At 48.0% G+C, this 120,191-nt stretch overlaps 3 protein-coding genes across 3 annotated transcripts; 2 read left to right on the plus strand and 1 right to left on the minus strand.

Annotated features, from left to right (window-relative positions):
- Positions 1 to 52,669: 52,669 nt before the first annotated feature.
- POGLUT1 (protein O-glucosyltransferase 1) lies at positions 52,670 to 68,519 on the plus strand. Its single transcript, XM_050915111.1, has 11 exons — positions 52,670 to 52,754; positions 53,304 to 53,394; positions 56,213 to 56,356; positions 56,798 to 56,933; positions 59,486 to 59,607; positions 61,165 to 61,224; positions 62,242 to 62,341; positions 63,126 to 63,184; positions 65,100 to 65,267; positions 65,815 to 65,871; positions 66,501 to 68,519. The coding sequence occupies exons 1-11, from the start codon at positions 52,670 to 52,672 to the stop codon at positions 66,655 to 66,657; spliced, it is 1,179 nt and encodes a 392-aa protein (XP_050771068.1). The 3' UTR covers positions 66,658 to 68,519.
- A 420-nt stretch (positions 68,520 to 68,939) lies between these two features.
- Positions 68,940 to 77,135, plus strand: TIMMDC1 (translocase of inner mitochondrial membrane domain containing 1). Its single transcript, XM_050914670.1, has 7 exons — positions 68,940 to 69,034; positions 69,191 to 69,356; positions 70,880 to 70,968; positions 72,843 to 72,910; positions 73,805 to 73,883; positions 75,303 to 75,413; positions 75,984 to 77,135. The coding sequence occupies exons 1-7, from the start codon at positions 68,940 to 68,942 to the stop codon at positions 76,081 to 76,083; spliced, it is 708 nt and encodes a 235-aa protein (XP_050770627.1). The 3' UTR covers positions 76,084 to 77,135.
- Positions 77,136 to 78,531: 1,396 nt separating this feature from the next.
- CD80 (CD80 molecule) lies at positions 78,532 to 105,058 on the minus strand. The gene is made up of 7 exons (XM_050915171.1): positions 104,906 to 105,058; positions 104,646 to 104,740; positions 91,498 to 91,836; positions 88,556 to 88,837; positions 86,398 to 86,523; positions 83,318 to 83,441; positions 78,532 to 81,381 (listed from the first exon to the last, which is right to left on the minus strand). The coding sequence occupies exons 2-6, from the start codon at positions 104,725 to 104,727 to the stop codon at positions 83,335 to 83,337; spliced, it is 936 nt and encodes a 311-aa protein (XP_050771128.1). The 5' UTR covers positions 104,728 to 104,740; positions 104,906 to 105,058; the 3' UTR covers positions 78,532 to 81,381; positions 83,318 to 83,334.
- Between the last annotated feature and the right edge of the window lie 15,133 nt (positions 105,059 to 120,191).

The raw sequence follows: 120,191 nt of genomic DNA on the forward strand, positions 1-120,191 counted from the left end.
CACAGAGCTCTCTGACCCACCAGCAGAACATGGATCCCAGGGCCTCATCCTGAGGCAGAGCGACGGCTGGTGGACCTCAGCCTGCTCTTCACAGGCACTTCCCCTTGAAAGGACAGCGCTGCCCTGCTCCTCTAGGCTCTGTGCTGCGTCGGCACTCCCAGCCTCCCTGCTGAGTCCTCTGCCCTCTCCAAAAAGAAACCCCGCACCCCACTCTAATGGCCACAAGGATGAGTTTGAGCAATAAAATGCTGACACCAAAACCAAATGACCTTACAATTTCATCTGCTTACCACTCCAGTTTCTTCACTTCCCCGTCATACAGCTTGTTTTCCCTTTATATGTAAAACATCCAAACAAACACTACTCACTCCAAACAAGGGATAGCTTGAGGCTGTTGCCAGACTAGGTTTGGGATCCACTGGCACATGCTGAAAGCAGACTCACAGCTCAGTTAGATGACAGCGTACATCCTGGAGTAAGAAGGATGTAATGCTGGATAGTTGCTCAGGACTGAGTGAACACAGAAAATGAATGGTCTTTCCAGCTTCAAAAGTGGTCCCTGAAGGCCTGCAGTAAGGGACTTTGGCTTGATAATATAGTCTGGGGAACATACTGCACACAGATCCAGTGAGTAATGTTGAAAATCCATAGGCAAAGGAAATGTTTTAAAACAGAGGAGGAAAATCTACTTGAAATCAATACTGTGAAGGTCTCTAAAAGGAAACACTCTGCAAAAAAGGACACATTTGCAACATATAAATCTTTAATGATATCTTGTAGTTCTAACAAAGCCTTTTTCAAAAAAAAAAAAACAGATACTGTAATACACCTGATAGAGCGATCATCCTCACATGGCAAAATATGATTTTCACACCTGGTAAATGAAATGACTCTGCTGCATCCCGAGGACAGGGTTAGGGGCTAAGGTAAGCTGTTAATGGAAGGTTAGAGACCACATAACGGCTCTTCAGGGAGTACCTTTCAGATGCTCTTTTCATGTACAGTAGCGCACAGTGATCAGAAGGCACTGGCAGCACATACTAAAGTCACTGTCACTGACAGTGGCTCTAACTGTGCAGTTGCCAGTCAATAGCTTGGGTTAAGACAGCGAGCTTGCATGCCAGCGCTCCTCAGTCTCAGGATAGGGCTCGTTCTCTTGTAAGAGCAGTCCCGTGTTCTTTCATCTCCCTCCTGGCATGCCTTCTGCAGCACACCAGGGTTAACCACTCACTCTCTCCTCACAGACGAAGAGGGAAGCTATAGAGCCGAGACAACAAACTTTTTGACCGCATACAGCTAGAGCCTCTGAGCCATTAAAAGAAAAGCACACAGTGAAAATCCAAGGAAAATATCGATCACAGGCCATGCTGGTAGGAACCCGATGGCATTCAGAATCTGCCCTGTGTCAGCACGTGAAATTGCTAGATCCAGGCAGGACGGCTACGCAATTTGCCAGTCACTCGGGAACAAGAGAGAAGTGAGACCTGCGGGGAGCCAGCAGGCCCTGGAGGTACGGATATTTACAACAAAAAATCTGAGTGGAATCAGCAAGAGGAAGACACGCGGAGAAATACACTACATGCTCTAGCACCAAACAAGACACGTGGCTTAACAAGACACTTTAGAATATCTAGCTCCATAAATTAGACTGTGATTCCCAGTTCTTTAGCTCCGAGCTCCTGCTGATTTCTGTGGATAAAGGGGATGTTTGTCACTCCCAAGATCAGACGCCAGATCGAATGCTTTTCAAGAAGTACATAGATGAGTATGTTCCTACGGAAGAATGAGCTAGAGCTAAGCCTTCAAACGAGCACAAGGAGAACCTCCTGCCCACAGACAGGAAAGTGGTAACCTCCTTCACTTCCTTTGTGGCTTTAACCTAAACCACAACTCCTCCCTTTGGGTTAGGAGTCTCTTCCACTCATTCAGATGTTTGTCAGCTTGTCTCTCTAATACCCAGCATCCATCGCTGCCACATAGGAAAAAAAAGCTCTCTTCTTTTTTCCTCTCTCCCACACCCCTTTTGCAGTTTCTTTCCTAAACAAGAATGGCTTCAATGCATGGCAAAGCAAGTCTAAACTACAGCTCTTCAGGCAGAGGCGCAGAAATTAGCAATTGCAACATGAGGGAGCAGGAAGAAAGGAGACATTGGCATACGGGCTACACCAACATTTGGGAACGCTGGCAGTGAGGAAACGTTGCTGCCAGCAGGCAGAGTGACGCCAAACCAACTCACAGGGCTTTTCCATGAGTGCAAGCACTCCTTCCCAGCCCTGGGCACATAATCCCTCCTCCTCCCCCAAGAGCTTCAGAGCATGGACGAGGTGCTGAAAGCAGGGGGCAGAGCAGGGTGAGTGCAGGGAAGAGCTGTGCTGCCACATAGGAGGCCGTTTGCCCATGCATAGGGAGGTGAGAAGGACGGGTCCCATCCTCCCTAGTGTGGGGCGTCAATTATGGAGAGGCAGTGGCTCCCCCCTCACTGAGATCCCATCATCTGCTGAAGGGAGGTTTAACAACATGAGAGACAGTGGCTCCCACCCAAAACCCTCCTGGTCCAAAGGCTTAACCTTATGATACTCAGGTGGTATTGGGGGGTTTTAGAGAGAGTTGGGCCTTGTGAAAGATTTGAGCAGTACTGCACAGGCATTTTTTTCTACCTTACAACTGCCTATACCAGGTAGGCAGAAAGGTACTCGGGGGGTAACCTCTTCCACTGCTCCCACTGCAACGCACCGGGCAGCCACACACGGTGCCGAGTGATGCAGTCACTCCCTTGTCCCCCCCCACTCCCAGGACAGTTCAGGACTATGTAGGGTGAAAGGGAATGCTTTTTATTCCTTCAAGATTTTCAGAGACTTCAAATCATTGTTCTATATCTGATCAGGGAAAAAAAATAGTTTTCAAAACTTATACCTAGAAACTATGACCAAATGAATTAAACGCAAGATTTCATTTTATCTTCTTGAAGCACTTCATTTTAACAGCTTCAAAACTTTTACCCATTTTTTTTCAAGATGGGACACGAAACTGGAATCAACTTTTCCCAAAAATAGTAACAGGTTTGGCAAATCAGCAATTTTCTAAGAAAAATGTATCACTGGAGAAAAATCCTAACAAAACCTAGTTCTATTATTTCCTCCCAGCACCGCACAAGAATATGCCTCCGTGGTGTAATTCAGCCTTAAGTTTCATAGCAACTCTGATTCAGACATATTGCACACACAGATATTAGAATATGCCTTTGACATCATGAGAGCAATGCAAAATAGTGTATATACAATATGGCCAAGCAACGCTGCTATGGAAACCCTTGCTTTGAATTCCCATATATGGGGTGTTTAAATTCTTATCCCTAATATTGCTTTAACAGAATTTTGTGTATTTTATTTCCTTGCTCAAGTCATCTCCCTCCTTCTGGACTCTCCCCCTTGAAAAAGAAAGATGTTTTTGTGGCTGAAGCAGAAGGTGATGAGATCTGCATACATTCCTGGTGCTGCCATACACACCAGCTCCATGAGCTACAGCAAGGGAAGTAACTAATTTGTGCCTCAGTTTCTGCAGCTGTAAAATGGAAATAAGCTGACGTTTTACTTCGGATATGACTCGAATGTGCTTTGAAATCCTTTGTGACAGCCAGAAGATACACGCATCCTTATTCCTATTTGTTACTTTCCGTAGGCGAGGAGTTACTGTCCTCTACAGACCTATGCTGATGATCTCTCTATATTGAAGAACCAAATCAGGAAGTACAGTCGCCCACTCATGTAGCGAACAGATAAGTAATAAAGCAGTGCACTTGCCAACTCCTAAGGAGGTGGTTTCTTAAAAAGACATAGGAAGCTTTCATGTTTTGAAGCTGACTAATTTCAGAAAGTTCCCGTTTCACTCTCTTTTTCTTAAACTTCTTCAAAAAACATCTGTTTACTTGCTCTTCTGAAGTGTCTTCTGCTAGGGAGGGTCAGACCAGCTAGATTAAAGGTAACAATGCTGGAAGAAAAGAGGACACTTTATCTGTCCATCTCCTCCATTTGCAAGGTGCTCCCGGTGACCCTAGCAGTACCCAAAAAGTACCTGGGTCTCACCCCGAGAAGGAGAGGACGCTGCAGCCAGCAGCGGCCATCTGAAACTCTGCTGACTGCTTCGGGGTGCAGCACATCCCGGGACACAGGGCACCACCTCCTGCAAAATTTGAGCAGAATGTGCAATCTAATAACGATCACCCAGCAGCCAAACAAACTCACCCGTGCAATCCAGTGATCGCAAATGCAGATTAAGTTACTTGCATTTGTCTGATGGTGTAATTGCCAGACTGCACATTCAAATGAGTATTTGTTTAACTGTGTGATATACAGATAGAGCTTATGCACTTGAGGCCAAATTCACCCCTGTTGTAATTTCCCTAAATCCAGTAGCAATTACTCAAAGGATTAATTTGGCCCACAGTGTTTCCTAGTACATGTGATTCATCATTTCTTTCCTATAACAAAGAATAATACACTGTTTCAATCAGTGGTGATGTCCTGGCCTCCTTGAGGCTGCCGGACTCCCTGTTTAATCAGACATAAAACAAATCACTTGCAGAGGCAGAGGCGTATAAGCATGCTTTAATTACAATATTGTAACACCAATTAGAGATCTATCTAATCGAGGACTCAGTACTTCCTACTCGGGTATTACTCCCATGTTGGGATAATTACTGCTAATTAAGCTTGGAACTAATTAGGCCAAATGATCTCATTTATACCAACATAGATGACTTCTAGGAGTTCACACACACAAAAAAAATCCAAGGGTGATTTTATCATTCCTGGACTCATCAGCACTTTGCTTTTGAAATGGACTGTCCCTCCCCAATGGGTAAGCCCTGTTAAAACTCAAGTCTCAGATCTCAGATGATCTCAGATTCTCCCAAGGCAGAGAAACGCTCTCTGAAGGCATTTCAGTTGGTTGGCCCAAGTCACCTTCTGGTCTAACAGACACAGTGGATTAACAGAGCTGTGTCCCATCACTGCCTGGTTCATCCAAAACCTACAGGGCACTCTCACACAGCTATGGTTACAACTTCTCAGTGCACTTAGCACTACCTATACCGCCACAATTGCTGCACAGAATAAGGAGGTTTGCTGTAGGGTGCTGTGCAGTGTTAAGACTTACAATAACTTAAAAAAAAAATAATTCTTAAACACACTGATAGCCGTATTTACTTGTTGCATGATTTGCATCAATGCTGCGTATAATCAGAAAGTGCATCCCAACACTGTTTAGTAATGGTGGCTCAGCTGCGCTGTATGCGATGGCTGAGGGAAGAGGCTGGCTCTAGCTAATGGAGCTCCTTGCAAAGCCTGTCTGTGCTACAACACTCCCCATGTTCGCAGTCTGACTGTATCTAACAAAGTTGGCTTTACACTGCAGTCAGAAAAATAAAGGACAGTCCATGAGGCTGTTTATGTTGCAGCTTCTCCTTCTCCCCTCCAACCCCAAAAATTTCTGCACCAGCTCAGCACTGAGATTCTCAGGTACAAGAGACACCAAGACAAGTACCATTTAGACCTGCCCTTGGCTTATGGAAACAGTCGCAGGCAGTAGGTAGGGTGCTCCCCACCTAACGTTGACAAGGCTGAACTGCTGGGTAAAACAAAGCTTAAAAACAAAACCTTTGAGCACTGCATTTTTGTCTGGGTATTTTGGGGACTATGAGTTGGCCAGTATTTCAACAGTTGCTTCTCACCCAAAGATGGTTTGCACCAGTAGCGAGATTTCCTCCTGCAGTATTTGCTGATTTCAGTTTCATGGCTGAGTGAAAGAATGCCACCTACCAAAATACCAGTCCCACCTCTCAAAGTGACTGGACATCTTTCAAATGCAAGGAAGGACTAGTATCCAAGAACTGGCTGGGAGCACCCATCCTGGCACCCATCCATCTGTGCCACAAACTTCACAAACCTACGTGGCCTCCTGTCCCTGGGTAGTCAGAGTACCTCAACAACTCTGCTTAGCCTGTCACGTCTGCCGAGGCTGCAAACTGGCAGGTCTGTGCTATCGGACAGTACAGGTAAGTCAAGAATGGTTCAGTCACGTTCACTGCACAGGCCATCTCTTTCTGTACATCCCTTCTTCCAACTCCTGCCTCAAATTCAAGCCTTCCAGTATGCGCTTCAAGGTGCAGCATGTAGTAAAACCTGCTTTCTCTTTACTTTCGGCTTTCCCTCACCAGTTGCCTTTATTAGTCCTAAAGCTTCCTCCTAAACACTTAATTTTCTCACGCTTTCTCATACTTCAGGCTGGAATCCTGAAGCCACTGAACCCAGGAATTCACCATTGTCTCCAGGTCTTCTTCCAGCCTGCCCCTTTATCCTCACAGCGATCATTGTTCCCTGGTGAGTCACAGACACCCCCCCTTCTCCCCTCCAAATGCCTCCTGAACAATCTTCTCTTTTCCAAAGCCTGTCAAAACTGAGCCCAGCAGGATTCCCTACACCAACCTGACCTGGTTACAATACCTCCTGGAACTGATCCTCCAGCTGTCTGTGAAATTTCTGTAGAAGTGCCACTTCTTTATGCAGTACCATTAGCAGAAGATTAATAAATAATGCACAGGAATAACACAATCCTCAATAAACAATGTACTACTACTCCTATTTTCTTAAGTGAGCAACATGGATCCTAAATCTGATCTCCCCCTCCAGTTGTTACCCAATCCTCATCTCAGCTACCAAACTCTCTCCTCCCTCCCCTGGCAAGCCTGTCATTCCTTTCTTCCCAGCTGCCAAGGCGTTCGCTGCTACCTCCTCCAGCCCAAATACACTCGCAGACACGAATGCAAGCATCCATACACATATCAGGTTGCATGTTGAAAATGCACATGCTTCCATATGGTGCAATACAGTAGCCCACAGCCCACTGAATCATATTTATCTGGGTATCTGCTGGAACCCCTGCAGGAAGAGGTGAGTTGGAGGAGATCTTCTAATGGAAACAAAATCACTGAACCCAAAGTCTGAGCAAGACAGTGGTAGATACACGATCAGGGCAGTGTTCAGCAGAAGCACACACTGGGCCCAGGGGGCCTCTCTGAATGGCATCTTTAGCGTTAAAAGGGAGGAATTCAGGAGCTTTAGATCAGAAGTGCATCCCAAACGGGCATTAGACTCTAATAAATAAGATGCTTTACACTGACAGAGTGCCAGAAACCTCCTAACATCCTCCCCAAGCTCTACATACAGGCGTCTCTTCAGTTGCCGGTGGTTTGGATGGCAGAAACCAAGCAAACAAGTTCCCTACGTAACAGAGGAGGGAAGGGAAGCAACATCCTGGTGGAGGAACATCAAGTCACAACCACTACAGAAAGCACCATGAATGCTCTAACTTGGGACAACAATAAGTCCTTCAGGACAGGGACTGCCTCTTTCCGATGTCTGGACAGCACACTGGACAACGGGACCCCAGTCCCATATCAGCACTTTGTATGCAGTGTACAAATATTTACTGTCACCAGAGGCCTGCAAAGAGAGCCATCTCAGATGGACCTCCCCAAGGGCATCTGCAGGGAATGATGGAGGTTTGAGTCAGTGACCTAAGACCCAGACCTGGGGAACTCGCTGTGAGTCACAGTTCAGTGTGTCCTCCTTCCAGACAGGTTCCCTCAGTTATTTTCAAACACTCACTGACTTGAGGGTTTTAACACTTTTTTTTCAGAGCAAATCCCATACTCTCATCCAGGGTCTGCCTACATGCAGAGGTCCAGTTGGTGGTCACCCCTGTATGGCCCTATATGGTCAACGCTATATGTGAAAAGAAGAGGCAGAAAGTGCAAGGAAAGAGAGACGGGCCAGAAATAATCAAACTCTCATTCTCCCAGCGCGCTAGCCACGGGAAAACATCCAGGGTCCCAGCAGCAAGATGGCAGGAGAGTGGGGACACTGGCCCTGTCCCCTCCCATCCTGAATACCTGGGTTGGTACCAGCTGCATTTCCAAAAGGAAAGCAAAGGGGCTGCTGCTTACTGCAGGCAACTGCCAGGTTCGAATCCTCAACCCTCCCAAGAGCCCTGGCTCACGCTCTTGTTGCGTAAGGCCGGGACACATCCCTAAGTCTGAGGTTTAGAAACAAGATGTATTTATTTGTTATTATTTTCAGTTATCTGAGTGCGGTAAAGGTCAGAACACTTATCTTCTGGGGTTGGTTCCTGCTCCCACTCATGTGATTCAAAACCAATTGAATGATTTTTTCCGTACTTCTCACACAGAAAAAATCCAGTGGGAATGAAACCTGATACAGGGCATTTTCTAAAGAGGATCTGTGGGAAATGAGGATCCACCGCAATGGGAGGAAGGGGAGGCTTGTGGGCATTCCTGGGTACCTCCTCCCCAGTCCCCATCAGACACAATGAAACATGAATAAAGATGAGTGAGGAGGCCACAGCTTTTTACCTAAGTTTTAACATAAGCTGATCTCAAGGACTGGAGTGGACAGTATCACCTACATGATACTCCCAGAGCTGCATTTTGGGTGACAAGACTCAAGGACATAGCTGCATGTCCTGTGCCCTGTACACGGGCTGCTCCATAATCTCCAACATTAATTTATGCAAAACAAGGGAAGACATGCGTTCTCCTTTTGCAGTGAATGACTTCATTAACCTTTCAGGAGCTTGCCAATAGTGAAGTAGAAGCAATGGGAAAATCACTCTTCTGGGGGAAGGGGACTTCTCCTGTCTTGCTAACAGCACATACCTAGGAGAGGCCAAAGACACCAGCAAACGATGGACCCTGATCTAGTAATACTCTGCCTTCCCCCTCTGCTCTCCCAGACACCCTCCGGTCTCTGCCCTGCTCTTGCAATGGTCCTTCTTCCCTAGCTGCTGACAGCTCACAGCATGACCAGAGAGACAAGGAAGCCAGATGGGAAGGCAAACGAGGCAGAGGAACACGATTTTGGAAAGAGTCTGGAGAGAGACCTAGCCCAGAGGCAGAGCGGGAGGGAAAGAGCAGGTAAAACAGGTGAAGCAGGTATGGAGAGGGAGAAAAACAGCTGTGGGAAAAATGGGAAAAGGTGTATGGCACCTTGCATGGAGCGTGAGGGATACCATCTCAGCATGCTAAGGAAGGGTCAGTCTGTTGCAGAGGCAGAAGGGAGAAATCAGGAACTGTCTGGTTAGGAGAGCTGAGGCTCGTGACTTTTATGAGCCTGGGACTGAGTCATGCCTGGCAGGGACAAATGTGGTGCTACCCAGAAACAGAGCTAAACTCCACTGGAGGCCAGAAAGTCACCATACCCTGTCCTGTAGGACACTGGATGAACTTCAACGCACGGCCATCTGTGTGACCTCTTTGTGCCTTGCTGCCAGGAACACCTGATGAGCCCTGATTTGGCCGTTTCTCCCATCAGTCTAGCTGCAGCCACCTCTCCCTGCCCTGGGGAAAGGACTTCTCCACGCCCCATGTCCCCGTTGTGGGAGGCAAAACGGAGTCCATGAAGGGTTATCCAGAAAACCACCACCTTTCAACTGTTGCTGCTGGCCAGGATCCTTGCAGCCAAAATCCTGTCCCTGCAGGGAGGTGGTTAAATAGGCAGCATCCACTCTGGCTGACTTGGAGGAAACTCTATCCCATATCAGATAGTGGGATGACCTCTGCATGGGATCAGGTGGCTTTCTCGGGCAGATGGGAGAGGGGTTCTCCCTAACGCAGTGACCCTGCTGTTCCTGTCCTGTCAAAAGAGCAACTCTCTTCCCCTGCTAAGCACAGGTCTCCCAGGAACAGAGCACACCAGTCCTGACCTGCTGGGCGCTGGCTTGCGGGTACAACGCAACTCTCCAAGAAGATGCAGGGGCCTCCCCAGACCTTTGGTGCTAGTCCTCTCCTTCTTCCATCACGGCTTTCCCTGGCAGAGCATAGGACCCTGAACTCAGCTGGGCGTGACGCAGTGGGACAGTCACCCTCCTCTTGGCAACCACAGATATCTCCAAGCAGCCAGGCAGAACACAATCCACGTTTTCAGGGCAGAGTGTCTAGAGCCAGGGGGAAGTTGGGGGACAGCGGGCCAGGACCAGAACAAGTCGCGAGGCCGTGTCCAAGGAGGTAAGGTGACGTCAGGAGACAAAATTTGAGACTTACAGACTTCATCAGGCTCCCAGGCAGAAATAAAGCACTCGGACATTGAAGTGACAACCGTGCTGCAGCTCAGAACAAGACCCGAGGCAGCCCCATCCAAAGCCGGCGGCACACGAGCAGGGGGAGTCTCACCTTGCCCCGTCAGAGGGCAAGCTCCACCCCGCCTGGCCGGCAGCCGGGCCATGGCCGCAGCGGGGGGCTGTCCGGCCGATCCCACGCCCTGTCCTTCTCGCTCGGGCCCTGGCCAGCCAGCCCCGCCGGCAGCTCCCATGCGGCCGGGCTGCAGGGACACGCAGCTGGGGACAACAAAAAGGAGTCCAGGGTGGAGAGACATGTAAGGGAGGAATTTGGGGGATAAACTAGAGAGAGGCGATAGGAAGAGTGTGCGGCGCATGAATAGTGGGGGAGGGTAGAAGATACAGGGTGAGAGAAGAAAATGACATGAACAGAAGGAAGGGAGCTGCAAATAGAAGGGGATGTGGAAACAGCAGAGAGAGACAGATTGCAAGAGCGGTGGAAGTAGAGGAGACCTAGAGGGACAGAATATAATAAGAACTCTTAAAATGAGAGGAGAGGAGAGGAGAGGAGAGGAGAGGAGAGGAGAGGAGAGGAGAGGAGAGGAGAGGAGAGGAGAGGAGAGGAGAGGAGAGGAGAGGAGAGGAGAGGAGAGGAGAGGAGAGGAGAGGAGAGGAGAGGAGAGGAGAGGAGGAGGGATTTATGGTCTCTCAGAGAAGGAAGACAAAAGCCCTGCATGTTTTTCTCCTTAGCTTTCAAAGGTTTTGTGGAAGCAGAGTGAAGAGTTGTCATCCTCATTTTAAGAAGCGAGGAACTAAGGTGCAGAGACTGAGAGAGGCAGTGAATGAGTGAGATGGTAGAAAGGAGCTTAGCTCAGCTCCCTACTTAAGAGTCTTCCGTCAAAAATACAGGTGAACAACAGTCTTGACTTTCGTCTCATGAGCACACCAGAGAGAGCCCACTACCCAAAGATGGTAGCCAGAGGGCCTGCTAGAAGCACAAGAGATAACGCAAAGTAACATAGGAAAAAGAGTGGCACCTGCTCTTTTTCACTAACACCAAAGTCTCTGGAGATCTGGATTTAGACGTATTCAAAGCAAATTAACCTAGAACGCACCAAAACAAGCACTGTCTGAGTGCTTACATGGAGAATTACCCGCGGGGAGAAGGTGCTGCAGTGTGGGTTCAGGTACTTGCCAACCCTACCAGCTTACAGCTAGCTGCAAGGAAAACAGAGAAGAGGGGCGTGCAGGAGGCTGCGCGACACTAACATCTTTCATTTGCAGCTTTTTTTTTAGGTGTCTAATATTTATCCAGTTTAATTTGTACCACCTTTATGTTTTAACTGCCACTATGGAAAACAGGCTTTTTGTGCGTACAAACACCAAGCCCCCAACGCCACGTATGCCCGAGCCAAATATAGTTTGTAAGAGCCCTGAATAAATGAAATACCTGGTGCCTGCTTGCACTCCTGTATACACATGGGCAAACAGAGCTTCCCAGTTACTCAGTGCACACAGGAACCCAAAGGATCCGGTATTTTCCTAACCTCAGACAACACTACTTTATGGCTTGCTAGCGCAGGAATTGTCTAGGATCCCCTCCTCAATGAGTGACGAAGGTCTCTCTGCTATAAACTGATGTTAATGGCAGGTTGTGTACCTTGTTTGTTTACTGCCGAGGAGGAATGTTTGTCATGGCTGTCAAGTTTATAAAAATATTTCCATGACTTCAGACAGCTTGGCATTTTTACATGCAGCTGAGAGAGTGGGTGAATGTACAGATGAAAAATTGAAGAAACATTATTAAGAGAGGAAAGAGAATATCTCCTAAGCACCACCAAGATGGCTTAGAAAGGCCAGGGAGGTCAGAGACATTTCTGAATAAAATGCATTTTTTTTCCCCTGGGGGTTTCTGAAGAGCTGGCAATAATTAAGCATTACAACACCTTTCTGGAGTAGATAAGTCAGCTGAGGCCATCTGAGGTTAAAGGACTAGCCCATGATCACACACAGCAAATCAGTGGCAGAGACGAGAATTAAACCCAACAGGCTTAGCTTCCATTACCCAAGTCCTACACACCTGGCTGACGTTCAGATCAAAGGACGGGAGCTGTGCCGACTGTGGACCTGACTGTCAAGCACAGGTCCTCCGAGACAGTATAGCAATCAGGCGAAAAGCTGAGCGGCAGGCATCCACCCTAACTTAAAGATGGTAATTGTGAAAACAAGTGACAGAAGGCTGGGAAGCAGTGCCTAGTTACGAACCGTGGTGCCAAGTGGATTAAATATACATCGATAGATTCAATTACAAAGAGCAGCATGCAAAATGGAAGTGACTGCAGTCAAGGACCCAGGATGGCAAGAAATAACCCCAAAATATAATCACGGTTTTCAGCAGGAAGAAATCCGTGCTTTCAGACCTCGTGGAGAAGGTGCAGCCTTCAGTCTCCAGGGCGACTGTCCCAGGCCACCCCAGGCAGTGAGCGGACAGTGACACCCAAGCCCCAAGGGCTAGTGAGAAGCCTGCAGGACTCAGGTTTAGTGGGCTGAGAGAGATCCGTATCACCTAATGCCGAGCAGCCTTTTGTTACCGCTGTCACCAGAGAAGCCGGAGAGCGAAGTGGTGGAGAAAGTGAGCTACTCCCCCGTCCCCCCCAGCCGCCGCCACCTTGCCATGGCAGGGCTGAGACGCACCTCCTGAGTGAAGAGGAGGAAACCTGTTCCACACTTCAGGGTTCCGCACTGCCCTGGGCTGGAATATCGAAAGACACCCTCACCGGTGTCGATATTCAGCCCTGCATCCACCTGTGCCCAAATGCACGTTCTGTTTTGGAGGGCCCTGAAAGTACCGGATTTGGCAGAAGGCGAGGTCAGATCCTGACACCACTGACCACCAACTCAATGGTTCAATACTACTCGTCTGTAGAGGGAACAGAAGCTCACCTCTTCGCTCTCCTTCCTCGCCCATGCATGTCCCCAGGCTTTCAGAGTTGTGAAATTATCATTGCAACCCCCAGCCCAACCTCATCCTGCACTTACCACGACACATGTACTACCCCGATCACTAGTAATGATTTAATTTCCTCCTCCTTCTTGGAGCAAAAATAGCAAGGATAATCATTCAGCACTCCATACACACAGCTGCCACCTGAAAAATGCAGGTGAATGCAGTTAAATGGAAAGGCAAGTACAATCTCAGACCATTTTTTGTACCTGGAGAACTAGACCAGCAGTATTTTGCATGCAAGATTACAGGTCTGTGTGTAGTTGCATTTTCACATTCCATTACTGCAATTGCACACGGCCAGTTACGTGCCTTAGCAGCAGCTTACAAAAGCAACTGCTGCTAAACATACAAAATGCAGCCCCCAGATGCACACACGCAAGACTGGAAAACTGGTCCTTATTTTTCTGCTACAGAAAAAACATGTATTTGCTAGCTGCCTGCCCCCTGCGCAAACACCTCACCAGCATATTTCCTTGCACTTATATTTGTATGTTGATCCACATATTCATTCGAGCCTTGCAATAACCTAAAATGTATATAGCATTTTGCAATTAGAAGCATCCCAAAAATGCAAAAAAGGCCCCAGTTTTTGCATAAAAAATTCTTCTCCCTGCAAGGAACTGTAACCACCTCTCCAGCTAGAATGTACTGTCTGTTTAAGGCTCCAGAGAAACACAGCACTAACCCTTTAAGACAGTAAGGGATGAATACTTTTTTTCATTTAAACTATAGGGGAGTTTTACCTAGATAGACTGCAATTTCCTGAGCTCGAGTCTGGCAAAGTGCCCAGGGCTAAGACCACCCCCCCTTCTTTCGGCAAAAATTACCATGGCGTCTTTAATAGTCAGAAGTAGTTTTTAGGGTTTTGTTTTTACAAAAGATGCCGAGACAAAACTCAGTTGTAAGCAAGCCCGGGTACTGCAGAATTTCTTCCAATAACCAAACTGATGCGCGACGTCCTAAGCGTACTATCCCCAAATACCCTACCGAGGGATGGTTGAGTACTGAGTCAGAGGGAAGTGGACTGAATCACAAATAGCCATTCCTGCAAATTGCTCTCCCCCACACCCCGTTTACAATCCGAGCAGTGACCAGGTTGTGGTTAGCTTGGGAAAGCTGATGAGATCACAGTCTGGGGAGATACAGCCTCAGACAGCCTCAAGTTTTTGTTAATCGGCTCCTTGTTTTGCGTGGAGACACAGACAGCAGTTGTTATACCAGGTTTACCATATGTTTATAATATTGTTGTTATGGGAATACATGTACAGTCCGTGTCACTGGCAAGTTGCGCTGTTTTCTGCTGGAAGGACAAAATAGAATTCACTGTCCAACAGAGCGCCGAGTGTGCACATACTTCTAGCAAAATTTATCGTAGCATGAGTCACGCTCAGTGCAAAACCGCACGCTTTGTTCATGTGATGGTGTGCATGCCTGCTGTAGTGCCTGCACAGGAGCACGTGGCACTTGACAACCGTATGCAAGCAATTCGGTGTGCTGCTCCTTCCCTGGGAGGTGGGCAAGCATTACCCCCATTTTACAGATCTTAGCAGGAAGATCCATCTGAGCTTTAAAGCAATTTGCCTAAGGCTGCCCATCAAATCAGTGTCAGGATCTCAAGTTCTGCAAGATCTCCATGTCTGAGACCGTGTTTCTCAAATGGGACAAGTGAAAGATAAAGCAGGGATGACGTTAACTCAGTTACATACATAAGTCCGCATCACATGGCAGAAATATTTGCTTCCCCGTGTGTCCCAAAATGGTGTTTAGGGCAACAAGTTTGCTTACAGGACACAGGAGTAACATGTTTGTGTGTGCGAGACTGTTACCAAAACCACGATGCCCAAGATGCCTGCACCCTTAGGTGTAGGGCAGGGAGCATCGGTGGTGCTCGCATCTCCAGTGGGCAGGAGCAATGTCGGTGGCTCGAGCAGCTCTGCCACGCAGGAGCAGCACCAAATAACTTGCTGAGGAGAAATCCTCTTGTCTGACAACCCCCAACACCACAAAATCCAGGCTGAAGGGGTGAAATACGTTTTGTTTACTGCCAGCCCCACCAACTCCTGAGCCACCACTGAAGATCTCGGAGGCGAGAGCAGCTGACTGGAGCAACACACAACCAGTTCAAAGGAAAACCAATTTACCCATTTAGTCTCCTTCTAGACATCAGCAAACAGCGTAAGAAATGGCCAACTCCTCTCCCCACCTCCCCCCCGCCCCAGCCCTGACATGTTGCCATTTTCTGTCCCCGTCTCCATGCAGCTAGTCACATCCCATGCCGTAGTTGAGGAGCAGCGTGCAGGGTTTAATTGTGCCCGCGCTCTCCGGGGAAGGGCGGCATGGGATGCAACCGACTGTCCACAAAGGAGCAGAGGCAGGAGGCCAAGGCTGGTTATTGGCCTTGAGTCATACTTGCTGATTGGCACGTCGAGGATTTTAAAGCGCATAGCTGATCAGATCAGCAGCTTGTCCTAGAAGGAGAAAAGTGACATAAAATATGCACAAGCCTTCCTTCTGTCCTGACAGCAGGTTGAGTTTTCAGATGATGTGGAAACAGCAGCCTGCTCTCCTCCCCCCAACATGGTCTCCTCTCGCGCCTTTGCTGCAGCGCTGCCGTCTTGTTCCTGACTCCGGAGACTCCGCTCCCTCCCCAGCCTTCATGCGGAGGCTCAGGCTCTGGCCAGGGGGCTCCACGCCACTGTTTTTACGCCCGCTCAGCCCTTGGCCTTTCTTCTCAGCATGCCAAGCGGGGGCTCATTAGTGTTCCCTGTTGTTAAGCTTTTGTGGCTCAAGCCCTTCCAGCGCCAAGCTGGAACAGAAAGGGCATCAAATCCCCATCCAGGGGGGTGCAAAACTTCCCCGCAGTGCCAGCCCAGCTGGAATTCAAACAAGTGATCTCGGAGAGGAAAGGTGGAGCATGCACGCGTGTGATCTGCGTGTGTGGGAGCAGCGTGCAAGCTCTGTCTGCAACAAGCAGGCGCTGCTTCAGCTTCTTCCCAAAGAGAGCAACTTCGAGTATGTTTGACCCGAGATCAGTCCTCTGCATGTGTATGTGCATAACATTTTTATAGCGTCGCTTCTGCGTGCGATGTCTGTGCTATGTGCTGCTTTGTCACAGGAACACTGCCGTGAACAGAAAAGCTAAAACATGGCACATACTGGTTTTAAGTCTTAGCCACCTCACATCATAATTTGTGCAATTGCAAAGTTGGCTGTCAAATACTACCGCTACCAGGCTGATAGAATAAGCTATTATGTAAACTGAGGAAAACACAAGAATTGGGCCATGTCTGCGCAGGAACCACGCTTACAACATGTGCACGTTGCCCCTCAGGAGGAAGAATGTGCTACACAAGCAGCTGTGTTTGCACGAACTTGCTGTTTCCGTGCACATAGAGTGGCTGGGTGCACAGGAGCATCATGATAAAGCTTTATTTCATCTCCACACATATTTTCACAAGGGACAGATATTTTGTCCTTGCTATTGCCAGATTCCAACATAACTAACAGAAATTTACAAAGACATTTTAACAGAAGGCCTCCCTACCACCTATGATGAGAAACCACCTATGGAAAAGGCAAGCCACATGCTTTCTCCCCATCCCCACAGCTGCAATCCTTGCTCTAGTCACTATCACCCCTTGAGCTGGCTACAAAGATCTTGTCCCCCTACTAACTGCCCCAAACTCCACCAATTCAGAAAACTCAACCTCCGTTTTCTTCCATGCCGAAAAGTCCTGCTACATCACATTCAGCTTAGCTATGCTCCATCCTTGCTTGTGTCCTGATTCAGTTCAAAATTCGCCCTCTTTTTAAAGCTCTCCAAGGAGACGGTCCAAGGTCTTCCTTGGACATCCTTCCTCCCTGCTCCCCCATCTGTCTACATCCTCTCTCCGCAGGTTTTCCACCCAGCATCAGAACCATAGGTGCCGGAGCCGCCTCCTCCTTCTCCTCCTCAGGTCCAGCTGCCTGGAACAGGCATTTTTTCTCCCTACCTCACTGCCTGACAAGTCTCCTTTCAAACATGATCTGATACTTCTCCCCCTCCTGTGACGAAAAACCTCAGAGTCTTTCTCCCTGCTTCTCACATACCTCCATCACTGGACTCTCTGACTGTAAAGCATGTGGGATAAAGGCATCATGGAAAACGTTACAGCAAATCATGGGGTTTTGCTTTGATTCTTTTTCTGCTTATTTATTTATTTTTTGAAGGAAGGTAACAAGTCAGAGAGAAGCTGGCTGAGATTTCTGCCGTACATTTTTTTTGCAGCAGCAAGATCCTCCATCTTCCTTGCTGGATTGAATAGGGTCTCAGGACAATTTAGACTCCCTCCCCCATCTCCCATTCCTGCTCATATTCTTCAACACATGATGCTCTCCTCCCAGCCTTGACTGGGAAAGCACATATCCTCACTCTCTCCCCCTCTTTCGGCTCCTGCCTCGCATAGGTTGTGTCAGGACATTAGGATGACGAACATTTGTGCAGCTCAGATTCTTGTAGGTTATTTTTTAACAAAACAACTAGAATCAATGAAACCTGAATGATGGCAGATGACAAACTTAAAAGACCTCGCGAGGATGCACCTAGGGTACTGGGAGGCTTTCTGCGTCTCACGCCAGAAGGAAAAAATAACCGTCCGAATTTTAACCAAACCCAGCACCGATGCTGTAATGAGGCCAGGCGTGAGGATCAGGGCTTCTCTCCCCTCTGCCTTTTTTTTTTTTTTTTGCTCTTGCACATTATCACCTCACCAACAGTAGGTTAACAGCCACAAAACCTCCAGCAAGCAAGCAAGCAAGCAGGCTTCACATGGCTGCTCTCACGCCGAGCGAGATATTTACTTGCTGATAAACGGCAATTGTAAATACAGCTCATTTAATCTCCCAACATCCAGGAGGGAAAAAACATCTCCCATCCCCGCGGCAGACTTTCCGGGTCTGCCCGGCTCCGGAGGCAGAGGGATGGAGGAGTGACAAAAGACCCCGGCTTTCCACCCTCCCCCGGGCCGCCCGCCGCTCCCGCGGGGCTTCACCCCGGCGCAGGGCAGCGGGGAGGGCGGCCGCCCCCGGCTCTCCCCTCCCGCCCCATCCTCGGCCCGCCACCCCCCCCCCCCCCCCCCCCCCCCCAAAAAGCCGCCGGGACAGAAGCCAACAGGTGGAAGGCGCTTTTTGTCCCTTCCGCGCTCGGTCCCGGTCCCTCCCCCGGCGCTGGCCGCGGGAACCCCCCGGCCACCCCCCCGGTCCATCCCTGCGCGCCGCCGCTGACGGGGGGGGGAAACTGAGGCACGGCGCCGCGGGGACGGCCGCCGACCGACCGCTGCAAAACTTTCCGCTCCCCCGCGGGGCCGAGCCGGGCCAGGCAGGGCCGGGGGAGCCGGGCAGCGTGCCGGGGCTGACTGCGGCACACGCAGCCGCCTGCCCGCACGCACACATGCCGGCGCGCACACGCCGCCCCTCGCTGCTGGCAGCCGGGCCGCGCCGCGCCGCGCCGAGGCGAGCCCAGCCGGGGGAGCCGGCGGCGGGGAGGCGGCCCCGGGGGCGGCGGCGCCAGCCATCGGCCCCCCGCCGGCAGCGCGGCGCGGAGGCTGCCCGGGGGCGGCGGGGCCGAGCCGAGCCGGGGCGGGCGGCGGGGCCGGCGCTTACCTGCCTCAGGCGGCGAAGGCGCGGAGCGGCATGTCGGGGGGCGGCGGCGGGGAGCGGGACCCTGCCGGCGGCGCGGCCTGCGCTCGCCGGGCGCTAGGGCAGCATCAAGGCAACTTAGGGGGAACCCTTGCGGGGCCTATTGTCTGCGCGGGGCGGCGGGGCGGCGGGGCGGCCTCCCCCCGCGGGCGCCGCGGCGCTTGGTACGGCCCAGGCATTCATGCCAAGCGGCTTTCACACATGGAGGCTTGTCTCCAGCGGCTGCTGACAAGCCACAAACAAGACGTCCCCCTCCCTCCGCCTCCTCCTCCTGCCTCCTCCCTCCTCCTCCTCCTCCTCCTCCTCCGGCCTCCTCCATGCGAACTCCAACTCCGGTGACAGGCGGGCGGGCCGGGCCTCGCCGCCGCCTCTCCTCACGCCCGCACCCGCGCTCGCCGGGGCGCGGGGGCAGGGAGAAGGCCGCCCGCCGCCTCCCCGCGAAAATGGCAGGCGCCGGCCCCGCTTTCCCCCCGCCGAGCCGGCCCCGGGCCTCGCCGGGAGGGTGGGGGGTTTCCAGCCTCCCTCAGCCGGCATGCCGGGGCGCCAGCAGAAAAGCGAGCGGTCAACCTGCGAAGCAAATACTAGAGGTCCACTGCATCCCGCCCTCGCAAGCGCCGCCGCTAGCTATGCCTCCCAGCGCTCCGGCTCCTCGAGGGTCGTTACCAACAAGAGGAGCCGGCGGAGAATTTCCCCGGTTCCCCCAAGGTTGCACAAATAACCGCGCACACCGAATGGCGGAGACCCAGCCCCGGCGGCCTCGGGGTCAGCTTCGTCCTGCAGCCGCGAGCCCGCTTCACGGCAACACGGTGGCAGGAGGCAGGGGAGAAGGGTGAGGAGAGGAATCACGAAAAACAAGCCCTTGTGGGCTCCCGAAAATTTTGGCAGCCCCCGGCACTGTAAACGGCAGGCGCAAGGGAGCCTAGTTCTCCAGTGGGAGAGTCGGGGTGTCTCCAGACATGGCCGGCTCTGACAACCCGAGACACCCAAAAAGGGTTTCACCCAACAGCACAGCCATGTTGGGTCTGAGCTCCCAGAGATTTGGACAAAGTTTTTTCGGTGACTTCAGCTGAGAGGGTTCCCTCGACATTCGGGTTTGTACACCCTCCATCCAGCAAAAGCTAAACCAAAACATAGCCGGCATGAATCATTAAACTCTGTGCTGCCTTATGTATGGGTTCAGCAGGGTTCAGTCGTCCCAGAATGCAAACCACATGACCGACTGTCACACGTTTCGTAACGAAACCACAAAACTCAATCTCAAAAAACACATCCCTGTCCAGGGACAACAAAAGTTTTTTTCTGTGAGTCTCAGCGGAAAAGGTCTGCAGAGCCCAGAAGAGTGTTGCGCAAGCATCAGCTGGTTTAATTTAATAAAAATAATTACAATAATCATAATAATCACCACTTGGATAGCTTTTTTTGTCCAATGATCTCAAAGACATTTTACTAACCCAAGCAAGTATTTTTATCTAAATTTAACAAGTGGTAAAACAGAGTCAGGCAGATGAAGTGACCTACCCAAGGTCATCTTCTGAACCTGTAGCAGAAGGGAGAATGTACATTTTTGAACTCAAGTGCTCAATAGAAAAGCCACTTCCCAAAAATAGAGCTCCTACAATCCCCCCGAAACTCAAAAGTTTTATACGACTCAGGGTTTCACTGTGAGAAATTTTAACCAGGTCTAATTTGTAGCTTGGATACTAGGACAGATGCAAATGAGGTGCTTCCCAGGAAAGAGAAATAGAGGTCAAGCGGGGAAGGAAGACTGCAACCAAGAATGACTGGGGAGAAAGGAGAAGGGGAAGAGCAAAGCCAGGAGAGAAGGCTGGAAAATCGGAGACACTCTTATAAATTTCCCAGCTGGAAGAGCAGGGTAGTGCCAAGAGATCTGGGTGAAAGGACTGAAGGCGACATGGAGAATATAAAAAGGTGGAAGAATGTACAGTCTAGAATTTGACAGGCAGGAAAACCAAACCAAACCATTTGCGGTCAGGCACTTGGGAGTTGGTAGAGCGTGCTCTCACCAAAGCCTTGGGCAAAGGTGTCAGTCAACCGCCCTGGGCAGGCTGCCCAAGCGCTCTCCTCAGCAGGACTCTCACCTTGGCGAGTGCTGGGAGCTGGCACTGCAGGTCCTCAGAAGAGGATGACTGCCACACTCAGCCTGTTGAGAGCAAAGCCAGGTTATACGCAGAGTGGTCATCACGTCCAGCTTCATCTTCCGCAGTCTCCGCAACGGGATGTAGGGCAGCAGCCGTGCCTACCGGTGCACAGGGTCTGCAGCAAGGCTCTGATGCATCTCCTGAGCCTAACATCCAGCTCAAGATTTCTGAGTCTTTTAAGGGAGAACAAAAGCCTCTCTGTATTGTCACGGGTTGAAGCCTGATCATTTCAAGTACCCACATTCTGCTAATGGAGAAAAACAACCCCGGGCTAAACTTACCTTCTCTGGGAACAGCTGTGCCCAATAGATAGCCTTTCTCCACTGCTCCAAGTCTCGCTCTTTCAGGTCATTTTTGAACCTTGATGAAGACGACTTGGTCGTCTTTTCCAGTCCCTGGACTTCCTAATGCCTAATCAGCTCTGGGTGAGGCCATATGTTCTTGCAACTGATGAGAGCTGCTGCTCTTGGCAGGGTGGGTTTTCCCTCTTCCTTCATTTCCATAACGTTTCTCTTCTGTTTACTTTCCCATTGCTCTCCTCATGGCCCCAATTCAGGACAGCATGTAAGCACATGTTTAATCTCATTGATCTCATGGCACTCCATGTACGAAGGAAAACATGGGTCCCTTTGCCCAGCGCCTGTTTATGAATTTTATGTTAAAGAGACATGAGGTAAAAGTCAGAAGTGGTCGCTCCAGAGTGGACTGGAGCGTGAGCTTCCCCCTCCTCTCCGCCGAAACCCCAAGCAGCCAGGCTGGCGATTCCTGCAGATGCGTCCTCTCCGGTCTGTGTGTATGCCCAGGGAAGCCACAACTCTTTTAAGAAAATCGAAACGCCTTTGGCAGAAGAGGTGAGCATGCCCTCTCTGTCTGAGACAGCTGACAGCTCTGGAGCTGGAGCACATCCATGGGAGATGCAGACAGGAAAGCCCTGGGGCAGAGGAGGCAGCGCAGGCTGGGTCTTCCATATCCTCCATGGGTGCTTTAACCCCTGTGGACACTGCACCTTAAAAAGAAGTGTCATCCTCTCTGGGGACTTGCACAGAGCCCATCCTGGAGGTATGGTCCTTTAGGCAAAGAGGCGTTTCGTGTCCAGCTCCTCCTGCTGCTGCTGCTGTTGTGCTTAGCCTTGTCAAGCGGGAGGCTTTCCCAGATAGGTGCAGAGCAGAGCTGCTGAAGCCGTGGGGCCTCACTGTCAAATCTGGTGGGTCTGAGGGGTCTGGGCATCCCCAGCACCAGGCATGAGCTGAACAAGGGTTTGCAGGATCATAATTTGCACTCAGATGTCTAAAATTCACCTGTGTCCTGCTTTAGGAGACTAAGAGCTTCCTTTTATTTGACTCATCGTTTGTCAAGTAGGAATTACAATGCCCCTTTCTTGGACTTCTATTAATTTAGATTATATGGTGGGGGATTTTGGGGGGGAGCGGGGAAATAACACCTTTTCACTAAGTGCATGTGCAATGTCTTGTATCATAGGACCCTGACCCCAGTTATATTGTTTAGGTGGCTGCTGTAAAACAAGTAGCATGTCATAGGACAGTCTAGCCTCCATACATATGAATATACCTAAGTTTCCTTGTCTACTGCACTGAAGCATTCAGCTGTTCCCTCCTCTACAAATACATCAATAATGTGTAAAAAAACCCCTATGTTTGTCCTGTTTCCCAAGCAGGAATACTTACACCTGTACCATATAGATGTTCTGCACATGCAGGGTAGACCAGACACCTTTAGAGCATGCTGGGCATACTGTACATACGCAGATCATCTGCGCAGCATATGCACAGCAGGTCTGACAATTTTTGGACTCATTAGACATAGTGCATGCATGCTATACAGTTCACCTCCCCAGTGTGCAGTCGACCTATCCTGAATTTCTGGATGTTCAGCAGCCTGGCTATCTGAAAGGCCTGATGGGCATGTGGAAATTCTGGATAAATGTATACAGTATTGAGATTTCATCCCAACAAAATTCCCAGGTGGAGAAAGATGAGATGTCCAGGAAAATACGCACATGTGGAAGCTCACGATGCTGAAAAAGAAGGGGTGGTTCATCTGTACCTGCGCAGCAACCATCCATATCTCTTCTGATCTATGCTGCTCTGCCTTGCCTAGTACTTAATCTTAGTCGAGTGCCCAGGCTGTTCTGAAAGCTGGGAGTTTTGTGTCTACTCTGCTACTGTGAACTTGTGTGGCTCTCTGTGGTTGCCCATACACACGCATCCCGTCTCATAATGTGTAGGCTGGTTGTGATTGCTGCCTGTCCGTCTGTCCCTTGGAGTAGATGTTCCGAAATTCTGTGCTTGGTCACGTTTTGCATCACTTTGGAGAGTCTTGCTCAGCCCCATTAGTTTTTCCCATTGTCAGTACACCCCATCTAATTCCATTGTTGCAGATGCTTAATTCCCGGTCAGACCTCAGACAAAATATTCTTAAGAAAATCTTGGGAATCCCATTATTGCCAATTTTCAAGCCATCTGTTACTTTTCTTGAAGTTCCTGATCTTGGATTCATGGGCTTAGGCAAGAATCTCAGCCTTCACTAAAAAAGGAAAAGTAACTTTTCTAGCTCATGAAAGGCTCCGACACTAGAGTAGCAGAAAAGGACCCTGAAGTGATTGTGCATGTTATTTTCAAGCCAGATTTCTGAGCTCATGCCCTGATTTACAGGTCCTGCCTCTCCGTGTTGCTTTCTGGGGGTGACAGTGCGCTGTTCGGCTGGTTTTAGACCTTTCTGTTGGAGGCAGAGGATGCACCGTGGAGTGTGGTGAGAGGAGGAGAAGGACGGCCCTGGAGTGGTGCACTGGAGAGGTATCCTGAAGTCTTCTCAGCCGGAGGGGGGACTGTTCCTCTTGCAGTTGCATTGTTTCATGGTGGTGTCATGCAATGTGATGGTGCCGGTTGTGGTTGTAACCAGCAGGCGGAGCTGAGCTGAATAAACAAGAGCGAGCTATTCATAGACATGAAGAGGGCAGAGCACTCCTCTCCTAGCAACACAACCAGAAGAAGAGCCGAAGAGCTCTGCCCAACCGGTGAAGAAATGTGTGCGCAAATTGTTGATGTTCCTCCCTTCCCGAGCGGTTCCCGCTCTGTCGCTGTGCGATGCCTGGACACCTCTCGCCTGCCCCGCTCCCTCACTCCAAAACCTCTCTTTGACCTCAGCGATGCGCTCGTGCAGGTGGTGGCAAGGTCTGTTTTCTGGGGTTTGATCTGTGAAGACGTCCTTTTCTGGTTGAAAAAGACAAACAGATGAGAGGTGAAAGGCGGGGTGCAAACCTGCGCCGGGGGCTGCGGCAGCCGGGAGCTCCTCACAAGGCTAGGAGGAGCAGGGACGCACGCTGCCCTGCTGCCTGTCGCAGGGTGGGTGCTGGACCATCCTTGGTCCAGAGTACCCACAACCAGCTGGAGGGCTGCTGCGTCATGTCATTTCTCTGCTCACTGCTCCTTATCGGAAGGCCAGTTACATCAACACCTGCACCTAGGGCCTGATTTTTTTTTTGGAGGGGGAGGAGGAAATCCTGGGGCATAGCTCTGGAAGCTTTGGGTGCAGGTATGTGATAAAGCCCACGGCAGGGGAATAATACCAGGTAAATGTGCAGGGACGTTTTGCAAAGGAAGCTAGCACACCCAGCCATTTGAAAAATTAGGCATGTAGTAGCAAGGTACTGACAAGTGTTCCACACACCTGTAACACCGCCAGTAAATCAAGCGAAAGCATTTGTCAGCTCATCATTAGGAGAGTAATGAGGTAAGTACAACAGAATTTAGGGCAAGCAAAGAGGCCAGCATCCATCTGCAGGAGATACTGCCAGAGACAAAGAAGAGTCAAAGTTTAAAAGAAAACGTGTAGACTCCAAGCAGAGGGAACCCAGTCCCTAATGAAGAGCGTCCCTTGCTTTGACCTCTGCATGGTGCAGACATACAGTCGTACCTCTGGGAAGGACCAAGTCTGCCTTCATCCTGCTGCTGCCACGTAACAATAGACACAGACTCCTCAGCCCTCAGGACCACACGCTTCTGATTTCACCAGTCCATACGCATAAAAAATGCCCCTAAATCAGCATACAGGTATTGTGATTTCTGGCACACCACGATGAGCAGATTGTTGACAGACATCGCAGTTTTCCAGCAAGTTTTCAATGTGCAAATTTAATAAACCGTTGGGAACAAAAAAGGAGAGGGGGTAATCATAGGCACAATTACAACGTCTATCTGAAAGCTGCATACTAGGCTTCCAGATCTCTCGCAAAACATGCCACCACTTGAACTCCAGGAGTAATTATCTTTTATGGAGTTTGGCGAGGAGAGAGGGCCTCGACTCATAGTTTGCCATTTGGTTGCAAACTATTTGCTAAATAGCAGGAGAATGATCAAACCCAGGAATCCTAGGTTCTGCTCCTAGCTATAGGACCTAGAAGTTAAAACAGCAGAGGGGCCAACCGAGTCAATAGATTTAGCCCATTCCAATGAGAGGCAGAGTAGCTGAAGGAGTAAGAGAACTGTATTCTAGTCTGAATGAATGCCATTCTGTGCAGCTTTTTTCTTTATTTTTGCATTGTGGGAGGTTTAGGTGTGCAAGGGCTCACAGACCGAAGTCTTGGCCAGCAAATAAGGTTAGGAAGTGCCCTGAAATGTAAGTCAAATAGCAGTAGGGGAAAGCCAGCAATGTAAGGTGTGCTTCCTCAGTGCAGCCTCCCTGAGTCTGCAGGAAATTCAGCCTGGAACTCTCACTTAGTGTACCTGCTTCAGCTGAAAAAGCAAAAGCCCAGTGCAGCTAAGAGTACGTGATAGAAACAATGATAAGACAAGAGAGAGCAAAGAAAAAGGAACGATTTATTTAATACCTTGTTCATTTGTATTTAAATAAATAAAGATGCCAATAGAAGGCTCTAGGCACCTTACCACACAATTAACACAACCAAAGAGAAACCAAACTACGCACCACTCCCAAGCAGCATGAAATGATTATCCAGAATGTGCTCTGCCACCTCCCGGAGGAAAAAAAAGAGTCACTCCAGCCCTCCCAGCCTCTCTCCAAACGGTGCCATTTGCAGCGTGCTTGCCCTGCGGACTTCTGCTGGGAAAGAGGGACAGCACGCCTCTGAGAGCCGCTGCTGCCCTGCCAGAGACCCCCCTGCACCCTCTGCCTGCCCACAGATCGAGGAGACAGGCGATTCTCCTACTGGCTAGCACATGGGAAGGGGATACGACATGCTGTTCTTCTTTCTCTAGTAGTGCTTAGCAGGAAAAATGTTGGCTCGCCCAAGACCCTGTTGACACTGAAGAATATTGTTGGCCCCAGTATAACAAGCTGGAAAACTTCTGTGTCCTAATGAAAAAAAGAAAAGGAAAAAAAAAGTGATTTCACCAGCAGTTATTTCACTGGCAGGACTGTTACAAGCTCCAAGCTCATAATGTCGTTAGTGTTTCCCTCACCACCATGCAGTTTGAATTGTTTCTGTTTTCCATTAGCATCTCTTGCCCAACACTGCAGCTGCACACACGCCCCTCTCCCCGCCGGTGGGGCCGGGGCTGGAGCTGACAGTCCTCCCGCTCCCGGCCCTCAGCTCAGCGGGGACAGCCGGCAGCCTTCCCCCTGCCTGCACCCAGCGCTTGCAGCAGGCAACCAGCACTGACACCGCTGCCCGCGCTGGGCTCCGCAAGGCAGGGGCGCACTGGGGGTTCGGGCAGGGCTGTGCACATTTCAGGTGTGGTGCCCGGGTGCTTGCAGCGTGCCGGCCGCTGGTCCTGCACAGCAGCAGTTACGTGATGGGCAGAGGTCCGTGCTTGGGCTCAGGTGGGTGAACCCAGATTACAGCTGGTAACCAGAGACCGGTTTTCCAGCAATCGTGCTCAAGTGCTAAGGCAATTGCTCTCAGAGCTGGGGCAGAGTGCTCCAAAGTCACCTGCGAGTGAACGGTTTGTGCTATAGGAGGGTCCCTCGTGTCCCCTCTCGCCAGCCCCAGTGATCCCCAGCCCAGTCTTTAACCCAGTGTGCTGGTTTTGGCTGGGATGATAGAATTAATTTTCTTCATAGTAGCTAGAATGGAGCTATGTTTTGGATTTGTGCTGGAAACAGTGTTGATAATATAGGGACGTTTTTGTTATTGCTGAGCAGTGCTTGCACAGAGTCAAGGCCTTTTCTGCTTCTCACCCCACCCCACCAGCGAGGAGGCTGGGGGTGCACAAGGAGCTGGGAGGGGACACAGCCAGGACAGCTGACCCCAACTGACCAAAGCGATATTCCATACCATATGATGTCATGCTCAGCATATAAAGCTGGGGGAAGAAGAAGGAAGGGGGGGGACGTTCGGAGTGATGGCATTTGTCTTCCCAAGTAACTGTTACGTGTGATGGAGCCCTGCCTTCCTGGAGATGGCTGAACACCTGCCTGCCGATGGGCAGTGGTGAATTAATTCCTTGTTTTGCTTTGCTTGCATGCACTGCTTCTGCTTTACTTATTGAACTGTCTTTATCTCAACCCATGAGTTTTCTCACTTTTAGCCTTCTGATTCTCTCCCCCATCCCACTGGGGCAAGTGAATGAGCGGCTGTGTGGTGCTTAGTTGCCAGCTGGGGTTAAACCAGGACACCCAGGAGCCCCTGAGATGGTACAGTGCTGCAGGGCGAGCTCAGGGGCACACACCAGGCCAGGACAACAGACCAGGGACTGGGATGAGGCAGAGGAATGGCAGGTACCTGTGTGTGTGATGGTCCAAAGAAACCTAGCAAAGCTGGGGCATACAGCTAGGATCCAGAGTAAGAGGGCACAGAGGCTGGGTGCCATGACTGGGGACAGTGAGGGAATTAAAACTTCAAACTGCTAACTGGTGTTTTATTGCTGATTTTTTCCTGCCCAGATATCTGTTGCTATTATCAGGCAAATTAACAACCACAGTTGCTGGAAAAAAACCTCTGCTGCAGTAATGGCTCTCTGCTGTCGTTAGCCTGAGCTACCTGCTCCAGATTTGGCATGAGCTGGTATCTAGACCATCTAGGTGACTGCAGAGGTGCTGGAGGGCAAGCCCAGACTGGCATAATGCACAGTGCTGAGTAAGGACCAGCACAGTAGCTGGTTCTCCAGACCTCTGGCAGATCTGGTGTGAGAAGGAGCACAGCCTTTAAGTCATGTGTGAGCCGGGTACAGGAGACTGACATCACCTGCAGCCTTGGTAGCCTGGCAGAACTTGAAAGCACAAGTGGTCTTGAACCACAGATAGTGGTTTTGCTAGGTTAATCCTTACATCTCCTCAGCTCTGGCTCTGCCCTCGTAGTTGACCTCCGACCATCTGCTCTGACAAACACGTAAAGTCCTGCAGGATGAAATTACAAAGAGGAGGCTTTCAACACTCCAGTTACTTCCATTTGTCTTTGGGTTCTCTACAGGTTCACAGTCACCAACCATAGCAATAACCAGAGTGTCCTTATGAAGCAAGGCAGAGTTGCCAAACCAGGGGCAGTTCCGAAGGCACTTGGGAATCACAGATGGATACATTTCTACGGTGATGGGGATGACACCTGGTGTCAAGGCAATCCTTATGAAAGCTACACCTCACGCATCTGGCAGGTCAGCCAATGCCGTGAAGAGCCAATCTGCATGGTCCTGCAGCGTTTGCCACCTTGGTGACACTGACACCTATGCAGGACAGAGAGCTCTGCTGCTGCTAACTCTGTACCAGAGCATACAGGCATAACAGAGCTGGTGGGACATGAGTCGGCTTGGGTCCAGTACTAGTCCTGCTTCCTCAGTTCAGCAGTGTGCCTTCTGTAACAAGCCTTACCCTCATTACTTTGTGCACAGCTTCAAAAAGGTACCATGGGTCCATGGGATCAATGAGCTTTGAAGTGTACAGGGCTTTGTGGTGCTGCATGGGCATAGTGACTTGGGTCTTCACTGGCACAGACATCCTTGCACTACCTTTTGTGTCACGGTGTCAAGATGTTTGCAATATCCAGGGGGAGCAAAAGGAGAAATGAGTGACATCAGGAGATTTGTTTCTGATGGGGGAATCCAGAGGGCTCATCCCAAAGTGATCTCAGGTAGATTTTGTCACCTGCCCCAGCGCGAGGTATGCCTCAGCACGCACACTCACATACTCCCAGCCTGGCGGTCATCGTCATGTGTCCCCTCAGTGAGCACTGCCCGGCTCTGAGCCTTCTCCTCCAGTTTCCGTCAACTGCCAGAAAAGCTCCCGCTCTGTTGTCCCTGGTGGCCAGAGCTCCCATTCGGCAAGCACAGCCCAGCAATCCTGCGGGAAGGCACACTTAAGTCGAGGAGCTGAATATATCTCCTCCCTCATCCAGCAATTATTTTGCTTCCTCTCCTCATTCTAGGTCCCCAGCCTGAGTGCCTCTGCCTCCTCGCATGCTGAATGCGGTCCCAGCAGTGCTCAGCCCTGCGTGTCGGCTGGGAGCGCACGCAGCCGCAACATCAGGCATGATCCCTGATCCCAAACAGCACCAGCTGTCACCACCTCAACCCGCTGGGACTCGGTGGAATGGGGTTTTTCTAGTTCGCACGTTCTGGCCACCCCGAGCCTCAGAAACCCATCTGAGCTGTGCATTACTCAGCAAGCCCCAGTCCTAACCACCATCCCAGCAAGGAAAAGCCGCAGTTACTGTGGTGCCTGCTCGGGGGCAGGCAGCAGGCAGAAGGAGGGAGTGACCCTCCCGTGGGTCAGGGAAGCTCCTGGCAGTCTCTCAGCAAGCCCCTGGGCAGTGGGCTCGCCCACTCCACATGCTGCTGGCGATCGCCGCACAGGTGCCCAGCGGAGCTCCCCGGGGAGCTCCAGTGGCATGCGTGGAGGGGAGAGTGAGGCAGGGCAGGTAGCATGCACGTACCAAACCTCCGTGGGAGGGTGCATGGAGGGAAATCTCTCCTATCAAACATCTAGCCTTGAAATAGTATGGGTGACCTCGTCTGGCTCCCAGTGTACTCTAAACACTGGCGGGTTGATGTCAAAACTATGCTGCTTAGGGCGGAAGAGCCTGGTCCACTTCCAATGTATTTCCGCAGGAATCTCTTCACTGGCTCCAGGGAGGACTGGGTTTGGGTCTGAGGGAAGGAGAAGAGATGGGATGCGGTGCCACCGTGGAGCAATCAACCTGCCCTTGTCAAAGCCGTGCGGCTATTCTCCTGGAGGCAGAGATAGCAAAGGGAGAAAATCCAGAAAGGGACAAACTGACATCTGGAGCTATCTGGCTCCATAATTCTTTGTCTCTCCAGTATTTATTGTTTGTATAACAGCAGCGATTAGTGCCCCTGCCAATGTCAAGGCCTCCCTGTACAAGGCACTGAGTAGGCATAATGAGAAACAGCTCCTGCCCTGAGCAGCTCGACTGAAGAAGAGAGCAAGGGCATGGGGAAGGGGGACAGGGATGGGAAACGACTTGCTTATGGTGGCAGGGGCCGGGGGAAGAGCTGGGATCACAGACACAGGTCTCTCCGCCTCCCTTTTCTCCCCCAGCCCAGCACCCTCGGCAATGAAACCACACTGACACTCCTCCACAGCTCCACGTGGCTGCAGAGTTAATTAGTTAGGTCTGTGAATTAGTTAATTTCCAGGAGCGGTTCTTTCATTACAAACACCACACAGCAGGCATTTTACATCTACAGCTACAAGAGCAGCCTCTAAGCCCACAACCCTTTGTCAAGAGTAAAAATAGAAAACAGTCACAGTAGATGGGAAGAGAGTCAGGAATAAGGCGAGGGCAGGGAAAAATGGAAGCACTACAAGTTCTGCAGAAGAATGGAGGCTTCGAAAATATCCAATTATCTCCAGAGCCTGAGTGTGCTGCACACTTGTTTCGGCACAGCAAGATGGTTAAGAGGGTGGCTCAGGGCTACACGAAGCCATCTCTAACAGTTATTTGCATTCAAGCACCTTAGACTCACTACTAAATAATTAGGGAGCCCATCCTTGCCCAGAAGTCACATCTTTCCACGTTGACTTAAGCTGAACAAGACCCTTGCATTTCCATCCCACCGGAGTCCAGAGGACCAGCAGCGTGGGGGCTCTAGCAGGGCTTGGGGCCCCAGAAGCGAGGAGCAGGCAAGGCAGAGGAAGGCAGCTGCGGGTAGGGGCAGTGGAGAGGGGCAACAACTGCAGCCCCCAAAAGCCCCTGTGGCGGAGCGATGGGGAATACCGGGGCAAAAACATCCTTGGAGAAGGACTCCTCCGGGGGATGAGAGGCTGCAGGAGGGACACTCAGAGAAGAGGGCAGCTCCACCCATAAGCACAGCTGTGCTGGGCCAGGTCAGAGCTCAGGGCAGCCCAGTAGCCTGCCTCCGACTGCTGTGAGCCAGAGATCCTGGAGGACAAGCAAGTACAGGGTTGGGCGAGCAGCCTTCCCGCTGCCCGTCCTCCCAGCCTGAGCCATGGCTGCTTGCCTGCAACAGGGATGGCAGTGGGTGCACGCAGCCTGTTCACGCAGGGCACCGAGTGAACACGAGCGAGGCTGAAGTGCTGCGAAAGGGAGTGTTGCTGCGCAGTCATGGCGTACAACAGGCATGGAGCGAGTGCGAGTTCGGTGGGGGGGTGTTTCCATGGCGGGGGCCTGGGGAGGGATGGCTAAGGCACAGGCAAGTGTTGGGCAGTGGGAAGGAGGGAGACAGAGAAGATATTTTAGAAAATAATGGAAGGGGGAGATTAGGAATGGAGAAAAAGGAGATCGATAGGTCTCTAGAAGATAATGCAGTAGGGAAGGAAGAGGCTTTGGTGACAGGTGGTGGTGGAAGAACAAAGCAGAATAAAAGAGAGGCAGTGTGAGAAAGAGAGCATGAATGGAGTCGGGCTGAAATGAGAGACTGAAATAATGGCAGGGAGAGCACCCCTCAGACATCCTTCAGAAAGGAAGTGACAAAGAGAAAAAAAGGAAAAAAAAAACATAAAATGCAAGGGAAAGAAGTGGATATCGTTTTATCATCGAGTGTAAGGTGACGCTCGTGTGCAGGAACCCAGTGAGTGAAAACCACAGGCAGAATGGCGAAATTCCCCAACACGTGCTTGCACACCACAGACACAAATAACCAGGGGATGCAAGGACTGCGTGTTAAATTGGGGTGATCCCCAGAAGAATGGCCCATCAGCTTTTCTACTGTGTTTTCGTGCTGGGCCTGGAGCTCAGGCACCGATCCACCCCAGGCAAGAAACCCTGTGTCGGTGCCCCCCTGGCTCTGCAGCCTGCTGGGAGGGATGCTGCTGCCCTGTGTCTGAGGATGCCAGCCTCAGAAGCACAGGTATCCTGCCTGCAGGGAGCCAGGGCACTGAAAACATCAGACTGCTTTGAACAGCAAGGAGCTTCATCTCCTCACCTTGGGTGCTCTGCCTTTCGCCTATGCTGAAGGCTCAAAACAGGCGCAGGGAGATGACGTGAACACCACTCAGGGTCTGCCTGGGCTCCCCAGGATAAGCGCGAGGCTGGCCTCAACACATAGAGGAATCCAAACACCACATGTCTATGGTCCCTGCTCCAATGCTCCTGAGAGGGTACTAAAATCAATTTCCCCCTATAACTTCCTTTTTAATATTGCTAGCTGTTTGGGCTGGAAAATGTGACTCAGGAAGAGTCTGTAGACATCTCGCTGAGCAGAGAGAAAAGCAACGAACATCAGAGAACAGAAATCACATCCCTTGTCATACAGACACCACCCAGGAAGACTAGCCTGCTGCTGCTCTGGAGGAGGGCTTGGGCAGAGGAGGGTTTGTATGCTCTGCCACATGCAGTGGGTTTCTTCACTGAGAGGATCAAACGCATCATTTACAGCTGTGATTATCAAAGCCAATCTTTTGGTTCCATTGGTCAAACTGAGGAAATCTCCCAAGTGCTTGTACTGCTAAAATAAGATCTTGTTCACTGGAGATTATGCAGAGCCATCTCTTTCCAGGCATATTTTGTTAGCAAGGGATTAACTAGGAATGTTGACATTTAAGTTGTTGTCACTGCGTATTTGAGGCTGAGTGTACATTAATTACAGGGCAGTACGACTCCCAGTCTCAAAGCTCCTTTTTACCAGGAGGAGGGACACTGGGCTGTGCATCCCCTGTGTTTGAGAGGGGTTGGACCTACAGGGCGCTCCAGCAGGGATTTCTAAGGGGGCAGATCAGGGGACAACAGGAGGGAGTCTTGTGTTAGAGAGGCAGCCTCAGTTAACACCATATTAAGGTGAATGGGGCAGTGTACACTACAGATCACAGCTACTGTCATTTCAAGCACCCTGCAGACATAAGCAGGCATCATCTTTTCATATTTAAGGAATTGGCCAATTACTAGAGGTTCTTTGATTGCAGAACCGTATCTATCTCCAAAAGAAAAGGAAAAAAAAAAAAAGGATGATGCCACTTCAGTGACTTGGTATGTCCTCTTGGTGCTCGGATGGCAGGTAACATTCAGGGGGGTGCTCTCCTTTCCTCCTGAAAGGTCCTCCCGTCAGTATCTGGCCTGGGCATCTCAGATGACTCTGAACTAAACCAGCTCAAAATATCAGTACAACCATCCATCAAATCTCATTCACACTGGATTTCAAATCTCATTAAGATCCAAAAAGGCACAGGCAGCGATTCACAGTTTTGTTATTGTCCTAGTATTTCCAGCACGAATGCATTCAAAATACCGCAAGAGAAATGGTGCCTCGGCACACGGACATATGGCAGTAACAGAAAAAGCTGCTCCGGTACAATTGTTCAGCTCCATTTCATGGAGAGAGCTGCACAGAGGGAGGGCTGCGTGGCGGGGAGAGAAACAGAGAAACACGCCAGGCTACACAGAGCTGACAGAGGGAGCGGGAGGAAATGGAGAGGCAGGCGGAGAGGACAGCGAGAGACGAATGCAACTCAAGGGGAGAGGCAGCAACACCGACATCCCCTCCCCAAAGGAAAGAAAAAAAAGAAAAAGGGGGAAAATTGGAAGGGCAAAAAAAAGGAAAAAGGGGGGGAAAGGCAGGAAAAAAGGGGGGGAAAGGCAGGAAAAAAGGGAGGGGGAGGGGGGAAGCCAGGTGCGCGCATTCAGCTTTTGAGGGCTGCCTGCGGGCGGCACAAGCCCCGGGTTAGGACGGCCGCCCCGTCCCCCGCCGCGGCGCCGGAGGCGGGACCGCGCCTGCCCCCTGCCGGCCCCGGCGCGGCGGGACAGGGCGCCCCCTGCAGGCCTGCGGGGCGCGGCCAGGCGGCACCGCCGAGCACCCCCACCCGTCCCGGGGAGCCCCTCCGGGCCGGCACCCACCGACCCTGGCCGAGCCCCGCCGTCTCCCCGCCAGCGGGAGGGCCGTGGTGAGGGGCCCCGCTGCTTTCTGCCTCCTCGCCCCGTGGCTTGTCCTGGTGATCTGCCTCACCTGCATCTTCTGACTCCTCCAGGCCAAGGGCTGGCATCTCTTCTCCTGCAGCACCTGCCACAGGAGGACCTCCCGCTGCTTCTTCGGAACACGGTAGCTGCAAACTGGTGCCCAAGGCTGGGAAGGAGCCCTGGTTACCCAATAAGGGGGACTGGATGGAGACAGGAGCCCTGGTTACTCAATAAGGGGAACTTTTTGGATAGGTAAGACCCTCCTCAAGGGCAGTGAAATGGAAAAACAGCTTTTCTGGGGAGACTCGGAGAGAGCTAACGTATCCCTTTCACTATGCAGGCAATGTAGCACCACCACCAGAGAGTGAGGAAGGGGTTGCCTGAGGAAGATGGACACAAGCTTGCAGCCCACGTCAGTGGCAGACCTCAGCCTGCCCTGTACCTTTGCTCTCAGCACGTGTAACACAAGGACGATCCATGGGATCATCCCGTGGGATAAGGGCTGTGAAGGCCCGGCAAGGGACTTGGACACTGTGATGAGAAAGGCCACCAGAACTCAACAGGTCTTACTCCTACCACGGTGGAGAGGGGCATCTTCACTCACAGGGATAACAAGAGGTGGCCAAGGTGTCTTGAATCATTAACCAAGCAGTACAAGCTTTGTGCATTTTTTTTTTTTTTTTTTCCTCCCTGTGTAAGGGACTCTCTCACTCCTCCTCCTCCACAATCGCCCTCGGCCAGGTGCTGGGAGCCCTTGTGCTGAGCGCCGGGCACAGCAGCAGCAGCAGCAGCAGCGTGGTTAACTGCCCCCCGAGGCCCTCCCGCCTGGGTGCAAAGTGAAGAAGGCAACTGCCTGTTTACAGTGGGAGGGTGCAAATTAGCCTTCCGGGAGAGCCACACCGCTAATTTCCCTGCAGCTCAGGGTTGGGCAGGGGGGAGACCTCCAGCTGAGGAAAACAACCAGGAAGGCGAGTATCTGCTGTTTCCTCGGGGGAAAGGATTCAGAGGAGAACTGTCTGAGTCTATTAACTGGTGCTGGTTCCTGTGGAGAGATGGTGGCACACTGGTTTACTTCAAATAGTCTGTTTCCATCTCTAATACCATCTTGAAGCATTCAAACCCAGCCACATAAAACTCCCTTCCTGCTACCTTCTACAGCGTGTCTCTCACCAACGATTTTATTTTCATAACGGGAGACCCGAAGCGGGGTTTGCAGTAAATGAAAAGAACCGTGTCCATTTGCATGGTTGCATAATCACGTTATACAGGGATCTTTCAGACGCTGGAGAGCAGAGCGAGAGAGAAAAGTGGGACGTCACGAGCGGGAGCTAAAAGCCAGATCTCTCGATGAGATCAAGGAATAGATGTGAAGTCAGTCAGATGGAGAAATGTCTGGATAGCTCTTCCGAACAGCGAGAGTCGCAGGCTTAGCTCGGAACATAAACAAAGCAAGATGTTTCTGGGGGTTGGGCTAGGTTTTGTATAAACTCTGTTTCCTCTTCCATCATTGAAACCGGATGAGAAGAACAGCCTGTAGCAAGGATCCTTTGCCTCTCTGCTGAGGGCTTCCACAGGGCTCAATACCCAGGGTGGTCAGGCCAGGACCTTTCACCAACATCATGTTCACTGCAGAGTGAAAGAAAAATCACTCACATCCATGCTGCTGAATGAGAAGCTGAAGCCGAGCATCGCTGAGGAGCAGTATTATGTATTCCAGAGTACATGTTTTCCTCTTACTAAATGGTAATTTAGCAGCACTGGCAATTTGCCCTTTCGGATTCCTCGGTGACTGTCGGTTAGCCCAAGCCTCAGCCTGGGGTCACCAGAACCGCAGCCCTCTGAGACGGAAAGCATCACTCAAAACATAAACGCTATTAAACTGAAATGGCAAATTTTCACAGAAATGAAATATTCTCTGAAACTAGGGAAACCAAAACCAGGCAAGTGTAGCATGTCCTTTCTAAGGATGAGAAACTCATTTTGAAACCTAGCATTACCCATTTACTTTCCTGTTGCCCTAAAATTCTCTCCTCCCCTCCCTTACCCCGTTATTTGTTCTGATGTCAGTAGCAGGAGGGTAAGAACATCTCCACAAACATTTCATGGTCCACTTTGTAACTCAAGTACTTCTGCAAAATTTTTAAAAATCTAGGACACTTAGCCATCCAAACTGTTTGAAATGTTTAACCATCTGAAGGATTTCTCAGCTGCTTCCTCGAGTGTGAAGTCAAACATCGCCTATCCTGCGGAAAAGGGAGAGTGGGAGGACATGTTTTTTACATGTTGTACCTCCTCGCCTCCTTTGCACAGTCTGATTTCTTGCTCACGGAGCAGGTAAAGAATACAGTATTTAAAGGAGATCTATCCTCAGCCAGAGAGGACAAGGGAGCCGCAGGTGCCCAATCTAAATTAAATGCCTTACCCCTAGGTGCAAAGCTGTCATCACCAGCCTCGAACCTGTTACACGGAATAAAAGGCTAACGTGAGAGGCACAAGAGAGCTTTCCCTCCCCAAGCAACCTGCAGCATATGGCAGCGGGAGCCTGCAGGATTTCCAGTGGCACAAAGCACGACTGCCAGGGGCTGCCTTCCCTTTGACGCTTGGGCCTTTTTGCAGCATTCGGGAAGTGTGAAGAGGCAACAGGCGAAATGCAAACCTGGCCCGCTGTGCTCACATTAAATTCCTTGACATGTGGTGTTTCATGCGAGTGGGATAGCTGTCAGACGTTGCCTCTTGAGGACACGTTCCTCAGTGGGCTCGGGCTGCTCAGAAGATCCGGGATTCCTCCCCCAAGCCAGGCAGCTCCCAGTCACCCATCTCTGCACTGTTGTGCCAGGTTCTGCCTGCTGCAACTGCACCATAAAAATTGGGGCATTTATCTGTACCTCTGTGTTCAACATAGACACACCTTAGCTAAGTGTATCCCCTTTCACATCCTCACCACAGCTGCGAACTCCCAAGAGAAGGACCTAAACCTCCCAGGGACCGTGAACAGCCCCAAGAGGGGGACTGAAAAGTAAGCTGAGAGGGGTAAGTCCACAGTGCACACTGCCATAGAGGGAAGGGATACCTCAGTTACCTGCAAATGAACTTGTTCAGGCTCTGGAAGAAGACTAGGAGCTCTGGAAGCAGCCTAGGAGGTACATAGAGATGCTGCTTGCAGCTGCAAGCCACCTGACATAAAACATGATGTATTTGGCACTAAAAAGGGTGGGTAACTGTCTTTTACAGATTTTGCAGGAAGTAATGTATTGCAAACCCATTGCTTGAGATGTGAGGGGCCAAGTTATCTGTAACACAAAGATGAACAGGACCTGTGCATCAAATTTCCTACTAGTTTTCTGGCTGGGATGTCAAGAGGAGGAACGAGACAGTATTTTTTCGTTATGAGAATGTTCCTTTTTGGCCTGGACTGTGCCACGTACACCTTATACACTGAAACAGGGATCAGGTACTAAGTAGGGGAAAGCTCCAAGTGGGACTCAGTGAGAGACCTTTTGAAGCTGCTCTAAAGAGCTGACATCCCAGCAAGCTCATATCACACCCCAGGCAAAGGGGTTAGCCTGAAGTTGCGAAGGGGCAGAAGTGGGGAGGGAAGGTGACTTACTTTGCCTCTGCATTGCTCAGAGGCTTCTGCTCTGCTTTTGGCTGAGCACGTCTTCTGGATGGCACCCATGAAATCGGTACAGAAGAGCACAAGGAACAGGCTCACTCCAATCAAAGCATGATCCACGTGGAGAGCAGCTTTTGCTGCAGCCGCAGTCTGAGCAGGAGAGCTTCAGTAGCAGCGGGACACCCTAGAAGTGCTGAGCTGTTAGGAATTGCTGATGGCGAAGGCTGACATTAGGAGAGCACGTACCAAGGAGCTCACCAAGCCACACAGCCATAGAAATCCTTCCTGCTGCAAACTAGCCGTGCTGTTCATGATACACAAGTAGTGTAAACACCAGCAGACAGCTACAAAATGGTCATAAGCCATGACAGCCAGCAGGACAGACTCCATGCCAGGATAAGTCACAGTGAATCAGAGCTGCATAATGCAGCCAGCATAGGAAATGGTTTTCCTGTTTCGAAAACGTTCACCAGTGTAGCTGGAACAGAGGTAGGCAAATAGCAAATGTCTATGAGACAAACTGCCAAGGGAATAACACTTGGGTGTACTGGATCAGCTCTAAAATTGAGCACTTTCCTCATCAGTGTCACTGCAAAGATGACCCAAACCACCAGGAAGAGTAACACCTGAAGGGACAGGTGGTGTGGAAAGCCTAGGAAAACGAATACCATTGTCAAGGTTTGATTTCCCATTTATTGCAAAGATTTTTTTTTAGTCTACTGGCAAAAAGGATGCAAAAAAATAATCAGTGTGTAGACAGTGGGAGTATCCTGTGGGAAAAAACTTAGCTTTTCTAAAGAAGTTTCCAAACAGTGGGCCAGATCTCCTTCAAAGCGACATTTAATCAGAAGAAAGAAATGGAGCTACTCATATTTAGTAAGGAAGTGATCCTATTGTTCTAATGTTATTTTGTTTTACTGATGTTATGTGAAATTGGCTCCCTCTGGTTTGGATTTTTCCAGACTGGCACAGGACAGATACAACAAATGAAGAACGCCAGTAGAACTATAAATGGAATAGAACTGTAGTTTCTACACTTAGTTATGCCTGTATCACACATACCAGAACAACAGAAAAAGGCAAGGAGGGGAGCTATGTTGACATGGAGTTAGGGCTGAGAGTATATGTTAGTAAATTTAGGATAAGATACATCCCAGAGCACTGTAAACCCTCAGAGCTTAGTATTAACTTGAAAAAAAAATTAAATACCACAGCTCTGGAAACACAGAGCTAAGGGCACCCAAAAGAATGTGATTTTGTTGTACAGTGCGACTGTTGACCAAGAGCATGATTATAGTTACGTCATTTTGACGTTTGAAAGCAAGGACCCTACCTTCTCCTGCCAGCCACCGTGGTAATTCCGCATGGCAGTGGTAATCCATCTCTGCATTTTCAGATACGTCCATCTTTGGTTTAACCATGAGCCCGAATTGCAAAATTTCTATTCGTAGCACATCAAATAGTTACTTCCATCCACCCACAACAGTTTTCTATGAAGTTTACATTTCCATCTCCATCAATATATTTTCCAAATTTCTTCCATAATTTAAACGTTTGAATATTCCCAAAGATGTGCGTTTCATACAAGATGAGTTCTGCCACGTCAAAGATCTCACGCTCACTGATTCCAAGCTGTCTCAATAAATACTCACATGGGTATTTATTTTACTTAACCTTAAAGCAAAGCAGCTCAGCTTTGTTGTGTAGACGATCCTTATATTTTCTTGTTTTTGTGAATTTGTATACAGATAAACAACATTCAGGATCTGACATTTCACTTTGATTGCAAGTTGCTGTAATTAAGAACCAAAGCTTTATGAATTTTAATCATCAGCTGTAAGTGGTACATTATCTCTAGTTCACAATGAAAGCAATCAAGTGGACAAGATATTTTTAGAGACATTACTGTGGTAATATTACATTAAGTAGTGGTTAGTACACTATTTTCACACCCAGTGATTTCACACATTAATGCGGCTATAGATCAGCGCTAATGACAAGAGAAAGTTATTTTTCAAGTAGTATGAGAAGGGTGGTTAAAAGAGCTACTGGGGATTTACACTTCAGCAGCAGGAGGGGCACCTCAGCGGGGCTGCAGCTGAAGACGCTCCAGCAGCAGGGGCTGCTTCCACTTCTCCTGGAGACTGAGGCAGAAGCCCCCATTGTCCCGAATGGATATGGGTTAACAACAGGGGCAGCATTTTCTCCCTGCTTCTTGGGAGGGAAAGAAGGACAGGAGGGGAGAGCAAGGCAAAGAACCCCGATGCTGGCACTTAACCCCAGAGCTGGTGAGAGAAATCACATACCACATCTAGCCCAAGGCTGCCACTTCAGCAGCACAACACTCCCTGCTTTCAAGGAGGGCACAGTAAAGAACAAATTAGAAGCACCCTACGGCTTAGAGGGAAAAAAGGCAGGGAGTCTGGCACATTTTAAAGTTTCAGTGTATGCTACTCCATGTGGATATGACAACACTGTCTAGATAAACCTGTAAATACAGACATCTCTTCTTTCAAGGCAGGAGGGACTAATGCACAAAGCACACGGCCCCAAAAGGAGTGCATTTAAGGTACTATTGTCCTGCTGAAGGATACCAGTTCATCCAAAAATTGTTTGCCTGAAACTAGGGCTAATGAGAAACACTGTTCTGGGAAGGAGAAATTCTTCCTTCTTCCTGGAGTCTCAGATCTGGCGTAATAGGAGAAGCTCTAGCAGCCTCACCCCAGACCTGCAGACCATTTTGTTTTACTGCAGAGGTCCTACGAGGATGGCAGGGCCAGGATTCAGAGAGCTCAGCAGCTAGTTGTACCAGAGAGAGAGTATGCTACATTGTCTGGGTGTCACAGTGGCAGACAGCTGTTGTCACAGCATCTTGGATTCTGTTGGAAAAGCCCTCACAGAAAGCCAGTTCAGCTCCACAGAAGGTGGCACTCAGAGGCTGATGCCTCTGCAGCCAGAACTTGCTGATACCAGCATCATGGCAGCACTTTGCAATTCCAGTTCAAACCACCTGGTTACGCAGGCCAGCTGTTGACAACAGGTCACTGAGAAAATTTATATGGCATCCAGATGCAGTGATATAACGGCCTCTTTTGCTACTCTCCCTCACAGAGCACCAGTTACTTCCCAGTAACAGGCCAGCCCTCAAATTCGGTCCAGAATTATTGGATGTTAGTATAGAAAGATTGGACCACTACAGCTCTATGATATAGAGAAGCAGTATGGAAATACTGATCTGACTTTACGTACATGTTAAAATGTCCCTTACAATGTTTGCCTTCTTAATTTTGTTATAGGGTAACCCGAGCAGCTCTGTCACAGAACAACCTGAAGTCGGAGCACAAGCAAAGCTCCAGGTTCTGCACCCCAAAGTAAGAGAGGAATCCTACATTTGAGCAACAGGTAATGCTCTCTGACCTACTCGTAAACTAAAGAATTATTTCTTTCTCAGGATCCTATAGATGCCTTCAGAAAGCAGCATTTAACTACATATAGGGGGCCTATTGGACAGACTGTATTCACAGAAGCGTCTGCAGTGCACACAAAAACTGTACAACTTGGAAAAAAAGGATGTTGAAATAAGAAATAGACAGAACAGGAAAAGGTCTACCTGAGAAGCTGAGAAAAATACATGCTGTCAATATACCTTACAGAAAAATCCAATATGCTGTTTGCTCATTGCCTAGCTTTTGAGGCTCCGCTGGGTTGTTTCTATGTGGAGAAGAAATCAGTTGCATCAGCAAAGCGTTTCTTGATACGCAGCCTCTGTCTTTCGTTCCAGTCCCGTTTCCCTACGCACTGTGGAAATGCACAAAGACAGGCGGTTTCCCTGTACAGAAATTGGAGTCTGCCTTTGGAGCAAGCGCTGTTTCTTGTCCCTCGCCAGGCCATGCTCTCAGCTATTCCCATGGACCTTCCTGGCAGCAGCTCCACAGCTCCTCGTCCCCTGTTTTTCAAACAGGTCGTTTGAAACTAATGGTACCTTGTGCACAGAGCTGTGGCTTCGGGCACTGGCTTCATCTGTGTCCTCTCCCACTACGGGAAAGAAAATGCAATTGCATCGTCATTAGGTCAGACTGGGGATGATTTACATATCCATCTATGCCTGTAATTAAAAACATAATGATAGGAAAACATTAACTGTAATAATAAAGGATAAAGTGTATAAAGGAGTGAGAGCATTCTTAATTATTTATCCAGACCTGTATGTATAGAAAGGTCTGCACTTACATCACACAGGTCTTTCTTCACTGCCTCCTTTTGCCTTTCCAGAGTTAGTTATGTGTAAAATGCTAATTTGGCATCAGTTGGCACACGTAGAGGTGTCTCTGCTAAGTCTGAGAGACACAGGGAACAGACACCTTTCATTCCCTTACATCAAAATGCAAATTCCTCCTTTGGACTTCTTTGCAAACTGGGACTCAAGTCAGTGCCCTGTTTCTGATGCGTGTCAGTGCCACACATAGATGCTTTGGAGGAACATGTAACCGTGTCCCCAAGAATCACAAAATCATTGAGGTGGGAAGGGACCTCTGAAAATTGCTTAGTCCAACCCTGGTCAAAGCAGCATCAACTAGAGCAGGTTGCTTAGGGCTGTATCCAATCAGATTTTTTAATATCTTCACAGACAGAGACTCTGCAACCTCTCTGGACAACCTGTTCCAGTGTTCAACCCCTCATCACAGTAAAAAAAGAAAAAAAAGGTCTGCTTATGTTCAGACAGAACTTCTTGTGTTTCAACTTGTGCCTGTTGCCTCTTGTCCTTTCACTATATACCATGGAGAAGAGTCTGGCTCTGTCTTCTTTACTGCCCCCCCATCAGGCATTTATACACATTGATAAGATCCCCCTGAGCCTTCCCTTCTCCAGGATGGACAGTCCCAGCCCTCTCATCCTTTCCCCATATAAGAAATGCTCCAAGTCCTTAATCATTTTTCTGGCCCTTTGCTGGACTTGTTCCAGTAGCCCATGTCTGTCTTGTACTGGGGAGCCCAGGACTGGACACCACTCCAGATCTGCCTCACCAGTGCTGAGCAGAGGGGAAGGATCACCCCCCTTGACCTGCTGGTGATGCTCTTCCTAATGCAGTCCAGGAGCTGTTGGCCTTCTTTGCCACAAGGGCACATTGCTGGCTCATGTTCAACTTGGTGTCCACCAGGACCCACAGGTCCTTCTCTGCAGAGCTGCTTTCCAGCCTCTCAGCCCCTGGCCTGTACTGGTGGCATGGGGTTATTCCTGCCCAGGGACAGAGCTTGGCATTTCCCTTTGTTGAACTTCATTGAGACTCCTGTTGGCCCATTTCTCTAGCCTGTTGAGGTCCCTTTGAATGGCAGCACAACCACTTGGAATAATCTGCCTTCTGCAGAGCGCTCTTCTTGGTACCAAAAAGTTAGAGGTTGGCTTAAATCTTGAAGGTACAAGGCATCATTACCTTGAAAAATTCAAGCACTCCTCTTGGTCATTTGAATGTCTAAGCACCCTTAGAACTATGTCTGAGAACTACTTTTAGCTACATGCAGATCAATGTACCATCAGTATGAGATCACTGGTTGACTCAAGAGTCAAAAGTAGCAAATCATGAGAGCTTTTTCAAAAAAATAAAACCTTTAAGGAATTGCCAAGCTTTCTATAGAGGTCATACCTGTTCCAAAAGACTTAAATCTACAGGGTTTTTTTCGACAATCGGCTGACACTGTTTCTGTAACACTCCAGCTTTAAGGCCAGGAGGTGTCTTGGCCTGATAGCTGTCTAGCAGGGTGCCATAAATACTTAAAGAATTTCCTTGAGCAGATCATCTCCCTTTAAATGTTTATGGATTTTACAGCTAGAGCATGGATCTTCTACAATCTATGAGTAAATTCTGCTGTTAGGTGTATTCTATGCTTCCCCAGCCTTTGGAGACTTTTCTTCGTAACAGATTTTAAACTTGGAACATTTCACAGTCTATGAAAGCAAATTGTTCTTGATTGTCAGTTGGGGGAGGGGGAAATTTCATACCCAATGAAGTTACTTCTCCATCAAACTGGAGAGATGCATCAAGCTATATTTTTTTAGAGAACTCTCCCAGAACTTGTATTATTCAATATTTTCATTAATGACAAGAATGAAGGAACAGAGGCTGAGCTTATTAAACTTTCAGATGGCACCTTGCTGGGAGGGGCTGCAAATATGCTGGAAAACAGACTTAGTATTCAAAACAGCTTTGATTGTCTGAGAAAGTCTGGGAAAAAAAGATGTTATTCAAAAAAGACATGCAAAATTCTACAGTTACTTAGGAAAAATCATCTATTCAAATGTAGTAGACAGGAGAAAGACTAGCTACATGGGAGCTACAATGTCAACATAGGAAGAAAGGATTTGGACTTACCATGGAAGCAAGCCCAAAATGAGCCAAAAATTCCTACTAGTCTGAGCGGGCTCCGTCACTGCATGTCTTTAAGAAGAGGGCAAATGTTGGTCAAGACTGACAGATACAGCTAGCCATGCTATCGGACAGAGGGATGGACTAGAAGGCATCCCAATGCATCCTTCAGTCCTATTTTCTGAGTTTTCAGTGATACTGTAGTTGACAAGAAGAAAAGTTTCACTGCTTGTTTGAGACCGGTGGGCGTCTCTGAGTCATGCCCTATCATCACTGACAGACCGTCTCAGTATCTCTTTTAAGATAGATCTAGCCCTCTGACGATAGGAGGTAACAAGAAAACCAACAACTACTGCTTTTGGAAGTCTCTTCCACAAGCTCTCCTCTCTGATCAGTAAAAGCCTTTCTCAAATTTTCTACCTAAATAGAGTCAAAATCAGTCTCTACCTTTTCTCTTTTATGCCCCTTACTTTAATTAGCACTTTCCTCAACGCTCCCTACTTCTCTTCTAGTCTTCTCAATATACTTCAGTAACCAACAATGCTATCAGGACAGGATTTATCTTGCTTTGAGGACTGAATAAGCCAAGTGCTTTTAGCCTTGTGGGTACTCTACACAACACAGCTGCTTGCAGCACATGGTCCAAGGGCCTGGATTCCTAGCCCAAGGATATTCTTTCCAGTCCTGTTACAAGAAGATGTCCCAGGTTGCTGTAGAGGAGTACAAGCCATCTGTTGAACTCTGTGCCAACTGTTTCAAATCTCTTCTGGATGCATGCACCTCTTGCTCCTCAGATCTTCAATAGCTGGTAATTATTCACCCTTTATCAACTGTAGGGTTTACCTGACAAGTAAAGTACAACTATTATTTTTGTAGCACAGGCAGTGCAGGGAGTACTCTGAGGTCATGTGTTCGAGTTCCTAGCTTAGTGCCCGCTACAGATTGGAGATTCGTCTACAGCAAAGCAAAGACAATAAAGAATGCACCTTATGGTCTGCAATGGCCTTGAAAGCTTTTGAAATCTCTGGTGTCTCTGATGACCCTTCTATAATTTCCTTATCCTTTCCCAATCTCCTTCCATGTGTCTCACCTTTTATTTTTCCAAATGCAGATAGAGACTGATCAACTTTTTCTACAACCATCCCCTTTCCTGTTGGTGATAGCTCATTCAAGGTGGCCAAGTCCCTGAACTGCTCTCTAATCATCTGCTGTATAAGAACATCAGAGTAGGCTGTGATGCTCTGACGTTACAGCCAATGTGCTAGTCATTTAAATAGCGTAGTGTGATGCAAAGTTGCAGTGGAAGAGTCAATCTCTAAAAGAGAAGTTCAGCTCTGATAACTGTTCAAGTCACTGGAACTGTAATAGGGATTAAATTAGCCCAAAGACTTTCCTCATGGCAAATTGTTCTCAGAAAGCAGGTTGCTCTCTCCCCTCAACTCACATAGACATGAGTACTGAAGAATCCAGCTGGTTCATAGACCAAAAGGTGTGCCAGACCTGAAAGAAGCCTACTACAAGCAAGAGGCTTAGTGAGAGAAAGGGTTTTTTAAACCCCAGAGAAGTTCTGATTTGAATTTGCTTCTCCCTGATTTTAATACAAGCTTTAGCTGAACCAGAAAGAACATTCTAGATGTCCAGCTAAGAGGGGTATCACCGTGAAGGGAAGATCCTAATCCTGGGAAGACATGAACTAGTAATGCTTTGGAGACCTTCCTACCCTATTAAATATGGAACAAGAAGTTGTCCATCTTACTGCCACTTGAGACCCAGCTCTTGCAAAGTTTGAGGAAACCAAACTAATCACCATTAGCAAACAAGGGTCAGTAAGTGATAATTAAGTAGCTTGGGGATCTATTAAAAAAACTTTAGAAATCAATGTTTACACTATGTAGTTACAAATTAGCTGCAATGGGCATTGTTAAGAAACCATTTTTATAAGACAAACACTGAATGTGTGCACATTAGAAGAGTTCTCCCACAATTAGAAATCACAGCACAACTCATTTTATCCCGTCCCTAAATTAGAAACTTAATGCCTCCGTTTATTAGAGAAGGAAATTCTATTACATTCAAGCAACGTTAAGATACAGAAAAGCACAATTTTTGTGCAGCTCTGCAAAAAAGTAGTTGGAAAAAAGCTGCTCACAATTACAGTTCAATGCTTCAATGATTTAACAACTTGAATGAAGTAACGTCTATGGAGTCACAAACATCTAGGAGTTCTCCAGCGATGATGGTCTTCAGGAAACAAATGACAATGACACTGGTAGTGAGAAGTGCTGGGACTTCAGGAGGAACTACAGCCCTCTCAACACTCAGCACTTTGTACATTAACACGCCATTTGTTGCCAGTTGAATTAGCGCGTAAGAGCTCCCGTATTCCATGTTGTTCAGGAATTACTCCTAACCAGGAACCCCAAAGAGCTTTGCATTAATCACTGTCTGAGCTCTAGCTGATCGGTGCTGTTCAGCGTGAGCCTCTGCACAATGGCACCTCCTCTGAGAGCTTCTGAAAGGTACAGGTCCCCAAAGCTTCCCTGGGGAGCCAAGTTCAACTACACCCAACTAATGGACAATGGCAAGTACATACAAGCTGTCTGCTCTCCCTAATAAATGTCCTGTTGTCCCAGATGTCCCGTGTTGTCACCTGTGTCCTCTGGAAAACCCGTACCATGGTTAGTCAGCAAAAAGCCCACTACTTCTAGCTGCTTGCCTTTCTGGACTGCAGCCACTCTAACCTGACACCACCACCGTGAAAGGCAGCAATTTACACTCTCCCACTGTCCTCTGGAATTTGGGAAACATGAATCTATTTCTCCACAGCACGCACTGCCTACAACAATCACTTCACATGATCATGAAGTCTCCGCAGAGCACACCCCATCTGTAATTGTTGTTTCTTGCTGTTACTATGCATCTATATCACTTGTGAAATACTGCCAATCCCAGACTACAAAATGACACCACGTTTTTGTTCCACTTTTTCTGTTTACTTATCTCAACCAACCCACCCCTACTACGATAGCAGTTTCTGCTAGCACAGATGTGACAATCCACTGCAACTGACTAGTGCCAGAAGTGCAACAGATTGACACTGCCCCCTTTCTGGCAGTATTTCGACATCGCTTTCCACCGGTGTGGTAGGTTTAGGCACTGGGGATTAGCTGCGATACATGTAAGCTTGTACTGAACTGTAGCCCATTGACAGACATTATTGTTATGTATATGAAATCCACTGTTGGCAAATACAAGCGACCTGCTCCCTTATAATGCTGTAGTGCGTTCCAGGAAAGACTACCCAGTGATATGAAAATGGCTGCTCAGGACTCCCACATCAAGCTGATGCAAGCCTTCTTCGTTAACTTCCTTCTAGAGGGTGAGTGCTTTCCACCAGCACACGCTCCTCCATTTAACATCACTTGTATTTCTGACTATTGAGGGAGGCAGAGATGTCTCGCACTGCCTTCAGGCTCTAAATGGCTTTCTGTATCTTTATTTTCCTGCAACACTTCAAGGATCAGTTTTCTTCATGCCTCAGAGAAGTGGTATCTAAATCGTTTTAAACTGAAACAGGGACAGAATAAGCTGTGCAAATCATTTTCTAGTAGAACCTTAATTACATCCTGCAGTGTCTCGTCCTCAGCAAACCACTAGCAATAAAATTCTGCATTTCATTTGAGAACCGACAGGGCTGGGTTTTTCTGTTTTGTTTTCCCCAATTGACATATACATAATCTAGCCTGGGACTTTGTTCCACAGCATTTTTGTCAAAGGCTCCAGAGAGTATGCCTGCAACTACTAAATCTTTCTCAGGTTCGCATTCAATTTGCAAGTTATACAACTGTAGCTAAAGAAAGAGACGTTCTATTTGCAGGAAGGTGTTTGCCAGATCCCCACTGGCAATGGCAAAAAGTGATTTATGATCAGTTTTAGTTAACATGGCCTCTCAAACAGATTTTAAAAAGTCTTTACAGCCATGGCCTAATGCCAAGGCCTTTTCTATAGGAATATACTCAATTTTAGCTTGTGTTGGTGCCCTGAGACTCAAGTGCAAAGGCAAATGGGTGCAAATATTGAATACATCCTCTTGATGAGACAAAGGGCTGCCGAATCTACCAGATCTCCCCATGCTCCACCATTACAAATCTGTGCCTTTTCCAGTTTGTTGTTTGTGCAGGGATGTTGATGACTTTCAATCCCTCAGTTCATCCTTCTGTGCAAGAGTCCTACATTTTCTTAACTCCTCCAAGAAAGGTGAATTTGCCTGTTCCCTTTTTTAGGGGTACAAATAAAAAGGCTTAAATATATTCCTGGCCCCATATTTATATGTGCACTTACACATACAGTTCACACTAAACAGGTGTCCTTCTTCCCTTTTGGGGCTGCTACACTCTGTTGCCCTTATGAAAAATTCTTTATAATACTGTCATCACTGTCATGAGCACAGGCATCCCCTGGCACATGCAAATTCCTCAAGGGATGAAACCACCGCAGTTCTTGCATCTCCTCTCAAGCACCAGATGTAGTTGGTTTGTGTTGCTCCCACAGCATGCACAAGTACTCAAACTTTGACCTCGGGCTTGAGCTACAGACGCCTTGCGCAGTTTTTCTTGGATCCTCCTTTGTTTCCATTGCCTTCACAAACCCTCGGGCTGGGCTGAGGGCTGGGTTGCTGACTTCCTTCACTGGCAGACTCAGATGGGGTTTCATCAAGACCAAACTCTGGGATCTCCTGCACTTGTTTTGCCCAGTCAAACTCAGCAGTTCTGCAGGCCCTGCAGAGTCTTAGTCTAAGACTTAGTTCATGACCCCAGCCCTTACTGGGTGTCATATTCTGATACTATACTTCTCATGCAGTGCTCCAGTTGCTGTAAGTTTCATAATTAGCCTCCTTTGCATAAAATAATTGAATATTCAATACCAAACATCCCCAAGCCACATACTGCAGATGTGGCCAGCTTTCCTGAATCCTGACAGCCACAGCCCAACACCTCCACAGGGCTGCATGTTACAGGACACAGCTCAGAGCCAAAGGGAAAAGAAGCTCCATGAGGAGCTCACCAACAGGAAACAATCTTGACTCTCTAGAAGCTGTGTGGCTTCTTATGGGAAAGACTGGGCTCAGCCCCAGAAGCCCTGGTAATGTCAATCACAGGTTTTGAACCTCAGCAGTCTGTACAGCTTCCTTCCTCCCTCCGCTGAGCTTTGAGACTACCTAAGCCTTTTGCAGCAGCCTAGCCCCACTGACGATCAAGCATGAAAGCTGTGAGAAGAGCCACACGTCAGCTACCTCTCAACTATTGGAAGTTTCATTTATAATGTCTGGGTATTTCCCCTTTTACTAGCACCACCTTTTCCAGCTGCACATAAACCTTCTCTAGCTGTCCATGCTTCTGGAGAACTTCAGAGCAGGTAGGACGGCCACTCTTCATATGAAAAATTCACCATTATTTGAGGAGTTCAGAAAACCTGGGACTTCCATTTAGCACAAAAGGATGAATTAAAGGAGAAAAGCCCCCACTGGCACCCCTGCACAAGCAGATAGTAGCAATTAGAAAAGCCAGACCACAGCTCTGAGAGAAACTCAGGATGTAGGAAGCACATTTTCTTTAGCTCAGTCTTATAACCAGCTTAGAGAACCAAACTCTTTCCCAAGCACCCTTCTTCTAACCTATGTTGAATATGTAAAGCAAGTACACCAGACTTACAGCCAAGTGATTTTCCACTCCAGGCACATGGAACATGATGAAAGTAAATTTGTGGGTGTTTGTGCTTGATTTGGCAGAGAAAAAAAATGAGGGAGGGACTGTGTTTGAGGGAGGGTATCAAAGATCAGAGCCAGATGCTCCTGCACAGAGCTCTGGATTTGCAGGAAATTAAGAAGGTAGAGAAGGTGAGGCAAAGGCTGTGTTTGAAGTGAGAGTCAAGGGGTTCTGAAGCTTACAACCATCCAAGGTGCCTGGGGGGAACTACAGCACATGCCAAAACCACACCACAGTGGCCTGGGGTGCTTTCATTATACAAAGCCTGGGAGAGCAGAGGCTGTAAATGTAGCTTCAAAAGGAGCTTCATCTTAAAGTCTTAGCTCTCAGGGCCTATTAAACATTTATGCTGACTACCACTCCTACTCTTTGCTTCAGAGAAAGCACCCGAAATAACCTTTGCTACAGAGTGAACTACTACCGCTCTACCGGCTGTGTAGGAGACTAGCGGGGAGCTGTGAGAAACAACCAGAAATGGTGTTGGAACAGCATGCTGATGTCTCTATTCAGTCAGCCCAGAAAGAAGCAGGAAAATCAGGTCTGGAACCTGAGAGGGAAGACAGAAAACTGTGCTAGAAATAATGGGTGAATTAGCCATGTAGAGATGGCTAAGACTGAGTGAGGCCAGTGGAGGCAAATATAGATATATAGGAGTATCGGCAATTTTTGCTTTTACCTTACTTAAGGTTCACACTTTTGGGGGATTCTTCAGACCAGCCTCCAGTTTTGGATCTATGACTATTGCAGCTGTGAGAGAGACTGTAGAGGAAAAGGAAGAAAGCAGACCCTATGCAGAAATCAAAAGGAAGACAGAGGGTCTCTAGGAGAAGATGGAAAGAAGGGATTAATTCCCCTGATTTGCTTAAAAATTCTTTGGCTGTGCAACAGGAATTTAGGATGAGACAGCCAGAAGTACTCCAGATTTTCACTCTAGGAAGCTGTTACTACTAATAGCAGATAATACACACAACATTCACTTATTTCCTCATAGTTCACTCATACAATCACTCGGTTACCCAGTTGGAGCAACAGTTGGAGGACAACCCCCGCTGCATACTCAGTAGAGGGTTGTGCTGACACACTAGCAGCTTCCAAGCTAGTGCCTCAGAGAGGCTGCTGAGAAAGTCCCTCAAAGTCATTTATTTCAACTGATGCACACATAATCCTGCAGTCTTTGTCTGCATGTAGGAGCCCGTGCCCCCCAGTCATACAACCTACAGTTGATACCAGCATTCACTTGTGGCCGTGCACAGATTGAGCAGACACTTGGTGCCTGGAGTTTATCAGCTCTTGCAGATTCAGCAGGACTACCAGTCTCCAGAATTTACCAGCCTTTGGGAAACCTTCACGCTCCTTCTCAGCACATGCTTTTCCTCTTTGGTCTGTTTTCTGGTAATTATTTCTCCACCCAAACCTGCAGATACCTACAGGACCAATTCAGTTTCACACAAAAGAGGCCTTTATGACAAGTTGAGTTGGTGGCTTGTGCGGCTAATCACTCGGTGTTCGCTCTATAGGTAGAAACTTCACGTAAATGTGGCTCCTTCCTATTAACAAGCATCCATAGCACCTCCTCCTGGAATCCAAAACCACCAAGCTGGATCCGGGCTGGGAAAGATGAAGGTTTAGTGTTGACATTTAAATACACAGACCCCACGAAGAGGGTACAGGCCTTCCCACAGTCAACCTAGGGAAGAAACATCGACCGACTGGTCTGGATTCATGTTAGGATAGTGTCTGCTTAGCCCCAGCCTCCCTGACCTACATTAATCTGGCTGCTTATCAGTGTGGTTATTACATCCAGCGCTGGGTTAATGAGCCTGTCTCCTGAAGGCTGGCCAAATATGACTGAGCTGACCCAAACACTAAGTGGAGGGTAGTTTTGAAGACTGTATTCTTAGAAACCATTTTGCAAAGAGAAGGTCCTACACACCACGTTGATGGCACTCAACCACCAGTTCTCGGTCCTGCTGTTTCTCTTCTTTCTTGCAGTCCACGTCCCTGAAGCTGCAGAGAAGTTCATACAAATCAATCTAAACCTTTATACCGTAACGATGAGATTCATGACTTAATCCTAAATGATCAAATTGAATCAGGCCTTGGCAACAGCAAGAGGTCGGGCCGGCAGAAGGAGCCTCTTACAGGTTGGACAAACTGCTTGATGAATTCAGGTGGCCAGGGAAGTTCCCCCCGCCAAAAACCCCAAAGGGAGCGAGGGCCACCAAGGTACACAAGATCTGCGTACGGCTCCTGAGGCGCACAGGAGCGGAGCCTGGAGGTTATCTGGAGGGACTGTCACAGATGCACACTCAGGCCTTCTCTGGGCCGTGGATATTTTTGCGGCACAGTCCCCATCTACTGTAGGGGCCCGCCCACGCCAGCGCCTTTATTTCCGTAAGTTACAAAAGCCGCCTGCGGTCACGACGTGGCCGCCGCGGGGGTCTCCCCACACACAGCCCTTGAGCGGGAAAGGACAGCGCCGCCATCGAGCCGCCGCGGGAACTACAGCTCCCATCAAACGCCGCGGCACAACGCCCGCTGCTAGCGCCGCCATCTTTGTGCGGGGCTGGCGGCGGCGGCCGCCATCTTTGTTCGGGGCGTTCACCACCCACCCACCCACTCTCGCCCGCCGGCAGCGGGTCGCGCATGCGCAGGTCGGTGCTGGCGGCGGCGGCGGCGGCATGGGGCGGGAGGCGCTGGCCCTGTGGGCGCTGGCGGCGGCCGCCGTGTGGCGGCTGGAGCCCGCCGCGGCGGGCGGTCCGGCAGGTGAGCGGCGCTCGGAGCTCTTCGCGTCGCCTCGGGCGTGAGGGTGTTTGCGGGGGATGGGGGAACGGGACGCGGCTTCGCGGGCGGCGGGGAGGGTTGGTGGCCCGGACGGGAGCCCGCGCGTCCTGTGAGGGCGCCGAGGGAATCTCGCCGCCGCCGCCGCCTCCTCTCTTCTCCGCCCGGCCGGGCAGCTCCCCCGGCACCCCGTGACGGCCCCCGGGCTGAAAGGGAAGCCGGGAGGAGCCTGACAGGCTCCTCCCGGCTTCCCTTTCAGCCCGGGGGCCGTCACGGGGTGCCCGCCTCACTGCCCCTTCCCCGGCTCCCCTCAGCTGGGTGGCCCCTCTCCTTGCCCGTGGCGGCTGCTGCTTTCCCGCTTGCTTTAGGCTCGCTCTCGTTGAGCTGCGTGGACTGGAGCAGTACTGGAGTGTGTTGTGGGACCCTGGTGCATTGCTATTGCCAGCTGGACCAGGAATGCCGTTCGGCTCCTGCTAGTTGTCCTGGGAGTTTAATGGATTAATTCCTTTGACTTTTCGTTCCTGTGTGTTTTAGATGCCCAATGGAAAACCATAACTGACCAAATTAAGAAAGCTGTGGAAGTCTATAAGCCATGCGTAAAGGAGAATTGCAGCTGCCACCAAAGGTGAGAAACTGGTTTCCTTTTGACTGCACAGGCCTCTGGCCATGAGAGGGAATACTTTTGCCAGCACTGATGGTTGGGAATTAGCTAGAGAATATTTGGACTCTAAGGTATCACATCTTCAGCCATCATAGGTCACAGTGCTTGCAAGGAGGAGGTTATTAATGGTGGTGTATGAAACAGGTTGACCTCCATAGTACCAGTAGAAGGTGTGTCCACCTGCAAGCTGATCACACTCCTTGTTGTCCTCTGCAATTGAACATACACTATGTCCGCATTTCATATATCATCACGCAATAAGCCATACACGTAGCTGGTGCCATTTCTGTTTTAACAATCCATTTCTGCCTTCTCTCTCAGTACAATGTTGCTAACAAGTCTTTCTCACGGACTTTTAAAAGTGGAAGAAATCAAGTATGTGCAAAATATTCTAAATAGCTAGATTAAGAAATATTGTTACAGAACACAGATTCATTTGGTGTGATAGTGTGCTGTACTTTTTAGCACTCTTTCTAGGGTGTTTAGTTCACTGCTTCTGAGAATTGGAGTGATGGTGGATATTTAACTACCTGACTTTTCACATGACCAAAGCACAATCCAAGAGGCGCTCATTCAGGAAGACACAAGTCCTGTTTATTTTTGTTGTTTAATAACTATGGAGCATTATGCATAATGCCAGCACTCTGACTTGAAGTGCTGGCCTAATCTTCCTACAGTGAATTTAATGCAGAGAGCTAGAGGCTTATATGTGATGCAAGACCACTGTAGGCAGTACAAGTGGAGGCTGATCTGTCTTGTACACATAGCCAAACCAAACTTCCTTTCTGTTCGCACTGATAGAGCACGGCTGCAGCGTGGCGAACGTTACAGGTGCGTAGGTCATCATTGCCATATGGGCAGGGATTGTAGGACTGGGTTTTGTGATGCCTTTAAGCAGCATTTTTATTTAAAGGAGAAGAGGGAATTCAGGGAAGAGTCAACATATTCTTCTGCCTTTAGGATTAGGATTCCCAATGCAGAAACACGGATGCCCAACTTTAAGCCTCCTATTTAAAAGTACCAGGTGTGCACATTCATTTTGGGGGTGAGATTGAGTGCTATATTGGCTTTTAATATCAGATGAGTCTTATTGGGCAACTACTTGTACACTCCGTTTGGAGTTCTTGATCTTCATTGCTCTTGAAATATTGATGAGGAAAAGTCTCTTTCTAATTTAGCCTTCCAGTCTTTTTCCTAAGTTCCAATTCGGATACAGCCTAAGAACATCTCCTAATCTTTAAACATACACGCCACCATCTCCTGCCCACCTTTAGGTAGAACACCTTCCCAAGTGGTTACAACCTCCAAATCTGCTTCAGAACATGATAGTTGATAGTAACGTGAAGTTACGGTTGCTGTGGGTCTTAAAACCTAGTTTTCACTAAAGCAGTAGTTCATTTAAGGGTTGTTAAGGAGCGCTGCTATCGTGACAGGCATTACAAAAGAATCCAGGAAGATAATACAGCACGTACGCTGTGTGACACTTAAGAAACTCAGTTAATTTTCATAGCTGATTTGGAGGTATGTGAATATGCAGCAGAACGCTGAAAGCCAGTACTTTTCCCCATGTAACAGATTCTACTTAAGTCTAGTCTTCTGTGACTCAGTGGCCAAGGACTGAAGGTCCTAACTTGTTTGTTGCTACCTTTCAGTTGTCGCTTAGGTTGCAATGACATGGATGAGCCATAAACCTGCAACTTTCTTCCTGTTCTCAAGCTCATTACATTTGCATCCCTGCCAGACTGCTTATCCTGTGGTCAGCCCATCTGCACCATGGCAATTCTTTATGTAATTTTACTGTTTTCTGCGTGATTATGAAATAGCAGAATCCTGGAGGTTGGAGAGGACCTCTTGAGATCATCAAGTCCAACCCCTCTGCTCAAGCAGGGTTGCCAGGACTGTGTCCAGTCAGATTTTAAATGTCTCAAAGAATAGAAACTCCACAGCCTCTCTGGGCAACCTGTACCAGTGTCTGACCACGCTCACAGTGGGGTGGTCAGTTTGATCACCCCGACAGTGTTGTATTAAACTAAGGCATTGACGCAGTGTCTACCAAAAAGTGGGGAGAGAGTCTCCATGGCTGTTAAAATCTGACAGTGTTCATTAAATGCTCCAAGCAGTTAGATCTGAGGACCTTTAGACTAAATTTATATAAACTGCATCCTCCTTCTGTATTTTCTTATGTTCATTAGGTTTATGTTTTCATACTGCATTCCTGGAGCTCACTGGTGATGTGCAGATGTCACAGAACACGTGCTACGTAGGCCTGTCCTCCTGGGCTGGCTTTCTCTGCACCCCGCATTATTGGGTGATGCTGTTCTTTGCGACTAGACTCTTACCTTCTTTTTTTAATGTCTAAGTAGCATGACATTGTGTGAGGAATTTGGTCTTGGTGTGGCCCATCATTCACGGAAGGCCAGAGCACAAGCTTCACAACTCAAAGGTTAAGTGAGCTGAAGGTTTTTACCTGTAACCTGCCAGGGTATGTGAGGTCCTTTCTGGGAGAGTAACTAGAGTTGTCCATGTTGATTTAGCCTCTGAGTCCTGTGGTGGGCTTTCTGTTAGGGCAAACAGTACATAGATAGAGTGAAGCTTGGACCTTTGAGTCTCTGAGTAACAGCTCTTCTAAGTGACTTAAATTCTCCATTATGCCACATGTAGCAGAGCTCCTGGAAGCTATGTGGAGCTTGTTTTAGCTAGAAGTCTGTTCTGTATACTGCAGTAATTTAATGCACAGTATCTTCCCTATTGTACATAATAATGGCTGATTGTTTTGTTTCAGTGTCTGGAAGCAGGACCTGGCTCCTTTTCGAGGTGGCATTTCCAAGGAGATAATATCAGATGTGGTGAGCCGGAAGCTTGGGACACACTACCAAATCATTAAGAACAAATTGTACCGTGAGCAGGACTGCTTGTTCCCTGCAAGGTAAGAGCTGTGCAGAAGATCTCATCTCCCTAGCTGGGACACAGGAGTACTTCCAAGTCTGCCAAGTTGAAAGTCATTGAGCACAATGGTATTTCAGAGGTCTGAATTCCTTATCAGGGCAGGAGCCTAGGAAATTATGTATGAAGCTTAAATGTAGCAAGAGGTAAGCGTCATTGTTGCACTTCACTCTACAAAGGGTTGATTGGTTGTGGGATCCCAGAGAAAGCTGCAGATCAGGCCAGATTTAACAGGATGGGTTGCTTCATTGGTGTCTGTACTGCGTTGGGGCTTAGAGGCTGCTATAGGCGGTTCCCAGCCTGCATCATGGTATGGCTCAGGCTCACCTTCTCTTCTGCTCCCGCACAGAGAGAAGGGCCTGCAAGAGACTATAGGATTCTGCCTTCTCCTTGTAGCTCTTTGCCATATGTCGTTTCTCCACAGATGCAGTGGAGTTGAGCACTTCCTTCTGGGGATCATCAACCGCCTCCCTGACATGGAAATGGTGATCAATGTGCGAGACTACCCCCAGGTCCCCAAGTGGATGAAACCTGTTATCCCAGTCTTCTCCTTCAGTAAGGTGTGCACACCTGTAAAAGCTGAGCATTTCCGAGACATGCATGTCCTCCTTTCTCTTGGGAACGTATTTTTGACCATGGTTCCCCACAGATTTTCTGTGTGTCAAAATTGCTTGCTCTTTTTTGCTCTTTATGTTTCCTTTCACTTCCAGTTTTCTGGCAGACAGGCTTGCAGATTTATTCAATAGAACAGTTTTTCCCCTCATTAGCTCCTCTTCCAGGTCAAAAAATGTACCTCTGCCACAGTGGAATGATGCACAGCTGGATGGGATATGTGCCAGCATTGCTGTCATTTGCTACAATGCCTCTGTTAAAATTGTAGCCATAGTTTATCAACATTGTTAAGGATTTTTGATCATCAGTCAGCTGTCATACAGTTAATCTCATTTAATGTGAATATTTTAGTCCTCTTTTTGGTACCACAGATAAGTGTTTCTTATTTTCTTTTCCATAATATTGCTATGTCCTGTGAACCTTTTCCCCTGCATTCCCTTTTCCATCTGCAAACATGCACACACAGGCAGGGGTGCGCACACGCAGAGAGGCATTTGCCCTCTGCTTCTCTGTTCCCAGACTTGAGAGCCCTCCCATATGTTTTCCTACCTCTCGCGTTGTTAAACCTCACTGTAGCATAGTGTCTCATCCTTTCCAACAAAATATCATTACACCTCAAACTTCAGCTAATCTTGCTTTGCCTTAGTGTATGTCCAATGTGCCCAAATCCTGCACCCTTCCTACCTAACCCTGATCATGTTCCTGTCCTTGGCTGAAGCCCAGCAGACAGTAAGATGCAAAAAGAAGCAATAAACCATTTGCTGTTGCTAGTTCAGGCCCTATTCTGTTTCTGCTAACTTATAGTATCTTACTCTGAACCCAGGGTCTACAGCTCATGCAGTCGGAACCATAATATGATCCATAACTATTGCCTAGTCCCCAGCCATCCTAAAACTCTCTCTAGAATTTCAGTACAGCATTGTAAGCACTCTCATTCAATAACCGTGTTCGCTGCCAGAGGTAGTAGTAAAGCTAGCTGTCGTGCCCCTTGACCATTGCACAGACTTAACTCTAGCCAGCAGAACCCAAATTGGTGCAGAGCAGGTTGCAGGACTTTAATCTTTGCAGTCGTATTCATCATCCTGCCCTTGGGTGCCTTGCAGGACCCCGCAAGAAACCGAGTTCTCTGGTGACCGTTGTCCAGTATCTGAACTGTAACCTCAGCCCTATCCTTAACTGAAAGCCAGTGACCCAGGCACAGCTCACATTTAATCAGCCAGTGTTAGGAAGGGTCCAGGATGCTGATCCAGGGTGCTTTCTAAGGCTGAAAGCATAGGGGTTGAAGGATCATCCTATTCTGCTTCTCAGAAGGCCGACCCTGGGGTGGTGGTGGAGCTGTCATGGTTTGTTATCAATGCCTGCTTATAGCAAGACTGAGAAGGAGCAGATCATAGAAGCACACGCTCGTTTAAGTTGGAAGGGACCTCAGGAGGTCACCCAGTCCAGCACCTCACTCAGAGGAGGACCAACTAGATCAGGGTGCTCTGGGCTGTGTCCTGCCCAGATATGAGCATCCCCAAGGACAGGGTGTCCACAGACAGTGTTTGACCTCTGTCGGAATGAAAACATGTTTCCCAATATCTAATTGGAATTTCACTTCTTATAATCAAAGCCTGTTGCCTCTCATTCTGTCTCTGCACTTCTGAAGAGTCTGCCTCCATCTTCTCTGAACTCTCCCATTACATAGTAGGAGACAGCATTTAGGTTCCCCTAAGCCTCCTCTGCCTGTGCATGAACAAACCCATTCCTCAGCCCCTGTTTATATGTCATGTGCACCAACCTCCTAACTACCTTGGTGGCCTTGGACGCTCTCCAGTATCTCCAGGTGACAGATAGATGGATAATTGTATAGGAAGTTTATTACTAGTGCAAGGAAGTAGCCTATAGTCTGGTTTCATGAAAGGGTTTAGTCTTACTTAAGTGCTGGTCTTCTCTCTGATTGTATGGGAATTTAAGCATCCAAATAGGAGTGAGGAACTGAAATTCTTACATGACCTGGGTATTTGTTACAGTGAATCGTTAAGTGATCTCTAAGAAGGCTGAAATGAACTGAAGTGTTGGAAACCTAAATGTGAAAGTGTCTATAAGTGTCTCTGTCTCTGAAGAGATAATAATGCCTTTTAACTTATCATCAGTAGAAAACATTTGTAGCTACACATAGGCACAAGTCTTTAGAAAGGTGAGTGGAGCTCAGGTCTTCCGCTGTTTACTAATCGGCTATATCATGGACCTTGTTTGTTATTTTCTAACACGAAAGCCCCATGTTGTCATGCAGCAAGACAGAGCCTTTTTAAAATCATTGAAACGTTTCAATATTGAGTTGTCTTCGTATGAACCCCAGCAACACCGTGGTGACCGCAAAGCTCTCGTGGCTGCTTATGGAACAGTAACGGAGAAAGCTGACAGAATTCCCAGAAGGGACGTTCACTACTGGTGGGCTCGGTCAGTAAACTGAAGTAAATATTACTCTTATTCTTACATAACTCTCCTTTTTCTTAAGACATCTGAATACAATGATATCATGTATCCTGCCTGGACATTTTGGGAAGGAGGACCAGCTGTTTGGCCAATTTACCCAACAGGTTTAGGACGCTGGGACCTCATGAGAGAGGACCTCAGAAGGTACGTTTTGGAAATGGTTATGTGAAGGGGGAGGTTTAATGGAAGACAAACTCACAGTAAAAGCCATCTAGCACTGGGCAGCATTGGGCCAACATTGAAGTCTAAGACCATAGGTCTGATGGCCTGTGATCTGTCTTGCTGCCTCTCATTAACTACATACAGCCTAACTGCTGTATAAGAATTCTCCATGGAAACCTTGGATGATGTAACTAGAAGTTATAATTAGCTTCTCTGTTTCCAACACTTTAGTAAGGAATGCAGAGGACAATGTAGACACATTCTTCATGCTGTCAGGGCCAGATTACTATCATTTTCGGTGGGATAGGGTTTGTCAATAAAGTAGCAGTTATCTTTTGCCTGCAGAAATCTCCCCTGACACATGGAAATATTTTCCTTTGTTTCCAACTACTTCTCTCGGAGCTGTGGTTTTTTCACTGCAGGGATGATCCAGGATGTTTGTATAAGCTTCTGGAAGGGTAAAGGAAAGCCTTCTTTAGATCTGCTTTTACTTGAGTATTATTGTGCAATAGAGAAACCTGGAATCGTTCCCAAGAATCAAGAGTCATTACTGGGCTGAGAGTAAGACAGAAGAGGTTTCTGACTGGGAGTCTTTCTTTTGGCAAGCTCTTTGACTATTAGCAGAATAAGGGGCTGTTTCCTATGGAGAGTGACAAACAAAGTGTGCAACAGTGAGTGAACATAGAAACATAACAAGAAGAAACACCTTGATGTCAATCACTTGACATCAGAATGCAAGGTTGAATGTTTCCCTCTTCAAAATCTGAAGATCTATGGGACTAATCATAGGTGAAGCCTGACGTGATATAATATAATGAAGGTCCGAAGCATTTACTTATCCTTGCTTTCTCAGTGAACCCCACTTGTGTCACTGGGTTCTAAGCAGATGCAAAGCTTGACCTGCGCCAGTCAGTTTGGGGATCAGGACCTACATGTCAAGCCAGGTGCAACAGACAAGTACAACAAAAAGTTCCCCAGAGGGAGGCAGGTGACTGCACTGACAGAATTAAAATATGGGAACAGCTATTTTGAAGGACTTGCTTAGATTTAAAATGCAAGTATTTTGGGAAAACAATGAACCCCTGTGTTTTAAATGCAAAACACTAGGCAGGTTTTTTGTTTTTTGTTTGTTTGGGTTTTTTTAATGGGAAATGACAGTGGTTAGAAGTTCTCTAGTCATTTTGCACTATCCATATTCAGTGAAGTACAGAAAAATAAAGCAACAATACAAAAAGCAGATTCAAATTTTAGGTAAATTTTAATACCCTTAAAGGTTTGGTGAGGGGGTTGTGTGTAATTCTTTGTTTTGACTGAAAGGTATTCTGAAAAGTAGCCGATACCATGTTGCCTTAAACACGATATTCGCAGGAAAACCTGTTTCGTTGGACCTGGCTGAGAGTTTTTTCTGCTATAATGAAGAAAGTGATTTCCATCAAAAATGAAGACTAATAAAAAGAGATCATGCTGTGAAAACTGATGAGAGTGCTGTTTCATGGTTGTATTAAATCATTTATTGCCATGTATAAACAATATTTTCAGATCTGCAGAAAAATGGCCATGGATGAAAAAAATCTCTAAAGGATATTTCCGAGGATCCAGGTGAGCATATTTTCCTGTAACAGGAGATCCTACCAGCATATGCTGTGACAGCTGTCTGTATGCAGAAATTTCTGTATCTCCAAGTGTAACCCAGAAGGTATTTTTTTAAAAGTAAGGAAAGCGAGACATTTTGTACAGCAGCATTTCACCATTAGTGATTCTCCCTAAGAGTTGCTATTTGCAACTAGTTTATTAGAGTAAGTCTAATATCAGAAACAGAAGTTGTGATGGATTTGCTACGTTATTTCTTAATGAGTAAAACTGTCACACTAGGAACCAGCTTGTTTTGTTCTGTGAAGGGAACTGCAGGTCCATGATACAAATTTAAAGATTTGGTATTGATGTGCATGCTTCTTGCCAATATGAATACTTTATTCGCTATGCAAGTGCTCGACACTGAATCAAAAGTATCCTTGCTTTAAGTTACCTGAGTGGTGGTGGATAAGCGAGTAGATTATTTTTGCCCTCTGTCCAGTGCCAGCTTGAAAACAATGTTAAACCCAATGCTTTGTTCCCCCCCCATCCCCAGTAGGGAAGGATTTGATATCTTGCTAGGTAGGCCCGGGAGATGATGAGGAGTGAGTCTCAGGAATGTCATAGCCTTGTTTATCAGTAGTGTTTTAAATTAGTGTCAGAGGGATCAGTGCTGAAGATGCTTGGCACCTCTTAGCGCTCTCTGACTTAGAAGGGAGTTAAAGTACTTGGCACCCATCAGGATAAAGCCTGAAGGAAACAACATCTCTGCTGATTTGTCCTGGGAATTGCTTGAATAATACTATTAAATATTTAGTAAGTCAAATAAAGAAACATGGCCTCAGATCATTTTGGTACATATAACTCATTCTCATCGGCTAATAAACCCTTGGACAGAAATACACTGTATGGTAGGTGCTTAGTAATGTTTTTGGGGCACACAGGGAGGTCAGCCTCATAAAGAGGCAGGGTCTTGAGTCCTGTAGTTTGTTAGCTGTGTTGGGTCATGTGGATTGGCAATCACTGATAGCATTTCTTTTGCAGAACGAGCCCTGAGAGAGATCCCCTCATTCTGCTGTCCCGAGAAAACCCAGAACTTGTTGATGCTGAGTACACTAAAAACCAGGCTTGGAAATCTGAAAAGGTGTGTGGGTGTTGTCTGTCTCCTGAGTGTGAAGGCCAGAAAGGGTAGCATTGCAAGATGGCTTTGATGGTTGAGAAGCATGTTGTTGGAGAGTTGTGGGGGATCCTCTAGAGTGGGGGAGGCTCGTAGTTGCCTTGATGGCTGCACCTCTCTGACGGATGAAAGGAAGGAGTCTCTAGAGCCTGGCAGGCCAAACATTTTTCTTCCATCTGCACTTTTTGTTCAAGGAAACCAGCACACATAAGAAAATGAATCTGCCAATCCCCTTCTCTTCCATTACAACAAAATTAGCCAACTCTTCCCCTTCTAGCCCTGAGCTGCCTGCCTTGTCAGCCTTTTTAATGCTTTTCCTGTCATCTCCATTTCTTGGTCTTGTTGTTGGTAACTTTCTGATAACTGTTGCTGATAACATTTTAGTTCCATACTTAGTCTACAGTCCAGCTCTCTCCAGACAGTCTTGGCTAATCTGGTTACGCTTGGCTTCACATAGTCCATTGTCCCAAGCTGTTTTCCGCTCTGTAGCTGCCAACTAAACGTTATCATTTAATGTGTTTGTGCTGGCATTTGCTTACAGGCGGTGTGTAATTTACTGAACTTTTTTTCTTGTTTGAAGGGCTGGGAATTCTTCATAATACTTCTAAAAGCCCACCGGAGAAGGTTTTGTCAGAAGTGGGAATGGAGAGTTTTGAGACTTCAGCTTTGTTTCTAACTGAGAAGGAAAACAAACATGAAATCACCATATAAAGCTCACTGATTTTTTTTTTTTAATTCTCTTTATTTTAAGGACACCTTAGGGAAGCCTCCTGCAAAGGAAATTCCACTGGTTGATCACTGCAAATACAAGTAAGAGTTTTGATTAGTAAAGCTGTTCAAGGGCTGTGGGTTATTTCTTTCTGTGCATGGTGTAAGGTCTCATTTTATTTTAAGGTCTAATTCCAGCAACTAGCTCCATGCAGATAAGAAAGCTTGTGAACAGATGTAAGGCAGTTGAAAATTTGGGAGCTTAGCATGGCCTCTTTCAGTGTCAGCTTTCCCCTGTCAGGTCAGGAGAAATAAAGTGCCATGTCTTTATATGCATTCTGGGGCAAGTGTTGCCACTGGATGTATATAGTAAAAGAGAGAACCTGAAATATGATTGAGCAGACACAGTATTGATTCATACTTTGTATGTTGTTTGGGAGAATGTGGTTTTGATTTACAAAGGTTTTTGTTTTTTAACTACTTTAGGGAGGGGTCTTTAGTGTAATATTCTTGTGGGTTTCTGTGTAAAAATATAAACTCTTAGTGTATATGCACTTGTATGTCTGATGTTTTGCTTTTTCTTTTGCTTTAAAATTACCTAGTTACGATTCTGCCAGCTAGAATTTGGTGATATAAGAACTCAGTCATTTGGCTGGATCCGTGTTTTTGTGCAAATGTGATTGACTTGTCTCATTTTATATTTCACTAGACTGTTGCCCAGATTTCTCCCTTCTGTTACACATAGACTTCCCAACTCTGATGCCTCCTAAGCCCCTCGTACAGTATAGGCTGAGACATTCTCACACACTTTTGTCATAGCCCAGGGTCTGGTAGGGTCAACATGAACTTCTCGCTGCTTCCTTCAGTGTAGGTGCTATAGCAGGCTGTCTGAGAGCAGCGCTCGGTGACTTGGCTGAGGTCACGGATGGTGGGAGCTGTGTCTGGAATTGGACAGAGGCATTTCCATGCTTCCAGACCACTGTTCTTGTTACATCTCTACGTGTATTTGTTGAGTTCTTAATACAACAAGCTCCTCGTCCCTGCCTTGAGCTCCTAGGTAATACAAAGAATGCAAAACAGTTTCAGATTTACTCCTTGTCACTTACTGCTGAACTAAGTTTAGCTGTAATTCCCATCTCACCCAAAATAGCTTCATTAAAGGAAGAACTCCCTTCCCCAGCCCAAAATGTTTGACTTCAAAGATGAGTTGTATGTACTGAGGGGTTTCACCCACAGGAAAAACAGCTTTCCATATAATTGGAGAAATGTGGGTTTAAAAAAGAAAGCAAGTAAGCAAACAAACATCCCTCTGAGATACAGTTTGCTAAGAGAAATCCGCCCCCAGTCAAGCCCACTTTGCTAACTTGGCAGAAAATACTGAAAACAAAACTGTGGATTCTTTGTTATCTGCAAAGTCCATCTGTTGTGTGCTAGCCTATTTAACCTCTTAGGCTTGCATTCCCAAGTTAATATGAAACAATTAGATTCAGATTAAAGCAGGATCCCAGAGGGGAAAAAAAAAAAAAAAAACCAACTGAGATAGATGTGGCAAAGCAGAACAATGAACAGAAAAGCTCACTGCAAGACAAGAGAGAATTGGGAAAAAACTCCTCGTGGTAACAGAGTCTCTGAAGTGTAGAGTCACAGGATCAGCATCCATGTTGTGACCTTCCATGCCTTGTTGGCAGTTGTCTGTGAGGCCTCCTTTGGTTTGTCGTAGGCAGGTGTCTTTATCAGAGGTAAAGCCTCATGCCTTGATTTTTCTCCCTCAGTTTTGACAGACAGCAGAAACTCACCTAGCACGTCGTTAACTTCAGCTCACCTTTCCTGTGAGGAGCTTCAAGTAAATGTCTTCCCTTTGTTTTAGTGACCGGTGCGTAGCTCAGTGTGAGGGAGATGCCCCAAGCTGCTACCGGTGAGGGAAGGTTGACTCTTACTCAGAGGCCAGTTTCTTCGTGCATTTCCTCACAAAATGCCAAGTGTAATCAGATCCCTCTCTTTGCTTATCCTTTTAAAGGTATCTGTTTAATTTCCGGGGAGTGGCTGCCAGTTTCCGGTTGAAACACCTTTTCTTATGTGGTTCACTCGTCTTTCATGTTGGAGAAGAGTGGCTGGAGTTCTTCTATCCTCAGCTGAAGCCTTGGGTCCACTACATCCCAGTCCGATCAGACCTCTCCAATGTCAGGTGTGAGACCCCAAGTGTGCTCAGGGGACCATTGCATGCCACGGGAAAACACTGCTGTGTTTGGCAAGGCGGTTTGATTTGAATTACACTAAGAAGTGCCTCCGCTCCTAGGCATCAGACAAAGGCTCTTGGAGGTCATGTTCTTTTCTCTTTATTACTGCTCCCAAAGAATCCTTTGCTCCTATTACTTAGAGAGTACAGTTTCACTGGAGTACAGTTTCACTGGCATATGTGGGTCTATTGCCCTCACTGAAATCAGCAGGCACTAGGCACTTGAATTTGCAAGTGGGCCCTGCAGCACAGATAAGGGGGAAGAGGAACTTATCACTGGGCCAAAGATGTGTTAGCTCCCAGATTTCAGCATGCTGTCCAGAACTGATATGGAACAAATGAGAAGGGCACGTTTCTTCTCTGCTCTGAAATGAGGAGCACCAGTCCCTCGCTCAGTTGTAGATCCTTAATCTCATCTTCTGCAATAGTTTAGCTAAGGGACAGTGTTCCCCATTGAGCTAGTTGTTTCATAGCATCTTTTTGGTCTTCATTTTAGGGAGCTGTTGCAGTTTGTAAAGGAAAATGATGCCATAGCACAAGAAATTTCAGAGAGGTAAGTTGTGTGTCCTTTCTGGCTATCAGGCAGTCGTCTTCCAAAGTATTTTCTTATGCAGCTTTTGAAGGGGTTACCTATCAAAGACAACCTACTATTAATAGGGTGCAGTATAACTGATCTTCTGCAATAACAGCAGGAGGGTTGGAGAACTTGTAACAAGCAGGGGGAACAAAGAACAAGATTATATGCTTAGGTCTTTGGTTCAGATGTGACCCATGTCAGGAACCCCACTGAAAGCTGTCAGAAGTTGGGAGCTTTCATCTCAGTACGAGGTGAGTTGACCCCTGGGAACTGTGTCTGCGTTGTAAGCATTATGTATCCAGGCTGGCAGCGACTGGCTTCTGAAGCAGCATGCATCAGCGCTGCTCAGGCTGAATCTGATATGTGAAATCTGATATTTATTATCCCAGATAACAAATACCATCTTGAGGATAACAAAAGCACTGCAACTGTCAGAGCTGTGAGCGTGAATGAAAATTGTGAAATTAAAAGAGACGGTACAGAGCGGTGCATGTTGTTTCTCATTTGAAACACAGAAGAGTGAAAGTTGATATACATATAAAACAAAACCAAAGACTCTTGTAGGAACCGGAGGTTGGTTCTGACTGTGCCTTGTGTGTCTCTAGGGGACGCCAATTCATCACCGAGCACTTGCAGATGGAGGATGTCTCTTGCTACTGGGAGCATCTGCTGTCTGAGTATTCCCAAGCCCTGACTTACAAAGTGAAAAGGAGGAAGAGCTACAGTGAGATCACTTCTGAATGGCTGAAAACGGAACTGTAGAGACTTCTCTGTTTTTCTCTTCAGCTCAAACTGATCTCTGTGAAAATCTGAAGATCAGTGTATCTTCTTTCTTGTTCTCTCAGACTTCTTATCCTTTACGCTAGAACTACAGAGAACAGCAATAGGCTGACTTTGAAATCGCTCCTGTACAGTGGGACCCGGTTATACTGTCACCATAAGAATGCTAAGTAGAATGTTGGATTATGGCTATTTAATGGGGTGGTTGTGGTCATGCCTGGAAGAGGGTTGTTAGCATTTGGGACTTAGTTACTACCTGTCTCAGAATGATCCTAAATCCCGTTCAGTCAATGACAAGCCTTTCTGTTAATTTTACTGGACTTTTTACCAAGTCCTCTGTACTCGTGGGCAAGGTACACAGATTGTCAGCTACACTCAGCTGGGAGACACATGCCCCTTTTTTTGGCAGATGGTCAGCGTTTTCTCACCTGTGTGATAGCACGTGGGATATTGGGTGTTCTCTGACAGAAGCAGGTACTGGGATTTGGGGTAACCTTTTTAGATAGCTTAGAGCTTATGTTTATGTCGGGTTTTAGAGGCTGATGGTAAGGCTTTGATGTGCCAGTGAAAGGGCAGATGATCCTTGCACAGTTAAACTACCTACCTCATAGGGGAGCGGCTGGTGACGATGGTGTTGCCACGGTGCTAAGCCTGAGTAGCAGACAGTCAAGCAGTTGGCAACTGAGATAAAGACGGCTCATCCTCTGGCAGATGAGCTGGGTGCCTGCACAGCCACGCAGAACTGAGCCCCTGTTAAACTCTCACCGGTCGGCTGGCCAGACATCCTTAAGAACCCAGAGAAAGTATACGCAGAGATCGAGTCAGCTTTTCTTTTTTCCAGATGTTCACAGATTCTCTGCTCTGATCCCCTTCTGTAATCTTTCTAGGGTGGTTTTCTGTTTGTTTGTTGGTTTGGTTTTTGTTTTTTTTTTTTTTTGAGGCTGGTAACACCTCTGCTCACTTCTGTATTTGCTTTTCTTTCCCACTGCTGTTACACTCCTTTTCTCGTCTGTTTCAGTCTGGCTGAGGGAATGTCTTCAGCCACCCAGTGGCAGCTAGTCCTCACATTACTCGTTTTGAGTTCGGTCACAGGTTGCTTGCGCTCACTGCATTTATGCCCACTACAGGCTGCTCAGCCCAGAGGGAGCGCAATTTCTGAAATGCTCTGTGGCCCCTGAGCTGAGAGGCCTGGTAGGAAGCAGCACCTTCTCTGGCATCCAGACAGGCGCTCAGAAGAGCGTGGGCAGCAGCACGGGGTCCCAGGAGGGCCGCTGCCTCCCAGGTGAGCACCCTTGATGGTAAAGCGGCCTCACGGCTTAGGAAGCAGCACATCAATGGAAGAGAACGATAGCAACAGCTCATGGTCTCCTCTGCAGTCGGTTTGGATCAGAGAAGAAGAAAACACTACAAGGAACAATAACGCTAAGTGCACCTACACGCGTACGCACTCACACGGGGGCCTTGCAGCACTGCCAAGCCCTGGTGCAGGGACATAACTGCCAGACCTATTCGTCAAGTGCTGGTTGCTGGAGCAGCGTGCCGGTTACGTGACCGGTGCCTGGGTTATCCCAGCCTGCAAAGGAAACAAATCAGGGTATTAAAATAGCCTGGTTTCCGAGGAAAAGAACTGTGCAAGAGCGGAAGGGGTTTTCTGGGTTTGTATTTTTAGTCAATGGAGAGACAGCACTCTGAGAAACTGAAACAGCTATGTATAATATTTTTAAACTGTTTTTAATGAAGTGCTTTTGGAATAAAACAAAAAAAAATGAAGTGTTGTTGGATGCATCATTGTTTCATCAGAACTGTAATAAAAGACCTGGATCACCCCCAGCTGTTTTGCCAAAGATGCGTGTCTTTCTGTTTTTTCTCTGTCACAGTAATATTTAGGGTGTCTCTACTTCCAGTCTCAGGTGGCCGTGGCTGGAAACTTCCCCTGGTCAGTCGCCTGCGTGAGCTGGGGCCTTTTCTGTCCGATTCATTTTTTTTTTCCGGCGTTGCTGAACCAGCCCTGACCCGTTCCTCTTAGTACAGACGAACAAGACCCTCGCCTCTCCTGCGGGGAAGCCGGGCACCACCACCGGACCCCCCCCCCCGCCCCCCCTACCGCCGCAGGCGCTCTCAGAGGGGCGGCCCGGCCCGGTCCCGCCGCGCCGTGCCGTGCGCCGTGCCGTGCGTACCGTGCCCCGCCGGGAGGCAGGGGGCGCTGCCGCGCCCGCCCAGCGCCGCCGCCACTGCCACTGCCGCCGCCGCCGCCGGGGAGGGCCATGGCGGAGGGGGTCGGCGCTCAGCCGCAGTTCGGCCGCCCCGCGCCGCCGCCGCAGACGGGCTGGGAGCGGCTCAGGGAGCTCTGGCGGCGCGAGTGAGGGCCGGGCCGGGGCGGGCGGGCGGTGAGGCGCTGCGGGCGCTGAGCCGTTGCGGGCGGCCGGGGGCGCTGGGCCCGGCGCTGCCCGCGGGCCCCCCGTGCCTTCCCCCGCCCGAGCCCAGAGCCCAGCCCTGCCCTTCCCTTCCCTTGCAGCGAGCGGCAGCGGTACCCGGAGGAAACGGTGAACATCGTCAAGTCGGCCTTCACCGGGGGAGTCATCGGCTGGGTGTACGGCGGGCTGCCGGCCTTCTACCACGCCCGGAAGGCCTTCATCGAGAGGAGCCACGGCGAGCTCTTCCAGAACCGCGCCGACGCGGTGGTACGAGCCCCACGGCCCTGCACGGGCCCGGCCGAGCCCACCCGCGAAGCCGGGAGACCCGCTGGGGGGGGGGCGGGGGAGGTTACACGGGGGGAGCGGCCGGGGTTCCCGTGGGGGGAGCGCTGGGCATCGCCCGCCGCTCCAGGGACCGAGGCGTCCCCGGGCCTCCCGGGGAGGCCTCCCCGAAGCCTCCGCAGGCAGGCGGGGCGAGGTATCTCCTAAAGGCTCCGGCTGCGGAAGAAGGGGCCGTTGGAGCCTGCGGTTTGTGGTGGCACAGGAGTCCGTGGGAGACCGAATGGCCGTGTTCTGGCAAGATGCGTGACACGCCGCTCGGAGCGTGTGCCTGGTTTTGATACTGCTTGTGGCAAAAATACCAGGGTGTTTGCTGTAAGTGTGTGAATACGTACAGTCTGCCTAATCACCTGTGGTGTAAGCTGGCTGTTCCGTGTTACCCACATTCTGCCCGGTTAACTTAAAAGAAATTGTCCTTAGTTATAGAAAAAGTTGATAACAACGTTTACCATTCTGTTACATGGCTAATTAAGCAATATGTCTTGAAAAGTCTTTTGGCTTTTAAATTTGAGTGTGTTGGCGAGAGACTTCACTCTGTTGTGTCAAAGTGGAGTTGTCATCTTACTAACGTGAGTTATTTTAAGACCATTTAAAATTCTTTTAGCTTATCACTACACCTCACAACATTGTGACATTTTATAGATGTATTTGAACTTTTAGGGGTTTCTTCTTCAATTAAAATGTTGGTTAGCTGGCTTATTAGGAAAAAAAAAACCCACCTTTAAAAATCTGCCTAATTTTACATCACTCACTATTTAGATTTGGCCCAACGTAGCTGTCTGCAAAGTGTCGGTGCCTGGCTTCACACTGTCCTTCTGCTGACTTTCTTGCGTATCTGCACCCAGGCTAAGCACTTACACCGCAGGCACTGGAAGAGAGAATTGATTTTCTTCCGTGGTATTAACTGGAATATTTTTAATTTTTATGAAGCTTCTGTTTATCACATCTTTTCAAAAAGCGCTTATTGCCAAACTTTTAAGTGCCAGTGCTAAACTGCAGAGCTTGATGGTCTCTTCACATTTAAAGTAGGTGGTTACTATTTACTTGTTATGGTTATTGTTTATTAATGCTTATTATTTATTAATACTCATAAACTTGTAATAATTGAGAACTAGTTTCTAGTTCGTCCTCCCTTTCTTCTCTGCTACTCTTCCGTACTGTCCTCAGAAAGCTCTCCCTGTCCCCCCAGATGTGTTTCAGCACTGGGATTAGAAAGACCAGTTGACGTTACAAACTGGAATTAATTCTTGGTTTTCCTGTTGGTGGCCGGGGTAAACGTGAGCAGCTTTTCCTCTGAAGATGGCCGACTTGATCCCTAAGGGTCAGGGTATCGTTCCCAAGTGACGTGAGTCCCACGACCCGTCGCCAATACCCTGGATTGCAGCGGGCTGGTGGTGCTGGCGCGGGGGAGCAGGGCTGTGATCTGTAACCTGTCTCCTCTCTCCCCCTAGCAATCTGCGCATCAGGCTGGTCTCAGGAGTTTCATCCGCTACGGCTGGCGCTGGAGCTGGAGAGTAGCCGCTTTTGTGACGATATTCAAGTAAGTGTTTCCCTGATGGTAGTGGCAGAAGAGCTGGCTTATGCTTAAGCACTAGCGGCAAGGAGCCCTTCGTGCCGGCAGTGCTCGCAGCTCCTCGAGAGGCTGCTGGTGGCTGATTGAGGCTCAAAGTGTTCTGTTAACAGTGAGTCAGATTGATAAGGCATGAACATGAAGAGGATTTAACCTTTTATAATTATCCCAGAATTCAAATCTTCTAATGAACCAACACAAAAACTAAAAGTGGAGAAGCCTGGTTCCTTACATCTAATCCATGCTGTTATGGACTTGAATACTGTTCTTCCCTGTACTTGATGGCTTCTTTCTGCTTTTGCTTCATCTCTTTTTTTGTGTTTTTCTCTGGGAGAGTGTTACAGTGTGTTGGCTGTTTCTGGAAGAGCTTTCTATCCCACGCTAATTTTTCTCCTTTTTGTTATGTCTCGCTCCTAGTTTGTATACACTAGCATTACTCACAATTCTTTGTTCTTGTCCTCAAATGCTTGCAGATGATCGTCTTGTTATTAAGCAGTCGCTGAACATCAGACCTACCAGTTGTGTGTACCTCTTTAGGCCTTCAAATTTTTCCTACACACACAGCCAACACAGAGATAGTGTTCTGCTTCCCTGATTTTCTCCCTGAGATGTGTCAGTGCATTTCTGACAATATAGCATCAAACTAAGGATGCTTTTCCAAATAAAGCCCTTTTAAACTAGGAATATCTCCTTCCCTGATGTTCAAAATGGTAAATTTATTTGTAGTCCTAAACCTGCATTGGCTATATCTGCAGGTTAAATTCCCTTTCTGCTTTTAAGACACCAGCAGCATTGACTAGCATTGTTTTATATTTCCGTCTCTCTAATTTTTTTGTTCCTTTCTGAATTTCTTCCTCGATCTCTCTTGGTTTCTTTAGCTCCTTTTGGTTTAGTATCTGTTCTTAGGTTTAGTTAGCGTACTGTTTGCTTTCTGTCCTGGAGCTTTGGCTTTCTTCAGATGTTCCTGGGTTTGACGTGTAACCTCGTCGTCTTCCACCAGATGTCTCCCCTGCAGTCAGATCATCGCCCCTTTTCACCACCACTTTGTAAAAGGCTTTGAAAGAAGATATTTACCACACAGCGTTAATTGTTGCTGTAAAGTCCAAGTTGAAGATTTCGTCCTGCAGTTGTGCGAATTTCGAGTTTCGCAGTTTAAAACCAAATTGTTCAGTTTTACTTTGTACGAGAGCTAGGGTGACGTTACAGCGTTGGGAAGGAGAGGAAGATTGCTGTTGACTTGTAGATGTCATGCACGAGGCTCGCTAAAGTGCTGGGGAGGATGTGGCCGCTGAAATGAGAACAGAGAGTGTTTTGGGGCTTAACTGATGTTTTTGGAGGAGGTGGTGTACCCACCCTGGTGGGAAATCTCATGCCACAAGAGTAGGTGACCCTGCTGACATCATGAGTGTGACTTAGCTCTAGTGGTGGGGACTGTCTGTTGGGCAAGATCTTACCGACACATGGATTCAGCTTCTGGAGGTAAAGGTCCTACATCAGGACTGACTTGACTGACAGGACCTTTCATTGCTCAATTCCTTTTATCCTTGCATATACGATGGAAAAAAATATCTTTGATTAAAAAAAGAAAAAGAAAGAATATCCCAGATCCAGGCCGGGAATCCTGGTATTCCCTGGCCTCTGGCTGTGCAGCTGCCTGCAGTAAAGTCGCGGAAATCAAGGCACTGGTGGCTGGCACGTGTGCGCTCTGGACAGATGGGCAGCCAAGGCAGTTAGAGGCAACCTGAGGGCTGGCTTAATGAAATCCAGCTTTATTTCAGGCTGTGTTTTGCTACCTGTCCTTCTCCATGTGCAACTGCTGACCTGTCTGTGCCTTATCTTTGCAGCATGGTGAGCACTGGTCTGTCTGTGTACCGCAATAAAACCACCATCAGTAATTTTGCTTCGGCAGGAGGTAAGACTGCTGTAACCTTGTGTACTTTTCTCTTTATGAGCAAGGGTCATAAGTGGAAAAGCATAACCAGAAATCTGTATCTCTTGGGTTTGAGTGGGTCTCTAGCTTCTGTGCTCCTGGGTTTTGTTTACAGTTCTACCGACTGCCACCGTGACTTTGCTCCATTGTTTAACTGCCACGTGCCTTTATTTGTAACAGAGAGATATCGATGCACTTCTGAAACCATTGGGGAGTTTTGTGGTTATCAGTTCATCTTCAAAATACTTGCTGGAGTTTTTTGGGTGAAAAATGCTTGTGTAGGGTAAAGGCAACACGTGGTGCATAACCTGCTCTCATAACCACCTATTTAGCAGGGAAAGCATTTCTTATTTCCGCTCTTTATAACAGTTCAGTGCGCTGTTTATAAACTACCCTTTTCATGCTAAGTTTTGCATGTCCGCTTTTGGCAACAGGGCTCCGGGTAAGTGATCTGCTTGTTCAGTTTTACAAGCTTTATTGCCCTTACAGTTGGATACGTGTTTTACTGATCTTTTCTGCCTTACATGGCAGCTACTATTATTAGCTGTTGTTGAATAGAAAAAAAAAAGGGGGGGGGGGGGGGGGGGATCATGCTCCAGCCTGGAGAGAGCTTAGTTTTATTTTCATAGATACTTTTAGCATTTCTTGGGGAGTTTTTCTGAAGCAGAAGGAGCTTTGTGTAATGTTTTAGTGCAGAGACCATGGTGACTGTATGGTGAAGGTCCCTCTTGCTGGCCACAGCGCTTGGTTTCTGCTCTGTTTAAAGTAGATGTCAGCTCACGGAGAGGAGAAATGCAGCAAAGCAGCTCCCTCTGTCTGTATGTGATGGCTGGTGGGGGGCTATTTGTGGTTTCAGTGGGTTTGTGGTTTTTTTAGCCTTCACAGGAGCCCTTTTCAGAATGCACTTGGGCCTGCAGGGACTGGCAGGCGGCTTCGTGTTTGGAACAGCGTTTGGGTGAGTTGTGACTGCTGCTGATGAGTGATCGAGACACGGCTACTCTTTAAGGGTGTTTGTTAGACTGTGTGGCCACATACACCAAGCCGTGAATATAGGTGGGGCTACAGAAGCTTTCCTTCCTCTCTTGCCTTGAGGGATTATCTCTCTTGGGACCTGATGATGATGACTTTTCTTCCAACCTTTAAACTGTTTTTTTTTCTTCTTTTTTTCTTGATTTGTTTTTTGCTGCTTCCTCAGTGATAAGAACTCAATGCTCTCAATAGAGCATCTTAGTTGCTGCTATTTGCTTCTTAGAGGAAACACTAACTACTGCTAAATAGGAAATTGTGAGGATGGGTTATAGAGATGTCTCCTGTCCCCCTTCCTTGGCGTGGTCACTGATGAGCCCAATGGTTGTGCGCAGAACCGTTGGACATCTGTTTTAAGGAGCTGCGTTGGCTGTGGGTAAAGGCAGGAGTGTAAGACACAGCTTCTGGGCTCCCTTCTCAGCTTCATCAGCAACTGCTCCTGTAGCACCTCAGAATCCAGACGGCACACAAAGGGTGTTGGGTGTCATGATGACACCTTTTGAAGAAGGGGGTACCTTGGGAACTGCCAGCCCCTAGGTTAGGAATCTGTGTAAAAACTATTTTTTTACAAAATAGGCTCCATCAAAGCCAAAATGCGGAGCAGCAGCCATTAGGAAATGCTGAGGAAGAAGCTGCGCGGTTGGGCTGCACAACCCAAGGCTGTAAGGTGGCACATCTCTTCGTGTATGTCTTACAGTTGTGTATCTCCTAAAGCTCCCTGGGGCATGGAGGAACCCATGGTTCTCTCTCAGGGGCTCTGTCCATCAGGACAATGACCTCTTAACTCAGCAGAAGTCTGACTTTTCAAGCAGAACTGAGATTTCTTCTCCAAGTACTGACTTGTGAATATCCTCACAAGTGAATTTGGGGATCCTGCCTGGACAAGGGAATGAGCTTTATATGTGCTACTTAGCACTGTCAGGATGGTGTCAGCTGTGGGCGTGCCTGGAAGCAGCCTCGGGAGCTTTACCAGTGAAAACACACGTCCAGAGCTGGACAGAAGCTAAGCAGGGGTGTGACTGTCTACATTATGGGTTAAGTGAGCAACAGGGGTTGTTTGGGAACCTTAAATCCTTCCACCCCTTTGCCCTGTGGGTGCCTGTCAATGAGTCAATTCAAAATATGTTACCAAAGGGGCTACAGTGAGTCACATTTGAAGACAGGCTGTGTTTGGTGGCTGACAGTAGAATAGGAGAACCTTAGTCTGTGGTGTGATGTGAGTACTGAGGAACATTACGCTCCACTGATCTGGTGGCTGGCCCCCGCATGCTCCTTTTGCTGATGCCAGTAAGTTATTACTGTTGTGTGTCCCCTGGGTGACTTGTGACTTTTCTGCTTCCTCCTCTAGGATCCCTGCAGGGGGCCTCTTAATGATAATGCAGAAGCTTGCTGGTGAGACCTTGCAGGAGAAGAGAAACCGTGAGCGCAGGGAGCTGTATGAACAGAAGTTAGCAGAGTGGTAAGGAACAGCTCTGCCTGTTTGAGTCTTTGGCTAGAAGTGTGTCTAGGTCTGTGTGGTTCAAACATTTAAAGAAACCGTGGCACACGAGGTTTTCTAAACCACTGTTGTTGTGCTCTTAGTTTTTGGTGTGTTCCACATGCCAGTCTGAGAACTGCTGCTTTAGTCTTCCCAGCCTTAGATGTTGCTGCTTCTTTTGTAACAAGGTATTTTGTTCAAAATTCATGCCCCGCCCCGGCCCAATAACTCTGCATCAGTTTTTCACTTTTGCAGTGGCTGAGAAGACAAGCAGGACAAGCACATTAGTATTTCTTTACCAAAATTGAGAGGCCAAACTCTGGCTTTTCCTTCATTGCTGCCTTCTTTCTGTCCCCGTTAAAGAGAGGAAAGAAGAAGGATAGCTGGCGGCTTTGGGGAGAAAAGGCTATGACACTGGTTGCGTGACTTACTAAAACTCACAAATAGTGCCAGTTCTAGAAGAAACTTTTCAAGAGTTGGGATTCTGCAGTGATGCCTTTGTCAGGAGGATACAGGCATAAAATTACTTTGCACTCTCTCTTCCCTCCTTAGGCAATCCAGGCTCAGTGTGACTGAAGTCTTAGGCCAAACGGAAAGCAACGCCCAGGGAGGACTGGAGATGGAGAGAGCAAGAGAATCTAGGAGCTTCTGAGTCTTCCCCAGATCTCTGTTGTAAGCAGCTACAAAGTATTTTGATTCTGCTCCTAAAAGTCTTCAGTCAAGGGGTCGTGGAAGTCTTCTGTGAATGCAGTTATATCCTATGCACTTGTGCAAAAGCATTTTGCTGAAAACGTTGTTCATGGATGCATATCACTGCACAAGAGCTTGGAAGGGCCAAACCTGTTCCACCTGAGAAGGTGGAAATGCAGACTCTGCAGACTAGGAAATGTCATCTAGGTTTGGCAGGGGGTGAGGGCAGCCCCAGAGCCTCGTCTAGAACCCATTTCACTGCTGAAAATGTCCAGACCACCAGCGATGTAGAAATATTCAAGGTAAAGGAGCCTATGAATAGTTTGGATGCTAAAGGTACCCTGATTCCAAAAGCTAATTATGCTCTGGTGAAAGCTGCTCTTCAGGCAGCGCCTGAAGAACTTGCTGTCGAAGCGCCATACAGGCAGCACCAGAGCGAGCGGTTCGCCTCCTCTCGCCATCCTCCTCCCACAGCTTGGCGTGGCCTGGCTGGGACCAATGCTCTTTTGCTGACGGTGGTTTCTTCAGGCTTTTTGCAGAAAAACGCACTTGGTTCCTACAGTACTTGGGGTATTTTGCAGTCAATGTTGAGGAAGGGTGGAGGAGCTGGGAATGACAAGGAAATACCCTGAAAAAGACGTTTTGGGTTCCTCAATAGAAGTGTGGCTGAGGGGGCCGCAGAAAGGATGACTTGTGTCTGATGGTGATGGTGGAAGAATTGGCACTGTGGACAGTTTTAACAACAATAAAAAGGCCTCTGATTTCATTTGAAGGTTGGAAATTAGGGGATTACGTTGGGGGGAAATGTGGTTCAAGACACTCAATAAAGCCATCTAGCAGTGGTGATTGTGTTCATAAGCTCTTTATGTTAGTACAGTATGTACTTTATGCTAGTACAGTAGTTGCATTAGAGAAACGTACTTGAGGGATATCCCATGAGAAGAGCTCTGTCTAAGATCCCACCAGCGAGCAATAAAGCTTGGTGGCGGTGTCAGACATTCCTCTGTCTGGGCAGTAACGAAGACAAGAGCCAGGAGAGTGCCAACTCTGTGTACTATTTTGTACCAGAGGTCAAATGTTAAGTCATAGCTGTTACCTCTGGGTAGGGCTGAAGTTAGTGGTCTGTACCCGGAAGGGCCAGGTGGCCCATCACCATTTCCCTCAAAGCAGAAGGTCAGAATTCTGGTCCTTTTTCTTTGTTGGAGTTTTTTCTCCTACTACAGGGAATTACATCCAGGCAGGGGGTTCGAGTCACCTTCCCACAAGAAAAGCATAGTCAGTCTATTCTGGTTGAATGCTTTTCTCTGTTACAGCTGATTACTGTTGATTGAAATATGAAAAGCCGATTCCACAGAGCATATTCCACCCGCCCAAAGCAGATTTTTGGCACAGCTTGTTTCCAAGAAGGTGGTGTGTTTTCTGACTTCTGAAATGAGCATTTTATTTTTTAAACACCTCAGTGTAGTTCATTTTTCCATTGAAGAAATACGTGTTTCGGGGTTGTCATCAACCAGCTTTGATTTTCCTTTTCTATGTGTAAAAGTGAAGGATCTGAATAAGCAGAGGTATGGATATGTCTCTTCCCCTTCCTGTTTTAAGCTCTGCATGCATTGGTGACAGTAGTGTTATTGTCCTCTGCCCCCTCAAGAAACAAAATAGCAGGCCTTTCAGAGTCACACATTTGCCATTGTGGTTACACAGTGATGTTTTATGTTTTTCTTTCTCTTCTTTTTTTGCTGTTACATCCCCACCCGGTATCCCACACTCTTATCTGTAAAGCGGTTCTCATGACATTTAGCTGTGTCATTGCTCAGTCTTTCTCTATTCCTATTCAGTGGTATTTGATGTGATGTCTAAAGAATGCTGATTTTCTTGTGTCTGACCATTGATGCAGGGATGTTCTTCCATGGGAGGGCAGGCAGAGCCAACATGTAGCAGTTGTGTGGATTTTCTCCCCATGTAAGGAAGGAAGGGCTGCTAGATGTCCTTATGCTGCACATTAGCAAGGGAAAGCAGAGACTTCCATCTACACTCTAGGAGCCATTTTTTGCTCCGTTTCCTGCTGCGTTTAGTTCCCTGCACTTCCTCATTTCTTGTATTCAAAGTCACTGTCCAAACGGGGAGTGAAGAGTTGGTTCAGAGCTTATTTTTTAAATACAAATGTAAGGGATTCTTCACACCTCCCACTCCCACTCCCTTCCCCCCCCTCCCCCCCCGCCAGCAAAAGCACAGCACTGAAGTTACCAGTCCTCCATTTTCAGAGTAGGTAACACAAGTAGCAGGGATACAGTGAGAACATCTTACACTGGATTTTGCTTTTGCAGAGAACCTCCCTTTTTGGGTGGGAGAAGGAAGACGTTGCACACTGATTGTCAAGCACTGAAGCTATACTGCTCAGTTAATCCCTGACAAACTGACAGACATGAGATATGTGGAAGTCGCAAGTTGGGTACCTGAGTGCCATTTTGTCATTGCTGTTGAGCACACCAGAGCTGTGTCTTGAGGCCAGCTGTACCTGTTACAGCTTTGTCAACCAGCTGCATCACCTGCCTTGATGCTACACAGCGTATGTTTTTAGCAGCTGCAAAATGGTGGCTGGGGCTCATCTGAGTAATTGAAAGGCTCTACCACTTCTCAGCACATAGAACAGACATCTTTTATTACTGAGGAAAGGAACCTGAGTTTACCATTTATTTTTTAATACAATTAAAGGAGGAACCCTGGGAAAAATGTTATATACAAAATACCTGCGATAACAGAGCAGCTCACCTGGTACAAAGACCCAGATATTAAGCTGAAAAGGTCTCACAGAAACCATTTGTGTGCAATTCACTGAATACAGCATAAGGCAATAGAAAATATGATTCATAGTATAAGTGCTTAAGGAAAAAATAAACCAAATAATAACCTGCCCATCAAGAATATAATAACAAACTGATGCTAGACATATTTGTCAGTGAAACTTTTTGTTTCCTTTGGAAGGAGTTACTTAAAGTGTCACAGGGGTCTGTGGTGATGTAGAAGGGTTTGGCACAGTGCAAAAGACAAACCCTTCTCCAGGAGGCTGTGCAATCATCAGTCGGGAGCGGAAGTAGAGCATGGGATAGTCAGAGGGAAAAGGTTGTGCCGGTACAACTGTCAGAGCTGTGGTGTGGTTGGTAAGGTGAAAATGCATCGTGGTTATAGCAGGGAAGGAAGCACACTGTTGAAAATGAGCAAAGTAAATACAAAAAGAGGGTGTTCAGCCTGCAAGAAGCTAGCAGTTTGTGCTGGAAAGAACAAACATAGACTGAAAGAAAAGGAAACTTGAAAAGTATGAGACACCATTGCACCAAGTCCTGCAATAAGGTCAGGCTGCCTTTTGGAAACACTGCTTTCTCTGTCACCTATGTTCTGGTTGCAACCAGAATGCACAAGGGCAAGGAGTATTGTTTCCTTATCACGCCTTCTCTCCTTTTCTCTGTTAAAAAACCCTCCATAAGAATGTTCTGAAGTTCCTATTTCACTTCATACAATGGGAAAGCAGTAAAAAAGCTGATGGGGCAGCATGACTCTACAAGAGTAGAAAGGGAGCAGTATCTTATTTTTTACTAGCGACTTGATCCCTTAGCCTCTCACAGCTCAGTCCTCTATGAACTGCTTTTAGTCCTCCTATTTCCTCCAGCAATTTTTCTCTCAATATGTACCTGCTAGAAAAAAGTGAAATGGATGGAATGTTTCTTTACTGTGTCTTAGCAAGATAAACAGCTCAAGCAACAAAACAGCCCACAAAGAGGACGGCATGGTGCTTTCAGACTTTGGTCTGCCCTGCTAACTACACCCATGGATAGAGCAGTAAGGGAATGGGTACAGCTTGCAGTGGGACAGAGCAAAAGGGAAAAACAAACCTGTCAAACTCAGGGCAGGGTTGAGTTAGGTTAGTATGCAGAATTGCTTAGGAAGCTTGTTGGGGCTTGGGGCTTTTTCCTTTTTTTCCCCTCAAAATGAGAAACCACTTTTTCCTACACAGTAGGCAAGAATATCACCCAGATCAGATGAGTCCTGTCCAATGTTAGCATCCTGTAGGGAACTTCCTTCAAGTCCTGGCTGGGTAGAGAGAACGCTGGCAGAAAGCAGCAGCATTCAACGCAAAGTAAATCCCTATGTCGCCGCGAGAGAATCCCAAGAATCTGGAGAGCCTACCCTAACAAGAATTTCTAGGCAAATGTACAAACAAAGGCAGACCTATGTTTATGAAGCAAGGCCCTGAGTTACATTTCATTACAGTAGATACATGTGAGAACCACTGAGTGTTACAGAAATTTAAATGGGGCGTTGCAAGTGTGGGTAGGAAGGAATGCATATAAAAGCTTGTACATGTGTATGCACAAAGGTGTGCTCATGCGTGCACTCACAAACGCCACCACCAGCGGGCTGCACTGTGTCAGATGTGCTCCTCTGAGTAATTTAATGGAGGAGCTGTATCTTCGTACCTGGGTTGGCGAGGCCATCCTTTCAGGAGAGAAAGGTTACGAGAACTTCTGCCACTGCTGTAGATAAGCAATATTAGTTAGCTGTTAGGTGTGCCGTCAGTATGTATCATTCCCTAAAAAGTCTCATAGCACTGAAAATAAGCATGAGGCATATAGTCCCACCTCAAGGCGCTTTTTCATGAAGAGTGTGTGCATTATTGCCTCTTTTGCGGAGAAGGGACATGTATCTGTAGCGTCAGGTCCAAATCCGAAGTCCTCCAGCACAAAGAACAGTACTGGCAGATACTCGTGCAAGGCTGAATATAAAAGAAGTTTTAGCTGCTCCCAGTCGCAACATGGAGGCACAGCCTGACTTGAGATGGTGTGTCGGGGTCTGAGGTCTCCCGAAGGCCAGCTCTGCGTTACTGAAGGGGTAGGTGGGTGTGGGCTACCTGCTAGGGCTCTACAGGCCCCCTGGTTTTCATAGAGGCAGCAACAAAGCCAGAGGATCCCAAACTCTTGAACTGGTGTGTCGATGCTGATGACACTCCTCTTCTGCCCCGTTGCAGGAACACGGAGGGTCCTCCCAGTTGGAATTCCAGTGACCCCGTTGTAACGAGACCACCCCACAGCTTCTGTGGCGTAGGTGGGGTTTTGTATTCATTCACACAAGATTATGTTGTCAGTCTTCTTGAGCAGAGTTTTCTACTGCTGTCATCCCCTTTCAGAGAGCCAAAGGGTCAACGCAATAAGCATTGCTGTACAACAAACAGTGGGGACTGCAGTGCGGAATACACAGGATAAGAAACCTGAGGGACACAAAGAGAAGATTTTACTGATTTCCTCCCTGCTTCTTCTTAATCCTAAATGTAAGCCAGAATGTTGCAGAGCCAAGACAAATGGGGTTCACCTGCGATAGCCCTCCACAAGAGGGCTCCTATTACAGTAAAGACAGAGCTGTTCAGAGCTAGACAGCTCAAGACAGGCACTACAGTGAGCTACAGACTGGCTCAACGCTTACTGTGAAAACCTTTGGACCGTATAGGGGTGCTATCCCTCTGCAAAGTGAGGATGACTAATGAATGCACTGCCCCATTTAAGCAGCAATAGGACATGGCTCAGCGCATCACACAATTACGAGATGACAGTCAGCCACTAAGGAAGCACAGATCCATCCCTGTCCACAGACAGCAGCCGTTCCAGGCACTGGAGTTGGGAAACACCAGCCGCTTACAGAAAAAGCCTGGCAAACTTTTATAACAAAAGAGGAATGTGGCAGAATGGATTTATTCAGTAGGTGAACTCCTGCCACTCCCATCACAAAACCCCCCAGAATTCATGCTAACCAAGGCTCTAGTATCTGTTCCAGATAGGGCCTTCCCCAGAGGAAAACATGAGTGGGTGGTCAGGTTTGGAAATGAGACGAGTGGCCTGAATGATAGTTTCCCCTCCTTTCCATCTCAAAAATGTTAAGCTTTTAGATTACTGCAATGCACAGCATGACAAATTCATGACTTCTAGGACTCTACAGCTGTTACTCTACAGCATTACCCTGGCAATTCAGCATGCTGTGGTGAGAGCAGGAAATGCAGTCACCTGGATAATGATGCGAATAAGAACAGTTAACTACTAATCTTTCCTTAAGTCTCTTGACTTGAAAAATGTCTTTTTGGAGGACACAGCCCTGAACACAGCTGAGCTTTCAAGCCAAAATGAATATAATGCTTTGTAGTCATAAAACCTTGGCAAGCCAGACTTTTCCCCAGCCCATCCGTCACAACACCTCATTATCGAAAGTAACTCCTTTTAAAATACAAGTGTTTCCTGGGCAAGCCTTAGAGGGGAGACTTTTCCTTCTCCATTCCTCCAGCTGCTGAAGGGAATGGAGATATCTCAGAAGTGGACTGGCATTGCTAATCTTACTGGGAAAGCTGGAGTTGTTCTCTTCTTGTTCACCTCTCCCTCACCACCATTTGGTCAATCCTTCATTTCTATCATCAGTGATGTTCCCATGTTTATGCATCAGATCAGGCACATGGTGCACAGGGCATCAGCCAGCAATAACCTCTAGGGGATGAAGCCACATGTGGGACCTGTAGTAGTGATGAGCTGCTCAAATGAGTCCAACAGGACAGGAACTAAAAGGCTGCCCAGTTCTTAATTGGGAGGCCCATAAAATGAGCACAAGGGCAGTGGCAGGGGATGTCACTGCAGATCCTGATAGGCGGATGACCGTGCTACAAACCTACCTCTCAGATATTAACCAGCTTCCCTATACAGGTTCAGAGGAGACACTGACAGTCAAAGTTGTCAAATGTTCCTTTTCTTTTATCTCTCTCTCTCTTCATCCCCATTTAGTCCCTAAAAATTTATGTTAATTAAGGAAATGAATACCACAAAAACTTCCACACCATCCATGCAGGGCCCGTTCTGTGAAGAAAGCAGCTTAGCAGCCCAGGAAATTCGGTCCTCTCACATTTTTTAATAGATTCATTTCTAGCAATTTGAAATAACCCAAACAAAGCAATGCCCCACAAGCAACACAAGCATCATTCCTCTAGTTACCTGACTGGGAAACACCATGTGTCTGAGTTGGCAATAGGGCCCTACTGCTTTTATTTACCCTAAAGGACAGCACACGCTCATATTAAAAGCCATACATGGTTTTGTGAGCTAACATCACACGAGAATCTAATAGTATTTGAGAAGCTATTTTGCCAAGAGAACAATGGTGAAGAAAACTACCTGCAAATGTGATCTGGTCATACAGATGATGTTTCAGATGTCACTTTAGAGCTCACGGGTGGCTTCATACATTCTTTCACACCCTCTTCCACTGAATCCTGAGGCTTACAGCAGTGAGAACAGACTGAAAAAGAAGATCCCTCATTAGTATTTGGAATTCCTGAAGACACAAAAGTGCTGAATCCAAATGTCTTCTTCAACAAAGTAAAGTATAACAGAGAGTGGGAAGAAAGGAGAGAAGAAATTAAAGAAAAACAAATCTTTTAGGTCTAGTTACTTCTATTTTTCCTTGGCAGGACTCATCCCTGCAGTACATCTGAATATGGCTGGCCCATAGCCATAGGCTGATCTGATAGTAAGCTCTGTTATATATAAATGTTAGCTATATAGTGTCATTCTCATTAGCACAGGGCTAGGACCTCAGCCTGGCACAAAGACAGGTTGCTACATGCTAACATAAGGTCAGAAGGGAAATAATGGTAAAAGTTACATGTCACTAAATGCAGTTTACCAAGCGAGTGAAAGAACGCCGGTGTTAGAACAAGCCAACCCACTCTTTCAGTGCTTTAAAAGGAATTCAGATTAAACAGGTCCCCTTAGTATGTCAGCATCTATGAATGACTTTTGTTTTAATAATTCAAGTTGAATCTCTCTGTACTATTACAGCAAATTGTACGTGCACAAATTTTACAACATGGATTCTAAGCTATTCTTTAAGTGACCTCTAATCTTGGTCTAATCTTGGTGCTTTGCATTAAATTAATTGAAGAGCCCCAAAAAATAAAAAATCTAGAGAGTTTCCATTCTTAAATTACTGCAAAGATAGGCTGTGAGCTCCTCACAGTAGGCGGTTGTGAACCTCAACAAAGCATCTACATGTTTTGGTCACCACCACAATCATGCATCTGAGAACTCTTATTTCCGTTTTGCTCTCTTTTTCTATTCTTCCCTCCCACACTTCAGCTCTTTGAAGCGTGTTTTTTTGAGCTCAGAAACTACTCTTAGCATCAAGGCAGCTCCCGACGCAGCTTTCCATATGCCAGAACAACAGAGGTACTCACAGACCTATTCTGAGCTCCCACAATAGCTCTTGAAAGGTGACCTGTGGCAACACCAGCAGGAAGCACTCTTAGGACAGGTATTTCCCTTCCTAGACAGGTGGCAATGCACGGTAGCACCAAAATGTGACAACTGTACAAACTGGGAAGTTGGATTGAAGCTCTAGCTTCAGTTTCTTACAGTAGACGCCTGGTCTGGAAAGTGGCTGTACAAAATAGCACCACCTGACTCGGCAAATCTACTCCCTGTGCGTATTAGGAAAATGAGACTGAAAGGGAAATTCCAGTTTATGCAGCCATGTCCCATGCTGTTGCAGGTGATCACATTCTACCACATTGGTATGCTTTTTACATCTACTTTAAAAGCAATTTTGTTTCTATATAAAAGGCTATTTCAGAATGCTCCAGAATCTTACTAATTTAATGGTAAGGAACCTTTTAATTTCCAGCCTGTATTTGTTTAGAGCCAAATCTTCCAATTCCAGTTCACTTTCTCCTATAATTAGAAGTTCATTACCCACGCAGCTAACAGCACAGGCTGTGATTTTCTTGGTTTCAACCTGCTTGCTGCTTTCCATTGAAATAGCCCCAGGGAACCGCAGGGGAGAACCAGCACTGCTGTCATAGGGGCACACGAGTGGAAAATGAGGAGGTGCACAGGTGTAGCCAAGAGTCACTGCCTTCCAGAAGCTTCCTTTCTTTGTGATAAAACACCAAAAGGAAAAGTGGCCCAGCCTGACTCAGTGGTCACACTGGGTTTTGAAGGGATGTTGTTGGTGAGGAGCGGAAAAGAAAAATAGCAATGCTACCTCCACACCTCTGACCTGGGAGTGAACTTGTCTGAAGTTGAAATAGAGGTAGCAGAAGGCACAAGCATAACAAACTTATAAGTGTCCCTAAGTGAACTCAGTCCCTGCTGCCTAGCAAATAACCTCTTTCCAATGGGGGATACCACTGCAACCGTGATGAGCTAAGATGCTCAGACTGGTGGCTTCTGGTTTAAGTGGACTGAACACAGAGCACTCTCAGTGTCGGATTCTTGTCTCCAGACTTGACTTCCCCAGTGACCTGACAGAACTTGATGGGGTGATATTTATAACGTGTTGCAAGGCCTGCTATCTTTCTGCAGGACTGCTTTTCAAAGCTGCTAACAGGGTATGGATAGGACATCTACTGCTGTTGACTTTCAATACTGGCTGGATGCCTAGCTGCCTTTATAAATCCATTAGATGTCTACCCACATCTTCAGGGGCTTTCTGTCTAGGTCAGCTTAGACATAATTTGGAGCAACAGCTAACAGATGAGATTTTTTTTGAGTCACACAAAAAAAAAAAATCTACTCAGCTGCCAGCTAACCCTGAGATGCTTGAGGTCCCCTTTGCTATTGAAAAACTCCTGGAGACATGTCTGGAGTTACTGAAGACTTCATAGGGTTGGACAGGGCACCTCACCTGTGCCGTTTTGGCCACATAAAGATGACAAATCCATCTCTCCTGATTGGAGTTCTCCTAGAAGTGGGACATAGCTATGCTTAAGTCCTTTCTGTGACCCTAGCACTACGTAGTTTTGTAACTTTGGCTCTATGACTTTTCTGAGGGATTGTCTAAGTAGGATGTGTAGAGAGAGATCCCATTTTGAAACTGTCAGTGCTCTGCTGTATCTATCATGATCACCAAGATTCTTGGCATCTTCAAGTATCTTAAAACATAAAAATGGACCTTTGTGAATCTCTTCAATTCTGTATACCCCTGATTTTGGAAATATTCTTATCTGCTGTCAAAACTCCCCATCACCCCTTCATTTTCAAACCTGAACCCTAGTGCTGCCTGCACACAAAATGTAGGAAAGTCCTGAGCTGGACTTAGATTTTGTGACAGTAGGTGCTGCATGAAAAAAAAAAAGGAAATGAGAAGAAGGTACAAAAATACCTAGTGTGTCAATATAGTTTCTATAAATGTGTATTTTACATAGAAACTCCATAAGCAGTAAGAGACCGTTTCTTGAAAAAGAAGCTACACTTACCATGCCTTGGGAGGTATCTTGCTGCTAGGGTGATAGCCAAAAGGAAGATGATAATGATGATACTTGAAGCAGTAATGACATTATGAGATGGAGGCACAGTAGGGACAACACAGTAATTTGTTTTTTCTGAGACAGAAGAAATAAAACATAAGTAAAGGGCCCAACAACATACTGGTGTTTTCATGTAAGAGCAGGTACATGAATTTTGGTGGTTCTGGCCAAATTCTAACTCAGATATTCAGCCTGAAAAATCTATCTATTCAAGAAACAAACAGACAAAGCTGGCACCTAAATTTCTTCCATTCCCCGACATTTGCTATGTGCTGAAATTTTTAACACATCCACAGAATCTGAAATGCTGGGTCTTTGTCCAGAACAGGACTGAGACAGGCAATATTTAAAAACACATAAGCTGTTTTTAAAGAAACTGGTTAGGCTTGGCGGAAAAGTCTGAGTCCATATCTAGAAAACTTCCATTCTCAAAGGTACTCTGCAGTTTTTCTTACTGTTTTCACCAGATTTATGCCTAATTTTTTTCCCTCTGAACTCACAGGTGATGGAGAACAATGCATTAAACAGACTAGAATAGAATTTTTTCTGCATGGCACGACAAGAGTGTTGTGGCAGAGTTCAGTTTCAGTGGATCTGGAGCCTTTGGCTTTTCACCACTGGAGATGACCATTCTGCCACTTGGACGTTAGCGCAGATAATGGGCCATTCTTGTACAGTACAGGACAACCCTAATTCAACAGGAGGGACAGACTTGGTGCATGTTCATAGGTCTTCAGATTTTCATCATCTGCATCTGGCACAATTAAGCATCATTCAACTTCTAAGACACTAGCCTGATCAGCTGTACAATCTTCCCCTCCACTGTAGGGTTTGCCTCCTATGTTTACCAGAGGCTGTATTCTGTCCGGAACTTCGTGTTCTTGAAAGACTTGTTTGGAGCACCATTTCCATCATACCAAAATGGGAGTGGTTCCACATCTTAAAAATCAAAAAGTGGGGGTTTTGTGACTGCTCTTGTCACTGTTGATTGCACCCTCCTCTGAGAATCTGTGTGACAACAGTGTATTGCTATTATTACTTTTTTTGTTGCTGCTCTCCTTTTCTATGTAGTATGATATTCATAGCCTTCTTCCATTGCCATCTCTAGGGACATTATGCACTACATCCAGCAACAACCAATATTCATAAAGCACTAGTTTCTGGCATCTGTCCTGAAGCTGAATGGCACCTCTCCTCACGAGCTCCTTTGATTTTAGTAAGATTGATGAATAAAGTACCTTGATGAATAAGGTACAATTCCCTAGGAAAAACAGCACTTCTCTAGCTTCCCTTGAAGGTGCCCTTATCTCTACAGTGAAAACATCAGACCCAGAGACATTTCAGAATACTTTTTTGGTAACAACATTAAAAAAAAAAAATCCTTTTGGCTTTAAGAATTTTCTTGCAAATCCCCTTCTACTGCAAAACATCTGGACTGTAGTGTGCTGCCTTCCCTCATGCTGTTTCCACTTGTGCCTCAAGCTTTTCAAAGCACAGGCTTATCTATTATGTTATCACTTCTAAGCCACACACAGTGATGGAATTTTTTTCCGTATGAGTTAACCCTATATTAAATATGTGTATGAAAGCAGAATTTTGTCTAGACCCCAGCTGACAGTTTCCGTCACTGAAGCAAGAACAAACATGCTTGTTAAATGAGGAAATTATTTTTAAGTGCAACCTGTGGCTTTTAAGGCACACACATTTCCCAAGTCCCTCCATTCGAATACCAGGTCTGTCACGCAACTGGCAGCAAGACCATGCTGGTACAGAGGGGCACCGAATGGTGGCAACCCCAACCTGTGGGAGCCACCGAGGCTGACATCACCAGATCACAATGGGATCCAGTTGCCCTCTCAGCCCAGCTGTGACTCACAGTAGAGCAGCAGGAAGACAGAGCCGTGTCTGCTTGTCAGTCACTGTCGTAGCTCTCCTCTCCCACCCCTGCTGTCTTACAGCCTTTGAAATATTTTGGTGTGCAGCTCACAGGCAGGATCATTGGGTCATCCTTGCATGAACAGATACACAGAATCTACTGCTTTCTCAGAGAGGCAACACAGCAGATTCAATAAAATGGTTTTGTAACACAAATGTTAATAAAACCTACTCAGAAGCAAACTGGTGGACTTGGTAAAGCCATTGTATTCAACGGAGCAAGTGATGCTGACATCTTTGGTTACGTTGAGCCGCAGTTGGCCAGTGACGTTGTATGGGCTGAGGCTGGACTCGGACACCCAGCTGGCATTCCACACCATGGACGCGTTGTTGAGGGCTCCAGAGATTTTGGGTTTGGGGAAACCTCCATAGGAAGAACATTTTACCACCATCTCAGTTGATTCACAAGAATCAGCGGATACTTCTGCTGTTATGTTCGGCTTACTGAAGTCAGCTGAAGCAAGAAAGATTTAGTTACCATTCTATCAGATTACAGCCAGGGCTGCAGTCCTGATCACCCACAGTCAAAGCAAAGACTCCCCCACAGGGCTTTCTTCCTCTATCATAATCTGTTTGGCCTTTCTTGTGCCTCAGCGTTCTCCCCACAGCCTTGACTGGATATGACCTTGGCCTTTGCTTCTTCTCCTCCCTGGGCAGTACACAGACTTCAGGACCCCACCTCTCCAGTGCCACCGTTTCTCTCTACATACAGCAGTTGGTGGAACAACAGAAGGAATCATAAAACAGGTAGGAAAAATACAGGACTGAATAAAAATCCATATTACAGGCAATGGTAGACAATTTCCTTTTCCCAACCTCATTAGTCCCTTCCCAGCCAGAAGCTCACAGAGGGTCCATCTCTGCTGGGAAAGGAGGGGAGTCACATGTTGGTCTCTCAGCCACGATGGCCAGCAAGAGACTGAATTACATCTTCTGCATGAGAGCCCCTCCAGAAGGCCCAGCTGAGAGCAAGACCAAGTCATACTAGTCATTGCAAAAATGCATAGCAATACACAGGTCCTCTCAGACCATGTTCTCACTGGACTTTTTTCTCATTGCCAAAGACAGTTTTCAGAGGTTTCCCACCCACACAGCTTGTTCCATGCCTTCCCGCCTGGTCAGATGTACTGCTGCAAGTGTTTGTGAGGCTGCATGGTGAAATGGATGACAGGACTAATATGTGTCAAGAAGGAGAAGAAAGGTGGTGTCCTTTTTAGCCAATCTGGTTCACCGTGTTACTGTAAAAAGTTGCATTGGTACAACTGAGGATGCCCACGGGTTGAAATAAACAGCCCAGGGTGAGGAGGAGGAGGCAAGGGGTGGCAAAGGGCACTATTTAAGGCAACTCTCCCACTGGAAAAATCTCCGTGAGACCACAACTTTAGCAAGAGAGGCACCAGCCAGAAAAAGAAACTCAGCATGTGGCTTCCTGATGGGCATAAGTCACACCAACACCACTGCTGCCAAAGGGACCAAATTCTCCCTCCCACCCCTGCCAGCTGTAGGGCCATAGCCTGCACACCCCCTCAGGCGCTAGCCCCAGCCATGGCAAGGCCAGGCAGAGAGCTGCAGCAGATTGCTCAACTCACTGCAAAATGACCCTTTTTGGAGCAGCTAAGTTTTTGTCTGCAATTGCTCCCTGACCGAGTCACCATTTGACCACATGACTGCTGGGATCTGCACAAGGCAGATGGCCTTGCGATTGTAACGTGTCTTCCACGGCTTCTGCTGACCACAAACCCATGGTCTAGGCTACCAAGTAACTAGTGAAAGAAACTTGCTCAACATTGCACGGCCAACCAGTGGCAGACAAGGAGAGACCCAGATTTCCTTCCAGGCCCGCTATCTGTGGAGCAATATGGCATTGACATCCAGTCTGGAAAGTCCGTTCAAACATCCCAGCCAGCTTCACCGAGGCTCCCTGATCAGTCACCAGGGAGTAACACCTTTCCGCCTCTCTCACCTTAGCCTGATTCCAGCAGGGGTGAGGGGAGCTTTCCGTTTCCTGATCCCCACAGTAACTGATCCCACTTTACCACAATTATTACAACTGACCTGTTAAGACAGCAAGGGGATTTCTGGAAGGAAAGAAACTGGAGTATTTGTGGGGAGGAAAAGAGATCCGTTGTTTCACATTTTTCATGCAGATAACTCCTCAGCCCTCACAGCTAGAGAGGGTGCTGGCAGTGCACTTCCCTTTTTTCATATCAGTTCCCAGAAAGATCACTAAATTTGTCTCACTGCGCATATGACCACCATGCCCTCAGACAAGCAGGCAATGGCCAAACCTCAGGAGCTTGGTTTTTTTTGCTGATGAATCTCATTCCAGATGGGGAATGCTCATTCACTGACTTGTCTGGAAGATTCCCGGAACTCTCTGCTGCTTAAGGTATTCAAATGTATGTATGTATTTATATATGTTACCAGTATCTCTGCCTTTGGTTGAAACCAACCGCCACAAAAACAGTGGTGGAAATGGAAAATAATGTCAACGGAACTTTTTATAGCCTCCAAGAAAAGATTCAGATTCGTTTTGAGCAAAGGAACTTGGGGTGTTTGTTTAAGGTAAAAAGCCTCAAATCTCCAGTTGAGTTCAGCCTTAGGTTGTGGAGCTGCAGTACAGCCAGTGAGCTGGCCAGCCCCCCAGAGAGCCTGGGCTCCCCAGCGGTTGGATGCAGGGCTGGGATGCTGCTGTGGCCACAGAGAAGCAATGCCACCTCGTTCCTCTTTCGGCTTGGACGCTTCCCATGCACCAAGGGCTTGGTCTCTGCTTTCCCCAAAAGACAGCAGGGGGCAGAGGCGGCCTAGGGCACCCACCAGCAGTGGTACTTGGGGAGGTGTCCTGGGAGGGTTCCTTTCTCAAGAGAGAGGCATCAAGGGGAGGATGTTGGGCTGGTGGTGGGAAAGGCAAAATTTCTGTACCTGGGGCAGCTTTGGAAAGGTAAGGAGGGAGGCTGCTAGAATGGAAATAGTTAACACACCTTCCAGCACTCTTTTAGGCTTCCTGATGAAAGTCTATCATCTGCTACATTATGACTAATGCTTGGAGGAGCGTCCTTTACCCCCAGAGGTTGGCACTGGAAAGCCTCAGGTGTTGGGATGCAATCCACCTACCTGTAACAAAGAGGGTGACAGGCTCATCACACACAACAACTGAGTTCTGCAAATATGTGAGGTGCTGAACTACACACTGGTAAGGGCCATTGTCCAGGATTTCCACGGGGGAGATCCACAGGGTGAGGTTCTTGGTGTTCATCTCTGTCCGGTTCTCGTACCGGTCGTGCTTGGAGATCATCTTCCCTTCCGCATAGGCAAGTACTACCTCCGTAGTGTTCTTCTGCCAGTAGACCCGGTAATTATGTAGGCTTTGCGAGCTGGGAATTTCATGACAACAAGGCAGGCCGACTTTTTCCCCCACTTTGCTTTTGACTACTTTCTTCTCCAGTGCATAGCCTGTAGGTGGGGGGCAAACAGAAGTCAGTGAGACAGTGGTATAGCCTTGTGCCAGGACCTGCTGCATAGAGCTCACATCTTTCGGCTCTGTCTGCACCCGCTAATGTACCTCATCGCCCACTGAGCTGTTTACAACTTCAGCTCTGCACTGAGGGGAGGTCTTCCTTGGCATTGCCTTTTGTGTGATGCTCCAGTCCTATTTAGGATCCCAAGCTAGCAGGCACACAATGATTTCTGCATGGATTACTGAAGGCAAAGGCAGGAGAGTTACCTGCCTGAACAGAAATTTTGCTGGCCCCTTAAAAAAAAAACACCTCAGAGTAAAGAACTGCCATTATTCATGTAAAGGAATAAAAACATACATGCCCAAACTGCTATCTATCTCCTCTGCTCTCCCTTTTCAGAGCTCAGTGTTTGGAAAGTCTGTGTCACCCTCCGGTGGGTTCCCTGCATGCCAAACAGGGCCACAATGGACTATTAGTTTGGGGGGTTGGGGGTTTTTTTGGAAGGGTCTTTTTTTGTAAAAGAAAAAACCCAAACCTTTCAAGATCCCAGAAGCTAGAAGCAACCCTACAACGATAAACAAAGGTTACAGCCACACTGTCATCAGCCTCCTAGTATTAGCAAAGGAACAATTTTGCCTAGTCTAGCTAAAACAAATTTATATTTGCGAAGGCCCATGGGCCTCCCTTGGGATTACTTGCAAACCAGCACAAGCATTCCCTAACTCCTACCCAGCAACCGTGTCGGTGCCATACCTAGTATACAGGCATGTGCCTACAATAACAAGCTGAGACCCTTGCAGGGGGAAATTAGATACAACTTTGACCAGGTTAGCAGTAATCCCCCTGCTTTGCACTACAACTTCTACGCACTCTGCCCCCGTGATCAGCCCTGCTTTCCCACTCTCCTTCCTCTTTCCAGTGGGTAGGTGCTCACAGGGGCCAGGACCTGACACACGAGGGAGCAGCCTGGCAAGGAGCTCCTTTTGTTGCTGGAAGAGTGACCCAGTACTGACACGTGGTCCTGTGCTGCACCAAGGCCAGGGCAGATGGTTGGGCTTTCGCCTGGGTTTGTGTAACCTTCAGTCAGGTTGCTTTACGTTTGCCCTGCTTGCCTCAGCCTCACTACCTTAGCACCCATGTCCAGTAGTGGAAGGGGGTAACAATCTGTTGTACTCCATTGACTGAAAGCAGAAAAACAAGGAAATAGCTGGCCTCAGGACACAGAAGATTCAAATTCCTTCTTCCTTTCCTGCAGAACAGATCTCGGTAAACACGTCTGAGAGAGAAAGCAGGAAAGTCCTGACCAGGCAGTATGTCACTGATGGGGAGAGTGCAGCATCACCCGTTGGTGGAGGTGAGACCCCATGTGCAAAGCCTCTGCCTGAAGCGTGAACTGAATGCTTGACAAAGCTGAGCCTAAGAAGTGCCACTCACACCCAACGAAGTCTGGCTGATGCTGGCTCACACATTATTGTCACAGCTAATGCCTAACTGCAGCCACACTGTACAGAGGCACAGAGTGCAGCACTCAGGGTGTGACTGGGATGCCGTGACATTCAGATTCAGCTGAAGTGTCCAAACCAGCCACAAGCTTGTTGCCGGCCAGGGCTCGTTTGCTTAGCTGTGACTCACAGACCCTTGGGATGCCGACACAAAGCCGGCAGCGAGACCCCTGCGGCATGCTGACCTGTGCCCCGTAGCACACCCTGATGATGTGCTTCGCAATCCTCCAGCTGCCGGTGCTGGAGGGAGACAAGCAGATGTTCAGCCAGTGCCCCAGCACAGCTGGATCTTGGGGCAGCACTGGGGGCTGCTTGCTGAAGTTAAGCCCAGACGGAGAGGCTGGGAAAGAACATGAAGTAAGCTTTCACCCCCATCCCCTGTGGCACACCTGCCCCTGTCCCACTTGCACGCTTTACATTAAATCTGTAGGAAACACACTGAAAAATACTGGGGAGGTCCTGGGAACACTATGGAGTGGTTTAATATTAATTAAATAAAATAGAATATGTAATTAAATGAGCAACTTCTTATTTAACTGGTTTGCCTCTACTCAGCCATTTCATTGGTCTTCCAAAGGGAAAGATTCAAACTCAATTTTTTTCCCTCCACTACCTGTACTTCCCCTTATAATGCATCGCAGACTCTGAGCGACCAGACTGGGGCAGACTAGGAGCCCACTCAGCCCGCTGACCTGTGTCAGCCAGCAACCGCTAGCAAAATGGTAGAAAAACTAGTTCTTCCACACCACACGGGATAAGAACTGCCATACCCTGCCAACCTTTGGCAGACAGGAATTTAGAGATTTCTTGACATCAGCAGTTTAATCGCTACTGCTAGACCTACCCTTCAGGAAGAGTTCTTGCCCCTTCAGGAATGCACGTATATTTTTGGCTTCCACAACATCCTGTGATGGTGAGTTGCACAGTTTGATTATACGCTGTGTGAAAAAGCATTTCCTTCTGTTCACCTTAAAAGCAGCCCACTTCAGGCTGTGATTCTTGAAGTTCCTCCTCCTGCGTGTCTGCATGCATTTGTGTGTGTGTGTTTTTTCCCCTCAACCACATCTTCTCTTGTTTTCACAGTTCAGCTCTTATTATTGCTGGAGACACTCACAAGAGCAGCCAGTCAAACTTTGGGATTGCGGAGCCTGATAAAGACAATTTTCTATTTTCTTTTGCAGCAATAGGGGAAGAGTAGGCGTACAGTAAATGTCAGGGTGACATCGCATCATGAGTTGCATGAGGTTCTCTGCGCCTTGCCCCTAAGAGTCTCCTTTGCAACCAAAAGGAGAACAAAAACCTTCTCGGCAGTACATGTGCTGGGGCTGGAAACTCCTGCTGATGTCACATCTACCCTTAAAAGGCTCTGCACCGTTGAAACTGCAACCTGAATGCTGCAAGCCTGAAGGAACCAAAGTCCACGAGGAGTCATTCAGCCCCACAAAAGTCCCCTTTCACTTTAAAGGTGAACTGCAAAGCAAAAATGAAAATTCAGTTCTGTCCCATTTCTGTGCTGAATGCCAGGCTGTGGGGGAGGTATCCACCATGGAAATAAGTTTTAATGACTTTTCTAGAAAAAAAAGGATCCCTCCTCTTCCCACCCCCCTGAAGCCCACCCGCTCCCTTGCTGTGCATGCATGTCAGTCCATCACTGGAAGCCCGCGGAGTATGGCAACACTGAACTGATGAAAGGGCTGACTTTCTGTTCCCCGGGCAGAAAAGCATGTTTCATTCAAACTATGCCTGTGCTGCAGATGCCCCATACAGCAGGGCTAATTAGAACAGAAGGGAAAAGGAAGAAAGAGGTAGAGGAAAACCATCCTTTCTGGTTTGCTCTGAGAGTCAGCAAGCAGGAGAGCTGTTGAGCCCGTATCCCTATTTCCTTCACTCCTTGCCCAAGCCGTGTTTCAGAAATTCCCTGGCCACAGAGAGCTTGGTTATCCTGACCATACATACAGTCAGGCGGTAATGGGAGAGCAGATTGCTTCTGGGACAGAAGTCCTGCAGAGACATTTGACTGTAAAAGGCAGTAAAAGACCACACAATGCTCTAGAGAAGCAGCATTGAACTGTTGGAAACCTTCAGATAATTCCTGGTGAATAGAAACCCTAAAGCCATTCTCTTTCCCCTCCTTTCCCCATTTCTCTGCCCTCCTGAACTGCTTTGCCTTTTTTTGGTCTTACCTTGTGTTACCTCGCTTTGCACGCAACCCACAAAGCAATGCACATGAAGGGAAAGGTCTTTCTTGGTGGGCCTGGAGTCCTTTGCCCCTGTGTAAGCAGCAGGTAAGACAGTGGATCTGCACATTTTTTCGACCGACAGTCCTGCAAAAACCTTTGAGGCAAATTGTTGGTGGCCCTCCAAAAGCAGGAGGGTCAAAACAGCCTTGCATTTTTTTTCCATAAGGTTCCCTATTTATCTTTCCAACTGCCGCTGGTCTCTCTACTCTTAAATTATTGGCATCACTGACTTTGCTTAGGACCATGCACCTGGGACTCCCACTCTGCCTGAGCGCCAACAACTTTCTTGCCCTCTGCCTGTGCGTGGGCTGGAAAAAGGGACTTGGGGCAGCTCTGGGAGGAGGTGCACATCATGTCGTGGTGAGCCAAGGGCACTTCTGGCAACTGGGACTGGGCCATCTGAGGAAAACATGTCTCATGGAGCTGCAGCTTTCTCCGGGAGGCCGTCCCCTGGGGTCAGTGAGGGAATCACACCCAACAGTCCCTGGGTAATTCTGCAGCTCAGGGCCCTCATTTTCTGTGAATAGCACATTGTCCCCAAACTTGCAGGATTTATCCTTTGAGCACAACGCAGTATTTTATGGGCTTTTCCGAGCAAGACAGATATCAGTTGAAAAATTGAGAAATTTTGAAAAGCTGAGTCTTTTAAAAGACTAGACATTCCCCCCTGGTCTTTTCTTTATCCCAGGTGATTTTACCAGTAACGAATCAGATTCTCCCAAAGCTTTCCATGGAGTTAAAGTTCAGAAAACATCCTGTGCTACACTGGAATACGTGAAGAAATGCTTTTGTATTTAAATCAGTGTTGTGACAGACTCCTGTGAATACACTGATCACAGAAAGACCCCATTAGATGCCCAGGTAACTTTGATGTGGAGACATCGTTTCAGCAGCGTGTGAAAACACTGCCCTCCTCTGCGTTTCACTGTAAAGACCCTGTGCAATAAGAAAGATTGGATGAAACAGGGAAAAGTGGGTGCTGGCAGGCCCTGCTGGCTGTCCTCTTTAAGGAGTCCGTGACTGCATTTTAACCTGGGTACGAGTGCCTGGCAAGCCTCCTAGGCTCTTTCTACCCAGACTGCACTCCAGCAAGTAGAGGCATGCAAAGGGAGGTCTCAGCATGCAGAGAAAGGAGGAGTGGCCCTTTCCCCTTGCACAACCCCAAGCCCAACCTTCTGGTCACGAACCACAGGCCTGCTGCTACCCTTCAGCTGCTCTAGGCCTCTCTGACAAAGCAAAGCAGCTGCAAACCCAGTTTGCTTCGCTCATGTCACGGTGACCTCTTGTGAGGTCATGTTCCCTTAGTCATCCCAAATGCGGTGAGAGAGAGGAGCAGAAGAGAAGGCGTCCCAAAGAAAAACAGTGATGCACTTCATTCGGCAGCAGTTCCACTCAGTCTCGCTTCCCTGTACCCACTCACGCTAGTCAAGCATGCCCGCAGCCATTAAGTGACAGGATTAATCCTACTTTACGATGATGTCATGGCTTGCCTGACATAGGGAAACAGTTTAAAGAGGTTTTTCTAAACCTCTGTGCCGTAACCTCGGGGCACCCTGCTCTGAGTGGTATAGCAAGGGCAAGGCACCCCTTAGGTGGCTTTATGCACTTCCCATCTTCACATTGCCACAGTCCTCCTAAACAAAACAGTAACCTAGCTTCATCCAGCTCTATATTGTGTGCTTTGGCAACGATTATAATATCTCCATGGTGTTTTGGTGCCTGACTCCTTCAGCAGTCTTCATTCTATTTTAATGCTGTTTTGTTTCACATGCAAAGGCTTTAGTGAAGAAATCCTTGAAATCATGAAGTGGCTGTGAAAACCAGAGGACACCTTCCTGCATCTATAGACAGAAAGACAGCCCATCTCTGGGGGTGTGCACTAAGCCCTTTTTTTTTTTCCTCCAGCAGCATGTTAACTGGAGGCCCTATTGATGACAAATGAAATTATCAATCATGTGGTCTACCCGAGCATACTTTGATAAGCAGTGATGTACTGTAGATAACACTGATTTTAGAGTGGTTCACAGGGTGCTCTCAACACATACTGGTGTCCGATGTGGTCCCAGTTTCTTAGACACGCACTACTATTGCTGAAGCTCTCCCTCGGACTGCGGTTTCCTTTGCAGGTTGCATACCGAATGCTGTACTTTCTCCAGTCTTAATCGTTGCTCACCAGAAAGCAGATTTCACACCCCCCCGGTAGCATTTTTGCCATGAAAGACAGCAAGGCAACCCAGCCAGACGGGGAATGAAAGGAAGCGCCATTACTGAGTCATGACTCTGTCAAAAACCTGGCTTCAAAAGGGAAGGAAACTCCATTAATCACGAAAAAGTTCCACGATCTGCAATTAGCAACTGAGAAGACGAAAGGGAATCTGAAATACTTTGGTAAAGGGGCTTGCTGCAGCGCTGGGGCAGCTCCAGCCAGCCAGTACCCCTCCCTCTTGCTCAAGCTCATGTTTCTGTACTTCTTGAGATAAAGATCTACTGCTTTCTGAGTCACCACTGCCCTGGCTGGGACAAGCCCACCACCTGGGTATGTCCAGTCTGCTTTGTTTATAACATGAGTAAGATCGCAACTCTTCACAAGTCAGTTGGCAAATTGCTAATCTTGGCACTAGCCAGGAGGTCCGATCCAAGCAAGGAGCTGGAGATGAGACGCCAAAGTACTTGGGGGTGGGATGGGGATTATATCGTGTCTTAAGATCTTCCCCTTTGCTGCAGAGACCTCCACATGGGTGTTGCTTGGGGAGGAGAGGAAGGAGGGCTTGCTTATCTCCCATGCTGCATACCAGCAGGGACACCAGCGATGGGGACAGAAGGACATCTTTGACTTGGGGAAAGGAGCGAAGGGAAGAGTCTTTCTGAACCTTCCCCCTTTCTCCATTCCTAGCACACTAGAATAAAAAAGGGCAGGGGGGACACTAAATCTGGATGTCCTCAGAGGATTTGCATATTTTAGTTCCGTTCAAGATCAAATTCCTACAACTGGCTCAGCACTCTTATGATTTCCCAGTTTGGGGGCAGAAACTAGATGTGGCAGTTGTGTAAGACAGAGAGGCCTTTGGGGGAGATTTGTTGCACACAAAGACAAAAATAAATTTGTTAATTTTTTCCCCTGTAGACTCTGTCTCTCGCTGACTAGATCACTTTGTACTTCCTCTATATTTATCTCCCAGCTGAAGATATTCTCAGATAATTTTCCTAATTCCTCCAGTACCACTGCCATGCATACTGCTGTTCTCGCAGTACAACTTTTGAAGTTGAGGTCCTCCCCACTGCTTAAGGCCACAGTTTTCTTCAGTGCTTGCTAAATCTCACTGCCTCGCGTGCTCCCCAAGTAGCCAGCCTACTCGTGAAACTAATAGAAGGTGAAAGTGCCCAGTAACCAGGAAAATCAAGTATGATACCTCTCATATAAGCCCACTCAAAATCAGAAAAATTACAAATTTTTATACTTTTTTTGCTTCTAAAGTACTTGCCCACAGCCATAGCAATGTTCACCAGTGCAGCTAACAACGCTACAGGCCTGCAAGCCCATTATCTTGTTATAAAACCGTGGTCCCTGCTCAGGCACTAGCTCACGAATGCTCTGCAGATAACAACCTTGACAATAACCCCGCAGCTGGAGGACTGGCTGTAGGAGAGATTAAACAGCCTCATATAAGAGTGCAGCATGGCAAATGGTAATTAACTGAAGGATGACTAAGGAAATGAGACCAAAGCAATCCAGAGGTGTGTGAAAGCTACAAAAGCTGCAGGGGGAGTGAAATGAGAGACTTGGGCAGGGGCTGCTGGAGGCACCGGCTGGGAGCATCGCAGGGCAGGGCGGCGCAGGGAAGGGGCTCTCTTGGCTGGTAGGAAGCAGTGTCTGACAGCGAGATCTGTTCAGACTGAAGCACTTCCCCTGGCGCAGGGATGAAATCCTTGTCTGCCGGGCATTTAAAACTGCACCGGAGGGTACCTGCTATGGTGAGAGCAGTGGTGCGCAGAGAGACTTGCCTCGATGGTCTGTTCTAACAACTTTTTATATGATACGGTAGCATTCTGGGCTTGCCAAAAGGTGAACGTCTTTTGAGCGCAGTATAGCTAGAGATGCCACCATTAGCCAGCAGTCAGCACTTTTATTTTCAGCCAGGGAGTCCCCTGGGACCAATGATATCTTAAAAGCATAACAGTGAAAAAGCAGAAGCAAAGCCTGTGGCATTTCTGCATTGGGAAAGATTTACATATTCTCAAATGACCTCCTGAGACTCCCGATGGTGATGTCCTTCCAAGGGGACAGAACAGCTACAATTAAACATAAAGTTCATCTATTTAAAAACAAAACCGACCCCCTTTTGCCAAGCAGACTTCACTGCATTCAGCACTTTTGCCTTGCCACCTCATGAAAAATACCACATCTACATGTGTGCAGCGCTTACAGTAGGAAACACATGTTTAAAAGGAAGAACAGTTTCTCTGAACGTGGAAATTCTCCGGCCTGGCATGACCTCGGCGTGCAGCCAGACAACAAACTGGCACTGATCTCATGCCTTCCCCACACGAGCAGAGGGGATCTGGCTCCCCTTTCCTTTCCAACCCCACGTGCTCCCACTGCTTTCCTTGCAGGGCTCTCCAGAGGCTGGTTCAATATGCCACATTGGTGTAAAACAAGGGAAAAAAAAGAAACTTTCTGCTAAGCTGGAAGGCAAATTAGATCATCCAAGGATCAGACATGTACCAGAACTAGTGCAAAGGAGAGGAGGATCGCATAGCCAATAGCAGAGGAGAGAGGAGCAGGATTGCACCTTTTGGTGGCAATGACCTGTTTGGCCCCCTCAGCTGTGCAGCCTGTCTGCATCCCCATCCGGGGTACACAGCGTCGGGTGTAAAAGCAAACTGGCACTGAAGGAGCGGGCTGAGCCCTGCAGAAAACTAACTCATCACAAGCAAGGCAGGGGGATAACTCTGTCAGTGGCAGCCTTCATTTATGTCAGATTAATTACACCCATCAAGCCACGCTTGTAACTCAGAATTGAGGCAGCAACAAGCAGGAAAGGTGTGAGGGCATACAGGGTGGCAACTTCTGCCAGTAACCTACCGCAGTGCATAAAAAACTTTAGCCCCAAACTTTGCATGTTTAAATGCAGGAATGTCTGACATTCACACCGCGAAAAGGTTACAAATGTCTCAGTGATCCAAGAGACGCAAAAAAGCTGTTGGCCTCAGAGTAATGTGAGCTCACCAGAGTTACCTGGGTTCATTCTGATCTAACTGGAAAAAGGAAACAATGTGGGTGAAAGGAATGTTTGACCGGTAGCTTTACAAACTCGGTATGCAGGCGTATAACTGTAATTTGACTGTGTAAGAATATAGCTTGTCTATGTTTAATTTTCTGTGTTTTTTCTAAAGAATTCTTTCATTTAAAAGAACACAACAGAGAAGTAAAACAGAGTCTGTAAGCAAAAGCAGGAGCCTTTAGTTGGGTTTCTGTTTCTCCAGACAAGCTCTTACAGCAGGTTTCACTCTGGATAGACAGACAGACAAAGGAGTTCCTTAGTTCCGCTGCTCTTGTTTTTGAACCAAAGACATTTCTTTTCTGCATGTCTGGAACAGGAGGAGACAGAAACTCATCCAAAAAAAGCAATTAAAAAAACAGCTGAAGGCAGCAAGAGCAATAAGACAGAAACTCAATTTGCATCCAGTGATCAAGTGGGCAAATCCGGTACGTAAAGAAAAATTTCTGCCATCTCCGCCATGAAATCTGCCCTAGGCACAACTCATACCAGAGCTGGCATGGAAATTAGACACCAAGCACCAAAAGCTCATTGCTAGACACTTCAATATTTGGGGGTGGCCACGAAACAGGGAATCTTTCTCATTCTCAACCCTCTTTGTCCCTTTCTGAAACCCAGCTCCACTCCAAGCTCTTTAGTGGCAGTAACATGCAAGAGGGGATTCCCAGAGTGAGTTACTTGTGAGCCAGCGCTTGCTCGCAATGCGGAGGGAAGTGGATATTTCCCCCCCGCCCAACTCTCCAATAACTCAGAAAAGCTGTAGGGATTTTCCTCAAAACTTCCCAAAAAATTTCACCACTGGGAAGAAACCAAGAACTAGGTGGTCCTCAGTCAGAAGAACAGACTCCGGGAAGCTCAGAAGGAATACTCCATGGACACAAAGCTGGGCTCACTGGGTCCCTGCAATCAGCATCTACGCCATGTTTGCACACAGGGCAGGGAAAGGTCATACTGAGCGACTTCCAGCAACATTTTCCTAGTATAACAAACTGGGACTGAGAACATCCTGCAATTTGTAGGTAGGTGTGAAGGTGCAATAGCAGGAGAAAAACAAGCCCATGGGGATACCGGCAATGCGTTCAGACTGTAATTAAATAAGTTTGTCCTGTAAGCAAGGCTGTTCTGCCACTTTTCCACTGTGCTGAGACAGCAGGGTGTTCATGCACATCAGTGTCTCCAGCAGCAGATGACATCTCAGAAGCAGCTCTAAATTACACTGGCACCTCAGGTGAACCCCAGAGTAGCAAAACTCAGTTCAAGGGGAAACAAATGTATCTACGTAGTTTGGGCATACACCATTTCCTATGAAATACAACGTTCAAATCATCCTTTTTAATTAAGGCCCCCATTAATGCCTTCTACACGTACAATGTAAAAATTCAGCCCGGCATTCCCTGTATTACTGTTTTACTCACACAATGGAGAGCACCTGCTTTCATCCTAGCATGCTACCTGACCTTTCGGAGCACTACGGCACGGAGGTGTGCAAGCACCAGGACACCTGGGCTAAACGCAAGGACGCAAGATGTAGCCACAGGCACCGGGTGCCAGCTTTGACTGTGCCTTGATGTGGTCATGAGCAGTCCCACGCGATGTCAGTTCTGTAAATGCTGGCCTTGGTGACTCGCTTAACAACGCGTGGGAAGTCACTGGCAGGGCAATGGCAGACTCCCAGGGCTTCACCATTTTGCCACGACAAGGTCAGAAGTCGGTCCCTGTGGGCAACCTAGGGAAGGCATCACCTACAAGTCCCAGTAAAGCTTTTAAAACCACTCATTTGTGAGTACCGTACCATGTATTTTCAAGGGTCGCTAACATAGGAAAACCTCTTTTTGGAGAGAAAGGTGGCAGGGTGTGCATGCATGCATACAGAGAGAGAAAGGAAGTGTATATCGGCTGTGCTGTTCTTATCAGTCTGCCAAGCAACCTGCTCCTGAGGCAGCAGGACTTGCACAGACTCATTGCGTGGGAAACATCTAACAATTATGCCCCAAAAGCGGATATAATGCTTTTAAAACAGCTTTTTTTTCTCCACTCCACCTCTTGCAGAATTAAACCCCAGAATTTTGTAATCAATCAGATTTGGAGAAGTAAGTCTTCTCAGCAACAGGATGACCAAATCCTGCTGGCCTATGGATTTGTGCCTTGTGTTTCTAGCCCAGGCACCTCTCCTCACACCTCCCAGCCCATTCCCAAGCCCTTGGTGCCACTACGCTCCTTACAGCCCCCTCGCAGCTGTCTCCTGCCCTTTCTGTCGGCTGGGTGTGAGGAGGGGCAGCGTGGGCTGCGGCGGTTCGGTTGCTGCTCATGGCTAGCCAGCAGCTTCCATGTAGCAGGCAAGGATGCTGCATCTCTGCCAGCTCTGCCTTCCTGTCAAATTTGGTTGAAACTGAGCAGGGGATTTGAAAGTTACGAGCAGGGGCCTAAGACACAGATGGAGAGACAGAAAGCAGGATAAACTATCATTCCCTTAGTAAACAATATCGAAAAAAGTACAACTATAGGAACACCTAGTTTTCTATTATCAAACTCCTATTTCTGTTACTGGACATCAGCATGCATCAGACTGTATATCCAAGTATTGCCCGTCTTCGGCCTTGGAATCAGCACCCTTTTTAGAGAAACTACACAACTGGCGAATTACCACATGCTCGTAATTACATTAATAACATACCACAAGCCCTAAAGTATGGTAAGAGAAACAGTTCTGCACATGATAGAGTGTTTGCCCACTGCAGTACCGGTAAAATACATCCGTGCCTGACACGTGCTTCGCAAGCACAAATGTAGGGGGAGGAGTGCAGGGGAAGACAGGAGAGCAGAGATCTCACGAGTGGCGTTTGAAGTGGTTGCTTTCTTTACAAGTGAGCTCTGCGATTCAATCCCTGTTAAATTCTCTGAGTTTTGTTTTAAGATTTTGAGACTGAAACTCAAAATGAAACCGAGCATCAAATATCTCCCAGTTTCACAACATCAGCATGAAAAACTCCTAATTTTGCATCACTTGATTTTTAATCAAAGCCTCAATTCAGCCCAGGTGTGCTCTAGGGCACTGTTAGCTGCGATGAACCACTAAAATTGCCAATAAGCACAACCTATTTTGCATCCACAACGAACCCCAGCTCAGAAGTGAGTTTTGTGTGGTTTCAAGGTTAACTTTTCACAGCGCTGAGAAGACTCATCCCAAGCCTTTTGAGGTCAGGAGGGACTTGTGGACTTCAGTGAGCTTTGCGGCAGGTCCTCGGAGCAGGACGGGGGACAGCCCTTGCAGTCCTCCGACGGGGACTTGTGTTGCTGGACAAAGCACTCGCTGTGCGCTGCGCTGCCCGGGTGGCGGAGAGCCCTTCACCCCGCTGCCCTGCCCTCTCTTCCCCCCCGCGCACTCACTTTTAGCCATCCAAAAATCTCCAGAAACCGCCCCGCTGCCGAAGCTGAAGCCCGAGGGGCTGTGCCACGTGCTCCCTGCAGGCGTCAGCCACCCCGAAAACACCCTCCTTCCTCTCACCCCGGCAGGGATGGGTGACCACCTTGCCCCTCTGGGAGCTGGCAGCCCGGCGCAACTGGCCCCGGGAGCCGAGAGCTCACAGGTCCTCAGCACTCACCGCCATGATTAGCAGAGCCAGCCACCCCAAACCCCAGCCCAGCCTCAGCCCTGGCAGAAGACACCAGAACGAGTGCCCTGGGGGCCGCCGTCCCCTGCCGACCGGCACACGGGTGCTGCTGCTGCCAGCTCGGGCCCAGCACACCCCCTCCCGCGCTCCCACGCCAGCCGCTCCTGCTTACCTAAACTAAGGCAGAGCAGCACGAAGAGCCCGAGCCCCAGCCACCTCCTCAACGCCGGCGGGGCGGCAGGCAGGCACGCCATCTTCCTGTAGCTCCTGGGCCGGGAGGAGAGGGGGACACGGTTAGGGGAACGGTGCCCGAGGAGCCACCGCACCTGCCGCCACGCCCCTCTCCTTCCTGCCCGCTGCCGCCCCAAAAAAACACGAGCACAAGCCCAGCCCAGCCCGCCCCGCTTCCCTCCCCGGTGACCCCCGGGTTACCTGTGGCTTCCCTGGGAGAAGCGGCCCTGAGGCCACCCCCTGAGGCAGGGAGGAGGCAGGGGGCTCAGTGCCGGGCCATGGGCGCCCGGCTGCTGCCGCAGGGCTGCCGAGACGCTCACTCCCCGCCGGGGCGCGGGGGAAGGCCGGGCGGCGGGCGGGCGCTCGGCCTCATAAGTCACCTCACGCCCGCCCACAGCTTCCTTGTGAGGCGTGCATAAGGCTGCAGCGCCCGCCGCCCCCGCCGCTCCGGGACGGCCGCGGCCTTCGCCCCTCGGTGCCTGTTTGGATGTCCCTTCAGCAAGGGGGTAGGAGGGTTTGGGCTGAGGGGACAGAAGAGAGCCCTGCCTGCGACCGGTGCGTGTCGAGTGTAAGCGTAAGGCGGCACTGGCACTGGCACTGGCACTGGCACTGGTACAGGTGGGGCTTCTCAAATCGGTGTTTAAAATGCAACTTAGTTAAACACCTGACACTACTTTGGGAATAATCCTATAAGATTATATTTGAAATTAACCCCCCACACACCACCATTTGAGGCCCAGCTGGATGTAATCCATCAAGTTCAGTTACATAAAGAAAATTTAAGAAAGTCTGCTTAAACTGCATGTGTTGGCTGTCATGGCCGAGCGCCTGGACAGGGAGCAGCCGCCGGGCGTGCCACCACGGACCGAACAGGCTCTGGAGAGCATCCACTGGCCCTGGCGGGAGAGGTGGAGGGAGCGCTTGCCTTCCCAGCACCGGGTCCCTCCTCCTCCAGGAGGCACCCACCGCCAGCCCATGGCACCCACCGCCAGCCCATGGCACCCACTGCCAGCCCTTCCTCCCGCTCCCCACTCCCCCCGGCTCTGGACGGGGCAGGGGACAGGCGTGAGCCGTCCTTGCTCTAAAGCCTGGAAGGGCAGAGCCCTCACAAACCCAAGCAGCCAAACAAAACCAGTCTGAAGCAAATCCTAAGCAGAAAAACAAACCGCTTTTAGTAAATAAGAGCCCGAGGGAGTAAATACATGCTAAGTGATGTAGACTTGTACAGATACGGCACACCCTCCCGCAAAATAGAACGAATCCCGCTATAGTGTAAGGGGTTATATTTAGCTGTAATAATCACAGCAAGAGGGCTACACGCCAATGAAAACCTGATTTTCTTCAAGGAAAAAAAATAAAGTGCAAATGCAAACCAAGATTAAAATCATTTCTTTAAATGCAGATTTCTGGCTTGCTGATTTAAATTACTTTGATTTAAAGCAAATGCATCCTTTTTATCAAACAATTTGCCACTATGTTGCTCCAGTTTTTCTTCAGTTTAGCTTCCTTGAATCAGATGGATTAGATGGACTGATGCAGAAGTGAATTGGGTTTATCGGATCATAATACAAATCAGAGTTTTATTTTGACATAAATAACCAGGTGGTATTCTATAGAGAAATCAAATACCAGAACAAGAACAGGTTACAACTTTTCTGTAGAGAAAAAAATCATTCTATATGAAATGGCAGAGAGGAGTTTGCTACTGAGTCAGACTGGGACTCTGTGTCTCTCCATTGCGGGGTTTCTAGTGCACGTGTTTTGTGATTTGGGCTCTAATTTAGCATTTTCTAACAGGACCACCGGCACGGTTTGCAAATGCAGATGACACTAGGACCATGTGTTTACATACAAGTGTTTTCACGATACTCAGAGAAGAAAAAAATATCATTAATATAGTCATTCGCACATTGCTTTCCCAAGCCACAGTCCTAGCTCTCAGGCAGGGACTGCCTCTCTACAAGTCAGACGGGCCCATGCACTTTCTACTCCTAGTCTAATCATGTATCCTGCATCACTATAGAGTTACTGGAAACCCTGTTATAGCTGTAGAGTTTATCATCTCACTTTCATTTTAAATTCAAGCTTTTTTTTTTTTTTAAATATTTCTGCCATTAGCATATTACAACTAGAATGAAACTCCAGCCTGTTACATTCACATCTGCATTTCTTCCTCAGGGTTTAACCCTGCTCTTTGACGAGCAGTCCCAGGGAAAGCGATTGAGCTCATCAGCTGCCAGTCTGTAGCAAGAGGCATCATAACCCCTTCTTACCCACAGAGGAACCCAGAGCAGCTAATGGCTTCATTAGGGCTGCCTAGATTTTAGACAGACAGCTGAACTCATGGATTCTATTCTCGTCAGAGCTCCTTCTCTTTTTCTAGCTATCACGGCTCTTGGTATCTTCTCCTTCGGAGAGCTCCCTGATTGCAAGGAGACTGCAAGAACAGAGAGTGTAGAGGTCAAGTGCTTTGTTCTGCTTTGACCAGAGGCAGAAGTCATAATTTTTCCGTCACTTAAAGCTTCCCTAAGCACATATCCTTGATTCTTGGAAGCCATCTCTTCAAGGGAAGAGGTATTATGCATCCTTAGGATGCTAACAATGTTGAAGGACTCATACATATTGAAGTCACAGTTCAGAAGAGACTCCTTTCTATGAGCACTGTAGCAGGTAATATAAGCCCACTAATTCACAGCAAAATCCCCATAGGAATAAGCTTTCTTGTGCACTTTAATAGGCCTTCAGCATTTCACCTATATGTGCTCCAGAAACAGGTTTAAACGGGTAGAAGAAGCATTGCAGCCTGAAAAGGGAAGCTTAGATTTAATACGAAAGGGCCTTTAAATTCTGTTAAAAACAATTACTGTGGAAAAGAGGAAGATGTGAGAGCATCACATCCCCCACATTTTTCCTTTGCTTTCACACAAAACCGTTAGGAAAAAAGCAGAAAAGACAAGTGAAATTTTGCAGCGTATGTGCTATGTAGAGGAAATTAATTTCACTAATCAGCACTTGTGGTAGAAATCCTTTGCACTCAAAGGGAAGTCTGTTCAAGTATATCGCTGCTAGATTTCAAGTATTTTGCTCCTGTAGACCCACTGACATCACCAACTTTTTCCGAATGCCAGAGCCACCACTGCAGCAACGCACTTCCAGCGCAGTCACACATCATTATTTTGAACATTTAGTGATTGGCAAAAACAAAAAAAACACACCCTCCCCCTATTTCTCAGTTGACATCTCAGAGAAATATCAGAAAGGGCAGAACTGGGTAAATACTGAAAACCAGAACACAGCACCTACTTTCCGGTGAGGATTCATAACCACATTCCCTCCTACAGAACTGCGATCCCTTTTATTGGTTTTAATGTGAATGGACATTCCCATCTGTGTTAATCTGAACTAAAAGCACATCCACATGCTTTTAATACAAGAATGTCCAGGTTGAATGGGAAGTATCCAAGATGTGTTTCCAGAGATGTACATCACCAAAAAATGGTTGCGCAAGTGCCCTAAAAACACGTTTGTCAGAGAAATGATTCCATTGCAAAGCAGAGTAACATTTTTAGGAAGTTTTTTTCATAGAATCATAGAATCATTTAGGTTGGAAAAGACCTTTAAGATCATCGAGTCCAACTGTTAACCTAACACTGCCAAGTCCACCACTAAACCATGTCCCTAAGCACCACGTCTACACATCTTTTAAATACCTCCAGGGATGGAGACTCAACCATTTCCCTGGGCAGCCTGTTCCAATGCTTGACAACCCTTTCGGTGAATAAATTTTTCCTAATATCCAATCTAAACCTCCCTTGGCACAACTTGAGGCCGTTTCCTCTTGTCCTGTCAGCATTTGATGGCTCCAATACCGGCACGTGGAATACAAGGTATATGGAGTAATGATCTGAATTCAGCTGATAACACTCATCTGTTCATCATTGGAAGTAAATGACACCTGTTTTTCTTTTCCTGTAAGAGAAGGGCAGAAGGCAGCCTTACCAAAGAGGTCCCAGCATCCTGAGAAGTTAAGCCGTTCACACAAAGATGGACTGTCTGTCTCCTACGCAGTGTCAATAACAAAAGAAAAAAACTTTGTGGGGAAAGAGGAAAATCCAACAGTTTCAGGTTACACAAAATCACTTTCATCTTACAAAGGAAAATAACAGTAACAAAACCCCCACAGCTCAAGAGATTTCTTGTTCTTGTTTTTCCCCCTAGCCATCCCCAACCTTCAGACTGTAAAGCTGGCAAGATTTGAAGAAGTTAAATGCTTCATCTCAACACAGATTAGAGCTCAAGTATGGTCTTTTTTACAGAAAAAAAAAAAAAGAGGACTTTCAGGAAACAAGGGCAGGTTTCACTTGTGCAACCTACTTTCAGCACGGCAGGACAGACAGCACCGACCCCTCAGAGCATGGGAGGGAGCCTGCCCTTCTCGTGTCCTAGACCCTTCACTGAGAGGTCTCAAAACTAATTTCATCCAAAGGTGCTGCTGGGTGATGGCCCACTTCAAGGGGTTTGGCGTTCAATGTGCACTGGTGCTCAGGCCAACTGAAGGAGGAAACCTCAGGCAGTGTCCCCATGCTGGGCTCAGTCCTCTCCCTGTGTTCAGCAAAGGTCACACATGTTGGCTGGGGATCCCTCCCCTGCTATCATCCCCTAGGTACCGTGCTCCTCCACCACCCTGGGCCCAAGGAAGTCCTCACTGGACCTGTGAAAGCCATTTTAAACCTGCGAGATGGACTCAGAGCCAGTGTTTGCCCCTGTACAGTGCTCTGGGCTTGGTGCACCGTTGTTCTGCAGCCTGTCCAGCGTGATGCATGCTCCAGAGATCAGCGGTCCTCTGGCCTTCAAGAGTGGTTTGTGTGCTGTGGCAGGCCTTTCAGAGGGCTAAGAGCTTTGCAATCAGGTAACACCCAAGCTAGCAGACAGATTCTGTTTCCCATTATCACTCAGCTAGTCAAATCCACAGATTCCTTATCTCAGTAATCTGAAGGGCCAAACTCTGCCCTCATAAGACCAAGGCAGAGAGTCACTGCTATCAAAGTGTGCTGGGGACAGGACAAGTATCACAAGCACAGTGCCTGGCCGGGACCAGAGTCCAGCAATGCCCCGGGCAGGCAGCACTGCTTGGCACTGGACTGGCCATGCACAGACAGGTAACGTGCTTTGGTGACATGATGCATTAGAAAGCACAGGTAGTATGTCTGCTGTGCCATGGTGAGTCAGGCGTGATGAATAAAGTTAAAAAAATCTTCTGAACTCAGAAACAGAGAGGGGGAAATGTGGGAAATTAATTCAAGTAAGGTAAATACAAAATGAACCCACATTGTTTGGCAAGTGTATCTTCGTCCCGATTACTGTGTGGGTATTTGATTTTTACTGCTCAAAGCACCAGGGCTTCTTGCCAAAACCTAAATTGCCTTAATAATCTGGGATTAACCTTCTTCAATTACCCTCACAGCAAACCGCTGTATGGGACCCACTCAATCGCTGTACTTTTTGTTGTTGTGAGGCATCACTGTTTGTGTAACCACCACACAGAAGAGTCCAGCATGCTCACATGGTCCACGCAGGAAATACTGAGTGGGTCTCTGTCCCACAGCATGCAAGCTGGCACTCACAGTTGCCCTCATCCCCCCACTCCCCAGGTTAGCTCCTGCAAGCTCTTCCTTGCAGCAGAGGTGGTTCATCTGCTCATAAGGGAGAACCCTATCTCCCACATTTTCCACCCCAGCATGTGAAGACAGAGCAGGAGATACTCTGGTTCTCCTCGATGAAGCAGGCTGCGCTGCCTGCAATGGCTGTGCCAGCCCTCCCTGCCAGGGAGTCACAGCCCTTGGCAGTAGCAGGCTGTGAAGAAGACACGGGCTGATTTTTTTTTTTTTTTAACATTCGCACCAGCTATTTCAGCGCATGGGTGGCTCAAACTCTGTTGCTGGCTGTACTGTGCTGTAAGTTACTATTTGTGCTGGTTGCGTCGTAGGCTTCTGCTGGCTCACAAGGGGCTGAGAGCCTTGGTCCTGTTTTCACAAGCAGCTTAGGCTGGCAGGGCACGGCAGCTCTGTGGGAGCATGACTGTGGCTGAGATGGCCTCGTCCTGACTACCCTCACTGGCCCCGGGACAGAGAGCAGGAACAACACAGCACCGCATGCAGCAGCACTGGCTGCCGCACCAGGCAAGCGATCAGGTAGACATCACTGAAATGCAGCACCTGGCAGTACATGCTGGGCTGTATTTTCCTTTTTTTGTGCTGTTACATGGAAGAGATTTAAATGCAACAATGAGCAAGCATTGAAAAGGGACCCGCCTGACCTCAGAGGGCTGCTGCGTGGTACACCAGGGTGCACGTTTACAGCACGGTCCCTGCCCTGTTCTGCCTCAGAGGGCTGCTGGAGCCCTGCCTCTCCCTGCAGGCATGGCACCTGCGCTCCCTACTCCGGGTATCGGCAGTGCCGGAGTGCAGCTGAGGATAGCCGGGTCCTTGGAAAGCCTGCCTAATCAGGCATTTTGCTATTTGGCACAAGTGACTGCATCATGGGGAAGATGATTTTCAATCTGGTTCTTATCCAGACAGGACAGTATTGCTCTGTGTTACCTGGGGAACAGAGCCTGCCCTTGCGTTCACTGGGGAAAAAAGTGTAAGGCTCTGAGTTGGCTTCAGAGTGGACCACATGGAGGTGAGGTCTGAGGACTTCGGTCCTAGAGGTTTTGCAGATGTCCACAGAAGTTCAAGCTGTCCTAATCATAAAACCACAGTGACAATGAGAAACTGACACAGTGCAAAGGTAAGCAAGTAAACATTTAAGCATGTGTGTCAACATGATGATGTGCAGATATGAAAATGCATGTGTAAAAGGAATGAATTGAGGTATGAAGTAGCACGTTTGAGAAGTAGCTCTTTAGATCTGCCTTCTACATGAGGTCTGCTGGGCATTTGTCCTGCCAACTTGAGGAATCTGTCAATACGACTAAGGGCTGACAACCTGTAAGTGGGTTTTGCTTGTCAGAATGTTGTTTTGATTTTAGTAATCCACAGTTGATTCATATGGTGCTTGGTTTCTAAGATGCAGGCTTGCAAAAATCCCGAGAATTACTTCCATACGGTTGATCAGAGAGAGGGACAAATCTCACCCTGGAACATTTATCCCTCAGTGCCCCCTTGGAATCTGGTTCAACATGCTAACCCAGCAAAGAAAAAAATTAAATAAACTTGCTTTTCTTGGCCACCGTTGTGCGTTGCATCAATTTACTGGAATATCAGACAAGTCCAAGAACCAGCGTCAGGAGCAGGATCTGGTAGACTGAGGGCAGAGAGAAAGGACAGGTCCCTGTTGGCAAAAGCCGGGCATTAAATCAGCTCCGACTGTCGTATATAATTTCACCCAAACCATTGTGTTCGGGCCTCGCCTGTCTTTGAGAGTGAAGTAAGGCAAATCACACCCGGTGCCAACTAAGAGCATGTAAATGAGGAGTTAATTAGAATCAATGGGCATGCTGCTACCTTGCAGCCCAGCTTCCTACCTGCCGTTTCCCCATATGGACAAGCACAGTGTTTCTAAGTGTGAATACCATTCTGACACAGATTTGTATATATAATGCAACACTGATTTCAATGGGAGTCATGCCCAAAGAGCAGAATTATACCCTCTGTTAAAAGCAGAGCTGAAACCACTACCTGTAATCAGTGCTGCCAAGCATTGTTGTCCTCTGCTTTGGTTGTGGTTAGGCTTCACTTTAAAGGCATTAGCTCTGCTAGGATGAAATTTTATACACCAGATATGGTTGAGACTGATCTATTAAAAAAATCAACCAAAAAAAAAAACCCGAACATCTGTTTCTAAGACTAACACTAAGAAAATAAGAAGCTTTTTTTCCTTGAGCTGAGGTTGTGCCTGTATATTCTTATCGGGCACGGGCTTTTTTCCGCGTCGGAACAAGAGATTCAACGGCCAGAAGAGCATTGTCAGGGCCCCTGCTTTTTGCGACCCTTTGAAAAAATATGCCCATATGTGTGTTAAAAAGCATTAGCTGGTTTCTGTTTACATGTGCTCAAGTAGAGGGATCAGTACAGAAAGCCTCCAAAACCTCCATCTGCAGCAAGGTTTTGCTGGCAACCTGCGGACTGGCCACTCCTCACGTTGGAGTAGTTTTCTTGCCAAACACAACATTTTTGGGCAGATTTGCTTATTTAGAGACAGCTATGTATTTGCCCTTGCTGATGCATCCGCAGACATAGCTCACTCCAGTGTACACACAAATCAGACGGCAACACGGGAAGTGCAAACTCAGGGCTTTCAGGAATCAAAGCTGAAAAAGGACTCAATTCCAGAAATCTGCCAAGTTGACATTTGAAGGTGGGAGGGGGAGTTCAGGAGAAAACAAACAAAAGCAAAAGCCCACAAAGCCTAAAACAAGAACCAAACCTGAAAACATTTGAACCTCAAACCTAAATGTGGTGTCCAGCTTTGGTTTGTTACTTTTCCCTTTGAACCTAAAAAAGAGTGATTTTCTGTAAGTGCGAGCCATGGGACTTCCCCCTTTACACGGGTATCACACTTTTTTGATGGAAACCCTCAGACCTCTGGGGCACAGGTACCTTTTACTTGGTTGTGCCTTCCTTCAGAGGCACCATCCACTAGCTGTGAGGCTCAGGTGAGCCTGTCTGTTGAATTCAGCTCCTCTGTCAATATATCTCACCTTCCACTTAGGGCACTGGGAGAGGGCGAAGACTGAGGGGAGGCCCAAGATCTAAATGTGCTCATGAAAAGCTATGAGAAGAGACAAAGCAATCCCACAGCACAGGTGCTGTGTTTGGCTTGTTCAGCAGGTGTGCTGCCCGCGCCCACATACACACAGGTTCCCTCTCTGGCATCCCACAGCCAAGCCCTGGTTTTCAGAAGTTTACAGCCTTCAGAAGAAGGCTGCACCACGGTGAGGACCTTTAGAAGGCTGCAAGCACCACCAGCAACCCTAGGATTGCCTTTGGAAATAAGCCTGAGGCAAACATGCCTGGAAGAGCTCTCCCGAGCATTCAGCCCTGTCCCTGCTACCATGGGAAAGATCTGCCCCAGGGTAAGGTGGCACACTGAGCAGTGGACACCTGGCATCACCAGCCCTGCTGGGTGAGTGTGGCTTTGCAGTGGCCTCGCAGAGAGGCACAGGCTCAGACTCGCTGCCCCCAAGCCCTGGTGAGACACTGGCACTGTGCATTTTCCAGCATCAGCACCCTGCTGTCACTGCCGTGGAGCTTCTCCCACCCAGCAGCCATGCCCCTGCACACCTCTGGGCGCTGGCCATGCTGTTTTGGTCTCTCCCCACACAGCAGGCTCTCCCCCCAGCCTGGCCCTCTCTGCCCTGTCCTCTGTCAGCCTGGCAGGGCTGCCCAGAGCACCCTGCATGCCCACTGCAGGGGCCCTGCGCTTCCATAGCCACCCAAAGGTGCCTTTAAACCAGCTGGGGAGATCTCATCTGTGGTCACCTTCTTCTTTTTCTTGGCTACACTATGGTGAGAACTCATCATCCATCAATCAAAACTCCTCTTCCTCTGTACTTTCCGAATGGCAGGGGACAAGCTGAGAGCAAAACATCTTACAGCTACTCTCTGCACGAGCAAGCTCACACTTTGTGCTGCTGACTTTCATCCTGTTTTCCCCTATTCCAGTCCTCGGTGCCATCAGCTCCTCTTGTGCTGTAGCCTGAGCAATCTCCGCAGTGACGAGCCCTTCAAATCTGATCAAATCTGATTAGAACTTGTTTTCCTGCTGGCTAAACAAGATCACCCCTTTGAGGGCATCATTAATAACCCCTTTCCACCCTGCTCGCTTCCCTTGAGGCACAACCTCCTGACATCCTTTCTTTAGGTAAATCCTTACAACGCTCACATTAATCCTCTGTTTCTTCAGCTTAATGGCTTTGCCTGTAGCACTGTAAGGACTGCCTTTCTGAAGTTCTCTGTCTACATAGTCAATTATCTTATGAAAAATCTACTATGATAGCCTGGCATGAGATAGCCTTGGTCAACTCATTTTGCACTTTATCTCATTTCCCATTTACCGAGGTCAGGCTAGTTGGCTGCTTGGAGATCCCAGCTCACATACTCTCCAGCCTTCGTTTCTTAATGATAGCAATGACCTTTGCTACGCACCTCTCCGCTAGTAGAAATTCTTACCACTGGACTGTGTTCTCACATGCCAGTTCCTGAACTTGGGGATTGTATTGCTCCTCATTTCCCCCTACCACCATCCACACATACAACCACCCCCTTTTCAGCAAGAAGCGCAATCAGCTCTTCTGGTTTGCTTCCTCCTGGCCACGGCACAAGGTGCCTATGGGTTCCTCATAACAGCCTCGTTTATGGCTGGACACATTTGTGTCAGCCCAAGCGTGGCCTCACAGGTTTCACTATCGCAGCCAAGACAACTTAAGCCACGCATGGCTAGGTTATATCAAAGCAGCTGGCATGTCAGGGATATTCAGTGGAAAAAAATGAGAAGGCTCTGGGGACCAAGGACGGGATAAGCAACATTTCACTTCCCAAGCACCAGTCCCGGTGCAAGCAGATGACTGAACAGCATGCAAAAAGATCTCACACTCCTCTGCCTCTTACAGCTCCCCAGCTACTCCAGCGCGACGGCAGCTTTGACAGACCGGAGACCAACATGTTTCCCACACCCAGCAAACGCCTGCTCTGACACAAAGCCTGACCCCTGAGCTCATGCTCGTCACATCCATGTCAAACAACAAGCCGTCCTGCGCTCCTGCTGTGGAGGGATTGTGGTGGAGCACAGGGAAGAGGTCTTCGATACAGAACGAACGTGCAAGTGTTATTTTCTCCTCTGCTCCAAGCAGAAGTGACTGCTCGGACGTGGTGCAGAGCCACTGTCATTGGGGGGTGGGTATGGACTGCAGCAATACTGGACCTACAAGAGGGGCAACATCCTTATTCCCATGCCTCCCTCTGTCTCCTGGAGTTGTGATTTGCTTAACTTTCAACTGACTTTTGACAACATGTGGTCTGACTTATATCACCAATCAAATATGTTTGTTTTTTTCCCCAAACCAGATCCTCTTACAATGTTTTGTAGCTTTATGCAGCCACATACCTGGCAGATCAGTGACAGTCCATCTCCGCCCAGATCTCAAATGCTATCTCAGTTTTAAGAGCAAGAGGTTTCACAGTCAGCAGCTTCCTTTGCCTAGCGATTGCTGTCAAGAACTTGCCTGTCCTTTCTGCCAGACCAGGGCCACTGTGGGAACACACCAGAGGGACAGCCACAGCACAGCGGTGTCTTTGGTGGCCTCCTCCAAAGCCTTTGTTCCCCTGTGAGTTTGGGTACGTGCACAGGGTGAGGGTGAAGCTGGAAGAGGGCAGGCCAGCGGATGATGTCCTTGCAACACCTCCCCGCTCCTCCTTCCAGGAGGACTTCTCCATGCATCAAGGCAATGTCACTATTGAATTGCATCATGCAAAGTGCGTAAGTACAGAAAGGAAGCAGGCAGATATTTTTAAGCCTTGTCAGACCAATGGATAAAACAGAGCATTCAGTGGTCTTGTTCATACGTTCCTCTTCTGTCATGCACCAGTACTTCCCAATTCTCTGAAATCCAATTCATGAAGAATTAAATGCAGAAGTAACCTTTCAAATGTCATGTTTTGCTGTCCCTAAGCCCTTTCCCACTAATTCTCATGCCTCCTTGTTCTTTTGGTATATGGCCAAAAGTAGGAGTCATTCCCAGGAACAGCAGTGTTTTACAGGGAGCTGGTGAAGAAATAGCCAGAAGAGAAAGGCAGGAGAGAAGGCTCAGGTCACAACCCAGAATCAGAGAAATCCCTAAGGTGGAAAATAACCACCCAATCAAGTAACTCAAAGCCACCACAGGGCTTTTCCTAACCTATCATACCTAGGATTTTGCCTAGTCTCAGTTTAAGTCATTCAAGTCATCCTTCAGCCTGGCAGGTCCTCGTGCTCTAAGCGCTCCCCGACAAACTAACGGGAATTTCTGAGCACCATTCCCATCCACCTGCTTCCCCAGACCTCAGCTAGTGCCTCCAGCTCTTCCTCCCTCAAGTTTAGCTCTCATGCTTGTACATAACCTGTGATTTCCTTAGACAGCTTGAACACACTTGCAATTTACTGGCAGAAGAAAGAGGAGATCCTACTCCCCAGCCCGGTTCCTTTCCCCACCCTTATTTTTACACTACCTCTAACCTTCACTTAACTCTATTTTGGCAGGATTGAGAGCCAAATGGGCTTTACGCTGCAGGCGGATGACCCTCATAGCAGGAGGTGGATGCATGCAGCTGGGAGGAGGGAAAGCTGGAGGGAAAGAAGAGGAGCAGTAGTTTTTGGAGGAGCCCAGTAGTTAATTTGCCTCCGCTATAGTGTGGAAGCACACGTTGCCTGTGTGAACCACATGTGCTTGGCCACATCTGCTGCTGTTGCAACCCCAGGAGCCTCAGCAGAGCCACGGCTGGGATTGCGAGACACGCTGTACTTTCTGTCCCAGAAGGCTGAACTCCCTCTCCTGCAGCTGTTCCTCATATTCCTCGCACCTGACACATATTTTCTACAGCGCGGACCGCGATTATGTTCCCCAGACTGTATCTTTTCACACAGAAAGGAGAAACCTGTTCTCAAAGCGGAAAGCATGTTTAACACTTTAAACATCGCTGCTTCCGCAATGCAGGAAGAGTATCACTGTTTCAAAACCTATAGCATGATGAAACCTCCTCCCCTCCCATTGCCAAGCGGCTGGCCACGTTTAACCCACCACATCCTAGGTTAAAGGTTATGCTAGGTTAAAGATATGCTAGGGCTTATCTTCATTGGCAAGTGCCAAGAACCTCCAAATTTAGCCTGCCAGTGGCTGTGAGTTGAGAGTGGTTGTAAGGCAGGCTTGATGGGCCCCTCTGCTTGCAGGCACAACACCCCTCTGATGGGCTCCCCCAGTCCCCCCACCCTGATACGCTCAGAAAGGACACGGATGCAACTGCCAGCAGCTCACGGAAAGAAAGTGGCAGAAGGGACAACGATGCAGGCCCGCAGACACCTTCACCCTGCAGGTGGGGAGCACAGTGCCAGCACTGGCACACAACTAAAAATGAAAATGTCACTTGATTTACATCAAGGAGCAACTGGCCTGCCAGCCCTGGAGCCTCAGATCCACTGCTCGAGCCAAACCCCAGGTCCACAGGAGCCAGCTGGGATTGCTTCACTGACGTCCCCAGGCTCAAAAGCAGGACTTGCAGCCTGCTGGGGAGGTCCCTGTCCCCACACACTCCTGTTTACCAACATGCCAGCTATAAACCTAATGGAGGGGCAGTAAAGATGAGTTTGCAGTTCCTTTTGCTAGATGTGGATGTGGAGAGGTGATCACACCCCTCAGCTCACCCAGGAGATGTTCCCTGTGTCACTGACCTTGCTGGTTGTCCCAAGTCAGCATTGTAGTGCCTCTCTCTGTGGTAAAGCAATTACCCAGCTTATCTTCTACCCTGCAGAATGATGGTTATTTGAAACAGTTAGACTTGGGGGGGGTTGTATTTTTTTTTTTCTTTTTAAATCTGTGTTAAAGAGGGCTTTTGGAAGCATCCTGAGGAGAGTGGTAGGTTGCACAATGAACAGATTACACTAATTTTCCACTGTTTCCCTGTTGCCCTGGGCAGCAAGCCAGACCCGCTCTCAGACAGTTTGTGGGAGGAGGCAAGCCCGGAAAGAAAGAGGCAGATATTTCTGCAATGAAGTCTGGTTTCTTGAATAAGAGGCCAAAGTCCAGTATTCCCTGAAACCAAGTCGGTTGCCCAGAGGCACCTCTTCTGCTGCCATCTCCAAAACTTGCTTCAGCCAAGCCCTTCAAAACCTCTCTCGCTATTCCCTGCATGATCCCATGTCTAGGCAAAAGCACCTCTGCGACGACTGCTTTGCCCCAGGCACAGGCTGTGTTTGCAGCCAAGCCTCTCACCACCTTTTTCAGCTGTGCTTCCCTGGACAGGACGGAAGGAGGTGAGCCCCCCCCCCCCCCCCCACTGTCATTACCACGGGAAGTCAGGCAACAAGTGAGGGTCACCACCCCACCAGCAAGGCAGAAAGCGCCCTGCCATGCCTAGGGCGAAGGAAGCGCGGAGCCAAGAAGCACCCGCTGCCGCTGGGTGCCCATCCCCTGCAGCAAACATCCAGCCAGAGCGAGCGCAGCAGCCCCGAGCATCCTGCAACGGCGAGCGTTTCCCTCGCACGTGCACGCAGGGTCATGCACCGCTGCCTCACCAGCAATCGCTGCCTGGGCTCGCCGCAGCGAGCCGGCCAGGTCCCGACCAGACCTCACGTGGCATTTGCTGCCCCTGTTTTGAATGCCCCTGTTATAGCGTATTATTATTTACTGGCCGGTGGCAGAGACAGACACGCACCTGGGGACTGAGAATTAGGGTAAGCCCAGAAATATTCCCCGCTCAAAAAAATGCCTGCTGTCATTACAGAGAAAAAAGTGCTATTAAAAGAATGAGGGACTGTTAAGAGGTTGGCACTGGTCCAAAATGAACATGGTTGAGGGCCCTAGAAGATCCTTTGGAAAGTCACCTTTGAACCTGGGGGGCAAAGACAAGACGAATAGGAGAGGAGAAAAATGAGAATTCCAGATGTTCCCTTGCACTCCCGTTTCGGGGACAGCTGTAGGATCTAGAACAGGGGCACTGCCATTTTTAAGAGGGCACGCCGTGCATTTTTCGTGTTCACCTCCTTCCAGCTCTTGGTCTGAAGGCCTCACGTAGTTCTGAGGAAATGTCCCACAGGGTCTAAACCAGTATGTAGCCCCAGCGCTGCAATGGTACCCTCCACAGCCCCTCCGAATAGGAGCCCTCAACCCTGGGCTCATCTAGAAACGCACATTTTTTTTAGTCAGAAAGAATTACCCTTTTTTTCCACATGAATATGAAGGAAAATTCTGAGTATAAGCGAGTGCTAACCACAGTGTCCAACACATGGCAGGGGCATGTCAGCGAGCTGCTCCAAGGTGGTACTTTCCAGAAGGCATATCCTGGCCGTTGGTCCACCACAGCCTAAATTTTCATTAAAAAAAAAATACAACAAAAACCCCAGAAAGGTGCAACATGGTGAGTCTTTAACTCTTGGCATGGCTCAGCACCAGAAGGCCATCCTTGCAACGGGGGAGCGGTCTTGCCCACCTCCTCACGCCATGGGGTGAGTCAGGGCAATGCTGCCCTGCACCATCTCGGAGCTGGAGGTGCTCCCTCACGGAAAGCGCTCTCCTCGCCCAGCTCGTGGGCATCCCATGGGACTTGCACAAGGAGATCCCTTTGCGATCAATGCATGCATTCGAGCCTGAAGACTGCTGCTCTCCCCACCCCAAGTTTGCAGGCTCCTGCTGATGGTTCCTGCTGCTGGCTCATCATCCGCTGTCTGTCAGCGAGGAGCCCTTGACGTTTTTCTGTGACATACCTCAGATGTCACTTAACTGCATTGCACGTCTTGG

Source organism: Gymnogyps californianus, chromosome 1 (genome assembly GCF_018139145.2).
Source record: "Gymnogyps californianus isolate 813 chromosome 1, ASM1813914v2, whole genome shotgun sequence".
Classification (NCBI taxonomy): Eukaryota; Metazoa; Chordata; class Aves; order Accipitriformes; family Cathartidae; genus Gymnogyps; species Gymnogyps californianus.

Coding starts and splice junctions, on each gene's coding strand:
- CD80 (XM_050915171.1), bottom strand. CDS start 104,727: ATGGCGTGCCTGCCTGCCGCCCCGCCGGCGTTGAGGAGGTGGCTGGGG. Junction 88,838..91,497: donor TGTCACCCTCTTTGTTACAG/GTAGGTGGATTG, acceptor TTCTTGCTTCAG/CTGACTTCAGTAAGCCGAAC. Junction 83,442..86,397: donor AAGATACCTCCCAAGGCATG/GTAAGTGTAGCT, acceptor CTTCTTTTTCAG/TCTGTTCTCACTGCTGTAAG.
- POGLUT1 (XM_050915111.1), top strand. CDS start 52,670: ATGGGGCGGGAGGCGCTGGCCCTGTGGGCGCTGGCGGCGGCCGCCGTG. Junction 59,608..61,164: donor ATGAGAGAGGACCTCAGAAG/GTACGTTTTGGA, acceptor CAATATTTTCAG/ATCTGCAGAAAAATGGCCAT. Junction 62,342..63,125: donor AGGCTTGGAAATCTGAAAAG/GTGTGTGGGTGT, acceptor CTTTATTTTAAG/GACACCTTAGGGAAGCCTCC.
- TIMMDC1 (XM_050914670.1), top strand. CDS start 68,940: ATGGCGGAGGGGGTCGGCGCTCAGCCGCAGTTCGGCCGCCCCGCGCCG. Junction 72,911..73,804: donor TAATTTTGCTTCGGCAGGAG/GTAAGACTGCTG, acceptor TGGTTTTTTTAG/CCTTCACAGGAGCCCTTTTC. Junction 73,884..75,302: donor GTGTTTGGAACAGCGTTTGG/GTGAGTTGTGAC, acceptor TTCCTCCTCTAG/GATCCCTGCAGGGGGCCTCT.